Source organism: Pomacea canaliculata, linkage group LG1 (assembly GCF_003073045.1).
Source record: "Pomacea canaliculata isolate SZHN2017 linkage group LG1, ASM307304v1, whole genome shotgun sequence".
NCBI classification, from domain to species: Eukaryota; Metazoa; Mollusca; class Gastropoda; order Architaenioglossa; family Ampullariidae; genus Pomacea; species Pomacea canaliculata.
In genome coordinates, this window is record NC_037590.1 from 43,851,774 (window position 1) to 43,995,952 (window position 144,179).

The 144,179-nt window shown below is 40.5% G+C and overlaps 7 protein-coding genes and 1 long non-coding RNA gene across 8 annotated transcripts; 4 read left to right on the forward strand and 4 right to left on the reverse strand.

Annotated features, from left to right (window-relative positions):
• Positions 1 to 6,825: 6,825 nt before the first annotated feature.
• LOC112574038 (protein transport protein Sec31A-like) lies at positions 6,826 to 30,537 on the reverse strand. The gene is given in 29 exon segments (XM_025254840.1): positions 6,826 to 10,175; positions 10,439 to 10,510; positions 10,974 to 11,090; positions 12,473 to 12,547; positions 13,389 to 13,532; positions 14,009 to 14,237; positions 14,582 to 14,720; positions 14,987 to 15,209; positions 15,595 to 15,738; positions 16,713 to 16,883; positions 17,478 to 17,626; positions 19,125 to 19,251; positions 19,552 to 19,662; positions 19,664 to 19,737; positions 20,184 to 20,298; positions 21,228 to 21,290; positions 22,070 to 22,165; positions 22,489 to 22,563; positions 22,906 to 23,133; positions 23,561 to 23,692; positions 25,631 to 25,783; positions 26,218 to 26,310; positions 26,312 to 26,330; positions 26,941 to 27,083; positions 27,425 to 27,562; positions 27,974 to 28,274; positions 28,520 to 28,609; positions 29,131 to 29,248; positions 30,356 to 30,537. Coding segments are annotated over 28 exon segments (3,723 nt in total). The 5' UTR covers positions 29,244 to 29,248; positions 30,356 to 30,537; the 3' UTR covers positions 6,826 to 9,986.
• A 186-nt stretch (positions 30,538 to 30,723) lies between these two features.
• Positions 30,724 to 33,361, forward strand: LOC112574052. The gene is made up of 4 exons (XR_003101339.1): positions 30,724 to 30,988; positions 31,318 to 31,680; positions 32,025 to 32,088; positions 32,654 to 33,361. It is a non-coding gene; the product is annotated as an uncharacterized LOC112574052 (long non-coding RNA).
• Positions 33,079 to 75,939, reverse strand: LOC112574048 (myosin heavy chain, striated muscle-like). The gene is given in 48 exon segments (XM_025254853.1): positions 33,079 to 33,973; positions 36,098 to 36,161; positions 37,998 to 38,156; positions 38,325 to 38,525; positions 38,774 to 38,893; positions 39,224 to 39,343; positions 39,480 to 39,499; positions 39,502 to 39,610; positions 39,872 to 40,000; positions 40,288 to 40,480; positions 40,798 to 41,038; positions 41,228 to 41,444; positions 41,665 to 41,797; positions 42,141 to 42,303; positions 42,306 to 42,336; positions 42,673 to 42,727; positions 42,729 to 42,916; positions 43,902 to 43,980; positions 44,169 to 44,188; positions 44,190 to 44,336; positions 44,697 to 44,783; positions 46,253 to 46,309; positions 52,183 to 52,273; positions 52,592 to 52,737; positions 52,977 to 53,186; positions 53,469 to 53,672; positions 53,883 to 54,062; positions 54,278 to 54,359; positions 54,743 to 55,000; positions 55,397 to 55,514; positions 55,826 to 55,913; positions 57,504 to 57,568; positions 58,927 to 59,053; positions 59,306 to 59,488; positions 59,754 to 59,924; positions 60,200 to 60,349; positions 60,679 to 60,797; positions 60,913 to 61,051; positions 61,296 to 61,399; positions 61,542 to 61,661; positions 61,911 to 61,974; positions 64,194 to 64,289; positions 66,262 to 66,376; positions 68,011 to 68,038; positions 71,805 to 71,961; positions 72,562 to 72,705; positions 73,238 to 73,543; positions 75,923 to 75,939. Coding segments are annotated over 46 exon segments (5,880 nt in total). The 5' UTR covers positions 73,430 to 73,543; positions 75,923 to 75,939; the 3' UTR covers positions 33,079 to 33,973; positions 36,098 to 36,101.
• A 23,345-nt stretch (positions 75,940 to 99,284) lies between these two features.
• On the reverse strand, positions 99,285 to 102,365 carry LOC112566796. The gene is made up of 3 exons (XM_025243162.1): positions 102,117 to 102,365; positions 100,864 to 100,956; positions 99,285 to 99,708 (listed from the first exon to the last, which is right to left on the reverse strand). The coding sequence occupies exons 1-3, from the start codon at positions 102,202 to 102,204 to the stop codon at positions 99,605 to 99,607; spliced, it is 285 nt and encodes a 94-aa protein (XP_025098947.1). The 5' UTR covers positions 102,205 to 102,365; the 3' UTR covers positions 99,285 to 99,604.
• Positions 102,366 to 102,505: 140 nt separating this feature from the next.
• Positions 102,506 to 113,426, forward strand: LOC112566789 (palmitoyltransferase ZDHHC6-like). The gene is made up of 10 exons (XM_025243153.1): positions 102,506 to 102,632; positions 103,019 to 103,270; positions 104,217 to 104,305; positions 105,784 to 105,940; positions 106,234 to 106,362; positions 106,951 to 107,004; positions 107,221 to 107,382; positions 107,614 to 107,801; positions 108,115 to 108,161; positions 109,746 to 113,426. The coding sequence occupies exons 2-10, from the start codon at positions 103,025 to 103,027 to the stop codon at positions 109,835 to 109,837; spliced, it is 1,164 nt and encodes a 387-aa protein (XP_025098938.1). The 5' UTR covers positions 102,506 to 102,632; positions 103,019 to 103,024; the 3' UTR covers positions 109,838 to 113,426.
• Positions 113,427 to 115,601: 2,175 nt separating this feature from the next.
• On the forward strand, positions 115,602 to 125,193 carry LOC112566683 (factor VIII intron 22 protein-like). The gene is made up of 12 exons (XM_025243001.1): positions 115,602 to 115,727; positions 116,107 to 116,153; positions 116,348 to 116,420; positions 117,036 to 117,195; positions 118,302 to 118,370; positions 119,411 to 119,473; positions 120,877 to 120,934; positions 121,452 to 121,514; positions 121,904 to 121,995; positions 122,737 to 122,818; positions 123,008 to 123,054; positions 124,436 to 125,193. Exons 1-12 carry the CDS (start codon positions 115,669 to 115,671, stop codon positions 124,571 to 124,573), a joined length of 951 nt encoding a protein of 316 aa, XP_025098786.1. The 5' UTR covers positions 115,602 to 115,668; the 3' UTR covers positions 124,574 to 125,193.
• A 5-nt stretch (positions 125,194 to 125,198) lies between these two features.
• LOC112566677 (lysophospholipid acyltransferase 7-like) lies at positions 125,199 to 131,871 on the reverse strand. Its single transcript, XM_025242986.1, has 7 exons — positions 131,587 to 131,871; positions 131,212 to 131,338; positions 130,443 to 130,626; positions 128,854 to 129,005; positions 127,967 to 128,175; positions 127,265 to 127,447; positions 125,199 to 127,104 (listed from the first exon to the last, which is right to left on the reverse strand). The coding sequence occupies exons 1-7, from the start codon at positions 131,799 to 131,801 to the stop codon at positions 126,762 to 126,764; spliced, it is 1,413 nt and encodes a 470-aa protein (XP_025098771.1). The 5' UTR covers positions 131,802 to 131,871; the 3' UTR covers positions 125,199 to 126,761.
• An 8,943-nt stretch (positions 131,872 to 140,814) lies between these two features.
• LOC112561486 (probable chitinase 10) lies at positions 140,815 to 142,497 on the forward strand. The gene is made up of 5 exons (XM_025234015.1): positions 140,815 to 140,967; positions 141,251 to 141,317; positions 141,600 to 141,727; positions 141,953 to 142,114; positions 142,372 to 142,497. The coding sequence occupies exons 2-5, from the start codon at positions 141,251 to 141,253 to the stop codon at positions 142,495 to 142,497; spliced, it is 483 nt and encodes a 160-aa protein (XP_025089800.1). The 5' UTR covers positions 140,815 to 140,967.
• Positions 142,498 to 144,179: the final 1,682 nt, after the last annotated feature.

Here is a 144,179-nt window from a genome sequence, read left to right on the forward strand (position 1 = left end):
TCACTCTTCTTGCACAGTTCCTCTCAAAGTCTCCACTTGAAACAGCACAACGTTTCCGCTTCTAACATACACCATATATCCACATGAAAAGTACACAAAGTTTCCACTTCTTAAAGTTATATCCAACTCAGCGCTGGTCAGGAACCCCAGGCGGATAAGACGAGTAGACGAAGAGAGAAAAAACAAAACCATTCTTTAGATAAATGCAAATTCACTCTCAACTATTTTAAACCATGTTCATGAAGTATACACAAATATCACACTCATCAGAAATTTCCCCAATCTTCAACATTAAACACAGGCTCACCAAAAATCATCAAAAATACACACTCACTGAAAAATCAACACAAATTCACTCACCTCAACAGGTTTAATGCTTAACAAAAGTACAAACAAGTCTGGTAACTTCAAGTCGGTTCAGGACTTGTACAACACAATCCAAATCTGGTCAGGATTTGTACAACAACACACAGTCCGTCAAGACTGGTTACAAACAAAAACCGTCCGCTCCGGACGCACTGACAACACCAAAGAGATTGTCCCTTCTCCCCTCTCCCGTCATGGAAAAAAAAACCCAGTCAAACCACACACATCCAAAACACTGCCACACTCTTTCCTTTGTGGAACTAACAACAAAACAATCTTTCTTTTGTTCTATCAACAAAACAACCTATCAACACAAAACTTAATTCAAACAAAGACCGGCCGGCCATCCCTGTATGGCGCGGAACGCCTCAGGCTGTTGACACTAAACAGCCCCAGTGATAGCTGTCTTTACCACCTCACCCAGACAATTACTTTACTAATTACAATAAAAAACATTTCAAAAAAATACATCTCAGCAGGTTTGTGACACCTTCACAATGTCAAATACTTATCCCATGAATTAAACACCCACTAAAAGCAAAAATCCTACTTAATGACAAAGAGAAAGGCGTGAAAAGTCGACAGTATGTAATCAGCTCACCTAAAGAATAATAATAAAAGGAATTTACAAAGCGCCTTCCCTTAGTTAGCAGAAAGTTCAATACGCTTTACAAGAGCGAGGCTAAAAAATGTGCAAAGTACATATATCGACACAGTCCAATATGTAATGTTTGCATGAACTTCTTGTGAATTATAGTAACCTTTTTAATGCACTAAATCGCTTCACAGTCTACACTATAGTCTCTACTCCTTGACCTACCTGACACAGGGCACCCTTGACAAAGTGCATGCACCACATGGTATAGCTTTAAGGGTCATTGAAATACTTAAGCCCACCAACCACATCGGGTGCCTTGAAGTCAATGACATCAGATGGATTAAATAAATATATAACATTTAACTAGCTCAAAACAAAGTGACAGCACTCACATAGGTCTTTGGGGCATTTTCATTCCCACGTCGTCTCTCAGGGTTCATAAACCTCTGCTTCTCTGATTTATAGCGATCTCTATCCTTGTCAGATATGTTAATATATATTTGTTTTTCCCTTGGAGTCATAGTCTAAACGCATAAAAACACAAGTTTTTGTAAGTAACAAACATTGGTCCACAAAATCCTTATAACTGCATAACAAAAATATAGCACATAAGACTAAAAATGCAAAGAATATTCACCAATAAGTGCAAGGCTGTTTGAAAGACTTTGGATGTGTGTTTTCTATCAAACAAACATGATTGAAACCTAAAAAAGTCTTCATAACCAGCACATAAAATGTACATTTATCAGTATTTGGCTATTTTTAAAAATTCAAACAAAATTGAATACAAAATCAAGGTCTCAAAATGCAGTAGCTTGTTGGAATTTTCAGTTATACTATTCCCATATTAAAGCCTGCAATTAGGTCTTCCATACCCTCCATTTATCTTGAGCTCTTTGGGTGAACTCTAAAAATGTTGTCCGCTCTCCCTTTTTCTTTAGCTGATTACGGAATCTCTTTAAGAAACAGGCATATGCTGACATTGGGCGTTTAGTAGGAAGAACCATGTTTGAATATGTCACCCTGAAAAAGAAACAAATATATTACAACTATGTTAAACTGTATTAAGTGTCCAAAACTGACTGGTCTGCAGAATCACACATTTTTAAATCACAAGCTGACCTTCAAATAAAAAAGCTAAAACTAAAACGAATCTGGACAGTGATTAAGTTAAGATAAAAAAAATTACTGTTAACATTAATCATATAGAAATCTGTAGATTGCTACACATCTCTCTCACATTTTTGTTCCCAGGTTGAACACACAATATACTATCCTTTGTGAAAAGAAAAGAAAGATAAATTTAAAATGCAACATTCACTTTTTTAAAATTTCACTTCCAGAATACCACTACTATTTGAGGAAAATGTTACACATCTGTATCAAAATGATATTCATCTCACCCTTGTTTTATTAAAACTTGTTTATAAAATTATGAATGATTGCTCCAAAATTCAATGTGCTGATAATGTTTAACATTACTATGGATTATACACAGCCACAGAAATTTTACTACAGGAAAACAAAACAACTTAGACATTAAGTTTAGACTTTCAATTGTTTTTATGACATGGCTGCCACAGCTAAAATGTGTAACGATGTGTAGTACTGTTATAGAAATGAACTGCTATAATGCTACACTGCTAGGCCTAAGCTCTGCCGATGCCATCTGCTCTTGTGAACTCTTTGTTACACAAAGATAAAAACAAAAACAAAACCAAAAAAGTCCATGTCCTTGAAGAAAATAATCAATCTGCAACATGAAATCAAAAACAGACCATCACTGCCTCTAATGTCTGTTGCAACAACTAATGCAAGGTTCTGTTGTTAAGAAATTTGAGCATCAGTATGTCACGACAGAGTGTATCTTTCCAAACAATTAATGACATTAAAATTCACCTTCACATAGTCAAATACTTATCCCATGAATTAAACACCCACTAAAAAGAAAAAAAAATCCTACATAATGACAAAGAGAAAGGCGTGAAAAGTCGACAGTATGTAATCAGCTCACCTAAAGAATACTAATAAAAGGAATTTACAAAGCGCCTTCCCTTAGTTAACAGAAAGTTCAATACGCTTTACAAGAGTGAGGCTAAAAAATGTGCAAAGTACATATATCGACACAGTCCAATATGTAAGCAAACAAATGACAAATAACTAAAAAAGAAAGACTCAAATCCAGCTGGGACGCCCGGTAGTGTGGTGGTTAAAACACTCGTTTATCACCGGTACTGCGGTTACATCTTGTCTTGGGACACTGTATATGACACCAGTCTGCAGGGCTGAGTGTCGGGGGTTTTCTTCGGGTACTCTGGTTTTCTCCCCTCCCTTAGCCCCCTCCTCCCATAATGTGAAATCACCTGAAGATGGAAGCACTTTCCTACTAAATAAGCCAATTAACCAACCTACCTGTGCTGTCGTTGACTTCATAGCTCAACAGGGGAGAGAGAGAGAAATAGAGCTATGCACAGTACTAAAAGATGAAGACTCTGCTTCAAGAAAAAGATAAGTTTCTAAAGACCTTTTGAAAGGATAGTGTGTTTTTTCGTGAATACGGAGCGGCAACTAGTGTAGTACAGATGTGTAGACCAAACTTTTTTTTTTTTAAATTAAGGTGACTACAAGGAATGCAAAGGCTTTGAGTTTATCCCGTGACTGATATGGTATGTACTTCATAAGCTCGTTACAGCTTTGACTCAGTCAAAATCCAGGCGTCACGAGTACTTCCCGAATACTTATAACAACCTTCATATACTTAACTACTAGAATACTGCCTAATGTACTGTCAATGAACTATTTCAACATTTGGGCAAGTGAATATGAAATGGTGGGATTTTATGTACTCTGGCAGCAGAAGTGTGGTGTGATGGTTTTTGGTTAAAGATTTTGCTAACAAGTTATGCAGATATTATATCAGCCTATTTGTTATTGAAAAGCCACATGGCTTGATTGAAGGTGATGTGTTATACATTTGAAAAGGTCTATTATCTTTGACATTAAATAACCTTTCATGTGTAAATTAGAAACACCCGTGCTTGTTATATACTTTGTTTACTTAGCACTTGTGTGTATGGAAAAGTTTTACCAAAACCTAGATTTATGATTTTATCAACCTGCAATGAATTCTTAGAGCAGTTTAAGAAGATAAACCATTCTTGTAATGATACATTTGTGACTTATCTACCTGTGGACTTACTAGCAATAACTATCTGAACACTGAAGTATCAGAGTGAGGTTGCCAATTGCCTAAAAAAGCTTAAAGAAAGCAAAGTTCATGGAAATGATAATATCATAAATGAATTTGTAAAATTCTCACAACCAAAGACCCTGACTCTATTCAGTAGCAACAGGTCATGCCCTCACAGAATGCTTAGTTTAGTTCTTGTTACTCTGCGAGGAGCATATAAATATATGGCCACAACAACACCTCGCCAGCGGACCCAGTAAAGGGCAGCCCCCATCAGTTGGGCCCATGAGGTTCCGATGTCCTGTGCCTCATTCTCTACTGTTCTTTTCCAAGTCTGCTTTAGTCTTCCAACTGTCCTCTTCCCTGAGGGTTCCAGTCAGGTGGAAATGGTTGCCGTGATTTGCATGTTCATCCACACACAGTCCCTCTGAGTGACACGCATCATACAGTCGTCACGGGTCCTCTGCCATGCCATCACCTGGAGCGAGTGACACTGGACTGACAACCTTCACACAGCACTCCATCAAAATCTACATGGTGGAGGTATGGGTAGAGGGGGGAACAGACAGGAAGACAGTCGAGGTACACCTGGCTAGGTAAAGCACAGAAAAGTTGTTTTTGCCATTACCACAGGTGTGAAGGTGTGTAACTAACAGAGATATATCCTCGATTTTTTTTCTTCTGTGATTGTGTAGCGAAACAATGGAACTCTCTCCCTTTCCACACCCGCCACCTACCCACAATTATGAATCCTTTACACATGACTGAAAATACACCTCTTCCGTAAACATGACTCTTAACAGCCTATCCCATAATGCTAGTCCTTTGTCACACCCTTCCTTTTGCAATATCATGTTACTCTCAGCTCTTGTTATTTGGTTTTTTGTTATTGTCTTCTGTATTTCATTTTATTCTGCGTTGAGTATGGTTGTTTATTCTTTTATAGTTCATATGTTGTTTGTTTTCCTGTCCCTCGTATTCTGTCCATCTTTCGTTCTTGTTCTTAGAGCATGCTCCGTAGGGGTGTGAGTATGCGCTTTACAAATTTTGTATTATTATTATTATGAAATGTATAAACAAATATAACACGAAACTTGTTCAAATCGAAACCGACTACCCCAATGTGGGGCTTTAAGCTGAAGATTGCGCTAAGATAGAACAAGGTGGGGTAGTACTGCCCTATAGTTTATAGATATAATATTTTACACCCATGGTCAGACAGCAGACATCATTTAATGGCCTTATGACCGCTGTAGACCTGTCTTCTCTTCTACCCTAGGCATCGTACTTACAAACTAGTACTTATATTTTATAGGCACATATAGTCCCTCTTTTGAGGAATCTTATGGCGCTACAACAACAAAACAAATCACTTCACCCAACACACGAGCAGCCTGACACACATCTTCGTCTCACCCAGACATTCACACTCAAACGCGCACAGCGATGCGGAAGAAAAGATATACGGCGGGAAATTTATGAGGCAAAAGTGAAAGGTGAGATAGATAAGAGCCTACAAAAGGTCAGACACTTCTATACTTTATCATTCGTTTGTCCGTTGACGTAGGCATTGTGCTGCTCTAGTCACGTATGCAGTGGCGCCATCTGTCTGTGGGGCAGGATGCTGGTGTAGCCCGTGGACTGACATGCTGTGGTGGCCATCGACTCGTGCTGTGGACTTGAGGCATCGTACAGACATGCTAAGGTTCTGTGGACGATGAATGACGGTTTATCGTCACATCATCAAACGCACATGTTTCATAGCACATTGGACAAACTGTTGACTGCAGGACGTTCTCGACACTGCTCATCATCATCATGTCCCTCACCTGTCCATGGAGACAAGGTGGGAATCCCTCTTTCTTTGGGATCTCATGACAAGCAGTGTACTCTTGGGTGCCTCTACTTTCCGTATCTCTTCTTTTTCTACCTCCCTGCTAAGCGGATGGTCCAGTGGTTAGAGCGCTGACGTCCGAACTGGGAGCGCGTTGGTTCGATTCCCGATTAGTGCAGTAAGCTTCCCCGGTCGACCCAGCTGGCGGGAATGGTTACCTGACTTCATAGAGAGTTGGGGGAAGGTAAAGCAACGAGGGTGAAATGGGCACCGCCCTCATGTAAAGCTGGCCCAGGAGAAAAGTTACTCTTTAACACCTCACCCCACAACAACCTGAAAAGGTTTGGGATGATTTTACCTGACCTCCCTTGCAAGATTTCTTTTGCCATTAAGACGATTGTTAAAATCATCTTCGTTAAATTCAATGAAAGATCCCAAGTTTCTCTGTTTACAAGCAGAACCGTCCTCAGTGACATGCTTCACTGGTGACGCGCCGTGGTACAGACAGAAAACTGATGTCCCACCCGGCCCACTCCACTGACCAGTCTGCCAGCCACAAAAGACTGATGGAACATGTTCAGATAGCTTTCCCTCCCCTCATCCTGCAGACAGTGTGAAAGGTCAACATTTTGACTAAACGGCAACTCGATCAACATCCCGCCATGGAGTCCTTGACCTCTGCCACTGTAGTTCCCCCTCCTATCCCCTCTGCCTTTCCCTACCCTTCCTGCCTCGTCAGACCCAAGGCTGTGTGGATACTCATCAGCCAGCTTGGACTGTCTTTTAATGTCGATGACTTTTGAACACAATTTGCCCATGATTAGACATAAACAGAAACTCTTTTCATACAGTTCAGTTTATTCATGCAAAACAACAGGACACAAATAACAAATAACAGAGCATGATGCAATGCAGTCCCCACGTGATCTACAGTGAAATGTTGGCTAATCACAGACAACAGTACTTACATTCATGCTGAAACTGAAGAAGTTAAAAAATACTCAAAGAGTATTTTAGCTTTGTCAGACCTATAATTACTTACAACTGCCACTTTAAAAAGTTATCAACGTTTAAAAATGCCATTTTAATGGCTAACATTGCCACATCCTAATCAATATCATTATAAGCTTGCTCAGATGGTCTTCAAATGTTGCCATGGCGTTGTGTAATGAATTGACCAACGTCACACACCTGTCAGTGCTGAGGACCTTGAAGCCACAGCCAGTGTACTGCTACTAGTGACCTCTACAGGCAAGCATGCAGAAACCACGAACTTGTATTAGTGGACTGCTGGCAAATGATTTTTTCCAGTTATTAATTACTAAAGCGAGGCAGGTGTGTACAAAGCTTCCGGTTTAGTTACATTCATTGTTTAGGCTTGCCGAGACTAACAGCGGAGAACTTCACAAGAGGCTAAGCGTTGGTTTTGGCAGACAGCAATCCACCTATACACATCTGTTCAGGAGTCTTCGTAAATGTCGAAAGTGAGTAAGAACTTGAATGTGTGCCAGGCAATGACACCAACAGTGTTTAATTATTTGACAATACCACTGAATACTAGCACCATCAACTGAAACACATTTGAGTTCATATAATAAGTTCTACTTTTACTTTCTTTTCTAAAACCAAATTTGAAAACAAAGGGAAGGCTACATAACCAGTCTTAAAACTGTATTTACTGGAAGGTAAGGCATATTCTAAAACTATCAGTGTCAGCAAAATGTTTGTGTCTCTGTTTGCCCTATATATACATACATAACTAGGTATTAACTTCCCCCGCACCCTAGAAAAAATGTAATCAGCAAGTAGCAAGTTTCCAGTCTTTGTGTTGCTGGAATAATTTCCAATAGACACTGAGTGTTACCTCTCAGACAACAATATTTTCAGAAGCATAATATCGTAAGACATTTGACAGTATTTATATAGTTGCTTACCTAAAATAAACTGTACTGCATGTACAAAATGAAAAATAACCAAGTATATAACAATCTAGCACCCTGTGTTCAATCAACCAACAGTAATAGGAACATTCATTTCTACACAATGGTTCATGATAAGAACATTCAGCAGATGATTATCCAGGCTATAAATGTAAATACCATGATGGAAAACATGTGGGGAAAAAATCCCCACTATCACTAGCTCTTTTCTCAACAAGATTTTTCGTGAAATTTCCAGCATATATCAAACTGAAACAGCCGAAATGGTAAGCTTCAGGTTAGCTAGGATATGAGTGAGCTATATCCAAATTAAACAGATAAAATAAATTATATGCATGACTGGCAATAAAGACTAATTAGGTAATATGTTGACAATGAGGAGACTGCACTACCAACTGAAAATGGCAGAATAAGAATATGGGAACAGAATATTCTTTCTCTCCAAATGTTCAGCTAGTCCTTTGTATCTGTGCAGTGAGAATGCCTACACCAGAAAATCTGGGTGCTGTTACAATTTAGGCTACATTGCAACGATCAAACCGTTTATGAATGAGCATCATAGTACAATAAGTTAATGACAGTATAAAATTTATTTGTAGAATCAATTTTAAACCTTAGAGAATGCTGCCAGCTCTTGTTGGCACAAATATTTTCACTTCATTGAGAATGTTGCTGCTACCAAAACTTGGACTTCTAACTTACAAGAACAGACAACTCAAGATGAGTAAAAAAGAATAGGATAAAATAGACACATGACATTGCAGCTAACAAACCTACTGAAAACAGTAAAGCAGTAAAGCAGTTTTGGTATAATAATCATTTACCAATCAAAGGTCATAGATCATACTTTCTGCTCCATGATTTCACGAGAAAATAGCTCTTCTTAGATGAATGTTTCAAAAACAAAATATGCACTAAATACTATAACTTTTTGCGTGAGATCAGTGAGGCATGCTACAATACCATGCAGCTATTTAGTCAAGCATATTTTCAAGATACGAGACTACCTAAAAATGCACCGCAGAACATTTTCGTTGACCATTTTTCTATACTTTATGTCAACACTCATTCCTTCACCTGCCTTCCATCTACTCTGTTTTATTCTGATTCTTTCCTTTGGAGCTTAACAAGCAGAAACTTTCTTTTTAGAGTCACTTTTTTTCAGTGGAAAAAAAACAGAATAATATTACAGGAAAATACAAAAATACACACTAAAGACCCCAAACAAGATTAATTTAAATTACAAAACAGAAAGATAGCAAGAAAACCAACAAACTATCAAAAACATTAAAAGAGGACTAGTCTCTACATGTACCTTTAGCTGTTTAATTGATTCTGTTCTTCACACCATCCACACCAGGTGCTCAACACATAAGAAACCACAGCCATCCAGTCTGCTGCAACTCATTAACCCCTGTGTTACACAAATACTCCCCCACTTCCAACCTACAACTTCTCTAGCTCACACTTCCTGCTACTTTACAAAATTTAATAGATGTTAAGTTGCCAGAAATATTGCATCACAAATGCAATGTGCTCGTGTGTGTGTGTGTGTGGCCAAAAAGAACATGATTACAGCAACAATTCTAATCATTATCTGTGGTTGACTCAAAACATAAAAATCATTGTCACACAAATTCACTTGGCCTTAGTTGCTTCTCATTCGCTGTTCCTGTCAAAATAACTTATTTTAATTCCCATACCTTTAAATAGTCAGATTCTATAAAATTGCTAACAAAAAAAAAAAAAAAAAAAAAACCAGCAGAGAATCACATTAGGTCATGATCTCAATACAACTTTGTCCAAAATGGTAATTTTGCATGTACATATCTGTATGTATGACTTCATGTATATGTCTATATTCATGCACATTGCAAAATCTCTGTTCATGGTTATGTCTATTGCAAAATTACATATTTTCCTTAAAAGTCTCCTGAAGTGTATCTATTCAGCTCTTCAGTAAGTGCAGTCATCATTAAGATGAGCACACAGCAGTGTTGGAGTTACACTGCTACACACTAGCATGGCCTATGTACATATCAGGTACAAGAAGGCATATTACTGTACATATACATTCAGCTGGCTGGCAGTCTGTAACAAAACTTTCAGTGCAGGCATGAAGGTGCTGATCTCGGAGAAGTTGCCATGGGAGACAAGACTTGTGTGTACACCCAGACTGCTACCATAGTCACACCCTTGTACAGACTGGACCAGCTGGTGTAAGCCAAGTAGCACAGACTGGGACAGCTGCACAAAAGCAAGATACAAGTAATGCTACATTATACTACAGTTCAATATTTCAAGGGATCATTATTATGAGAGATTTAAAGCATAGCACATCCATCAGCACAACAGATTTTACCTCTGCTGCCAACCCTCATGCTCCAACTATATAAACTTAAGCAGATACAACATGCATGTCTGCTGGTAATGTTTTTATTGGTGCTTCCCTCCTTACGACAGGGAAGTTCATGATGAGTATGAAGAAAGAAAAAAAAACTACGACTTACAGCTCCCTCTCGCAGCTTGTCATACAGAATCTCCAGCTTACGAGCAACGTCCTCAAGTTTCCTCTTCATTTGCTGCAACAGCAAATATCAAATTACACTTTAATTTGCAATAGTCTACAACCACTAATGATTTTGGATAATAGTGCAGGTATACTATCACTAATGTTGTATGATATATAATGTGTACATGCTATTACTGTTGTCTTGTACCAGCAAACCTAGCCATAATGCACTTACAAAGTTACCATTAACTATTTGAAATGTATGAAAAAGAATGACGACAAAACATCAAGGTATCTTGTCATGTATTTAACTTCAGTAAACAGAAAATATTCCTCAAGTCTAACTATAGGCTCTGTGAAGAAGCATATGGTGAATAGATGATTATAGTAACTGAGAAACTGTAAACTCAGCAAATCAGAAAAAAAATGTTTTAAAGAGACGTGCGTGTAACCAAGCAAATGGTCAATATGTTGACATGTCACAGACAATGCCATGTAGAGTTTAAGATGGCAAATAGCTGCAGCAAACTCACAGCATTAGTGGCCCTCTGACTGCAAGAAGACAAGAGGCTATCCAAAACCTCTTGCAAAACTTTGTGTTCTGCAGGCACTGGCCCCTTCTCCACTGGTGCTGGAGGCTCTGGTGCCGGCTGAACAAAAATGCACAGCACACTTTCAGCAGAATGACTAAAATATATCTCTACAATGAAAGCATTTAAGTGTCTGCATGCATTCATATATGTTACAGAATAAGAAAAACAAGAAGAATGCATTACTGTGTGAGCATGTTTGCAGCAATATAAACAATCATCATCATCATCATCATCATCAAACAATATAGTTTTTTTTCTCTCTGGTGCTTACCATCACATACAAATGCATGTCAATCACATACAAGCTCCAAATCATTAAAAGAAAGAAATACTACAAGGGTCTGAATGTACTTGCCACTAGAGCAGTGGTTCTTAACCTTTTTTGAGGTACCGAACCCACAAGTTTCATATGCACATTCACCGAATCCTTCTTCAGTGTCATCACAAATTGACCAAACCCTTCTTAAGTGTCATCACGAATTGCGGGTGTGTCTTGACTTCCGTGGCAGGGGCTCCGCCGAACCCCTGAGACCGACTCACCGAACCCCTAGGGTTCGACCGAACCCCGTTTAAGAACCACTGCACTAGAGGTATGAGACTGATTGGTGATCTCATCATTTGAGACATTGTCATAAATCAGAGATATATATATATAAGAGCTTATAATTTCTAATTACTGAAATAATTGAAAGTTATCAGTATTATCGTGATGCTATTTTACATGCATAAAATCAGAATACTAGTAGTTAAAGCAGTTTCAAGATTGCAATAGTACTTTCTGTGAAAACTCTAAATCTTCCCACCAATTTTAAACTAAGAGTCTGAAAACCTTTGGCCTTTAATGTGAGGGAAACACTGTTCTTCCCATATGCATAAATGAGACACAGGCATTGTGTTACTCTTGTTGCTTTCATCAGATACATCAACCCTGTTGTTCACAAGCATGAATTCTCTCTCAAACACACACAAATACATGCACATTCTCTCATGAAAGTTTCATTTTACTTGCTTATTTTCCCCCTGACTTGAACACATAGTTTTTCTAAAACACTCTCTATTTAAAAACAACAACAACAACAAAATAATCTCTCATTTGTGGTGTCATGCTTTCCAGGTTAAGTCAATAAACAGCCTTCTCTTCCATAGCATCTCCCCACATTGACAGCATACAACTGTTTGTTCTATGATGCATGTAAACAACCTTTTCTTTAAAATTAATATCTATGCTATTAATTATTATACAATACCATGCCATATAAAGGATAACATTATTTTGTTAATATTTTACCCTAGACTGAATGAAACTGTTACAGAACAAGATGCATTTAAACTAGAGTGAACCTGTGGACACATAATTATGAAGCTTTTTTTTTTTTTTTTTTTCTTTTTGGCAACATAGTAACTTTGTTGATATAAATTCCTAACTTCCTGCAGCTCACCTTGGGTGGCTGTATCTGGACAGGTGGTGGCATGTAGGTGTTGGCTGGAAGGGGGTTGAAAGGGGCAGAAATTTGCTGGAGAAAGGACAGCAGGTAAGGTTAGGCAAGCAGCAAATGCAAACTAACAAGCCAAGGCTTGGCAATAAAATTCAATTTTTTTAGTCGAATATTTAAAAAAAATAACTGAAGTCTTAAGGATGCAACGGAGATTAATTTTAAAGAACAAAGCTTTTACTCAAATGTACCTAACAAGTCAAAAGTGCCTATAAGATTCATTTTCATCACCAAAATTTTGCTCACATGTAATTAAGAAGTGTAATGGACATTGGACAAGATTTATTTTCATAAACATTTTACTCAAAAATGATGCTATCATGTGTTACGGCTATAATCAAGCACACTGCTACAAAAATTGCTTATGAACTTGTATGTCTCATTTTATAAGTATCTTTGCTGCTTTCATTTCAAAAGCAGAAAATTGTGGGTTTTATCTTCAACATCCTAAAATGCAGCATGACAACAAGTAAGACTGCTTTCTAGCAAAGTTCAAAAGGATATATATAATCAACATGGATAGGATCTGATTGGAAATGTCTTTTTGTTTTTGAATACCAACTTTTTAACCAAGTTTTAAAACTGGCATTTTATTGCAAAAAACATTTCTATTTCTATCCATAAAACCACTGCCTCATTAAACACAAAGCTTTGTTGCAGGCCATGCAGTTAGTTTACTTTTAGTACTCTCATGCAGGTGTCGAAAATTCAAATGCAAAAACAAAAACTTAAAAACAGCTATAGTTCAAACATTAAGCCTTTCTTTTTGCTAAAGTTCATGCAATCATCAATGAAACTTGCATTTCATGGACCATGGTCCAGATGGCATGACTAAAAAAATAATACAGAAGAAGAAAATTACCTGAGGCAATGGCTGGTGCTCTTGAGGGTTGTAAAGATTGCCATAATTAGGGTAATTGATGGGTGCACCTGGGGGTGGCTGTTCACTGGCAACTGGCTGTGACGCCCCGAAAAGTGGAGAAGTGATTGGGGCTGGTTGTTCATACTGAAACAGTAAACATGCTCTCCTCAGCTCCTATGACTTTATTCCACTACTATACTGGTATTAAAACAAGAAAAAGAGTTATATTTAAAAACCTACCTTCTCTCAGAAATAAGCAGAAATATGTGCACAGGCCCACACAAACACATGCATGCACACATAATATACATGTGTCAGTTTCAAACACAATTAGAAAATTTTAAATAAAGGTAAGTAATGCATCAACAAAGAAAATTAACACTACTGGAAATTTTATAATTTGAAAAAAAGCAATCACCATGAGTCTTAACTTAGTTTTGATGTATATATTTTCTTTTTGTGTATGTGTATTTATGTAGATGCAAGCATGTATGTATTTTCATATATGCAGATACCTTAAATTGCTATTGCAAGAATGGGAGCTTTATAAATACAGAAATTAGTATTACTAAAAGTGTGTTATTTTTGTTGCTTTTTATCAGATAAATGAATGAACTTACACTTAAAGGTTTTGATTTTTTGGATTCCCCAACAACAGGAGGGTCGTTCCATGCACTTTCTGGCCTCTTGTCTTGGTACGATGATGATGATGATCCAAACTGAGCTTGGGAAGGAAGAGATGGTCCAGCATATGGTCCACCTGGTGTGGATGCAGGGTTGTACATCTGCTCTGATGCTGCTGGGTTGTAAATTCCCGACGTCTGTGCTGGTGAGACGGAGTAATTTGCACTAGTTCAGTGGACAGAGATAATATTTTCATTAGACAAAGACCTGCAGCTCCCGTGCAGACCAGATTAAATCTTATGAATCATGTCAGTTCCTTTTGAACAAACTTCAGAGAAATAGTGAAAAAATGGCACAACATGCAGAGTTCAAGCTGCCATGTTGTCATATGATGAATAAAAATTGGTCAGTCTAATTTTAGAATCTGAAGACTGTAACATCTCCTCTCCCCACCCCTACTCCATGTCTGAAAATATTTGTCTGATTTTCAACAAATGTTGACTTCCATTGTAATTCAGAAACACAGAATATAAAACATTACTAATGTCAATGTAGGAAATCCAAAGCACCTGTAAAAGTTCTGTTGTGAGTAGCCCTGAGTCTGCGAATAGTCTGGCTGAACGAGGCCAGCTTGAGGGAAAGAGTCCATTCCATAGGCTGCAGCTTGACGCTGGTAGCTGGCAGATGGGTATTTATGAGCCAAAGGACCTGTTACCACAAGAGCACAAACTGAAATATTGATTTTGTTATATGGTCACAAATTAAGATGCAAGTGCGGATGTTTCATGTGGATATCAATATCAATCAACAAATGAGCAAGTCAAGTAACCCTCCACCATTGTCTTCCTACACACACATACCCATACTACCAAAATTTCTCTCCCTCATCGATAGAAAATCAGGTCTTATGCTGTTTTGTTTTAACAACATAGCTACCAACCACGCACTTCTCTTACAGCAATTTCTTTCCTAACCTTTGCTAGACACAGAACCTGTGCTGACAGCTGGTTGTTGAGAGAATGTCGTGTGTGTGGCTGTCGGGCCATTTAACACTGAATACTGATGTTGCTGCTGCTGCTGCTGCTGGTCATAGTATGATGAGGAAGTGGTGGTGGTGGTCTGGAAACTGCCAGACTGCACTTGTTGAGATGCTCCAGATGATGAACCACTTCGCTGGAACCCAGCACGAGACACCTGCTGAAACAGAAGAATTAAAAAATTATGTTTCATATAGCACCATCCCATATAATTAAAAAAAAAAAAGCTGAATTGTTTCCCATTAATCTTCCTGACACCCTTAATATATTTTAGCAGGAAATTGGGGCAGCACTTCTGTATGTACTTTTCAACAACCACATCACAAACAGAGAATGACAAGATCCTTGTGTCATTTACGCAGGCATCCACAGCATTCTGAATGTATTCTGAATACATTGTCAGCTGAGCAATGTCAAACATCCATTGGGGCAAAAAAGTGTTTACCATCCTCTAAGCTGACACAACAACACAGCATGTTGCAGTATGCCCTGAGGAAGGATGCAACACCTGTTAGGCGTGTATCATCCTCTAACACAACAATTACCTGTTGCTGTGTTTGTGGTTGAGCTCGTGTGCCCTGAGGAAGGATGTTAACAAGCTGGAATGGAAACCGTGGTGCAGTCACACCCACTGATGCTGCAGGTCCAAGAGCACGGAATAAACGATCTTGTAATGCTGCCAGCCGCATCTGGTACAATATAAACATATTTTATTGGCTATTTTTATAGCATTTACTAAGCCAAAGTTCTAGCAACTCTATGTTAACAAGGACTAAACTAAGCCAAAGTTCCAAGAATAGATATACAGCTCATGCACACATTTTATAATATATATATGTGTGATCCACAACAACAAAATGAGTCTTAACTCGCAACGAGCAGTTTCACATTCGAGGTCCTGAAAGATGATAATGGTCAATTATTTTGCAGTTTGACTTTTCTTAAAAAATGGATTCTATTGTTATTAAACTAATGGGAAAATACACTGCTATGTTAAAATAAATGCTATAAATTGTATTAAAATACATTTTAATCACAGTACTCCACAACGATCTGTCCTGATTTCCACAGGAAAATGACGAAATTCAAATGCTGTTTCGGTACTACTTCCCTGTCAGAACCCCATCGTATCATACTTTGCCATAAAGCCCAGAATCTATATTTTTAATGATTTTAATGACTGATTCCAATATTAATTAATCACAAGATTTGTCTGCAAATGTTTAGGGGTAAACAAATTTGGTCACTGAGCACAACTTATCCAATGGGAAAATCTGATACTGAACTGTCCTTTATAACAACAGGAAAGGCACTGATTGGTTGAAGGTGACAAAACTCATTCCTTCCACCAGGTTTTGTTCATGTGCTGTGTAAAGCAAAAACATGGCAAAAACATATTTGAGTGAAAAGCGTTATTAGCTTTTAATCCACGAAGCCATTGGAACGTTTTGTGCTTTTTATTGAATGAAGGGGAAGGTGTTTATTCAGTGCTGTGTGAATTGACAAAACAGTTAAGACTCACTCTGCACATATATGCATACACAATAATACATACAGAACATATATGTAAATACAATATTATATAGCATACTTGAAAACACAATATATTCAGAATATATGTATACACAATTTTATTAAAATGCACAAAGCTCCTGGAACTTACATCATTAGAACTGTTCCCCAGGTACACAGCAGCAGTTGCCAGGTTGCCTTGAGAGGCTAGCATTCCAGCATACATGCTGAGACGTTCTGATAATGCATCTCCACACTCTGCTGTCTGGCCTCGTGAAGCCTCCACTGCTTTCTTCAAAATCATTACTTTCTCAACCAAGTCCTGTAAGCAGAACAACAGACTTGCTTGACCAACTCCTATCAACAGTACAAAAACTGTAGCAGCCCTCTCCACTATGCTGGCATCTGCATTCTACTCGAGTCTGATTTTGATTTCTGTAAACATTACAGTGTGTACAGTAAACATTATAGTGCAACTTCTAACAGTAGAAAATCAATGCTGGCAAAGGATGAATTAGATGATTTTTTTACATTACTTTTTCCCTATGTGATTTAAAAACACTTTCAGCATCAGCAGTGTCAGTTTATAGTATAACCTCAACCAGCTAATACAAGCTACAAATAACCAGCAAGTGGAAAATCATTAAAAATAATCAGCTGCAACAGTAAAAACATAGCAATACCAACAAATTTTTATAATCCTGTTAATCAGTATGATTCTTTCTAAATTTCCAGCTCTGTATGCATTAAGGAAATGATAACCACCAACATAAGGTCTCAGTACATCATTTCAACAACAGCAAGAGGGTATAGAACAAACAACCAGAGTCCTCTAGGGATCTGAGTAAGAAAAAAAAAAAAAAACAAAAGCAAGAGAAACTAGGACAGAGAGAATACAGCTGCATGCAACACCAACCTGCAAGGCAAGAGGCGAATTACTGTTTTCTGTGTTTTGCACCCAGTTTTCCACCAGTTTTTCCAGGTTTCCAGAGCAAATATAGCAGAGACTGGCATATAAAGCAAGATCTCCATTTCTCTCTGTCTCTAGCCGTGCAGCTAGACCATCTATTAAAAAAAACACACCAACACTTTATTTTCATTGCGGACTCCAGTGAACTCCTATTCATTAGTAAAAACACTGCTGTGGAATGTTTTTACTTTATCATGACAGCAAATGATACGTATGTTTTTTTAAAAATCTAATGTCCTTTAACAATAAAACCAACTTCCATTACGGTTAAACAACGTATTAGTGTGTGTACTACAAAAGGAACACAAACTTGTGAAAATAGATTTTGACAAATGAATTTCATGAAAAACTATCCTCACATATGAAATACCTGACCATAAGCATGCATAATGTGTCTGTAATTTAATATGTGTATGAGAGATCTTGTAGAAGTGAGCATGTGTTATATGTGAATATGGGTGCCTGGATTGTTGATGTTTTAGTCTATGTATGATTTATGTAAAGTGCTATGAGCAAATCTTCGGAAAAGCGCTATATAAATCATTATTTTTATTATGCTTTAATTTTTTGATTTTATGAGGAATAATATTAATCTCATCCATTTTTGCTGTTAAAGACCAAACCGAATGGTTTGCATTTTTTCTCAGAAATCGGTAGATATAGGCGATATAAAACTAGCTTGTAAATTTAAGCCTCCAAAACTCATCTGTTAATTAATTATCTGGTAACAAAGTCAACAAAGCCAGCAGTCAACACCAAATACAAGAGAGAGAATGAGCAACATATCTGATTATTCGGATGATAAGAGTCCCAAACACACTGGAAGCACATGGCGATGTTGATGGCGACCATAAACAACTTCATTTGAATATTTTAATATTTCCAATACTTGAGTCTGTTTTCACTGCACATGATCCAAAACCTCTCTCATTCAAAAAAAGAAGTAAATCAATCGCCACTGTTATCACCATGTGCCTCTGATGTATTTGAGAATGGAGAACCCTTGGGCTCAAACATGTACAGTTTTATTTGTGCAGTTTTCTCTGGTTCTGCTTTAGCTCGATAAATGCAGACTTTCAGCGTCTGAATAATCAGAAATGTCACTCATTGCTCTGTGTTTGGTATTGACTGCTGGTAACCTTGTGAATGGTGCACTAGCATGACGCAGTATACTGTTAGCGGCGCTTGTTGATCTCAGGTACAAATTGCGTACATTTGCTAGCGGATAATTAATGGATGGCTTTTGGAGGCTGAAATTTACAGGTTAGTTTTATATTGCCTATATCTACTAATATCTGAAAAAAAATGCAAACCATTTAAGTTGGTCTTTAAATGGCATCATTTTGTACTTTCCCACCCACCCCCATATAAAATTATAAAACTGATGAGCTTACTCCAACAAGGCACTCAGCTGCTATATTTTCCATTAAAATTCCAGAAAATCTGCTTCTTCCCCACTCCCCTTAAAATTTTTTCTTGTGGCTATAAAAGCATGACCCAAACACATATGTATGAGTACAATAACAATGCTTTGATTCACTGAAGGCAGCACATTTGGACTGTTAATATAAGCATACTAAATCAGAAACTAACCACAAAGTTGTGGAAATTCTTCTGGCAAAGCGTAGGTCAGGATGAGGGCAAGGGCTTCCTTCCAGTTGTCAAGATCACATGTGTTTACAATATGACTCCAGTCATGTGTGACAATTGATGAAATCAGCTGATGACAAATAACAAGCAAGCATATTTAATTTTTTCCATAGGGAATCATATTGAATAGACTACAATATACAATCTCAAAATATATGATAGAACTCTATTAAGAATAAGAAATGCAACTGTTTACTGCATCATTGTGAAGAAAAGTTTTGGTGACACTAACATAATACCATTTAAGGTTCAAGGACCAAGGGAGAATCACTATTAAAACTGCTGTAAAGCAACTGTTTAACTATCCAAATATGCAATAAAACATATGGAGGCATTTACAGCAAGAACACACACTTAAAAGAAAACCTACCCTGCCAAGATTGCTCTTGTTTCGTTTAAAATATTTTTTCTGAGTCCGCAGTAGCAGCTCAGGCCCGCCAGCTATGGCAAGAAGGATAGCCTCGGCCATCTTGTTTTCCTGTGAGACACATCTCAACAGCTGCCTCAAAGTTTCCCATCAGCAGGGCTTGCACCATGAGGCTGCTAGCTTCTCCAGCTACAGCAAAGATAAGATATCACTCATAACAACTTCAAGCTATTTTTGGATAATGTTTCTCATGGAAATATAAATCTCATACTTTTCAGGCTTTACTTTAATTAATGTCACTTGAAGGTATGGAAACTTGTACTTCAAACATGTGTATTAGATGGTTGTGGATTAACTTCTAGACCTCATATAAACTTGCATTTATTTAAGGACAAGCAAGGAAGGCGGCTATTGTGAAACCTTACCAGTTTCATACAAAATACAAAGTTATAGATGATAAACATTAAAATAAATCCAATTGCAACATTCACTAAATCTGTCAACAACATGCAAATGTAATGAGATTTTCTGGATATGCAGCCTACTAGGTTACAAAGATCTGTAAAGGGGTGCATTTACAGGTGTGAGAGGTACAAGTCTATTTTGAAGTTTTTTAAAAAAAAAAACTTCCTTACCATTTTCTGTGGGGATAACCAGCGGTGTTTCCAGACCAGATTCTCTCCCATGGCTACTGGCAATCTCGTCAAATGCTGCTGAACCCTCAGACAACTCATCTCGACTGTTTGGCGTCTGAAACCAAAGCATTTAATGTAGCTTGTTCCATTGGGAAAAGTACACAACTTTGAATCTAGTGCTGTCATTGCATCTGGCAGGGAAAAGTGTTTCCAACTAAAGGTGATTTCGCACTTGTGAAATGGGAAATGAAAGGAAGGGGATTAGAGTAGGTGTGGAGGAGGATCACTGCTCTATGATTCCACAGTTATTGGTTATTGATGATAGGGATCCCTTCTAATTGTTGCTCCTAGCTCTTAGGGGCCAGGAGGAATGCCAAGTCTGCAAAGGTGGTGTATAGGACTAGTTGCCAGATCCCTTATGTTGCACTATTTCACTATAATCTTTTATATGTATTCTATTCAATTTTGAATACAATATTTATCTATACTGCTCATTATTAAATGCTATTTTGTTTTCTTGCTCTACCTAATACTACCAGTTTTAAGAGCTTGTCATCAATGTTTTATTTATAGTTAGACCTTAGTTTGTTGTAACTGAAAACCCACCTCCTCCTTAAGCATTTCTCCTAACAGTCTACCCAACGCTAGTCCTTTTTCACACCCTCCCCAACTTTTATGCTTATTGCTACTTCCATACTTGTCTTCCTTTAGCAAAATCATGATACTCTCAGTCTTTTTTACTTGGATCCTTTTTTACTATTTTTTTATATTTATCTTTTATTCATCATCAGTAATCATCCATTGTTCATATGTTGCTTGCTTGTTCTTCTGTCACTTGTATGTTCCCCATGTCTCGATCTTGTTTTTAAACGCTAAGAGCATGCTCCTTAGTATGCGCTTCATAAATTTTGCATTTATTATTATTTTGTTTTTGCTTGCATAAATCAAGCATTTAGATGCTTTGACACCATCTTTGGTAGAATACTCACCTGCTACAAACCTAAAAACCAATAATTATTTAAAAGGCTAAAAAAGAACTCTTACCTTTGATCCCACACTTGGAGAAGCTTGGCCACTTGCAGACAAGCCAGTTGCACAGGAAGCATCCTATAAAAGAGTTAACTGACCAAATTGCAGTAGCAAAAAAAAAAAACAAGTGACAAATGCTTCATTTCTCCAAGGAAACCAAATTTTGGTGACTAAAAGTTCCTCATAAAGAAAGGAAATTTAAAAAAAAAATAAAACCACAAGAACTAAAAACCTTAAGAGCAACAATTTCTTATTTTAAATTTGCTCTCCAGCATTCCCACCAAATGCACATGAACTCTTCAATTCAAACTTTAAACAAAATAATTCAATGTTCATAGGAAGCCAGGTCACACCTCTATTAAGTCACAAAAACCTACTGACCACCTGCAAGCAAAAGAACAACTCTCTAAATTTTAGAGATAAGGGATGACATATTCTTGGTGATAATGCATTGGGAGTGATGGGCAGAGTTTTGTTTTCTTGTTTATAAATAACGCAGCTAGAAAGGACTATGTCTTCCTGTCAGAAAGTGATAATGTAAACATAAATCAATGATTTCCATTAAAATGCTCAATAAATGTTTAGCCCTATTACAGTGCACTGCATGTGTCTTATGACCAATTCTCTGACAACTAGTGGAGTTTAGAAACAGCTGCTTTAAAAAGCCTCCTCCTACTATGCAGCTCACCATGTCAGTCACTGCATCCATCAAATTCCCCCAGCAGCTAATAAAGGTCAAGAAAATTAACTTAACTAATGATCTACTTCAATTAATTATTAAACTACAGGTTCTACTGTAAATGACTCTTGAACCACTAAAAACTGTCAGTTAACCTGAAATCTCCTTTATAACTCACCCCTGTGCCAAGAAGTGACATCTTCTGAGCCAATTCTTTGGCATCAACACCTGGACTCAATGGTTGGATGCCATCAGCTCCTGTATAGTTTGCAACCTGCATGCACAAAGGGTTTTGTCTGACAATCGATTGTTTTTATACAGCATTAATTTATAACGCAGAACAGCATTTTGATTGAACAGCACCAGAAATTGTATGATAATTATGTCTTAAACTTATGATATTCAGAACCAATGAGCAGAGGAAGATTGTGCCTTTGATTTCAGAGTTCGTGCTACTGCATGTGTTATTGATAGTTAAGAAATGCTAGCAACAAATTACTCAAAGACAAATAATCCCTATTCCCACCATCAGAGGAAAAAAAGATTCACTTTCTTTGTTTGCGATTTATATTTTTATGTTTACCTTTAACATCTCACCTTTTTTGCTAACTCTGTCTGGTCATACCCCAGCAACTGCAAGAACTTTGTTCGTGGTTCATTCTCAAAATTGACCTGCATTAGGGATGAGAACAACATTGTAAACTTATCTCAACACCAAAGACCTCCAGATTTCCTTGCTCTAATTTTTAAAACTTTCAAGGATCATAGCTGATGATAGGGATCAATCCTGTCCCTCACATAGACATTTTATACCTGTAAAGGAAGAGTAAGGATTCCTGGTGTAAACAATCTGATGTGATAATAAGGCTTAGTTTGGATTAGCTCTCGTGATACTACTAGGGTCCAACAAGTACCTACACCTCCCTCCCCAGGTCAAACCACTTTCCTACGGTAGGCCTGGTCATTAAGTCTATTCCTAAAACAGACAGGACTTGGCCACTGAGGGGTGCTTACCCTGAGGAAGTTCCAGATGTTCTCTTCCATAGCACTGGCACTGTTGGAAGCTTTAAGGGCACAGAACTCCAAGTACTGGCCTGCTGATAGAGCCTGCTGGAGCTGGTTGGAGCGTGTCACCAGTTCTGTCTCAGTCACCACCTGGCTAATGTGTACAATACGTTGAGGAGATGTCTGCAGTGGTTTGCCGGCAGCTGGACATTCGAAGGTCACCAGTTTGCCCCCAAACTGTTGTAACAAATATCTGACATGCATTTTGGACTTAAAAGCAGCACAATAACAAAATAAAATGTCTCTTTTCTCCAGTCACCAGTGACTAGCCCAGGCAAAGACAAATACTTCACTTGATGCAAAAATAAACTTTATTCATTTGTTACACCAGGTGGAATAAAAATAAAAAACACTAACAGCTTAACTATATTATAAGAACAGTTTGGTAAACAATAGAGGAACTAACTCTACTTTCTTTACTTTCTACATTGCTTGAGTGTGCTGCCTATCCTTTTTGATTTCAATCTCAGAAGGGTCAACACGAATGAAAAGCAGCACCAACAACTGTTAAGAGTCAAAGAATGAAGAATACTTCCATATATAATTAGCAACTAAGAAGCTCTTAAGAATGTCTACTATGAAAAATAAAGCATCAACAGCTCACAGCAAAAGAAGCTCCCACTGGTTTTCGGACCCATTTTGGAGGCTTCTGTAATGACATGACTTTTTCTTCTACATGGGGAACTTGCACGGGTACCTGGCTATAAGGATCGCCTGTATTAAAGGACTCTGCAACCTGCAGAATAAAATATACAAATAAATAAAAAATCTAGATCATAAACCTGGAAGAGTTAAGTCCTCCCAACAGTATTTTTATCAACAAGGATGCGAATGCTTTTGAATGATAGCTCAAATAATCAGTCAACCATCAAATTACCACAGAATGAAAATCATCACCCCACTGCTGCCAATTTCCATGCTGTGTACCATTTATTTTCATGAAATACATATAATTCCCTCAGTAAAAAGTAATAAATTCATTTTTTCTACAACTGATGAAAAATTGTTCTTTATTGTGATTAAAAAGTGATATTTCAATTCCTGAAGCCTATTAAATATTTAAAATAAGCAATAGTTGGGTAATCTCATACCTCATACTTGCTAGTAACAGGCAGAGTGTGCCAGTTCCTACTTTAAGGAGGAACTTTTGTGGGCAGTTTTTAAAATGATTTCACCCGGGCAAAGGAAGGTAGGCTACCTGTGATGCAGACTTTTATGCGAGATCACTCTTCCCTAATTGTTACTCCGACAATAGGCAGGGTAGACTACCTTAGCAATCAAAATCTTTCTACCCTGATCAGTACTTCTATTGGGGTTGAGAAAACTGAAATGAAACGGTTTGCATCTGAACATACTGTCCGAGTTAGGACTAACGATTGAATGTATTCTCCATAAAATAAATAAAGAGAGAAAAAAAAAAATAAAGGTGAGAAGGATGAACAGCAAAAATGACACAAACACAAAAACAACTTAATTTTAAAATTTTTGTTTTATTGCTTTCATTTCTTTATCTTTCTCTATATCTTTCTTTACTCATAAGAAGGGATAATCAGTTCATTCCCATGATGACTAACATAAAGCTTATCTAGGTTTGGGTGCAATGTTTGTACTTTTACAAGTGGGCAGCAATTAAAGCCTGCAATACAGTGCCGATTCACCATCTACAAAAGCGGCCCAACTGTCCTTTTTTGCTTATCTAACCAGACAATTATGCCGGGTGGAGATCATTAGTAGTTGCATCTTCCTGTGTTGACAAGAAGTTGCGAGTCAATTGAGAACAAAACTGGGCAGGGAGAAGGCTTGTAACATCAAAAAGGGTTAGGACCAGTTTAGCACCCATGGTTTTGTTAATGTATTCACTATTGTTAAAAAAAAGTATATGAAAGAATGACAAAAGTGACGAGGATGAACAGCCCAAATTACACAAACAAAAAGGCAATTGAATACTTGAATTTTAACCTTTATTTTTATTCCTCTTATTTCTTTTTGGTTTATTTGTTCATTCCCACTGGTAACCGACATAAGGTACTGCATCTGGGTTTGTTCTCAACTGATAGTCACCATAAGAATGAAATGAAAATGTTGAATATTGATATCCCCGCTTATGAGTAAAGATAAAGATCTACAGAGAAAGAGAATGAAAAAAGCAGTAAAAATAAAAATTTTTAAATTCAGTTGTCTTTATGTTAGTGTCATCTGCGCTATTCTTTTCTATTTTTTTTTTAAGAATACATTCAGTCCTATGACAGTATGTTCAGATAGAAGCTGTTTTGCCTCACCTTTCTCAGACCCTACAGCAAGGACTGGTTGGGTGAGAAAGATGTTTGATTGATAGGGTAGTCGGCAGTGACAATGATGTTTACCCCGCCCACCTGTCGAGGTAGTAATTGGAGACGACTGACCGTTAGTTGTCAGTACTACATGTACTCTTACCTTCCCTCACACAACCATTCTCTTCCTATGGTTGAAAGAAGCTATACCTTTAAAGAAATTAATACTCCATATATATGTATGTTTTTAGACATTCCTGCACAGCAGGAGAAATTTTTCTAAACTCAATCTAAAACTCACACTTTAGCTAGTAATCTAAAATAGTGCATTGCAATGCCACCCACATTTGAAATAAAAACCAAAACAAACAAAAACAAATGATTATAGAAGGAAAATGCCATACCTTGTTGCTGGGTTGTATAGGATGCCCCCCTCCCATAAGAGAGTATATAGTGACATGGCCATCAAAAGTGCTGCTTGAAATAAGACCAGGATTTCTGGGACACCACTGAACGTCAAAACTCCACTGGTTGTTGGTTGGTAGCTCATAAACAACCTGAAGTTGATACCCAATGCAAAAACTTGTTCACTTCTACAGACTTAAACAAATGCAAATTGCAAAACAAAACAAAAAAGTAGACCAATGGAATACTGAATGGATCTCTTGCCTGTGCCAAATGCTAATGAGCAACATACAAACAGGAGCTGATTCAAAGGGGTGGGGAACAATTTAGTACATCTCTCTAAATGCACATTATTAATATTAAAATTGCATTGTCACTTTATTTATAATCCTAAGTGCATTGTTAGTACAAAAGTGTACTGAGAACAATCTGTGCTGGTCCTTTTTGATATCCCTTCCTTTGGCATCTATCTTTCACAAAACTGCTAATATCCCAGTACAAATATATTGTGGGGAAAGTTCTAAAATGGCATGACAATAAGCTTAAAAAAAAGACACCAAATTTAAAAAAAAAAAAAAACACTTACCTCCCCTGTCTGCACACTACTATTAGGATTCCAGCATAGGATGCGGTTGTCTTTGCCACATGACAGCAAAAGGTCTGGATCTCGTTGACACCAATGCCACAGACAGGATGCCTCTGTCAAACGCATTTGTTAAAAATATTTGTTTCCAGTTCATTCCTAATACCTCTTTTTATAAACATAATTATTTCAAAAATAAAAAGCTAAGTGCATATAACTAAAGTTTTTAGTTTATTCCTTGTTAATTAAAAAAAAAAAACCCTGTTTCAGTGTATCAGTTATTTCTGCAGAAAGATGATGACAATATTTACAATGCTGTTAAATATGGTAATGGATGAAGCTGACATGGTGATACACTATTACAAATGACATGCTTTGTTGTCTTTAATATAAAAGAGACAAAGCACTTAGTAGGTAGTAATTGATAATCATATGCACATTCCAAGTGCTTAGGAATTGGACATTACACTTTTAAGTAGGGCAGAATCAATGCATCAAGAATGAAATGACAACATAACAATCTTCATCAACAGCTGACATGCTTACTTTGGTTCACTATCTTTATCTCCCACTTCAGTCATTGACCATTCCCTAACTCCTTTGTAAGACCAAGGGCAATAATAACATTAATTAATAAAATGATCTTCACAAAGCATTTTTTCCCTGCCCCTTTATATAAATATAAATAAAGCATGAATCCTACCAGGTGTGTACAAAAATCCTCACCTCTTGTGATTTTCTAAAACCTTTAAAGGTGATGTTGCATAACGGAGATCCCACAACTGAATAACTGGGGTGTGGTCATCTTCCGAAGACAAGCACATCTGTGTAGCAACTTCTGGATGCCAGGCAACCATCTTGGCCTTGATCTAGCAAGATCAAATGCAGAATAATTACATTTCTCATGAGGTACTTTTTCTCTTTTTTTAAGTATCTCAAGTTCATTCTTGTGGAAATTCTTTAGCTTTTAAAGAAAAAAAAAATTTACACACAGAAGCACCTAAACTATATCTGTCACTACCCCATGAAAAAACTATATTTTCAAATTTTCTTAGTCACATATCAAAACAGTTTCCATTTTTCTCCATCTTGTATGCATACATCAAATAGCCTTCTAAAATGTGATCACCTTACACTAGTTAATACGCCAGCAACAAGAGAGCACAAGAAACAGGCTATTAAGAGAATCCGCTGACAGAAAAGTTCTGACCCGAGACATGCTGTCGCTGACTTTGATGATGGGCTCATTTTTACGAAGATCCCAAACAACACAGCGACCTGTAAAGTTGGAGGCCAGGATATGCTGGACCTGCCTGTTCCAAGCCACGCAGGCAACCTCCTCAGGTGGCTGCAAAAATAACACAACTTTACAATGCTGCCTTGACTTACTGGTTCTGTCACAAAATCGCACATCTTTACAATGCTAGCCTGACCTAATGGTTCTGTCACAAAAATATTGCTTTATTTGAAACTAAGATATTAAGAAAAACATGGATTTACATTTAACATTCAAAGGTTTATTTTTGTTCATAAAGGTAGCTTTATAATTGACAGACAGACATGGTAGCCTACCATTAACATTGTGATCATTTAGGCCCTTGATTACATCTTTCAGTGGAACAATCCTTCCATTATCTGTACAAGCATATTCTTTACATATGCTGCTACTACATTTACTTAAAATAATTCTTGTGGGATGTGTGTTTGTAAATGTGTTTATACAAAGCTGCTCAAAAAATAGTTTTATGCAAAAGCCCACCTGTGACTTTTGGCCAGGTGTCATAGGGCTGTCTGGCTTGTTCAGATCCCAGATAAAGATTTCTGACTCTGCTCCTCCTGATGCCAAGAGGTTGGTCTGAAAAGGGTTAAAGTCCAGCGCTTTAACAGCCCCTACATGTTTCTTCAGCTGTGCAAGCAAGCACTCTGAGTTTTCAGCTATCATCTTCTGTGCATCATACATGAGCACAGTTCCATCATCTGCTCCAGCCACAACCACTCCAGACTGCAGGCCACTTCTTTCAATGTCACTCCCAAATGACCCCCAGAGAACTTTATGAAATCTGCACATAATGCATGTAATATTAAGCCAAAATAATAAAATCATAATATTTTTAAAACAAGTCCTATTTTCACCTCCTAACCTCAAGAATGCTCTGAGCTAAGACAACAGGCTGCCAGTATATGAAAGTCAAACAGATTTCCATTGAATTGCCTGGTACAGACATTTGTGGTTCAGTACTTAGAAGGCAGCAAAAAATAGTCAAAACTTTACACAATAATTCTGTAAGACCAGGATAACAATCACCTGCACTCTGAAGGTATTGATGCAACCAGTGGCATTTCAAGAGTTGCTTCTGCAAGATTAAGACTGTAAATCTCAAGACATGATGATGTGCTGAAAAGGAAAGAAACTTTTCGCATTAAAAGTGTGCACAGGTAAATCAGTTTTAATAACAGTCACATACCCACACACAAAACAAAAATGCACTCCAAAGCAAAACTTAAATAAACAAAAACATCTAATCAACACCCTCACTAACCACACTTCTAAGTTTTATAGAGTGATCTTATTCTTCAATCATTGGTATATTTGACACAAGGCAATAACCCATTCTCTTGTTTACTTGTTTTTTAAACTTTAGAGGCTGTCCAAAATGCAGCCAGATTAAACTTACAAATTTTTAATATTTAAAATCAAATAATTTAAGATATGGATGGCATTAAAGAAGCTTTCTCACTGTACTGAAAGCTCGGGAAGGTCTCTCTCACTCTCTCTCAGGTAGTCTTAAGAAAGCCAAAGACTAAATTGCAATATTAAAAAAGGTTCATATATGGCACTGTGTTGAGTAATGTGATTTAGCAATGTTCATCACATTAAGATCAACTCAAAGAAGCACATTGAGGAAACCTTAGTACCTGAAAGTTGCATCAAGCTGCTGAGCTGCAGTGCCAGCCACCATGTAGATTGGATATTGAGAAGCTGGAGACCAACCCACATTGGCTGTTCGCTCGATCTCTTTCACCCGCATGGTCACTAAACAAATATGTAAAAGATGTCATTCAGTTACTCAGTTATATAGGCAAAACTGCTGTAAAACATTTTATGATAAAACACTTCAATCTTTACATAATCATTAAAATAATGCACATGAACTAGTTACTTTATTAAAAATTACACAAACAAATAAATTTAAAGTCATCAAAAACTGAGAACAACATGCATTTTCTTCTCTATTCCACCACCTCTAAACATACTCTAAGAATGTATGCATATGTATGTCCAGATAAGTTTCTTGTGCTCACATGCTGCTGTCTGAATAAGGATGTGACATGTGCCACTTGCTTGAAAGCACATCAATCATTATGGCATGTAGCTAATTAGAAGCAAGGTTGTAAAGTAATTCTTAAAAAGACATACAATTATGTTAGGAGCAAGCAACCATGTTTCCTATCTCTTGCATACAAGTCAAAAATTACTTAGCTTTGAACATAATGTTAAAGATCTGCAAGACATTGTTTCCATCAGAGCAATTAATATAACTAATCTTTGACAGCCCATAATTATTGAAATATCTTAATATGATAAAATTATTTTGTTACTGACAGTTATAATAATATTTTATTAAAACTGTCAATACCAAACTGACTTAATCACAAGCTATACTCTTCTGTCATCATATGCTCCGTATGCTGAATGACCCCGAGATATTACAGCTGAGTATTACAATCAACATTACGAGAATACTACAAAGACAGATGAGTATATTCTGATAATGACAACGTCAGTCTGCGCAACAGGTTAGCAATACTAATCTACTTAAAATAACGTTAAAGTTTCAGTTCATTTTAGTGACAGTGTCGCTCATAGATGCTTCTGGTCACGAAAAATCCCTGAACACTGGTAAAACTGCAAAGTGGGCTGGACCAAAAGTCGAAATAAGAAGGTTCTTTATTACGAAAGTATTGCGCAACAAAACAATGTCAAGCAAAGGATTTGCATATTTTAATAAACATCTATCAAGTACCTGATTTTAACATTACTCAAGAAAACTGAAAAACTAGTGGAACTTTTACTTCGCTTGACAACAGCAAACATGCAGAAGCTTCTGTAGAGATCAAGGAAAATATGTCTGTTTCTTACCGGTATCACTGGAGGCAATTAATAGTCTTGAATATGATGTTGTAAAGTGTAGTATGCTTTGTATGCCAGTGTCTTTCCGCTGACACGTCGTCTAATCCATATACTAATGTGCAGCGGAACGTTTTTAAGGGGGAAAGCTTAAAATTGACAGTATAACCCAAATCAACGTGGCAGAAGCCACTTTCCCACAATGCACCATCACTTCCGGCGAACAGTTTCGCGTGGCAATGATCTCGGTAAACACAACCTTAACATGGTTTCGCAGACTTCAAACCACGAAATAAAATACGTCCCTGCTTCCTGACATCGTGAACGAGAAATGAGATGGACGACAATGATGAATAACAAACTACCAACTCGACTACTGCCAAACGATGACTCGACCAAGATAAGACGATGACAAAAGAAGCTAGTGACGTCAACCATTGCCTACCAAGCTTTGAGGGACTGTTTTCAAGACGTCCACAGAACTCGTGATAAAAATTTTTTAATAGGAACTTCTGAAATAAAGCTAGTAAATAATAAATTAAGACAAATTTAATAGAGATATCAAAATGGTTTTCAGCGAGCGTAGAGTTTCTTTTTCATATAGTTTTACCAGGTGGCAAACGGGAGCGTACTAGTTATTGGAAGGTGATTTGAAGTCATTTTGTTATTTTAGCATTTTGTTTTATCTTATTCTCGGCCAAGAGTTATGAAAAGTGTTTTTCATGATATATAACGGTAGTGAGATATAACCAGAACCTGGGCCATAGTAAAAAAAAAAAAAAAAAAAACTTGAAATCAATATGGAATCACGTCAAATATAGACACGACAAAGGGAAAAGAGTAACCAAAATTAGTGATATTTTCCAGGCATTTTGAACTATAGTGAAGCCAGCAAAAATCACTATTTTACATGCTTCTCTGAAGATGTGTTCTTCACATGTTAAAGAAGTTTTGCTATGTGCATTTGGTTCCAGCTAAACTAGAGAGAGCTCCGTATGGAACCCCTTCCCCGATAACCTACCAGTCCCAAGCCTGGATGAAAGAGGAAGGTTGGGCGTGGGGCTAGCAACCCCACCCTGTAAAACAACCATGCTACAGAAACGGCAAATGCAAGAACTAGAGAGAATTGGGATACAACAACTGTCTCTTCTGGAAGAGATGAAGAATGATATAAAAGACCTTAAAAAGGAGGTTTGCACGGATGGAGGAACAAAACCAGGGAGAACAAATGACATGGGAGAACTGCCAGAGGTGTTCCAGTTTCCCTTACAATAAGCAGAAGATGTAGAGCATTTCAAGTAGAAGCTAAAGACGAATCCAGAAAGAAGACACACCTGGTACATTCTTTATTCTGATTTGTTAGTAGGAGGAGTCAAATCTATTTATGTTATTCCCTTTAAAGGTTTCCATACCATTTTATTGTATAGAATCAAATGACATGTCTGCAGTACTAAAAAGTAATAAATGTATTGTTATGGTGGCATTGATTGCAGCTGATAATAAATTTTCTGTAACCACTTTAACTTGGTTACAAAGAAAAATATGAAACATCCTTAATGGTTTCCATTAAATTTTTTTTGTCTTATAATACTAATTCTCATTTGAATATGTCAACATGTATTATACCATCTACAGCAAGTTTTAAAAGAAAAGTTGTAGGTTTATTTTTGTTTGTTTCCAGGAATGCCATTTGGCAATGTATGGGGGTTCACATTAAAGCATATATTGAGGGCCAAACAGTTCAGGTAAGGATTTAAATATTTGACTCTTGCGTATGTGTGTAACAGCATATGAATACATGCCTGTTACAGAATAGGACTGTGTTGGATTGTTTCTTAATCTTTTGGCTTTGAACCTTTACCTTTGACTCTGATACCAGGTGCAGACAAGAATTTTCATGAGGTCATTAAAAAAATATGACAGAAAGATAAGTCTGGAGAACTTTTCCTACCCCATTAAACTGTAATCCATTTACATTGCAAAAGTAAAGATAGGGACACAGGTTTATGCGACGTCTAGTCCTTTAGTCAGCTGGTTAATACTGTGTAGAAAGGAATCAACATGACAGTTTTTAGACATTTAACAGTTCTGATGTATTGGGATTGTTTTTGAAATCAACATTTCAAGAGTTTTCCTCTTGAAGCTCCTTTTGTTTATAAAGCTGTAGATTTTTATGACACGTTACTTATAAATAATTAATAGTATCTTCTTTTTTTTACATTGTGTTCTGGATTTTAGGTTCAGTGACCTACAATTGAATGATTACTTTTTATGCAGACTTTGCATTCTTCTTATTTGTTCTGTTTTTAGATACTGCAAGAAAGCCTTATCCTGAATCTTATAAATGATCGTCCACATGGATATTTCTGGTTTTGCACTCTTTATACTTGTGTTTAGTCATGGCTGGGTATGTTGTATGCGTTTCTCAGCACTAGACGTCGCTGCAGTCTGTTGGGAGTGACAGAGATGCGATGCGTGCGATTTGTTGAGTGGGCGGTAAAGCAGAACGAACATAGAGAAGAAATATTTTAAGTAAAATTTCTTCTTCGTTCATGCCACGAACTAGGTTGTGACAAAGACAATCAGCTCTCACGTACCTAAAAAAATGTTGAGTGAATGTATGTCATCCCCGCCGTAGAAGCCATTACTAACAGCATGTATTGATAAGTAGTGTAGTCAAGAATCACGAGAACGCGAGAAAAGCCAAACAACCCACACCACAACTCAAAGACAGGTTTAAAATTGCTTGGACAGACTCTTTATTCACTGGTATGCGGCTGAAATAATTATTAAAGTGTTTTCAAAATTTTAAACACAGTAGAAACAGACCACCCCGCATTGAAAGCTAGTCTGTTTCTACAACGGCGTCCAATGAGGGAACTTTGAAAGAAATTGTCACTGCAAATAGCTGCTGATGCAATGTTCAGTCTGTATATGAGCACCCACAATTTGGGCAAAAATCACACGAATAACTTAATGCAAGTTTTCATACGTGTAATAAATATCTAGGCAAAAAAATCAAACTTAACATCTAAGAGCATATAATCACATACAAGTCTCCAGTTCATATCGTTTTCCCTCAACGAACAGAGATTAAGAAAGCTTTTGTCCGCCGTTGACGCCATTTCCTGAATTGCACTAAGGATTCTTGTGTTTGGCAGAAAACCACAAGAAAATTATTATCACATCAATCGCATCCGACGAACGGCCACCAGATTTGGTTGTTCCAATGAAAATATTCACAGAAATATGAACGCACAAGGGAAAAATGACAAACATCAACAGCTAGAAACAGTTTCACTTTTACAGAGAAACATTAATGTCACTGTACACTTTAAAACAAACAAAAAACTCATATTGTCTCTCTCTTCGGGATCCATCCACACTAGTCTTCCAAATGATCATGAAAGTTGCATCGTAGATAATGCTCTCTTCTGTTGGTGCGGCTAACACAAGAAAGAAAAGAAAAAAAAGGGACGTGGGCCTTGGCTTGCAGTGGATGCTGGTCGTTGTCAGTGACTGGTGTCCTTATCTAGTAGTCATCGTAGTCCCCCTCATTGGACGGTGTGGCTGAACGGAAGGAACTGTTCAGTCCGGTCGTGGATCCCCGCAGAGTGTAGTAGCGGGCGACTGCAAGTGGTAAACAACAAACAAGGTAAGTACCTCATCAAAACAGTCTTTTATCGATGCTGTAAACAAAGCTACATTCTGTTGATCTTATGGAAAAATAATTTATTTCTCACAGTATTGTCTGAGTCTTAAAAATGTCGATTTACAACATCTACCACATGGATAATCTTGATTCTTTACATTGCTGCAATGGATAATGTGGAATCTTTACATTTTCTGTCATATTTCTCGTGCTGTGAACTTTAGTACACCTTAAGTTTTGTAATACAAAAATGGAATATTTCCTTATTATATGTATTGTGCCACTTATTTCACCATCACCGCTATTAGCACTGCCATATTTCTTCTCTCATCTGTGATAATAAATACATAAAAAATTAAATGTGAAAGTTGAACTTTTTTTGCAAACGGTTGGAAACAGACATGTCAAAATAGTTATCAAGGCTTCAAACAAGATGAAAACAAATTCGTCTTGGCATCAAATGCACTACAACAGAAGGAAATAAGAAACTCACTCCCATGCAGATATTTAACAATCCAAACGTTTATTAAACGGGCTCAAACACAAAAAAGATCATAGTGTAAGTGTAACATAAAGAGGGCTTCATCCAGGTTCTGCAGCGAGTCAAACATCCAGGTGTAGGTTGCATGACCGTTTGGACTTCCTTTGCATACATAACAGTGGCCATAAATTTCAGAGGTGAAATATGTGGTAAAGAAACTTTTGTGTATGGGAGAGAAATGATGAACACTCATGCAGCCCGGTCCATAACAGAATTGTATCTTTTACTCAAAGAGACTAAAAGTGTCAGAGAATAATTACAAATAGATAGCTAAAACTGGATGTAGATACTTTATGTTCTTTTATAGTCTGTGAGGATGTTTTCTGTAAAGTGATGTATTAATGTTACAGTCGACAGGCTATAACAAGACCTAGAGATGTAGTAAGCAAATGAGTTTGACCATTTCCTACCAAACTAAAATGACAGTTTAACAATGGAGTGACAGACTTTGAATGTGTTCCCAGGTTATCACGGCACACCACAGGAATCGTCAGTCGGATGGCAGGAGGATCAAGACTGGCAATGTACAAGTCTAGATTGAGTAAGTGCAAAATTACTGGAAATGCAAGGACCAAAACTGATGATGGTAGTGGGACAAGTGCCCCTGTGGTCTTTTCAATAGGTGATCGTGCGATTTCACACCAGGAAACGGGGAAATTCTGGGTCAAATTGAAAATTAGGAATGTCAGGTTTTAATCATGGGTTCTGGAAGATTCGGGAAGATTTTCGAGGGATTTTTTTAAAAGGAAAGGAAAACCCATATTTCAAGCTGATTAGCGCCCAGGATGTCTTTTGAACCAACAGATATATTTTCACTTACTATTTACACCTGCTCATTCTTGCTTTGGCTGAAAGATAAATAAATTTCCTTTTATGCAAAGATGTTTATCTCATACAATAGTTACTGAGCTCTTAACTCGTCTCAGAACAGCCTTTGATTTTCGGTAGGATTTTTGTGTGTGTGTGTGTCTTACTACATAAGACATCTCTTGATACAGTCTGATGGTATCAGATCAAACAGAAAGAGGTGGAAAAAATGACTAAAATAATCAAGACAGAATGATGATGGTTTGAGCATACTGGTGTTCATGTGCATATCCACTACTCGCAAGCATAAACAACAGCAAACAAAACAGAAATCAGAATGCCACACACGCTAGCAAACAGAAATTTCACTTAAAATTCGAAAGCACGCATGACATAAAATATAAAAATGGTGTCGAGAAACAACATTGTAAGAAAAGCAGCAATGGACTAAACCCTGAAAAGCTTGCTAATAATTAAGGCTAAACTTTGTCTTCAGGCGGCTGATTGGGTAAGAAAGCAACCGTAGATGAAAACCTCGTGAAAATAATGATGAAGATGAATGACAAAGCAATCAGTGGGGGGCAGAACTGTTAATCAAACGAACAACTTCGTGAAGACAATTCCTTTGAAAGCGGCTGCCAGGTGTGACAATGGTGATTAGTCGAGCATTGTCGCTGAAGCAAATGTGTCAGTAAGACATGGACATCAGTGGCTGGCCATTTTCTGGTTGCACCTGTTGCGCAAGCGCACTTACGCATTTAATCAGTGGAAGGGGCGCGTTCCCTGCCTCTGGCAGCGGCAGCTGACAATGCCGGTGGCTACAAGGGCAGGTAATGACAAGGGAGATCAACACATCGGAAAATATATGCGTGAACAAGAAGAGAAAAAAGACGAGAACAAACTAGGGCATGGACACAATACAGACCAAAACAGTCTTGTTTTCAGTGAGTCTCTAAGGTGAAGAAGGTCTTATACTAACGTGCTGGACACAAACGGGAGCTTAGCTTTGGATTGAATGTCTGAATGTCTGAACAAAACAATTTTTCAATTTTTCTAGAAATTTCCATACAATTCGAAGGAAGATGATTAAACTACAAGAAGGCAAACCCAATACACTGCAACTCAATGTCTTCAAAGTTGTCTCTTACGGAATCGTGTTCGAAAGACATTCCCATGCCACCGGAGAATTCTAAGAGGTTCTGATGACAAGGGAGTAAAAATGATCTACAACATGGAAGTATACTTCCAGGACTCAGCCTGGAGACTGAAGACATGAAGACAGGTCAAGGCAAGGCAGACAAGGCCCGTGCATGATACACCAATCAAGACACCATGTCTCAGTAAAACGTCCAGAGACTGTGTAGGTCTTCAGACAACATGTATCTACAGACTAACACAGGCACAACGTCAGGGTTCTATTCTTCTGGAAGGTGGGAGGAAGAATCTAGCTACAGTCCCACCAGGTGGAACGCTCACACCTGTGGACCAGCGGTTACCTGTGCTTACGACTTGATGGGCGGTGTACGGTCGGAGCTCCGGGCCCGGCTACTAGTTACCCCAGACTGAAAACAGGACACTCACAGCTCTTACATCCACATTTTGGACAGTGTGCTCACGCATGTTACATACATATAAGTTATATACTTACAGATTTGACATCCACATTGTGGACAGTGTACTCAGCTATTACATCCACATGTACAGGTACAGTGTACACAGTTCTTACACATTCCTTATGGACAGTGTTCTCACATCTCTTACACTCACATCACGGCATGTGCACCATGATACATACAATACATCGACAAGCCTCTTACGCCTATTATCAACAAACACAGCAATAACCCGCCACCACAAGCTCAGCAACCATGTCTTCTGTTTGTATAACCCACCCCTACTTCTTCCCTTGTTGACTTAGCCACACTCCCTCCTTCCTAAACAAACACATACAATTAACATATGGACACCCGTCTAGCTGGCTAGTCTACATGTCTATTCTATAATTACTGTCACAGGGCACACAGCATTCAAACTTCCAAAAAGCCTTAGAATGCAGGCTAAGCCCTAATGGCCTCCACAATTACAATCACATCAGGCTTGGTATTCACTTCCGTCGAAATATTTGCTCTCATCTCACTAATGTTTTCAAGATAGGAGAAAATCTAAGGGATTGTCTTGTCGAACAGAAATGAACACACATCTTTGACAGTAAAGCAGAATAAGTTAATGTTACAATAAATAATTCAATCAGTGTCTACCGTCAGATGTCAAAACAAGATCGGACTTTACAGGATCGAAGAAGTAACGAGTATTGCTAGAGTTCAAATGGAAATACGATCCAACTCCATCCATTCTCCTAAAACCCGCTCTTATACACACACACAGAACTCCTCCTTCGATTATATTATTCACTACCTTTGTTCTATCAAACTAATTGGCAGTACAGTGATACCTGCACTACTTATTTAAGCATGTTTGTGTACGATGCCTGTGACTTTACCATAGATGGGCAACAAATTTCTTCTTTCCATATACTTTATGATATATTTGCTATTTTTTAAATCTTTTTATTTAGGTTGTATTTTAAGTTTGATTTTAATCATTATGGAAAGACAGTCAAGGTATCAAAGAGTTCAGTAAGGGAGATTACTCACCGCAGGGCTGGCGGAAGTGCGAGACACCGAGACAGAAGACCTGTTCTTGGCGCGGAGCTTAGACAGAGTTCCCTCGGCGGTGTCGGCACGCTCTTCAGCGTCCTCCAGTTCGTTCTGCACCTTGCGGAACTTGGCCAGGTTCACAGCAGCGATTTCCTCCTGTGAAGGTGACATGGCAGGTGAATATGATCAGGTAAAATAGCGGGTCCTGAGCACTTTAAAATGTCTCTGCTAGTTTATGTGTACGAGAGGGAGAGAACAAAACCAGAGAGAAAAAGAGAGGAGATAAGAAAGACATCGAATAAAACAGCAAGGGAGACAACGTACAGCCTCCTCCACTTGTCTCTTGTATGTCTTGATCTTGGCCTGGAGCTTGTCGATGACTTCCTGAAGGCGCTCCTGGTTCTTGCGATCCTCGTCGCTCTGGAAGGCCAGCTCCTTCAGCCTCCTGTCTGCCTTCCTCATGTTCTTCTGAGTCTCAGCATGACGGCGCTGCTCGTTGTCAAGCTCGACCTCCAACTCGCGTACCTGTCACGAAGACCACTACCGTGAGTGTCAAGAAACTAAGAACCACCTAAACCTATGCCTGGAAAAAGTCCGACAGGAGCAACTCAATCTCTCATATCCTCTTTTGACTTTTTAAGCAAAAAAGTCATAATATCTGAGGTACAACTGCTTTTGTATCCAATCTTTAAAGCTAAGGTAGTAAAATCTGCTTTTAGACATTTGTCAAGACGGTTAATCAGCTCTTTCAAGGAGAATTGAAATGTACTCACTCTCTGTTCCAGTTTCTGGATGATCTTCTTGCCTCCCTTGAGAGCCTGGGCCTCAGCCTCGTCCAGCCGAACTTGCATGTCCTTCAGCTGGCTCTCCAGTGCCTTGCGGAGTTTCTCCACCTAAGGAACAACACAAAGATTCACCATGCACCTAAATCAGATTGTATACAGTAAGTGCAACATGACTGGACTATACCATAGCATATGACATGACTGGACTATACCATGTGATACATATTAAGGAAATGATCGAGAAGTCGACAGAAGCATGATAATAAAGTAATTATGTCGTTTTCAGTCACCAAGAGGTCCTCTTCTTTGTTTCTATTTCTTGTTATATGGTTTGTTCGTTTCCACATTCATGCTTATATGAATGATACCAAAGAGAGGCGATGTGGTGTCAAGGTGATGTGATAGCAAAATGCAGGAGACAGGTGTGTAAAGACTCACCTGCAGAGAATGCTCCTGTTCCTGTTTCAGTTCGTCAGCCAGACGTGCGGCGTCAGCCATGGCCTTCTTGGAGCGCTCCTCGGAGTTGCGCAGTTCATTGTTCACCTCATCAAGGTCGGTCTAAACACAATACCGAAGGTTAGGAGACCCGAAAACTACAACAACCCTGATATCTTGGCATCGCATTTTCACACTATCTACAAACAATTGTTACGGTCACTGGAAAAAAAAAATGTCGAGTACGACTTCAACGCACCTGCATGGCCTGGATGTCGGCTCCAGCTTTCTCTTCTGAGCTTGGAAGGAAGTGGCCTGGGCAGAAAGCTCGTTGACGCGGTCGTTGGCGTCGGCCAGTTCGTTTTCAGCGGCCTTGCGAGCACGGTCGGCCTGAAAGAAAAGAACAAACACACTTGTCACTTATTTGCTGGCATAATCTGTGTCCCGAGTGTCAGTCAAGTATTAAATGAATGTTTGGCACCCAGAAACATTCGGGTACACGATACACTAGTTTAGATCATAGATCGACAGAAAGATCACTGCCCCACTTGCTCACTGACTTGCTGATTCATAAAAGATATCACGAATAAGCGTAAACATTTTATACATTTCTGTTCAACAAAGCGAAGAAGAAAAACAATTTTTTGGTACCTGTTCCAGGGCAACTCGCATTTCCTCAAGTTCGGCAGTCAGGGCATTGCAGCGGCGCTCGGCCAGGTTATAGGACTCACGTGCCTCGTCCCTAGCCCTTTGTTCTTCTTCCACTTGGGTCTGGGTTTCCTGCACATAAAACACACCATCACATTGACGATCATCGCCACACATCTCCGCTATGTCTCTGCCATTGATGTTGCAAAATTAATTCTCCCCATTAAACAGTCCTCAAACTTCAGTTTTCAAAAGCGTTAAGTTGAAGCTATCCCCAGAAGTATTGTTAAAGGATATCTGCAAGTAAATTTCCACCGGTAATAAGTGGTACTTTCCACATCATACAATAACAGACCATGCCTGAAGTATTATATTCAAAAACCTAAAAGCAACAACACGAGAAGCGGCCAGCCACTCACCTTGAGAGATTGCTGGAGTTTCTTGGCTGTCTTCTCCAGCTCGGCCTTGCCGCGGTTGGCCTGGTCCAGGGCCACCTCCAACTCGTTGATGTCCTGCTCCAGCTTCTTCTTGACACGCATGGCCTCGGCTTTGCCCTTGGACTCAGCCTCCAAGCTGGCCTGCATGGAGTCCAGTGCGCGCTGGTGGTTGCGACTGGAGGGCGAAAAAAAAACAGAAGGTGTGTCAACAACCTTTCAGTAAACAAGTCTGTCTCCCATTGCTCATGCTAGCGCAGTGGGAAAGCACTCGCCTTCCACGACAATATTGAAGACATGGTTCAGATCTCACTTTAAAGCTTTGATGGATGTGACGATGCTCCAGTTTCCTCCTCCACCCCTTTATAACCTTTCCTTCTCAATAAGTCATTTTCATTATCCTAACCTCTTTCAACTATCATTACCCTTCCGCTGTCTCAAACAATTCTGACAGGCCTAGGACAGAAGTGAATATCAACAAATAATGTGTCTCACCGAGTGTTTTCGAATTCCTCCTCTTTCTCCTGGATGCGGCGGTCGATCTCCTGGCGAACCTGGGAGATCTCGAGTTGCGAGCGCAGCACCTTGGCCTCCTCCTGTTCGAGTGCAGCCTCGGCCTCCTCCAGGGCAGCCTGCAGCTCCTCCTTCTCCAGCTCCAGGCGCTTGCGAGCCTTCTCAACCTCATGCACGCTGCGTCCACCCTCGCTGAGCTGGTCTGTGAGGTCGTGGATCTCGTCTGCAAAGTAATGGCAGGACATTAGCAGTCGCAACTATTTCTTTGTGAGACTGGGCACGCAGATCAGTGGATGTTTTTAATATCTAAACCTCGCAACAAGAAGGGAAAAATATCCTGCAAGACAATGCTAAAGCACAAAGAGGAGACGAGGCTTTGGAGTAACCTATGGACGCCAAGAGGGAAACGTACCAGCCAGGTTCTTGTTCTCACGGCGCAAGGCTTCGATGGTGTCGTTGGCCTCTTCAACCTGAGCCTTAACGCGGAAGAGTTCAGCGGAATAGCCGCGAGCCTCTTTCTGGGCATTTTCCAGCTCGGCCTGGAGGTCATTGACCTTGGCCTGCCACTCAGCGATTGTCTTGTCGAAACCACGCTGCTTCTTCTCAAGGTTGTTGGCATTGGCGTTGGCCTGAACAAAAATAATAAAGTTTCAACCGTACATTCTTTGATCTTCAAAAATATATATTTTATATAGAAATGATAAAAGTCAGAACTGGAAAAGAAGATATTTGAAAGGTGTTTGGGAGATGGAAGTTTATAAACTGACAAATAGCAGTTTGGTCGCTTGACACACTTGCAATCTTCATCAACCAACTTTTGTCGGTATTTGTTTGGCCGTGATTACTTACACGCTCAACATCAACCATAAGGTCTTCCAGCTCGCCTTGCAGCCTGGCCTTGGCCTTCTCCAGACCAACGACCTTGGCATTGGCGGCTTCAGCAGCCTGCTCAGCCTCCTGCAGTTTGGCCTGCAGCTTGCGTCTGCAACAGGAACAAAAAGAAAACTTTCAAGTAAACTATAAGGGCAATGATGCTGTCAGTCTAACCTGCTTTCCACTTTTATAAGTTTTGGAAAGGTACGTGGGTTTTATAAACTATGAATAAGGTGGAAATAAAGAAAGAAATGCATTATTTTTAGCTTAAAGAACCTGTTCACTCTCAGCCATCATCATCTGCACATGAGTCTTTTTTCATGTTTGTGATTTCTCTCTTCTTCCTTTCTATGACTTATTTCCACCTAACAAGTTAAACAGTGTGAGGTCGAAGTGTGACTTTCTACACATAAACTAGCGCGAGCTCCGATCAAGAGTGCCGTGACACTGACCTCGACTCCTCCAGCTCTTCTGCACGTGCGGCACCCTCGCCCTCGAACTTGGCTCTCCATTGCTGGGCCTCGGTGTTGGCCTTGGACAGCTGGCGCTGCAGATCGGCCTTGACATCCTGCTCCTCTTCCAGCTGTTCGCGCAGGGCGTCCAGGTCAGAGGTCAGTTGCGGACCTCGCTGGAGAGTTTCTGTCGGGCCTGTACCACATAAACAAGCATTTCAATGGATGGGTTGCACATTGATGCAGGAAGGAAGCACATTCCCCATCCAAGTCCCATTCGATTAACTTTAAAATTCTCTTCTTCCTTCCACATCTTCATTACAAATGGCATTTAAGCTAAGAAAACAATGAAAGGAAGATAGAAATGATCCAGCCAGAAACGAGAATCCAGAGAGCAGCCGGCGGACGAGGAACTTGGCTAAAAGACCCTGTAGCACCTAGTACTGAGTGACAGATGTTCCCATGTTCCCCACCAACAGAACGCACCACATGATGGGCAATGGACAAAGCAAGGAGGGGATGAACTACTCACGCGGGTCTCGTCCTCAAGGCTGCGCTTAGCCTCCTCGAGCTGGACTGCCATGCGTTCTTCTCCTTGGTGAGCTGCCCACGCGGTGCTCGGATTCCTCCAGCTGGCGGGTGAGGTCGGCCGTCTCCTGCTGCAGACGAGCCTTCTGGCCTTGCAGCTCGTTGATGGCGCGGGCGCCCTCTTCCACTTTGGCGTTGAGCTCGCTCAGCTGAGCCTCCACTTGCTTCGTCATCTTCTCGGACATGCCCTGGAGGTCACAAAGTCACAACCCGATCGAGAGTTGATTATCCCGTCATCTCGGCTGGCATTATTTTTGCTATTTTTTTAAAATTTACTGGATATTATTTTTATTATGTCAACAGTTAAGACAGAACTTCTTTGATGCAAATCTCCATTACCTACTCTTTAGAAAATTGTTGTACCTATTGTCTATACAGAAGAAGTTAGGATTTACTTTGACAACATCCAGAAATATAAACAGTAATACCACAATCTTGTAAAAGTTTCTTTTTCAGAAGTTGCTTGACATGCAAGGTTATTAAACGCAAATTAGTAACTTGAACTGTAACAAATATTCATAAATGTATTAAAAATTAGTAGAGACCTTTGGACGACTGGTTTAGCAACATGCAAAAATAGACAAAAATGCTTTCGGCTAAAGTTTTGTTCTTCAAGACTATTTTCACAGAAAATATTTGTTGCTGGGATTTATGTCGCGGTGTTTGTCTCTTGGCATTTCTATATTCATGCTCTTATAACTTGTGGTTAGTATCACTCATCTTTGAACTTACAAATCTAGTGGCAAAAAGGACCAATTATAGTTCTCACAAGACAGACAAAGGTAATCGAACAACATTAGTCGTTTCTCGAGAAAAACTTCTACACTGAATGATTAAACACATCATGCTGTTAAAACTTTGATGTTCTTTAAGGCTCTTGACCCTCTGGGTTTTTTTCCTTCTTCATCATCTTGGTTTTCTTTATCTTCGTATTTTTTCTTTTTCTTCTGCATCTTTCCCTCCCTAAGCTCGCAGCTACAGACACGTGGCCTGGGAGCAATTGGATTAAAGTTGAACAAACAACACAACACGACAATGAAGTCAGTGTCCTGCAGCCATTCGGATGTCCACCAAGCTGCAAGAGAGTGCAAGGGAAGGGACAAACAGTTCAGTTCAAGCAGCAAGCACAGCAACCCTCGGCATGCTGACAGGTCACGTGTCGCATGCCAGTACCTTGTTCTTGCCGACGTGTTGGATCTGGGCCTGCAGATCGTCGACCTCGGCCTTCAGCTGTGCCTTCTCCTTCTCAACCCTGCACGGCCACAATGGGTTTAGTGCATCACGTGACCACACATCACATATTCTAAGAGACGATACTGATATTATGGTCCTCGCTAATAATGATGTCCATTGGCTATTCCTTTGGACCTGTATCGGTCTACTTCAACCCATCTACCCACATTAAACGCTCATGTAAGTCAAGGAAGCCCATGAGCTCACCTGCTCTTGACCTTCTGCAAGCTGGTCGATCTGTTCCGCCATCTCGGAGGCAGCATCCTGCTGCTTCTTGCGGAGGGCGGCGATCTGAGCCTCGTGCTGCAGGGCGCTCTCCTCCATGTCACGACGCAGCTTCAGCAGCTCCTGCTCGCGCTTCTTGTTCAGCTCAACCTGCACCACACCATGGGATGTTGTAGTATCTTGTCGGGTACAACATCTATGTATGTGCGATATATGTGTGTGTAAGAGAGAGAGAAGTCCATGTGTATATTTTCATTAATGTCTGTGTGGATGCGTGTCCTTATGTGTGTCCACACTACTCAGAAACTGCTTTGATGTTTTTATTTCAATAAAAAAGACAGAAACGAACCATCTGTCTAAATAAACAAACAAAGCCAATTAACAAACAAGTCAACAAACGGACAAACCAACCAACAAGATATCCAACAAATAAATAAACCAATAAACAAACAAACATTTGCAGTGGACTAATATTCCACCAACAGACAGTCACATCATCAACTACTGTACCTGAGCTGAGGTGGCGCCACCAGCTTCATCCAGACGCTCGCTAAGTTCATCAAGCTCGCGTGCAAGTTCCTGCCTCTGTTTCTCAACCTGCACGATGGAGTATGTCATTAGTAAGATGATGATAAGACAGTTTGGATCTTCATTACTAATGGATTTTAACAATATCTCGTGTGCAGCCTGCACGATGAAGTAACCCCTAAGTAAGAATATTACTTTGTATGCAACTTTAAGTGTTTAGTTATTGAATCCCTACAGGAATAAATTCCTTTCTGAAGTGTCTATGTGTGTTAGCAGAATACAACAATTTATTTGTTATGTGTCAACGCGTTTTCAAAGTCTATACCGTTAAAACATAATTATAAGCAATTTGCTTTAAAGTGTCAGTGTATGCTTTGTTTACAACATAACAAAATGATTTTTCTAAAGTGTTAATGTGCTATGTTCAGGCACGAAGGAATGACAAGAAGACATAAACATGACAACATCAATGAGGCAAAAAGTCCCTTGTTTACTCTGTACAATTGTTAAAACCTCAGTCATTTTCTGAGGATTTTAACTCTTAAGATCAGTAGAGACAGTGTTCATCCCTCTAAAACAATGTAAAGAGTGTATGTTAGTTTAATTCTGTCTGGAATTTCACCCGAAGGTATTTTCTTTATTTATTGTTCTATTGAAGACTTTTTAATCATCCGTTGTTATTTCGACATACAGCATCTCGTAGGAATTTCGAAAGGAGGAGCATGCCAAGGCACTGAAAGCTCAGGCCCTGCCAAAGTGATTTGACAGCATTCCAGCCCCTGAAGACTTCGCAGGTTTTTGCTCTGTGTTCACACTGCTGCTATTTTTAGCCCCTCGCCAAACCGTCAGGCTCTGCAGCAGCTGCCGCCAGGTGATTAATGTTCCTTGAACATCGCCGGCGAGGCACCGACCTCTCGCAGACTCTCGCTACCTGCCGTGAACGCACGCGCGAGCACGAGCTGTGTGCATACGGCTTGATGGAGAACCCAGGGCAAGAAATCCCATTCTCAGCAATTTTAGATGCTGTACCCCATAGTCAGTCTTGTCACAGGTGTAACACTTACAAGAGGGGTAATTCAAGGTACTTAACTCGTCTCTGCTAGTCTTACAATTGTCTAACCTTAATCTGAGGAATGTAATCAAAGTTCTCGATAATTGTTTATCGTGTTTCAAAGATTCCTAGCAGATAACAAAAGTTTAGTATACATCCACCCACGTACGCGTACGAGAAAGACAGAGGTATTCAGGTTTGTGTGTGTGTGGGGGGGGGGGTAGTTGGTACAGACGGCTGACCCGTTGACCCGTACTGTTCTGCTAGTTTGACCCTTTCTATGTTCATATTAGTTTTAAATATAAAGTTTGGTATATTAAACTCTTCCCACACTCTATGAATAAGTCACTGCCTGACTTACTAACTAATCAGCTTTGCTCACCGAATTACTGGCGGACAGACAGACGAAAAGCGAGTACATGACTTACAAACGGTGTAGACACAATCAAACAGAAGATGTTCAAAACTTTAATTAACAGTAACCTACCTTCGCCCTGGCCTGGCGCTCAGCCTCCAGCTCCTCCTCGAGCTCCTCAATGCGAGCCTGCAAAGCACGGTTAGTCATGGCGTCACTCGAGTAAACCTCAACAATTCTTCAACAAAACTGCAGAAATCTTACAACAAGTCCACTGTCCGGTCTTGTTTTAGGTATCGAAAGTCTTCAGTCTCGGGAAAGGTTCACAAAAGATGGGCGAAACGTTTAGGCACAATATCACAGAACCTTGGATCCAGGAGGATAAACTGGGATAAGAAGGTAAGGTAGGGTAAGGTAAGGAGGAAAACGCCACGAAGGGAGAGGTAGTGGACGTGGGAGGTTCGAAGGCCGAGCCGGGAAGGAATGGGACAGAGAGGCAGGTCTGGCTGCAGGATACTTCCTCTTCAACCCTGTAAGTGCCAAGTAGACGCAGACCGGCCGACTGAAGAAGGGGGCTCGTGCATATTTAAGCCATGACTCATTCCATCCAGAGGGGAGTCGGGTCCCACCACAGGCGAGGGATGAGCAAAACCTGAGAAATCTGAGACCTTAAATTTTTTTATTATAAACAGCCAAACGCGTCGAGCCGGTAGGTTACAAAAAGAATGTGCAGAAGCCAAAAAGAATGGAGCAGACTAGAAGAGGTAATTATATTGCCTTTAGCTTCCATTTCTTCCCCACAAAGTTTGGCACAAAGCAGTTTTTCGCCCGGCAGCCAGAAAAAGCAGATGCAGCTTTGTGGACGTGCTTGGGTGCCGCACGTGGGCTTTGGCAAGCGCACAGCAGCGTGCGGGGGCTGCTTCAAGTCGCCTTCTCTCAGGGCTTATCGCTCCTCCTGGCAAATAAACCCTCGGCGAAAATGCTACAGATAAGTCACAGGAAAACAGACTCAGAGAGTCAGAAAGGAAAAAAAGCAGGAGACAAAAGAAAGATATAAAACCATCCCACGACATTTCTGTTCTCTCAGACAGAAATATATACATCCTTCTTCTCTGGATATACCTCTAAATATTTGCTCCACAGATCACGAACTAGAGCTGTTTTACTTGCTGGTCGTCTGTCAACTTTTGTCACAAAGCAGTCTAGTTTTGTAACATGCACATTAAAACAAAACAAATTTTTCTTCTCGTAAAAATATTTTTAAAAGTGGATTATGACGATGAAATGATCTGTATTCGTGCGTTTGTACAGAAAATAAATCGCACACGAGGAAAAAGCGAAAAAACATTACAAAAAAAACATAAAAATACAGAGAATAACAGATTACAATATTTACAACAACGATGACATTCAACGGGAAAGAGGAAATGATTGCGGGACTGGTCGCAACAACCAGGAGAGAAGCAAAAAAGGAGAAGAGAAAAATTACTGTACTTCGAGAAGACTTTTGAGTCCAGGTGCGAACAAGGCGAGGTCTGCCGTGTCCCGAATCACTTTTTTGCTCTTGGCACTCAGGTGTGGTCGCCGCAGAGGTTCGAACGATCGTTCGAAGAGCAGAGGGTGCGTGGCGATGTTCTCCAGGACACTGGGACTAGTCCCGCGAAACTCCCGCGACAGCGACTCCAGGGTGAGCCGGTCGCCATAATCTCGAGGCGCTTTCGTCTTCTTTGTCGTCGCCACTTTCGTCGTCTGCACGTTGGACTTGTACTCCGAACCCTTGTCCGAGGATATTGTCGGGGTTTGTGATTTAGGCTTTCGAGGTCGTGTTTCTGCCGGCTCTGCGGGTGGCGGGGTGGCCGGCTGGGTCTTCTTGATCACTACTTGCTCTTTGATCGTTGTCACCAGGATGTCCTGGGCTATGGATGGAGGTGGTGCTTGAGGCTCGGGTACAGGAGCAGGGGCCTCCGGGGCTGCGATTACGGGTGACTCTTCGGTCGACATGGTCTACAACGAAATGCTTGTGTTTGTCTGCGTTATCAGCACCAGACGCGATGAGCACTGGCTGGATGTCTGGCAGATGGCCACATATACCTCCAACACCCCCTTGATAGAAGCAGGCTTCAACACAGACCACAATCTGTGGAAGGAGACGGTCCTCGCTTAAGAAATGAAGGCGCTGCGAAAGAAGCTGGCTAGTCAATCCCAGGAGTCAGCTTGCTAGTTCTCACCTAGCCCGAGTGAGACTGCGCCAAAGTGTTTACGAAGATGCGAGCAGGGAGGTCAGGTTATTGTTGAGGCCGACACCCCTCCACAGCTTTTAAGTCTCAAGCTAGCCGCGTCAGCATTGTGAATCACCGAGTGCGCTCCACAACACGGGCAGGCTGCCGGCTCCTCTCTCTACACCTGCAGGAGGGGGGGTGCAGCAGTTCCTAGGTACACCTCATGGGGTGATGGGGAGTGATGGGGGGTGCTGGGGGGCTGCGGAAGCGCGCACCTCTGCTTTGCACTCACCTGCCATTAAAGGCCCCCACAGCTTGGCATATGCAAATCGTAAAAGGTCGTACTCCCGAGCATACCTGGGAGATGCCATTTTCCGGAAGATGGGGAAGTCCTATAGAGGTACATTTGTACTTTTTTTCCCCAAAACATGCACTCAGAAGCACAAGGTTGAAACAATGCCAAACGTTTGGTTCCTTGAAGACAGACAACAAAAAAACTAAGGGGGATGGTTACAATGGAGATTAAGTAGAGATGCACGCGCTTGACTGACATGCCAAAATGCTGAGTACGCAGGAGTATAAATTACACCCTCGCAACATATTCAAAGACAGGAAGGCCTTGCAGCAAAGCATTTATCGCAAGAGGATGAGCAAGAGAGGATGGAGACTCGTCCAGAGCTCCAAGCGTCAGCAAGAATAGCAGACGAAGTAGGAAGCATACCGTACTCAAAGACTTGCAGGAAAGAGGGAAGGGAGGAGAGATGTGGGGGAAAGGGGCAACAGGGGTCGGGAAAAGCAGTAGAGGAAAGGGGGGACGATTGAGGGTCGCTGATAACTGCGCCACGCGCTTTCACTTCCCCGCACGCGCACAGGTACCACGTGGTACGTCGGCCCCAACCCTCTTTTCCTTATTTAGCCTCATCCGAGGAGATCGGGTTTCACAACAGGAACAAGGTCTCCGCATGTGAATACTTCGGGTCAGAGAGCAGCAAACAACCAAGGTGAGAGAAGAGAGGGGGCGGGGGAGAGTATTTCGGGCGGGGGGAATCAGGGGAAACACCGATATGACTGTACTGCTAAATCGTCTATAATAGAAGAATTACGAAATGCTCCCAGAAAAGAGAATGTTGTCGGTTCAACGATACCATCAGCGACTGCCTTGGCTCTGTGCATGCGCGGACAGAACTGAGAGGAACAAAGCCTGTAGACTATTCCAGAAACGATAAATAGGCGCGTGACAAAGCCGACTTGCAAAATGACAAAGGCAGCCAAGAATTCCTTGTGTTTTGCTTTCTCACCCCGTTGCCCACCTCAGCAAATTCCGCCACGTGTCTAGGTACCCGAATGAGGTAAAAACACTATTTTCCGCTACACGTTTGGAAAAAGTTCGCTTTCCTCGCATCAATTTATACGCAGCTAAGGTAGCTCCATGTTATTATATATAGAAACTGCGGCCGTGGCTGAAAACTGTGGCTGAAGACGTTTCTAGGCAACCGCTAACGGTTCTAACGACGTCAGATCACGGAAAAAAATGTTTGGCTCGGGCCTTGACCTGAACCTTGCTCGGTCGTCCTTGTAGACAAGGAGAGGGGCCGTGCCAGACATGTTGCCAAAATGGTTGACGGAGTTGAATCTGCGCCTCACTCGCACGCCAGGCATCGTCTACTCCCTAGACAACAGAATTCTGTAGACAGCTCCAGCTCTCAGACTCTGGAGGAGAAGGGAATGGGTCTGACAGGGTGAGGCAGTGCCCCGCACAAACAAAGGCTTTCAACAACAGTCTGAGCAACACGCGACCTGCCCTTCCGACAAAAAGTTTGTGGAATCAACTGTATCATACATTACAGAAGATTTTACGGATTAAAAATGCTTTCTAGTTAATTTGATGTTTACAAGAGCTGACTTTCTCCTGCCGAGGTGTCTGTCCTTGAGACCTGTTCTGTCTGTGTAGACATCATCTATACGAGGAGATAACTCTGGCAACATTCCAGACTATTAAGGAATTAGCACTCGAATGCCGACAGAAGGATAGTCTACCCTTTTTCACGAACGAGGGGGTGGTACAAGAATTCCAAGAAAGGAACCTATGCTTTACAAAATAGGCATCAGCGAGATCGTGTGGAGGATGTAGGCAGGTGTGAGAAAGTTTTTTTTCATCCTGCATCTCCATCGAAGAGAGAAAAAAAACATGCTGATAGCATTTTTGTTTTGAAAGTGCAAAGCCGCATACTGGCTTTTGGAATGAACATGGTAGTTGTTTTTATGAATCATCACCAAAACTGTTTCACTGCGAGTCTACCTTCCACCTACTCGCTAATTACACTTCTGTTTACCTGGTTTGCTCAGACCATTCTGAGATGGAAAACGTTTCCTTGCGAAACCCGACTCCATCGCCTTTTAAACATTTTTTCCTTTGCCTGGCTCATCGTCTACACTACCTCCTACCACAGCTTGAAGGGGATTCACTTTAAAAAATAAGAAATTCTGTTAGGAGTTTGACTACGACTTTCTAACTGGTCTACTGAGAAACACATCTGAATCAGTTGTAGGACTGACCAAGGAGCTTCTGCTATCCCCTTCATAATCTCTCCAAATCTCAACTCAACAATTTTTCACGTAATTTAAACGTGATGTCGGTTTTCAAGCACCGAGAAACACGTGACCATGGCTGAGAAACTAACTGCACTAATGAGGAAGAAGCTAACCAATGACCTCACGAGGTCAGCTCAAAGACAAATAAAACATTTATACAGGACTCCCACCCAAAGGTCAGAAAACAATGACTATACTGCTATTGTGGTCGACACTGGTCGACTCGGACACAGAATAGACAATAGATTGGATTATGTAAGACACTAAACATATCAATTAAATGTGTGAATTACCTACCGACAAAGCTCAAGTGTTTCAAGAAGAGGCAAAATGTGTAACATCATTTCATACCTTCGCTTTTCACTTACCATCTACTCTCAGTAACTGTAATCGTGTTAATCACTAAAAATCACACAAAATTATTTGTGGCAGGATTAGAGAGTACATGCTACTTTATGTGAGGGAAACCAAAGGAACATTCTCAACTAAAACTGTAATATTGTCGTTTGTGAGAGAAGACAACAGAAAAGGTTCTATGTATCACGTGACCCGCAAACTAAAAACCAAGGAGCACAAGGTAGAAAAATGAGTCGGGTACTTTACATATGAGGATTGCATGTAAATACACAATAAAAAAAGGTGCTAATAAACATAAAGTAAAGGGTAGATACTTGACTGAATACAATCTAAGGAAAAGAACAAAAAAAGGAACACACGGGTTTCACAGCAAACTTTATTTGTTCTCCACTTTCGTCTACTTGCCTCTGACTTCTGTTACCTGGTGTTGGAAATTGCAGATAGATTTTTCCAATTTCCACTTGTTTGCCTTTGTTCGTAGCCATGGACGCAAAAATAGTTTCTCGAAGCACAGACGGTGAGGACTCCAAAGAGCATGAGTAGTGGCACTTACAGGTGGTAAGTAATTGTTGGTCTGATTGTTACACATCGGGTCAAATGGTAAATCATGGAAAGTTCAAGAAAACATGCAACGGTTTTAAGAGGGGAATAAAGGAGCCAACCTTAGGAATACAAACAGGATGAGGAATGAGACGTTTGGAAACGGATCTTGGTAGGTTAGAGATCCATGATGAGACAAACAAAAAACAGACAACACAAACAGTTTTGTCTCTGCGAGAAAATGATTAAAGTGTGTGACAGTCGGCGGTAGAGGTACCAGCGATGAGATAACAACAACTTGGACAAAAACGAGTGATAAAGGCGAAGGACAATAAACAGACAGACGGCCGATACCTGCAGCTCTTTGATCTTTCTCTGCAGCTGGGCCACGAGGTTCTGCTCGTCCTCCAGTTTGGAGGAGAGGCCGTTGATCTCCATGTCTTTCCTGCAAGACCACAGGGAAAAGCCGTCAGCCATCAGGATGGCACCAGTCCAACATTCTTATCTATCCCATATTCATTACACATTTCCTGTCGACTTTGCAAACACAGCTACACTTGGTCGAAAATAATCGGGAATAAATATTCCAACAATGACACAATGAATATTTTCTTACTATCTCGGTTTTGAAGACATGAGCGAACATTGACGAAGGACATTAAAAGCATGTCCTGTCCAGCAAAAAAGCAAGGGATATGGATTACGGGCAGACCTTGCACAAATTGAAAGTCAGAGCCGGAAGTGACATCATACGGGTACCTACCTCCTGACATTCTCCTCCAGCTCGCGCTTCACGCGCTCGAGTTCCTCCACGTTCTGCTGTGTGGCCTTCAGGTCCTGCTCCAGCTTACGTTTGGCTTTCTCCACATCACCACGCACCTTCTTCTCTCGTTCCAAGTTGTCCTCCAGCTGGTGAGTACACACAGCAGGCGATGAGTTTTGTAAACATCAAAACTTTTGTGTTTTTCTTACGATACTCACACGCATTTAAAACATGTAACTCTCTCTTTATCTCTTTCTCTCTCTCTCTCTCTCTGCACTCGGACAGGCCGAGAGCATCTTGCTTCAGATGGAAAGGGATGGTTCAGGTTTATTAAAATCACAATCAAGGGGAGTTAATTTGAAGTGAAATGTATATGCTTGCTCACCTCGTCAAGGGTCTGTTCCAGTTTGGTCTTTAGCTTGGTCAGGTGGTTGACCTTGTCCTCCTCGGCCTGCAGATCTTCCAGGGTCTTCTTCTGCAGCTCCTCCATGGCCTTCTTCTCTTTGTTCAACTTGGCGATCTGTTCATCCTGTTGAGCCATCTCGTCCTGCAGAGTCTTGATTTGGTTGTCCTTAGTCTGCTTCTCCTGCTCTGCCTGCAGAAAGGAACAACAAAATGTTGTGGCTTATTTTACTTGAAGCTTTACTTGTACTTAGGCCTTAATATCAAAACATAAATCTGAAGGACTGATAAGTCACTGATCCATCGACGATAGCTACTTCACTCAAATATTTATCTAAAATCGACTCGCTGAGCCACAATAAACTAAAATATTGATCACTTATACTTATTCTAAATAAAACGATTATTAGACAAAAAGATTAACGTACTTTTCTTTAAAGGACATTATGGCACAACAAAGAAGAGAATATCTTACCTTGGCCAGGTTGTTCTCAAGCTCTTCGACGTCTGCTTTGAGTTCCTTAACCTCTTCCTGAAGCTTCTTGTTCTTCTCGCCCATCTCGCCAGCCTCATCCTCCTGGTCCAACAGACGCTCCTCCAGTTCCTTCAGCTGCTGCTCGTAGTCGGCCTTCTGTGTCACCAGCTTCTCGATGCGCTCCTCGGCATCGGCGAGGTTGTCCTGGGGACAGAAATCTCTTTTAAAAACAAGCATCAAGTTTTATGAAGATCAATCAACTTTTTGTAAATAATCAAGTTAATTTGTCCAAATATTTTAAAATAAATAATTTGTTATTCCTGGAGAAGAATGACTTGAGGCATTATCTCCATCATGTTAATAAATCAAATCCTTATGAATGAAAATGAAGACAGGAGAGGAGGCAGCTCCTACCTGTTCAGCCTGCAGCTGCAGGTACAGGTCGTTCTTGGCCTGCAGCAGGGTGACATTCTGCTCCTCCAGCTCCTTGCGCAGCTTCTCCGTCTTCTCCAGCTCGGTCTTAGTCTTCTCCAGCTCCTCTTCCTTCTTCTTCATCTCGTCCTCAGCACGAGCGATGTTCAGCAGTGGCTTTACCTGTACATGTAGATATCATGCATACAAGTCTAAGGACTAAATAAAATCCCCGGCTACATTTTGTTAAACTTTACTTTCAGAAAAAGCGTAAAGGTCGAGGATATTATTAATAAACAAAAAAGAAGGTAACTAACATATAAGATTTAAAAAAAAGAAGAAGAATAAAAACTTATAGACTTAAGGTATTAAAGTATAAATGTTGATTAATTGCTCACCTTGCAGTACAGCTTCCACCACAGCCAGTTCCTGAGTGCCAACCATTTGCGGATGTTGCGTTGGATCACGGACAGTCCCACTCTGTGGACAAAGTAAGATTCAAGTTGGATTGTGAAATTTAACGATACAATGGAAGAAAACATGCAATTCTTGTGGTCGGAAAGCTAAAGTAGTGCACAATAGGAGTGTTACGGGACATTTGTAAAACGTGTCTTCACATCGCTTCCTCTAGTTGCATCTATTACTAGTGTTACTAAAACACTGTCTGATTCCTCCTTTAAAAAAAAAAATTGCTTTGCCACCCTTCCTCGCTGGAAGTGTATTATAAAACAAAGCGAAATCACTTATGCCTTTGTCCGAACAATTCAAACTGCATCAAGAATCCGTCACACCTCAGACCTCACACACCGGTAGTCTTACTGTTCAGAAGGTCGGAGGACTGAGTCCCTAACCCTGCCACTTACCTCTGGTCCTGCAGTTTCTTGTAGGCCTTGCGCATGAGGTAGCCACGGATGTGGGCCTGGAACATGGAGATGATCTTGGACAGACGCTCGTCACGCATGTCCTCCAGCATACCCAGCACACCGGCCTTGAAGAAGACCTTGGTGGTACCCAGGCGGTACTCGGCGGTGTCCAGCTGCAGGGCCGTCAGGATCTTGTCCGTCACCTGTCGGCCATCCACGAAGCCCTGAGGGATGGCGTTGGGAGCCAGGATGGAGTATCTGTACAAAGAACATCTCTACATTGTACTGATGTTAAGACAAGTAGTCACCATTATAAATGATTGACATTTTAGTCTTTTAATTGTAATTTTCCTCTGTCCATTAAGTTGCGGGAGATTCCCTCGTTTGACTCGTTTCGTTATGGAATCTTATCACATAAACTAAAACAATAAAAAAATGAAACATTTTGTGTAGAGAAAGATTACCACAAAAGTTGAGGATTTTTTTGACACATTAAACTGTATAATGTATTTACACATCTATGAATGCGTGTCACTATTTGTGATGGAAATGTCTTATTTCCAGAAAGTATTTTTCTCTTTGTTAACAATAATTGTTAAATATTGAACAATATTAACTACTGAACAGACTTGGAGGGATAACTGGTGCACTGACCTCTGTTTGAACTCAGAGTAGATGATTCTGTTGGGGAAGCCCTTGCGGCAGATACGGATGCCCTCAAGCACACCGTTACATTGCAGCTGGTGCAGCACCAGGTGAGAATCGATTTCACCTGAAGGTAGGAAAACACAATGTCAGCGGAGATGAACATCGCAAACCACAATACACCACATAAAGAAAATATGGCTCAAGAATTCTAGAACAGTATACGATTTCGGATCTTTTCGTAATTTCTGTAATTTTCTGCAGAACCTGTTCTCGAAGCATGAGCACGTTTGCTAAGAATACACAAATATTATTGAATTCAAATATTTTAATACTGTATCAAACTCTCCAGTCCGTGAATACTAAGGTAACTATGACTACCTGTCAAACTCTTTATTAAGGAAGATCAGTTTCTATGTTATATGGAAAAGTACTTACCAGGCTGTTTGTTCTCGTTGGGGATGATGCAACGCACGAAGTGGGGATGGGTGCTGTACAAGTTCTTCATCAGCTTGTTCAGAGACTCCTGTTGTATGGAAAGGATCCAAGTGAACACATCATACATTACTCACCATCTGTGGCTGTCCACGTCTTCCACAAAATATTTACACCTTTACAATAGCTTATTCGCAGCAACAAGCCAAAGTCGGTGGCTACATGCTAGTTGGACTTTATGTAGACAAATATATTAAAGTTTTAACTGATCATGTAATTGTTTAATTAAACTAAAACACATAAAATTCCTCAAACATGTTCTAACCTTCCGCTTTTCTGTTACATTTATATCACCGTAAAAACCTTTAGTTTCTGATATCGGATAAAAGATCAATTGTCCCCACTCCCACATCCTTTTACATTTTCATTACAAACAATGAATCTTTGTTTTCGCTTCGACAAAATTATAAATTTTGTGTTATCTTCTTTTCCCCACCATTCAGCCTGCAGGACAGACTTTGGCCTTAAGATGGAGAGAACCACTCGCAATGCATTGTGGACAACATGTTGTGTTTGACTACTAGGTAAAGAGGGTTTGTCAACTTATTAATTCAGTGGTTAAACTATTGAATATGTTGTCAGAGGGGATCGTGCAAGGGTTGTGTCACATAACAGGGGCTATCTACGTTACTGTTTTAGACTGGGAGGGAGGGTCGTGGAACACTCAGCAGGGAAAGTGCGGTTTCCATTGGCGACCGTGCTTGGTCAGGACCATCTGGGGACTGCAAGAAGCGGTGAAAGGAAAGAAAAAGGGGAAATATGGAAGAGCAAGTCCTTTTAGCCTAATGTGGTGTTCTGTCAACGCAGCTACACGTTAAAACATCACTTCTAGAATTTTTTCTTGTATTTTACCAAATTCAAGAGCTAAAAAATACAGACATCACAAATTTTATTTCTTCGTTAAATGATTTATATAAATGTCATTAAAGAATTCTTACTTTAGTCAAAAGACACATCTTTCTTCGCAAAATGTTAGTTTTATTCCTTCAGCACTTGAATTTTATACAAATTTTTTAAACAGTTATGCTCTTGAATTTGATGAGAAACTAAAACGAATATCGCATTCACAGTACGCAAAATTTGTCTGAGTAAAATGTTACGGGTTTCCGTAGGAAAAGGGTGAAGAGAGTGGAAAAAATATCTAAGAACACAAGAAGGTATGGGTGAACAAACTTCGGATTGCTGTCGAGGTCAGCATGATTCCAAACAGACTAGGAACAATAGTTCATGAACCTACGGAAGTTAAGAACCTGTTGTGACTTTGCACTCCAAGAACAAGAAAGAAAAACTAGTACAAGGGTGGAAGGTTGTCAACCGTGGTGCAGGGACGACAGGGTTGTCGCGGAGGAACACAGTGTGAATTGGATCAAGAAAAAAAACTGTCACCAAAGAAGGCTGTGACATGAAAACACAGCGCTTTACTTACGATTAACAAGTTCAAAGTTCATGCTGGGAGGATAAGGGTGGGGAGGTGGAGGAAATTCAAACTCTGCAGTCGGTAGAATAAAGGGTGATGGATTGTGAGGTCTTTGGAGGGTGACCAGGGTTAAAACCGGGGAGGGTCCACGCCACACATCAACTCCGGTGGTCTTGAGGTTTCCGGGGGAACATGCAAGTATACCTTGTGTGTGGAGGAAATTGTCTGGAAAGCGGTGGACTTCTTCTTTTTGGCAGGTGCGCCACCCTCTAAATGGGGTGGAATAAAGATAACAAGATTAGATTGCTGTCATCGAGGAGCACCCCGGCGTTACCGGGTAAAAGTGTCAGGGGAGCTGACTCCAGAGAAACGATTTGCTCGTGCAACTCGTTTCCCCTTCTTTACTCCCCGAACACCACCATGTGACGTCATAAGAGCGCCATGTTCCCACGTGATGGCCGGGTTTCTGGAGGGATCCATGCAAATATTGCATGTCCTTTATGCAAAGACTTTTTCTTGCTATGTTGCCATGTCGCTGTTATAAATAAATTATCATGGGGTGGAGTCACGTGGGAACATGAAACCCATTTCAACAACGACTACAGCAGCCTTCAAGGTGCATCATCAGATGTTGGCTGGAATGTCGAGTCCGTGCACCTTGTAGCCTGCCAGACTGTAGACGAGAAACATAGCCTACCCTATGTACATATGAAACTGTCATAAAACTGCCAGCTTTCTGCCTCTTCTTGGTTGTCGGGTCTGCATGAGAGAACAGACAAGTTAGTTTCCCTTTCCCTAGCTATCTGTGCTGTCTTCTGCGGAATTTTAAATCATCTTGAAAAATAACAATTTTTTGGTCCTAAATCCTTAAATCATTAGCGCAGTGATCGAGCCAAATGAGGACCTTTACCAACTGCCTCTTTCTCTCTCTCTCCTCCTTCTTCGTATGCTTTTAACCACGAAAGCTTGAATGGTATACAGAAAGCTTTTTCAAATGTAAAATAAAATCAAGTTCAGTACCAAACTTTCCGCGCATTATAACATGCCTCTAAGACGAGGAATGTTAAATCGTAAACATTTTTATATAATTAGTATTTCTATAACGCTTATACTTGATGTTTGAAAGATTGAAGTCTTGCATTTCATTTAATATACAAATATATTTTATGAGGCAGATAGTTGATAGGATGGCAGCACCCTAACAAGCAGTCCTGGCATGTCGACACACCGTGAAGTATATAACAAGTAGAGGATCACATTTAATGGCTTTAAGAGCTAATGTGTTTCTAATAAAAGATTTCTGCAACAAGTAAAAGAAAAAATAAAAAAAGGCATAACAAGAGGATAGCATTCTTAGTTCTTCAGAACAATATGGACAATCTAAATAAAAGAGAACAACAAAGAAAACATGAAAACGCACACAGTAACAGATGTTAAATTATATAAATAGAACAGCTGATTCACTCTTACAAAATTATATAATTTTTAGCTTAGGTTACATGTAAAAAAAAACATTGAAACTGTCTGTCTGTATGTCAGTCATTTTCAAAAGATAGTCGCAGCTCTGTTATATGCCATTGTATAAAAGTCTGTACTTTTCTCAAGCTCCAGCATGCATTGTCCATACCTTGGGCATCAGGAGAGACGAACAGTGTCTGCACCAGGGCCTCCTTGGAGTGAGTCAGCAGCTCGACCACAGTCTCGTTGAGGGGATCCTTGTTCTTCTCCAGCCACCCAGTGATGTTGTATGGCACCTGATGAACACCATCATGGACATGCTCGGCTACAGAAGCTTTGTCTCACATTTTCCCTTGTAAGCTGTCAACTGTCGTGTCTACTGTTACACGATGGTAAGCTGTCCATCTGTATCACAATGTTCTAAAACAGTGTTCTTTGCTATCGCTATCGTCATGTCCCACGCTGTCGGACATCCGTGTCCATGGTTACCATGTCACGTGTTGTTTGGTATCATCTGGGAAGTGTCGTTTGTAGGAATCATTACTTACACTGCCAGCATAGTGATGGAGCTCAAAGTGAGCTTGTACTTGACCGGCCTTCTTGGGCTTTCCGGCTTTGCCGAAGTTGGGAGACTTGCCCATGTGGTTGTCCATCAGCTTGTCCAGGAAAGACTTGTCTGTAGCTTTGGGGAACATGCACTCTTCTTCAAGGATGGAGAGGATACCCATAGGCTGTAAACACGAAAATAGTTATTGGCATGTGCAGAACTCTTTTTGCTCTTGATGACCAACTTGGATACCGATGTAGTGTGAAAATAGTCTGTGAATCAACAATGTAACACTCATCGATCTGTACACCAAGTACTAATGTCTTTGAATCACCAAGCTAAGAGAAAGTCCGTAGACACAATTCTTAATACTATTATATGTTATTCTAAAGAATATCACATGGTCGCCCCACGAGCAGGAAGTGACGTGGCAAGGAGACAATATTCACCTTCTCAATAAGATCGATGCAGGCCTGCAAGTCCATACCGAAGTCGATGAACTCCCAGTCGATGTTTTCCTTCTTGTATTCCTCCTGTTCCAGGATGAACATGTGGTGATTGAAGAACTGCTGCAGTCGCTCGTTGGTGTAGTTGATGCACAGCTGCTCAAAGCTGTTGTACTGTACAAAAAACGAAAGACCAGGATGAGTAACAGTGACAGATCCTGAACAAAGCAGAACATTTTAGGAAACCAAAGACAGGAAAATGATACGGTGGTTTGCAACAGCATCTTTAAGGGCCTACCTTATTTCTTTTGACAAGTATATAGATATTTTTAAAAATAATGGAAAAGTATGGGTTTCGGTATGATTTGACTAAATTATGAGTTGACTGTAGGACTCATCGTGAGTAACTAAGGAGTGCAATGTGCTACTCAAGGGAGGGTACCACTCACATCGAAGATCTCGAAACCGGCGATGTCCAGCACACCGATGAAGAACTGACGCTTGTTCTTGGTGTCCAGGGTCTTGTTGACACGCTTGACCAGCCACTCAAACATGCGGTTGTACAGTGACTTCGCCAGAGCGGCCACAGAGTACACCACCTGCACACAACCGCCACCCTCATGTCAGTGATGCAGGAACGACAGCAACGATGACAACAACAAGCAGCCCACCGACAGTTCAGTAGTAAAATAATCTGACAGGGCAGCTCGAAACTATATATTTCACAGAAAATCGTCGGATAGTATTTTTCTCAATATTATTTTAGAAGTGAATAGGTTTATATCATATGCATGCGTGTCTGTGTAAGCGTAAGTGCAGGTTTGAGCATATCTGTGTTTGTGTCTTCATGTCAGATCCTTTGATTTAAATCATAGGTTGTAACGGCTGACACCATACAGGTCAGGTCAAGGCTGTGACCTCAGCTCACCTGATCTTTGTTGCGTCCTTGAGTCACGTATTCATTGCCGACCTTGATCTTGGGCTTGAGCAGACCCTTCAGCAGGTCGCCAGCGTTGATGCCAAGTAGGAAAGCCACCTTCTCGGCCTCTGAAAATGGAGGGCGCAGACATATTGAGGTCAGCACCTAACCAAGACTATGGAAACTGGATTCAGACGAGACACAAGAACTTTCCGTTACAAAGACCGAGAAGGAGGAACTCACCAGCGGTGCCGTCGGCTTCAGCCTGCTCCTCCCTGGGTCGCTGCTTGAACTTCATCTCTCCGAAATGCATGATGGCGGCGGTGCACTTGTACATGCTCAGCTTCTCGTCGCTTGTGAAGCCCAAGATGTCGAAGGCACTCTGGTGACGTCACGTTTGGTTACATCAGTGTACATGGTAGTCGTGGTCACGTGGTACTTTACTAACATCGTGACATTTGAACTACATTTGGCGTAGCTGTGTCTTTCATTCTCTCACTCACACACACACATGAACACTTATTCTTCCTCTTTCAGTGAGTAGGATACAACCTTCTCTCACACAGATGTCACACTGTCATCATGTTTATTTTTGGCACTCTGATGTCATGCACTGAACTACTTACATCGGTGACGTTCATTTCCTCCACATCGTCGATACCATCTACGACCAGACAGCCTTGGTTGATGAAGGAGTACAGGCCAGCATCCGGGCTGATCAACAATTTATCTGCAACAGCAACAACCCCAATATAGGCAACAAACTCAAACTCAAGAGAAAATGTGCTTTATAAACGCAAAACTACTTTATAAAGATTGTCCTTGAGTAAGAAGAGAAGTCGGGACTGTGTAAAGTGAGTCTTATTTTCAACTGTTAGCCGTTGAAACACGTACCGTGTGTTGTGGAAGAGCGTTGGAGGTCAGTTGGTAGAAGATGTGGTAGTTACGCTCCGCTGGCTGCTGGAAGGTCACACGGGACTTCTCCAGTAGGTCTGCACACAGGATAGAGAGGGTCAGTCCTGTAGGGCCACCCTGTCTACACAGAGCTACTCAGTCCTGTAGGCCACCCTGTCTACACAGAGCTAGTCAGTCCTGTAGGGCCACCCTGTCTACACAGAGCTCAGAGCTCGTCAGTCTTATGAATGGTGAAGACTACATATATCCCAACACTTGTCATTAAAACCGTTTAGTCAAGATGAGACTATATTGTTTCAAACACCTCACTCAAAAGCATTACTTACAAAACTCGATGTCAGCTCCGGCGATCTTGCCCTGTGTTCCGAAGTGGATTCGGATGAACTTACCCTGCAGACCACAATATCTCATTAGCACTAGTCTAGTCAGCATCTTACCAGAATAAACTTCTGTGATGATACATCTCACACATGTTCTCCTAAAACAATTTCACTATATTGAACACACCTGTCAACTAGATCTCATTATTTTTTCGCCTTTTTTTATTTAAGTTAAACAAAAATCCGTCTGACTTGGTAAGTTCAATCACATTTATCTTCATCTAGACATTCTGTAGAAGAATAGTACAGGTGATTAATTTACCTCAATAAACAATCTTTGATCAATATTCTGTTCACAAATACTTGCCTGAGACCTTGGATTCATTCAGGAGACAGCTCTGCTGAGGTTTTTATTTTTATTTTTTGAGCATCATGGACACAACTGTCAGACTACAATATGTGCTACTAGCTTTCTTTGTTTTGTAAATTTAACAGTCTTATAAAAAAAATCATTTTAAAACACAGCGTATGTATCTTCATCTTCTTACAATTCACGCAACATTTTGAAGGTTGGGATACTGGATATTAGTATTTTAATACAAGTGCAAAAAGGTAGGATAAACTATTGGGGTGGGAACACTGTATCAATGTTTGTTCTCTCTGCTGTCAGGTAGGTAAAGGTTCTTCAAAGGGGAGACGGGAAAAGAGATATAAAGGGAATACTGGAGGTATGATGATTATGGGTAGGTTACTGGATAGGTAGAAGGTTGAATAACCAAATGGGGCAAGGGTTCACACTTGGGGGGAAACACTTTACCGTTGATCCTCGTAACTCAGCTTTTTTTGTCGTCAGGTTCCGACCTTTGCACTCATAACCGTCCATTACTTTTAAACTTTTCTTTCTGTTGATGACTGATCAATGCTATATCTCCTTCATCGATAATCTTTGGCAGAAAGTAGTCTCAGTGAATTTCACACTTGTAGAGTGAATGAAAATAATATTATAAACAAAGTTTTATGTTAATTTTATTATAAAAACATTGTGCGCTGGTATTTTCAATGTAGACTCATTTTTGCTATTCCTTCCTGAGCTGATATACTTACGAATCTAGAGGAGTTGTTATTTCGGATGGTCTTGGCATTACCAAAGGCCTCCAGCACAGGGTTGGCCTGAATAATTTGATCTTCAAGGTTTCCCTGCAGGGTTCAAGGTCGGGTGACATCACACGCAGGGAGGTAAGTCCAACGATGACGTTGGAGATGGCGGTTGGTGCACACAAGGAAAGAAAGGTTGGGAAACACGTGAGTAAATAAAGGGGTATGTCGCTACCCAGGGTCCCACTTGGCTGCCGTAACTGGACGGGCATATCCTCTGAACGCTTCTAGATGTTCGGATACAATTCTACTTTCATTATTGACAGAGGTTTGTCTCATAGACAGGAAATATCAACAAGCCCTGGACTGTCGCCATGTTACCGGAATTTATATCTGAAGTTTCCTAGAAGCGTTCGAGAGACAGTGATAGTTAGTCCCCAAAAAACGACTGAACTAAGAAATTGGAAGGTGTGAAAGGTGTGTGGAAAAAGAAAGAAAGGTTACAATTTTTGGGAGGGAAGGAAGTCAGGAACAGGGTCAATAGGAACCGGAATGTCTCTGGTGGAGGAATAAAACAACCTAGGAAGAGGAGCTAGGGTCAGAAAATACATCATGAGTAACGGCAGGAAGAAAATGGGGTTTGCTAGGTAAGAGGAAATGGAAAACGATGATCGGAGGTCTAAGGTAGAATTCCTGGGTGTTAGGTAGTCAATACTGAAAACAAGGGAAGAGAGTTGAATGTTAAAATCTGATGGTACAGAAAATTTGTTAAAGAGGGAACGCAGGGAAATCTCGGAATCTTTCAGGAGCACACAGGATGGTTGTGGAAGTCGTTGAACTTCCAGTCCGGAGGAATGGTTTTCGGTTGTAGGGGAGGAGGAAATCACTCAGGAAGACACGACGAGGTTGGAACTCTCCAGGGTAGACTTTGTCAACGGGTAGAAGGGGTAGGCGTTAGAGAAGTGAAGGTTTGGGAAGTTGTTACTGCGGAAGTAATGAAGAACCATTTCTTGATACGTAGAGTCGGTGGTTGTGAATATGTGGGAACTCCGGGGTAGGTCTACTGAGTCACTGGGAGGTCAGGCAATGGTGGGCAAGACTATATTATTGTGAATTGGCAGGAAACCCGGGGTAGGTCTACTGAGTCATGGGAGGTTAGGCAGTGGTGAAGACTCCATCCGGCTCTATACTCACGAATCTGGAAGAGTTGTTATTACGGGTGGTCTTAGCGTTACCATAGGCTTCCAGTACAGGATTAGCTTGAATGATTTGGTCTTCCAGGGAGCCGGTCTGATGGGTGCAAGAAGGAATAAAAACACACAAGGATAAACATCAGGAGGGACACACAGAGAAGGATGAATAAGTCCAGAAGACAGTGAAGAACTGTGGAGGAAACTTGCTTGTATTAGTCTTGTCGGACGACCTTTGTATGTGGGAGAACAGAAGGAACCAATGGATTTCAGGTTATGAGCAGGGAGAAGGGGAAGCACGAGGCTTCGTGGGAGGGAACGACATGTTGGTAGGAGGATTGGATTTGAGGTTGTAAATTATTGTCTGGTTGTGAGTTTCTGGTGGACAACATTGTTGGTTCTCTTGGGAAGTTGATTAGTTGATTATGGTGGTTCTGAAACGAGTCAACAGGAACTCCACATAAGGACAAGAGATTATCGGTGACTTGGGGCTGGCTATTACGGGTGAGTATAGGTGTTTGTTCTTCAAGGATATGGCTAACATTGATGACAGTGGAAGTGGAGGAGTTTGGGGGAAACTGAAGTGGAGGACAACTGTAGGCTGCGAACACTGTTGTCAGAGGATGTTAGGTGGTTTGGCTGGTTCGACGGGTCGGATTCAAATCATTCGAGGTACCAGCCTTCGGGTGTTCCGCTGGGCTGTATACTCACAAATCTGGACGAGTTGTTATTACGGGTAGTCTTGGCATTACCATAGGCTTCCAGTACTGGGTTGGCCTGCACGATCTGGTCCTCCAGGGTGCCCCCCTGTGGGTTTGTACGAGTCGGGGTTTCGTGGGTTCGGGTGGGGATTGGTTTGGTTTCGGGTGGATAGTTTGGATGAATGGAAGGATGACGGTATCATTTAGAAAGAAAGAAAAGGAAAGGCAAAGAAAGATAGGGTAAAGTGAGGAAAAAAGAGAATAACAATTATTGAATAACAAATAACATGATAACATATCACATAAATAAAATCGTCAAAGTCACAACTGTTTAAATTACCAAACTAAATAAACAAGCTCGAAGCCATATTTTCGTTCTTAATCCCAACCAATATATAAAAATCTTATTATAAATAATAGCAAGCAAAGTATGTTGTTTACATACTAAGTAAAGGTGGTGTATTTTCTCGAAATATATATATATATTATCCATCACAACTACAGCAATAAGCAGAAATATATGACAAAAATAATGTTACCTTACATTATCACCAACTGTCTGCTGAGAGAAACATTGATTAAGAAAGAAAAAATGCCAAACATGATAAAACCAAATGTATCAATAACTCATGCCTCTCAAACCAAAGTGGAAACATGCAGGTGGACTATTCACACGAAGATCGTGCAACGACTGCATTGATGACATCGTCAGTGGTACTTGCCAATGCACTTTCTGAATTCTTTCTGTCGGTAGACAAAGGGAGGAAAACACTCCATCTACTGGCTTATGGTTTGGGATTAGCCACTCAGAGTAAGGGTTATGTTAGAAACTCTTTGCTTCTTTTTTCATGGAAACTGAAAACAAATGTTGAGGAACAAAGGGAAGAAAGTTTGGTGAGTTAAGACCTGTTGGAAGGTTTATTCATTCTCAGGTGTGTCTGGAGGAAAATACAAAGGGGGGAAAACGGTAGGTGTCACTCAAGTGAGCAAGAACACTGGAGGTGGTTAGATTAATTATCGAGGTGACAGGTAGAGGTGTCATCTAGAAGGTAACAAGATGTGTTTCAAAATGTAGCCGAACATAAAGTTCGACCGAGATGCTAGGTTCCATGTTAAAAATTGTGATTTCTCTTCATGATTATGTCATCTACAGGGAAGGTACACACAGGAAGGAACTAGACTTGAAGAAGTTGCTGGTAGAAAATCATCTGAAATAAAAGTTGTTCAACTAAGATGGTGGCGGCTCCTGTGCCGTCCAACTAAAACTTCGATTAGCAGGATCACGCTCAAAAGGGGAGAAAACTCGATCATGCCAGGATCCAGAAGGAAGGGGTGGTTCCACGCAAGGGTCTAAGGGATCACACTGTCTACCTTCTTCTTGGTGGGATCAGGTTCCTCCTCTTTTTTCGCTTGCGAGGCAGCGACGGCTGCAAAGTACTGGATAACCTTTTTCGTGTTCTCAGTCTTACCGGCTCCAGACTCCCCACTGTTGGAAGAATCATAAGTTCCGGTTATGGCTAAAAATAGACTGTCTTCCCTGATATTTGTCCCCCATGTTGATGCTGATGGCCCTCGTGTCTCATTGAATCAGAAATGTTTAGAAGCCGTTTAAATTTTCATGTTTCAGTTTGCTCGGAAAGTGAACGCAGACCTTTTTCATTTGACAAAAATATTAATCTCGCTTCTCAACTTGACTGTTTCATCGGACACGAGCGGCCATCGCACCAAAAGGCTGGTCACGTGACGGCATGCGGACGACAGTGGCAGCGACCTGCGAGACAGAGCATGACAGCATGTAACCACAGTGACGTTGCACTGCGCACTAGTCACGTGACACGTGACCAATGGCAGGGCCCAGGACTTACTCGCACTACTGAATGGTCTCGTTGGTACTGGCTGGCGGCCACGTGGGCGAAGTACATGATCACTTTCTTCGTGCTCTCGGTTTTGCCGGCTCCAGACTCGCCTCTGTGTAGGCAGATCCATGCCTTCAGCCCAATGACCATCAACTTTAGCATGTCTCTCCACTCACACACACTCACACACACTCACATTCACTCATTACCATCAGCTTTAGCATATCTCTCCACACACACACTCACACACACTGTCACACACACTCACACACACAGACACACACACTCACACACACTCACACACACAGACACACACACTCACACACACTCACATTCCCTCATCACCATCAGCTCACTGCTTCATGCTTCACCAGCAAATATAAACAGCTGTAGAGAAGGAACAGGGAGGCCGAAAGGTTTCATGCTACGATGGCCGAGTAAAATTAGTATTTTCAGGGAATTAGGATCAAAACTATTGTTGAAACCACATCAACAACAGTGTGGATGTTCTTTCAAAGCTCACTTAGTTTTGTTGTTGCTTTATTGATGTACAGTCAGTCACAAGAATTTATGATGGGTTTGTCTTTTTTCTTCAACTAAAATTAAACAGCATTCAAATCTTTAATATTCATCCATTTTGAACATCAGCCAGTTTTGCTCATGGAGATGCATGTAAAATCTTTACATTGTTGTTTGCAGCTGCAAGATTGCAAACTGTTAGAAAATTTCATTTTTATTGAATAACTGTTTCAGTAGCAGAGATTTTTACTTGTCAGACACTATGCTACTGTTTGTATATTCATTGTTTTATTACAGACATAGAATTTGATGGTGTCTATGAAATTGCAGAAGTGATTAGTCAACTGAAACCTACTGACTGGTGCACACGGCCGATGAAATACAAAGAAGCCTGCTTGGGACAGGTTGCATAATAAATTGAAATAATAAATAAATGTAGATGGTATTTCATATCTCTGCAGAAGTGAATGACTAATTAAGAACCAACTTTAAAAAAGGAAACAAAGAACAAAACAGATTGACAAGAGAGAACAGAAACAATGATGAAAGAACAAATAGCAATGAAACACAGAAGAAACAGTAATGAATTAGTTAAATAAATAATAAAGAAATAGTAATAAAGCAATAAAAAGAAAGAATAAATGAGCAATAAAATAAGCAAAAATGAGTAAGAAATAATGATGTAAAAAAAAATAAACAATTATAAAAATATAATGGACAATGCAAAAACAAGAAAAAGACTTACGTGATCAACATGGACTGGTTCTCACGATCTGAAAGCAAGGAAAAAAGTCATTGTAGCAGATTATAAGAGGACAGGAATTTATTTTCTTATTGACAACATAGTTTGATTCGAATACTGTTTATTAATCCATAAGTGCAAACCTTCTTCCCCCAACATACACACACACACCAATACCGTTACAAGCGAAAATTTCAAAACTTAAAAAAAATGCAACATTGATATGTAATACACCTTCAAATATCTATTCATATATGCAGGGATTTCTGTATTGTATACACATACTTTTTTCTTTTATAATTTATGTTCGCACATGGGGATGGCATTGCTAGGATGCTAGTTTTGTTGTCATACATCTTGTGAGACACAAACATACATCATTATGAACATAAGTACTTTTATGCACCAACTTACACGCTGGGTACCCGCGGACATACTTTCACCCTTTGAGGGTACAGTCACCAAAAGGTTGAGAATCTCTGATTTAATCCATCTGTATTTATATCCATTTTATTCCTATAATTTATTGTCAGGTCGCATACACGTTTTTGTTTTAAAATATCGGGAGTAACATTTTTCTTGAGGGAGAGGGACATTCTTGGGTATGCGAGGTTGTATCTGCATGTGTAGTATTTGTTTTTGTGTTCATAAGGTGTGGGAGACTGTCTTCAGTTGTTACTGAGACGAGGATCGCATCCTTTTCTGCAAACATGAGGCAATACTGGAGTGTATCCTCATGTCGGCCTGAGGTGAGCAGAGACTCAGCTTTTGATGTGCCGCCCAACTCGCCCCGCTCGCCCCACACTCGCTGTTCTGCATGCAGCGCGCGGAGGCCCAGGAATGTCTGGCACTCGTTTTTCTGGAACAGTACCAAGCCTCCAGGGGGCGCTCCCAGTCTGCCTGCTGCCGTCAGCGCAAACACCCGCCTCCTCACCGCCTCCTCACCGCCACCACCTTCCCTACCAGCCCCCTCCCCGTCCGCAATCCGGTAAACCGTTCATCTTCTCTGACACTCCCCTCTCCTCCCCTCTCCTCCCCTTCACACCTCCCCTCCAGCATCCTGTGTGCATGTTTTTGAGGGAAAGTTAGAGAGAGACAGTTTTTCCGAGGTCGTCGATTTCTAAAACATTAGAATACAAGAATACAACAGTTTTATTTTTTTTATGTTTTTAAATTGTAAAAATCTTCGATATTTTGAATCATTTAGATAAAATTCTAAGTTTCAGATAATGAGCTAGAGTGAAGTACAAAAGCCATTTTATTTGTTTCAACCTGGCGTAAGCTGACTCTTTTGCAAACCCTGATAGGAGATTGACTCTAAACCCCAAATTTTTTCTGTATTTGTTCAAACAGAATCAGAATAGAATTGGAATCATGTAGGACAATGTGGATTTTCTCATGTTTTATGCAAAACTTTTCATTTGGAACTTTCTTGAATAAAACAAATTTACTAACAGACATAAATAATGGGAAAGCATGATTCTGTTGTAAAAAGAATTCCTAATTCGCTAATTTGCAAAACTGAGAGGCGATCCCCGTTCAGCTTTTGCCCTCGTCAGCATGTTTGCAAGTAGCAGTGTCAGCTTTGTATGTACCTCTCGGTGCTCCACACTACATAACTGCCAACACCACTTGAGAGGTGAGCCACCTATCTACCTGATAGTTGCAGGTAACTAGAAATGCTTTGTGTCGGGTACTAAGACACCTAGCGCCCGTTCCCTGTGCGCGTGGCACTATAGACAGGCCGGGTGCCAGCATGCAAGACACGCGCATGCGCCATATAAGGCGGCGCCGGGTGTCACAGGATACCCGCCAAACTCGCAGTTTTCCCACCCCGCGCATGGGCTGCACGCATTTTGCTGTATCTACAGATGTACACATCTGCCGGGCGATAAGCGACGAACGCGCGATGAAAGCAGTTTCGGGGAAAGGAGGAGTTTTGTACACTAGAAGTTGGGCTTCACTGCTTACCTACTCTCTACTCTTGGAGTGTTGTAACCTGTGACCTCAGGTGCACAACCTGTATGTTTGTATATACATATGTTTGACAGTTGTACGTATATTTATGTATGCATCAATGTGTTTTTGTTTGTTTCTTTGTTTCTTTATTTATAAATTAGGGTTTGTTTTGTTTTTGTTTTTTGGGGGTTTAATGTGATCTGTTAGAACCGTTATACATAATATTGAGTCCAGCGGGAGGAGTTTCTACTCGGAGATTCTGTCTGTGGCTGTTCCAACAGTCGGACAGCGTGGTGCCGGCAGTCAAAGTCTTTATACTCCGGACAAACTACACACAGAACGAGCTTCTCTAGCAGACCTATGAACCCTCCCCTGCCGCCTGCTTGCTCAACAGCAACCCTCCTCCTATCGCTCACGGAAGTAGCCTTCTCCTGACTGCAGGATGTTGGGAAGGGGAGAAGGGGCTTGCATGAAAGGGAGCTCACACGAGATGCTTCTCTCCCCTTCCCCACACCTTCGTCATGAGGTGGTCTGAGACAGGTCTGTCTAGTCATACTGAAGACAAGCGGATACAGAAATGTCTGCTTCCGTCCGTCCCAAACCCGACTCCGTGAGAAAATGGTAAAACAACATGGCCAGCAACACGGGCACTGTGTTCTTTCAAGGACTGAGGCTAATTTTAGACTGGAGCTGGGGTGAGCTGAGCTAATGGGGCTGGGGTGGCTGCTGTGGTTTGACTGACGTAAGAGAAAAAAGTGAATTTAGAAATATATTTACTTTTCTGACTACTGTAGGCATGTAAACACATAATGTGGGCTGGACGATAATGGACGCTGGATAAAAATAGAAGTTGAAGATAATCGCCGGTTAAATGTTCTCTCTCCATGCGTGTGGGCCTGTTAATTAGACCCAGATAAGCTAGCAATACACAAAGATGTACACGTGTATTGTAAATAGCTTTGAAAAGAACTGAGATGATCTGGACTAGAACAACCCAGATATCTGTCTGGAGATGATCTGAATATGTCACCCGACACGACGGTTCCAAAACGATTCAAATATTTGTACAGAGATCGACTTGAGTAGTGAGCAGTGCTCAGCTAAAATACTGCAAACAAGCGAGCTAATTAACTATAGAAACCACTAGGTTTGAGTAGAGATGATTACATTACTAAATCATCTAGCAGCGGAGTTTCTGTAAACAAAATTACTGTAAAGATATGTTCAAAATTAATATGCAAAAAAATTAGGAACAGTTAGGTACTGTTAAAACAATGACCTGAACATCTGTAAAGAAACTATTTAGTCTTCAATTCAGAGCTGTTCAATATCATTTGCACGTGAAGAGCTAAATTAATGTTTACAAAGCACCTGAGTAATCACTTTGACTTCCAAGACTGTTTAAGAAGGTAAGTATTACAACTAATTACGAGGTAAGTATTACAAGTAAGATTGTGATGAGAGCTGCAGGTGCTGTGCATCCTACCACAGACACGGTGCTGGCCAGGTGAGATGACTAGAGAGGGGAGATTCTTTGGCATACAATTGCACCAAGTATGTGGATTTTTATTGCATTGGTTACTCAAGACTCAATATACCTTACTCCACATCCATCAGCTCATAAATGAAAAATAAAAAAGAAACCGAACAAAAAAAAAAATGGCAGCAGAACCAAAAAGGTCCGCAGAGACAGGCGTGTAGTGTTTCGTTTTCCTTTGTTAGTGATCGTAATTTTTTTTCCTTGGATAATTCACACGACTTCTTTGTTAATCTACAACCAAGGCTAGACAGAACACAGGCGGCGCCATCTTTGACACGGTGGACCACTCGAGCCTTACCTTGCAACATGTACTGGTATGCAGCGTCAGATATGGAGAAGAGATGGGGCGGCATCTCAGTTTTCCTCTTGCCACGGTACTTGTCGATGATGCTTTGTGTGTAGATGGGCAGACGTCTGTAGGGGTTGATGGCGACGCAGAACAACCCGGAGTAGGTCTGAGGACCAAAGTGCAAACTGCTTCGTTAAAACAGTTTTGAGATAATGACAGCGATGACATGATTAACCTATTCCCCACCCACACCCACAGGCGGTCCGGTGCCACAACGGTTAGGGGCTCAATGAGGATTAGCAGCTGTGGGTTCAGATCTCGTCTCCGGGACGCTGTTTTTTTTTTTTTTTTTTTTTTTTTTTGCATGTGGGTTTGTTTACATGACTGGCTGATTTACAGTAATATAACCTTAGTGGCTGACTTGGTGTAAAACAAATTTTTTTATCCCTCTGACTTCCTCTCTTTTTATTTCTTCCTTTGTTACCTTTCATTTCCTGTAAAATTTCATTTTAGCACTTCAAGTTTTCAAGAACAGGAGGTGACTTGACGGTGTCATTCTTTTGAACAATGTATTTAATGACATTTTTTAGGTTTTACCCTTTTTAGTTTGCTTAAAAATTGTAATGTTACATTAAGTGCTTGTATGGAAAACATATGCAAACATTTATTAATCCTTATCATCTTCACAAAAAGGAGCATGGCAGGCCGTAAAAGAAGTCAAAGGTCAACATTCAGCTGTAGCTGCCATGTAGGTGTAGATACGTACATAGATCAGACCAGCACTGTAACGGGTCTTCAAGTTGTGCAAGACAGACGCCTCGTTCAGGTAAGTCATGTTGGCCATGTCCTCGATCTTCTCGAACTTGGGTGGGTTCATTTGTTGGATGTCATCCTTCTTGAACGTCTTCGTCTGAACAAGAGAATGTAACATGGAGTGTGATCAAAGCAGTCTGGGAAGCCACCTTGTCTATAGATATTTTACAACTGTGGCAGGTGTTTACTGTTTTCAACCCAGCTAGAATTTCACAATGATTGGGTGGTTTGAAACCTTCCGCACTTTCCTCCGCATTTAATACAGTAAGCTGCTTTCCATTTATGAGAGAATGTTGAAGTCAAACTAACTAAAGTTTGTAAGATGTGCACTGAATTAAAGAAATCATGAAATTCACCACAGCTGGGTACCTGGAGTACCTAACTATTTCCATGTTACCTTTATTTTGTAATTTATTCTACAGGTATTTTGAGAAGCCTGAAGATTGCACCGGCTTTTTTTTTGTTTTTTTTTGGTTTTTTGTCATCTGAGGCAAGGAAAAAATAGAAGGCAATAAAACTATCATGATTTAAAAGTGTCCAAAGAATACAACCATCTGCTAATGGTTTTCTTCGTTTATTATTGGTTGAACTATGTATCAGGCTTACACAGACTCCAGATGTCTCATTACCTCATTGTTCTTGACCAGCTTGACTGTGATCTCATCACCCTTGGTGCTCTGGATTTCAGCGGCCAAGAAACCCTCTTTGTCATCTGGAACCCAGCAGTTCTTCTTGCCATCGAAGGTCTGGGTTTGCTCCCTCAAGAGCTTCTTGCGGTCAACCGCAAGATACTCAAAATCGGGATCGGTTGGATCAAACATGGCGATGTATCTGACCAGAGGTCTCCCCTCTTATTATAAACGAAATCTCAAAACGTCGTGAGACAGCCGCAACGGGAAGACTGCGCGCGCCCCCTAGGCCAACAACAGAACAGCCTGCAACACAAGAACACGTGATCATGGGGCATGTGCACAGGCGGGGCACTGGGAGCGAGGGCACAGTGATAACCCAGGTATCGAGCATCCACCCAGGACAAACCCATGGACACGATAAAGCATCAAGACAGTTATTCTCTAGTGGCTGCCGTATCTCCTCAAGATTGAACATTTGTCTATTCAACCGAAAATAGCTTTTTTTTCATAATTATATATATTTTTCTTTGTTTTGCAAATTTTGGTTGTTCTTTTCTTAAATAGGGAAATAGAGAATGAAATTAAGTATTGTGTAAAACATGTAATCAAAGAAAGATCTGTTAGATGTTGTGAACTAAACCATTATCATCTACAAATAAAGCATTCACAGCAAATGGCACAGCACGACCACTCCAACAAACAACTTTGGAAATTCCCTTCCATGTGATGGTCACTAATGTATGTGTAGCGCGCGTGCGGGGGATGAGGGACAGCGCATGCGTGGAGGTGTGTTTTCCGGTAGTTATTCCTCTTTTCGTCTTGTGTTTAAAAATAGATTGCAGGCTGTTTCACTCATGTCTTCGTGACCTATGTCTATTTTTAGAGCAGGCCTGGTAATGTCTCTGTGAGATTATTTTGCCTCTAGGATTCTGCTCGACCAGAACAAGCAAAACTGCGGATGGTATCCGTTAAACTACATCGCTACAACAACGGGCATTAAAAAATAAACTTAGAAATCTTCATTTTTCAGAATGGAGTCCAGGTCTCCACTTAGTGTGATTTACAGACGAATTTTCCTTAATTCAAATGTTGATTTTGTACACTTTAAAAAAGCTACAGATTCTATCTCTCTTACTTTCTCACTCCATCTATATCCACTTTTGCCATATATCTCTTCAACTCTTCCCCTCTCTCTCTCATACACACATGAAAAATACATTCTCTCACATTAGGAAAACTTAATCGTAGAATAAAAGTATTTTAAAACTGTTTATTACATATTCTTCCTCCTAGTTTAGTCTATTTTGACTACATTATTGATATATCCTGTACTGGACTGTCTACATATTTGCATTCTGTAAGTACAGTACATGGACAGGAGGAAATTTGCACAAAAACAAAGGGAGATAATCTCGCGCAAGAGTTGTGGCCCTTTATGATGAAGACGCTAGAGGCGTAGAGAGGATGCAGACAACACATCGGCTACTTACCTTGAATGTGAGGCAAACAAAAGAAGAATTTTCAACTAAGAACTCAAAACATCCAGCGGAGAAGAAAACTCAAAGATATACGCACACCATGCAGCTATGCGAGAGGGGCCGGGCACATGCAGGTCAAAGGTCGTGTGTGTACGATATCCATATTAGGTAACTCCAGGAGCACAAAGCCACTGCAGACAGCTGCGGACTGCCAGTGTTGTGGAAGTAAATCCAAGGCAGCCGCGGATACGAATCCCAAGTCTGGCACACTTCACGGCAGGCAGAGCGGGTGAAACAAGTCTTGAGGAGTCTTTACAACCGGGTATGTAGAATCCCACACGGTAGGAGCAATCACTTCACACCAGGGGCAAGTCCAGGGCATACACAAGCATGATGTTCGTCGTGAAACTGAGGTTGGTGAAGACAAGTCCGTTGCAGACCACTGTCAAGTCCGGTGGTGGTGGTGGTGGTGGTGCTGGGTGAGAGGGTGGGTGATGGGGAAGACTAATCACTGGAAGTACTAAACTGTTCAGGTGACCGGTCGGGACTACACCCTCAGGTGCCAGTGCCTGAAGGTCAAATTAAAGACATCTCCGGCCTGGAAGGGTTTGGAGTTACTAGGTGCAAACAAGCTTTACAAGTCAGTCTGTTAAACCTATAAACCGAACAAGTGGTGACCTCAAAATGGTACACTAGCTCTAGTGCTCAAACAATTAATCACACCTTCGAGCTAATCACTGAAAGATTTACAGCTACCGAAACTGCATGCAATACTACTTCATCACCTGCAATTGGTTATTTTTACAGAAATCTACCTACGGTTACAAGGCCGGTGAATTTGGGTGAGTACTTCTTCTCACAGAAACTTGAGAAATCGGAGAAGACTGAGCGCCTTTGTCAAAGTCCTTGAACCAGTGGAGGCTAAGGTCAAAGAAAAGAAAGTCTCAAACTAGGTTTCGTTACTGTGGGCTTAGTCAACCACACCACACCGTCAGTTATGGAAGAATTTAAAAGTACACGTGAATGCAAAATAAACAGGAATGCACACCGAAAGTGGAAGAAAATACAGGTATAGAGTTTTGAAACCGAGGTAAGAGGTGAAGGATGTACAAAAGGGAAGGTGAGAATATGTGCACCGGTAACTGACTCACAGGTAGGTACTGAAAAAAGGGCACTGCACTCTGCACACACCGACAATACTTACGATCGCAAGCTGTTCTGAGGACTGTCAAGCCTGCAAGGGACTATATACTCGCCAACCTACCCTCGGCACACAGCTAATGCATGAAGGTCCGCCATTGGTCGGAGGAAGGAGGCGGGATCAGGAATCTGGACTGAAACCCTAGCTGGGGGATATTCTCTATAAGGAAGGGCCGAGCGAGCGAGCGGGCGAGATGCTGCCGTGGATGCTGGTCTTGCCCTCTTCGGTATGTGCCTACCTTTCCCTTCTATCTTCATGGCACCCGGGTACGGCACCCGCGCACAGGTAGCAAAAGGGGAACACCAGAACCTAGCCAGCAGTTGTTTGGAACCCTCCCAGAACATCGCTGAGACCGGCTGGGTGCCGGCCGGCATCCCCCCGCCTCCCCACCCCATAAACATTGATGCCTGTCACGTGATCACGATCCCCTCATCTACGTGTGGCACAGAGCAACAGCAGCAATGGCTGCTGGAACACAGGACTGATGTAGCTCTGTGGGTGTTAATCTTTCTGTAGGAAATGTTTACTGTCGCTGGCTTGTCAAAGCTACAAGCTACAAGTAATATGTATTAATTCCACATTAAGCTAATGTCAAACACTAAACTCAGTCATCAAACTCTGCAACTGTTAGACAATGACAACATAACTGCAAAGACCAGCAACATATTACATAAACAGATTTTTCAGATTTTTCAGTCACATTTCCATGATTCTGGCTGAAAAGTTGATCAGATTGAATGACTAACAACCAACAAAACAAATAAAAGTAATACAAAACAAAAAAAATCCCCCACAAAAAAATATTTTTGCTGGTAAGCAGGCCCTGGGTTCCTTCTTCTGTAAAGTGTCTGCCACAGTGCACCTGAAAAAATCCTCAGCTCAACCCCATTGTAAAGTGCATATAAATAAGTATATATACAATGCTGTACAAACCAAATCTCCTTTATTGAGATTACGAAACATTATGGCAGGCTAGTCAGATGATAATACAGAACACTCACCTTCATGTACATCTTTAAATAAGGGTCGTGCCGGACGACGGACCCAGCTGCAATAAGCTAATGATCGGTCACATTTTCCTTTTATGGTGAGCATCTCTACCAAAGAGAAAAACCGATATTTGGAAAGAAGGACAGAAGGACTAGAAAGAAAAGGTGAACGATGACACCCTCGTGGTGCAGACTCGACCACGTCACAGACATCATCGACATCGACGCAGCTACTGCTTCTGACAGTCTTCATCACTCTTAGAGTTGGTCACATCTTTTCTTCATCTCAGAGCTAGTTTGGAGGGGAGATGAAGTAAAATCTTAAATAATCAAACTTCTAAGCTTTTAGGCAAAGTTAGGAAAGCACCAGAGCCTGGTGCTGCGGTTCAATACCCGTGTGGCTCACGAACTTTCCCCAGTCCACCCTGCTGTCGGCAAGGAGTACCTGACTCCATAGGTAAGGCAGTACTCTCACAAAAAGCTGTTTCCGAGACAAAGTGTGGTCTCTGACATCTTCGTTTAAAATGTTGCAATTAATTGCCATGAATTAGTCTCTCCTCATCATGGAATATCAGATGATTTTGTGGTTGCCAGTCCTTCTATACGACACGGGAAACTTTACACTGAAAATACAAAGAAATGGCAGCTGTGCCTCATTATTTCACTCACTTGTGCAGTTGTGCATAGCTAGATGCACCGTGCCGAGTCTCCTCCCACCCTAACATTTTTTTGGTGAACAGGTGTGGCGTGGGCTTCTCTCCAGCAGTTGAAGCACATCCTGCTCTTGCTGGCGACCGATAAAAATGGAGAGACGGATGGACTTGGCACAAGGTCCGAGTGGTTTCAGCATGGCATTCTCCATATCACGAGGACCGCGGGTTCTTCTCTGTGGATTCTCCACTTGCCTGGCGTCCCCGAGTTAGGACCACCTTATCTACCCAGTACACTTCTTTCTTCCTGCATTCTCTCTGCTCTTTAATCTGGTCATGGACCGAGTGAATTCCGGGCAGGCCGTACCAGAGTGTATTGCCTTTTCAAGTTAGTTTTTGTTTTTAATGTTTTTGTTACTACAAAAGTCATTGTCTGGTGTGCAAGCAGCAGCTTTCCTGTTACTGGGGTAGTACAGTCGGGTAGTGTCTGGCTACTGTTCACATAACAGATGTCCTGTAGTCCAGAGACCTGCCCCCTACTTCGTCTGTAGCATCTGCCGGTCGGTTAACAATACTCGTTTCTATTACTGAAGGTCTACTTTTTGCGTATCAGTAGCCCTGTAGTCTATAAATGGATTGTATGGATTGTTTTGACCATGTTTATCCGACACCTTGATTCTTGAAAACAACTGTTAGTTCCATGACCTCACCGGACTTAGGGTCTGAGATGACCACAGAGGGCTGTGCTCATGTTTTGTCTCTTGTCATTTGATTTCCTCGGTCTACACGCTGTTGTGTCTACCCTCAAACAAAACCTGATTGTGATTGTCAGGAAGCTCTTTGTAGGTGTGGATAAATTTTTGCCGAGTACTCCACCTTTGTCCCTGAAACTTTTGACAAACTGTCAGCGCCAAATTTATGGATGCATTAATTAATCACCCAGTCTCCCTTTTCCATGAATTAATTTTCTGAGGAAAAATCGAAGGCAGTCGACTTGACTGTTTCTGTTGAACTGAAGGCTGATTGCAAACTTTTCCCGCAATCAAAGGATGCACTTCTTGTACCCGGCTTTTCCAGGCCTCGGCATTAACAAGATCCCTTCCCACCAAAAAAAAAAAATGCCACTCAGGCAAGGATTTGCATGTCTAAGTGCCCCTCTTTTTTCCCAATACCAGAAAATTAAGAAAAAAAATTATTGTGAATGATTAAAGTAGATTGCTAGACCGGTAGATAAACGAACAAGTTAATCAAACTTATTTCGTCTTAATCGTGTCCACTGCTTCCATGAAGTCAGAAGAAAGTTGAACTCGCTCGGTCTACCTTTGATCTTTGCACCTGCTCGTGCTACAGTTTATTTTGGGATGCCTAATGTTCAGTTCTATTTTTACTTTGACGTTAAGAACTCGGATTTTTAAAATGTTTTCAATGAAGTTTTCAAACCCCTAGCCTTTAGTTAACCTCAGAAAATATGTTATGTATCAACATACATTCTGGAGGTGCGGAAGGAGAAATAAAAAAAAGATGAATACAGTCGGTTGTCACCTTTGAGTTGACCTCTATACTGACCTTGACATTGTTTAATTTCTTGTTTCTGGAACACTCGTTTCCATATTTAACATCTTTGTGAATTCCTCGCCTTTAAACTTCGTCCTTTGCCAGATTGGAGGGAGGCACCAGCAACGATCGCAAAAACCTGATGCTTCTTCTTTCACACCCGCGGAAAGGTCTTGGCAGGTCAGACTAACTTCCTTCAGGTAATTTTTAGACCGCCTTTTGTACAAGGTATGTTGTTTGGACCTCACCTGTGTTTTTATCTGCGTGTGTGCGTGTGTGTGTGAAAAGAACCTCTATTTTTAGTTCCAACAATTTGTGAAAGGAAAAGAACATGCTGTTGTTGTTGTTGCTGTTGCCATTACCAAAATTGGAAAGATTCAATTCAAGAAAGAAATAAAATCCGTTACAAGCTGCACACATTTTCTCTTCCATAAAATTAGGTCAAACAGATGAGCAGGATGAAAAAAAAAATCAACATCCATGGGACTTGCGACCTGTTTACCGAAGCTGCCGTCCGTCCAAACGATGTAAATGTAGCCGGCGACATGCCCGAGGCCGTCAGTCGAGGTTCGAACCTCCCTCTATGTAAGTTTACTTCCCGTTAGTTTCCTTAGACAATCAGAATCAAGCCTGTGACCAGTTGTCGTTGCATGGCAATGAGATTTAATTAATTCAACTAAATGGCTATGCCAATAATGTCAAGGCTGAAGGAAAGAGAGCATTGGGGTCGTATGCTAAGTAGCTAGGGTCATTTCTTTGTCTCATCCTGCAGTCAGAAGTGTGAAGGGGTCATGGGGGTCAGACAGGACACTTGATGTCGTGAATGCACAGCTTCAGGTGTGAGAGGAGCCTTCAAGGACTTGTCTACTACCATCACTCAAAGTCCTGAAGGCATATGGTAGTTATTTAGTGATTTATTTGTCCTTGTGCTTTAAGGGCCTTCAGATTTTAAAGTCTGTCATGGATGTTGGCAATGTTGTGTCTCAAGACCACAAGAGGTCTCTTACCTCTGAGATAGGAATTAGTGTCAGGTAGCAAAGTAAACCCAGAAAGAGGGGATGGCTGTCATAACACCGACACCTGCACACACTAAGGCAGCTTGACTAACATTGATACCTCCGGGAGGCTGACTACATCCTGAGGTTTGGTCCACAACAAAACCATGTCCTGCTCTGGTAAAATAGGTACTGGATGGGAAAGGGGTTAGCATAAAGGGGATGAGACGACAAACGCACTGAAGACAGACCGACCAAAAACAGACAGATAAGCAGTTTAAAAAAATAGAAACAGACGGACAAATATACTTGTATAGAGGCAGATCATACAGACGACCAGGCTCAGGATGTATAAAATAATTTGTTTCTCGTAGTTGATAATTCGCGAAAAAACAGACATGTTCCTAATTGCAGAAAATGGAAAATTCTGGCATGAGCAAACATTTCAAGGTAGGTGGGGGCTGGGAGGGAAACGACATGCTAAAGACCCTTCCTCTCCTCCAACCGACAGTCTCAGTAGGTAACCTGGCGGAAAGAGAGGAAGGTTAATTAGGGGTGGGGGGAAGAAGATGCAGGCCACTCAAGCTGAGGCCCTTCTTATGAAAACAATAACTGAGAGCCTTCCTTCATACGAAAATATACTACTTAATCACACACACACACAAACACACACACGTATGCACATAAATGATGAGAACAGCGCGTGTTGTGAAGAGTGAGTGGGTGTATTTAACACAGGAAGTTTGCTTCATCTCCAGCGAATCTTCAAATAATTTACATTTACTTTTAAAAAAGGTTCTCCGTTTCCTGCTGACTGCACTGGGTTAGAGAAACTGTTCACAGGACCAACTGAGCAAGTAATGACTTGCTAAGGTTTGAGGTTTGCCGAAGGCGGGTATGGATGTCAGTGTAACCCCAATCAGATGGTCAGTCTAAACTGTGAGAATCTGAGGCTTTCAGAAAGCCAGTCCTGAGTTTATGTGTTTGTGTGTGTGTGTGTGCATGTGCGCGTGTGTGTGTGTGCGAGAGAGAGTCAGGAGCCATGATCCAACCGTAAGTAAAGAGAGAGAGGTGGCATGTAGAGAGGCAGAACAGCTTGAAGGGAATGGGAGGAGAGAAGGAGCAAGGGAGACGAGGGCGAGAGAGAGAGGAGCAGACGGGGTGGAAGAACTGAGCGAGTGCTGCACAGAATCGCGCCGTCTGCTGCTGTAGCGGCGCCTGATGTTCGTCAAATTGCAGCATGACTATATAAGGAGAGGGCACGTGCCGGCTACATCATCGCGCTAAATCGCACGCGCGTCCCGCTCGCTAAAAAGCATACACGCATCGAAAACATACTCGCCCTCCATCTCTCTCTCCTTCTCTCTCGCCTCTGTGTGTGTGTTGATGAAGATGTTGCTGGGCAACTAGCAGCAGTCGGTGCCTTGAGCCTGATGTTGGCGGCTGCACAGCTGTAACCATCTTTCTACGGCAGCCGTTCGTCGGTACCAACGTGCGCTGACGTCAGAGGTCTCGTCAGCACCAGCACCAGCACCCTGACGATCGCTATGCTGGCCTCACGTGACCAGTCGCTCGTGGTGAGTTCTGGCGACGTGAAGGATTGTCAGCGAATGGAGGTCATGAGGTCACACTTCCTATGTTCCCGCATTCCAGCTGATGCTCTGACGTCACGTACTACCTACTGAGTGTCATTCGCAACCTTACTATACCTAGTGTATTCACCACCTTACTACACTTTGCCTGACTATACCTAGCGGTGTTTGGCCACCTGACTATACGGTGCTACTACCTGACTATACCCTGCTACCTACTGACTATACCTAGCGGTGTTTGGCCACCTGACTACACCTAGTGGTGCTTTCTACCTGACTATACCTAGTGGTGCCAGCTACCTGACTATACCTAGCAGTGTTCGCCACCTTACTAGACCTTGACCTGACTAGACCTAACGGTGTTCGCCATGACGGCCACTAACCGCCACTGCACGTTCACTCCTGCAGTTGTCGCAGTTGTAGACCTGCTGTAGCAGCGAGTTAATGGGGTTATGTCGAGATGGTGGAGGCGCCATGTTGGCAGCAAACAGCGTGCACCTTAAATAACGGTGAAGGAGGAGTTGAGGTGATAGTGAATAAACTGTGGGTTGTCAGCAGTTTGCATGTTTATTATAAAAGTAGGAGCCTTAAGATCGCAAGCAAAAAAAAAAAAAAACGTGTATTGACATAACTTTGGCTGACTACAGTTTTTATGTCTAGCATAAGTGTTGGATGTAGGTGTAGAGGTAAGTATAAGTAGGCAGAGACAAGTGAGCTGATGACCGGCAACTTGAACTTACTGGTGAGAAAACAGGGCTCTAATCAACCGACACACTGAGTGAGAGAAGGATGGGTTAGTAGTGAGTGTTTGTAGGGGAGGGGGGACACACAAGTTGTGAAGTTGTGAAGGTGAAGCTGAGAGGTGAATAGTCTATGTGCCAGGTGTGCTGTGCCACTGACAGCGGAGTTGTGCCGACAGTTCGACCTCTTGTGACCCAAGTACCCCAGGTCCGCACCAGAAAACAAACTGTATCTCACAACACTCGGACTACTGTCAATCTCATCTGTTTACCTGGGCAACAGTACAACGTAAACATTTTATTTTGTTTATGTGCACGTGGCCTTACAATAAAGAGGCACACGAACATTTATCTTCATTTTCTCTTGGACTGGAGGGCAAAGTGTAGATGAGGAATCATCGCCATGATTCTAGCAAAAAGTCATCGTTTATAAAGACCTTTTGATGCAATGACTTTTTGAAAGGACGGTGAATAATGGCCATCCTGATGCCAGAAACCTAAAGACGAGAATCTTCTGTAAGAAAATGCTGAAAATGCAACTTTCGAAGCTGTTTAAACAGGTGGGGGGGGGGCGTTATCATGCCAGACTGACACATTCATTTTGTAGAAATCTTTCTGGGTCAAAAAAAAAAACCAACAACAGCAATTTCTCTTCGGGATTCCAGTAAAGACAGCACTAACTGCTAATCTTTTGTGCCTTTGCCGAGCTACCTGTAAAGGCTGGTCAGACAACACCCTCGGCTACCCCATCCCCTTTGTTAGGATACCTGTGAAAATAGTGTGACGACTGAGAACTAGCTCCAGGACAGACAGGTAGACAGAAAGACAAGCAAGCAAGCGGACAGACACTTAAGCAGACGAACAGACCACCTCCACACTTGTATTCGCACACAAACATCATACAAACACAAACACAAACACAAACACACTGACGCATGCCCTGACATGCATTTCCCACCTTCGTTCTTTCCTTGCTCACATACCCTCTCCAACCATCCACCCTCCTGCTTGCGCCCCTCCCTGCCCTTCCGCCTCCAACCCTGTATCAGCATTTTTACCTGTAGAGGCTGCAAGTGGCCGGGTGCTACCCGACAATGAGTGTAGGGGTAGACAGGCGACTAGTGGGACGCAAGTGTTCTTTGCCAAGACCGAGGCTAGCATGTAATCTCTTTATTTTGCCCTCGTAAATATTTAGCTGCTCAAGTGGACCATGACAGACTGCATTATGGGAGCTGGTGATACCCAGACTCCACTTGGCTCCTGCAGGAGAAAGATAGCAAAGGAATGAGTGATCGTCACACTCTGATACAAACTTATGACGAGCAGCAGAACTTCCTTCAAAAGTGTTTGGTAACAAAGGTTTGGTTGTTGGATTTTTTCAACTTTAACTTTCACATCTGTTACTGCTCGTTACAGGTGAAGGCAGGGGACGGGAGGTAAAGGTGTGTAGCGGGTTCCATTGTTGTGCAGAAAATCTCCAATAGAAACTTATTTAAAAACGAGAAAAATAACCTCCCCCACCCATGCCAGTAGCTCGGTTGTCGGCGATGACAGATCGGCGCACAGTGCCAACAGACGAAGGAATTTTGGACAAAAATCTGATTTTAACCTCTAAATACCTGCGCCGTTATCTTTTACCTGTCTGCTAATCACCTGGCGCAAAGGTTCGACAGAACTGTTAGTGAGCTGCGATCACAAAAATAATTTTTAAACACACACACATCTTTTTCTGTCAGAATGTAACCCTGCTTAAAAAAGCTTTCAACATCGATGTGTAAACACATTTCTGCATTTCATCATTATTTATTTATTTACTCTCGGCCTTTCATAAAAACTACAGTTTAGCTCCCGTGGCAAAGAAACCTTTCAACAGAGGAAATTACATCTCTAATGGAAGGGCAAGAGGAAAAAGTGGGAAGTAATAAAAGTGCTATGCGGGCAAAGCATAGGTTAAGCATCCTCGTCACGTGCCGACGAGAACATCAGCACCGTGCACAACGCCTCAACTCCTGACCTTCGCTGCGAGGTCACAGTCAACCGAGGGACACTAAGTCGGAGAGTGCCAGCGGGTCGCCATATCAAACACAAACTACACCACAACAACCACACACCGGCTTGCCAAGCTCCCAGCGTGCAGGAAGGTCATCCAGGTGTAGTTTTATTACCTCCATCGCAGACACCTGCTAACAAGAACACGGGTTTGTGTGCATTATTTACTAACATCACAGGCTCATCTGTGCAATCACACATCAAAGAAAGCCGCAAAAGAGGTTACTTAGGGTAATGGGAGACAAAATGTACTATCAATTAAAAAACAACAGTTAGTCCTCTTTAGGATTAAACCTTTTTACTTCCAAACGTGAAAACAAGGACCAGCTTCCAAAACTGTATTGTAATAGAGAATGTCAGAAGGTGTAAAGTTCTGTATCCTTTCCTGATTCTGTATTGTGCCCTTTGGAATCGCCTTCCAAGAAAGCACCCTGGACTGTGTTTAGTATTTAGACGCATGTGGTTGCCTTTGAGGCTGCGTTACCTCCCATCACAAGGTGGCGCTACAAGCGGCGCCGTGAAGTGACAGTTGTTTACTAAATGCAAAATGTTAAAGGTCATCTGCTGACCTCCGAGGACTGTGGATTGCTTGTATATAAAGGACACCCATTGCTTCCGGTGTATGGCTGTCCCCGGGGTAGCATTACCACAGGTCTGTGAACACCGTGCTGTCACCATGCGGTGAATTACTCAGCACGACACAGAAGCAAGATGTTTATTGTGAATTAGTCACCAAAACCCTCAAAGTATATTATTAGCTGTCTGATACTACTGAGTTCAGATCTTGTCTCGGGTCATGTTTTTCTCTCTGGAGGGAAGAACTGTTCGCAAGGCTGCTATCGAGGATATTCGCACGTGCATTCTCCCACCTTAAAAAAATTGCACTAGCACAATCATATATCTATTTCTAGTTAAGATTTCCATCCTTTCCGAAACCACTCCGGTACAAATCGTGAACAACTCACAGCCAGGCTCCTTTACAATCCATTGACTAGTTTGACAAAAAGCAAAGCTGATGAACCATCGAGGTAAGCATTGTGCCAGGTGGACTGGTGTTCCACGAGCACATACTTATGCAAAACTGAAAGGTTTAATGCGAGTATTTTATATTTTTTTACACGTTTGCTGTTTTTGTTATCTCCCAAACCTGAAGAAATGGCTGACATCAAACTTGCTGGTGCCAAAGCCGCTACCATGTTCCATCCCCTCACCTTTACATGCGCACCTGAGAAACAAGAAATAGCCTGCAGGCTCCAATAGAGATTGTCTCAACTGGCAGACAGAAGGACTGAGCACTCTATTCAGGACAGTAAAGGTTTTACAAAGTATAAAAGTATTTTCAGCAGTTGGCAGCCACCATTGCGACTATTTGTCGCCCGCTTGTTGGCCGTGCTCACAGACGGTTCAAAGCCAGTTGGGTATCCAATGTTTGCTTGCCAGTGCGGGCATCGCCGCGGATGGCTTTTAACGGTTCAAGTTTGTGTGTCTGTGTGCGCACTGTTTATGCGCAACAGGAAACAAATCTGCAGCAACGGATGTACAGAACCTCTAGATAAACTTTTCTTGCATTTATTATCTCTCTCGCTTTTTCTTTCTTTTCCACTCTATACTTTTTCTACACCCCTTTGGTGCCAGCTAGCAGTTCCAAACTAAAAGAAATCAAACAAGAGATTGGAAGACCGTTTGTTGCTGACATCAGCACAAGGCTTTGATTTCCGGAAGTTGCGCAAAAATATCAAGTGTGCGCATGCGTATATCTAGAGGCCATCTTAGCCTACAGACCCTTAGAGCATAAGAGACTTCAAATAATAAATATTCTCTCTGTGTGTACGAGTACGTGTATATATGCGTTTGTATGTATGGGTATGTAGATGTGTGTAATTAGAAGAATGTATATGTATAAGTGTGTATTTAGATGTAGGTATATATGTGTAATTATATGTATCTGCATGTTCTTGTGTGGATGTATATATGTGAGTGTATATATAAAAATGCGTGTAATTTGGTGTATATATTTATCTGTGTATGTAGATGTGTGCATGTGTGTAATAGGATGTGTGTATATGTGTGAAACTAGATGTAGGGGTATCTGTGAATGTAGATATATTTATGTGAATGTGTTTTTGTAGATATGTGTAGATATGTGTTTTGTAGATATAGGTATGTGTGTATGCGCGAGGTTGGATGAGGATTAAATATATTTTGTCTTGCTCATTGAGTAGCAGAGTAAAATCAAGGTAGGTATTTTCCTTCAAAGAGGTCATTGACACTGCACACAATTTACATCAACAGGAAATAAAAACCTCATGATCATAATCTCCCGATTTCTCTCTTTCATGCTCACTTGCTCTCCGTCACGCGCTTCTCTGTCTTAAGAACCTCCACCATTAATTCCATCCGTAATGCCAGCATCATTACAGCCATCATCATAATCATGTCTAAAGAGAAAAGTGCAGACAATGAGCGCCGTCTGGTGGCGAGAAAGTAAGGACATAAAAGCAGGAGCCATAACCGAGTGCGATGCTGATGAAAAGGACCTTGTGTTAACGAAGGGTGAAGAATAAAAGAGCCGACAGTTGATCAGAACAACCCCCTCTACCTTTCTGCTGGCTGATACAGGTGGGAAACATCTCGCCCACATCACGAGGCGGAGGTGAGATCTGGTTCCGCAGACTGCAGCAGCTGCACACAAAACCAGCCGATGCAACCGAGATGCCAAACAACCTTCCTCCCCCTCTCCATCCACCGGCCTACCCCATCCCCCAGCACCCGGCACCCAGACAGACATGCGCACCCAGTTTGGGGCATTTTTCTGTCGCCTTTATTATGTTTATTTATTATTCTACCTTCTGTGTTTCGCCATCTGAGTGCATTTCAAGGATGTAGCAAGAATTGCTTCTGGAGTTCGCAGTCTCATTAAAAGATAAATGCGAGCGAGATGGTTGCTGTTGGGAACCGGTTGGCTGAAAGTTAATGGGATTCCAAGACAATTTTCGGTATTATTTTGTGAGTTTGAACCCGCACGGGATGGCGCATTGCCAGGCAACCAGGAATTACAGTTTTCCGCAAGACTGTTTGTGCCACGTTTGTGATCACCTGCTTCATGTTATGTCTGTCTGTACTATTCACTACCTATGAGAAAATAACTTGTAGAAAATTTATCTTCTTTTTTATTGCACTTCCTTTAAACTTAATAGTTGGCGTGAATTTTTCATAACTGAGCTATGTTTAGTACAAGACAGTTTCCCCTCCAAAATCTGGTTAAATAAATTGAATTAACAGACATGCACACAGAACATTTTAGAACTCTTGGAGTATTGCACTATTCTTTCAGAATTCCAACTCTTGAAGTATTGTAGTATTCCATCCCACGTCTAGCACGCTGACCTTAGAGTTCATCTAGTATTCCTCCATCCAAAGTCCTCTCTGCGCCAATCATCTAAATCTTTGCCTGCAAGGTTTATTGTAGAACATCCACAGGTTAGAAAGAAAGTAGAAATATCAAAACAATGTTTGCCAGAGGCTACTTTGAGTCAGGCTTTTAAGTTTTGCCTTTTTTTTCTAGCCTGATTTGTTTTCCACACCATTCTAAGGAACATTTGTTCCTGGACTTTCCTTGGTCGCTCTTTCCATCCCTCCTGTGCATGGACAGGTGGCGGTGGGGTGGATGGTAAGTAGTGGCCTCCTAAATTGTGAGAAAAACACCTGTGGACCACTGGACGAAAACACAGACATTGTTTTCTTCTGTCAACATAATCACGAGGTTCATTTAATCAAAACGATCTTACTTCGCATTCTCGGTCAGTCCTCTCTGGGAGGAGGGAGGCCTTACTGAGCTGCAATGCATGCTGGGTGGTGCCAAAGGTCGCCTTGTTTGTCTGGCGATAACCTTCCTCACTTGTCTGTTGGCCGAACACCCAGCCGGAAAAAGGAGATAATGTGTTGTCTCAGATGATATGACTAAATAAATTATACAACTGCGTACTTCGTGTTGAGGGGGTAGCTGTGTGGAGGTGGGGGAGCAATTAATCAGATAACTCCTGTTGTCTTTACAGACTTTGAAGTACACAATGGACCTACAAGCTTGACATCTGTTCTCTGGAATACTACCACGGCAATCAAAGCAAAATGTCAGAAGGGTCACAAAAAGTCAAAACATGCAAACAAACAACATGATGGTGGGAGACTAAAAGATGAAGATGGTGGGGGAGAGACTGCGCACTAGGGATGCCAGGTGCGTAGCTAAGTCGTGGCAGTTAGCTAAACCGTATTATGTTAGCATTGCAGGGTATTCCTACGCCTTAGCCATGCAGCTAGCGCCTAGTGCCGGTCTGTGCATCTGGGCCCAGAGACAGGTTTGTAACCAGTCAAGGGCGCTCGCCCGTGGTACATCTAACAACAGTCGAAAGATAAGCCGCGAGACAGGTCTGTATGTCTGTGAGTTGTGTGTTCAGGAAACTCCACCAGGCGGAGAACATCCTCGCGTCTCGTCTATAGGACTGATGTCCGGACACGCTGGGCTGGAGAGGGGTGGAGCTGAACGGAGGCAAGAGGAAGGGTGGAAGGAAAAAGGGCAAAGCTAGAGGACTGAGGTGAGGTGGAGCTATGTTGCAGCGGGTGAGGTGGCTGATGTCAGGTAAAGAGGTTGTGGGGTGTAACGGTTGCTGTACAACAGCCTGGGGGAGGGAGGAGAGGGTATTAGCGCAGAAATGACAAGGTGTGCACGTGCTGTACATGCGATGCGTGGGAGCAGACGACCTGCAGTTAATGCACAGCATGGCAATGAAAGGTCTCTACAGGTCTAGTCCAGGTGAGGCACATTCTGAAGCAGTTCACGTTTCAATGGGTTCTTTGAACGGGTGTCGATCTCATTGCCCGCAGTTTGTCTTGTCATTCCACACCTCTGCCGACTGGACCGTCAGCTCACTCCAAACACGTGTCCACAGGTGGTCTTCGAGGTCCATCTGCCAGCACATGGACAATCGCTTTAGTAAGCTGTTTATTAATGAGTCATTAAACATGGCCATGGCACTAAGTGGAGAGAACAGAACGAAGAAGAAAATGAGTACACATGTGAACATCGGAGACTGGAAAAGCCACAAAGTTGGAAACAGCCACTTCTGTCACAACAAAATAACAACAACTCATCTCTAGAACAGTCCAGTTAGAGGTCAACATAACAATACATACCCTGTGTATCTTCAGGCCTGGATGGTTCTGAGAACAGAAAATATTTTTCTGTTGATATTCATGCCTCCCTCCACTACTGGTGGCTGAGCTCGGCGTCTTAGTTCATCCCTCCGTCTCTCACACTGTCTGACCTTTCACACAGAAAAGGGGCAAAATGAAGCGCCCAGTAATGAAAGTCTAGCATCTCACCTACGAATTCGCAGACCCGCACTCTAGTTCTTACCCCGAAATCTTAATATCAGCCCTCACTCCTCCTCTTGTCTCGAACTTTTAGTCTGCTTCTTATCCTCGGTCTTCATATTAATACCAACTGTAGCTTTTACCTCGAACTCTTATGAATCTTCTCACGTTTTCTAGCTCTTATCCTGAAGGATGGACTGGAGAAAATTCAGCTGTATAAATAAAACAGAATTATCAGCACAATCTGACTAGAAAGATAACTCAACCATGAAGCTGCTGGCAAATGAAGTGACTGCTGTGAGCAGAATGAGCTTTTCAGAGTTATTCTGACTCAGGAACATCCTGGATGAGAATAAAATGCGATCAAATAAACCTCCAGAAGTGGAGAGAGAGTGTGTGTGTGTGTAAGAGAGAGAAAAAAACAGGAACATAAAAACAGACGTGTAAAAACAGACGTTCTTGCTTCTTCCGCAGAGTGGTCAGACTAATAAATTTCTCAGAAGTCGGCTTAGGCCCTGCAAGCAGCCCTGAACTCTGCTCATCCCTCTTTCTTGCCGAGCAATATATTTACAGGACTGGCAGAACTCAGCAACGCCAGTCTTCCTCCCACTCCCACCCAAAACCTTTCAATGATCAAAGGCTGTTTTGCAGCTTTCAGGGTTCATCCACCCGAAGACAAGGCACTCTAATACTTCTAAAGATGTAATGTGAAGTGGCACAAATCAGTCTTCAGCTGTAAGAACAGGAAACAGCGAGTGCACCCGCCACCCGACATGATGGAAGTGTCGGCAAATCGCTGCTAAAGCGCGTGCATGGGTAGGCAGATGTAAGGGGTGGGGAGAATACAAAGCAGAAGACAAGAGGTTAACTGTAAGTATTCTAGCATTACACTGCGCATGCGCAGTCACAGGAAATGATGACAGGAGATGAAGAAGATGAATGTCAGTGCGAGGAGCCTCTGTAAACAGAGCATTCCATTCAAAAAGTTACTTGCAGGTTATGTTGGCAGGGAAGGGGAGGATGTACCAGCATCTGAGTCATCGCAGCGCTGCATCTTGGTGGTGGAGGAGGACCCAGCGGCCCAGCTACCCGAGGCAGATGGTTGACTGAATAATGGAGCCCCATGGGTTAGGGGTGGAGGGCCGTGAGCTTGCTCTGAAGGCGAGTTACAGAGATTTCATTTCACCAGTGCCACATCTCGGGGTGAAACAGCTGCTGATGCTGATGGTGACATGTTGATTGTGGTGTAGCTTTTTTGGTGTGTTTATTTGTTTGTTGAGGAGGGGGGATGTTGTTACCTGTGTAGTGTAAGAGTACGTGCGTACCGGTCCTGCACCTGTAGATGCTGATGTTTCATGTTTGCTGCAAATCTGGTTAAAGACAGCAGAGCTTGAGAAATGTGTGTGACTGCCGTGTAGTGGGTAGTGATGGCTGTGTGTTGTGTGTGTGCACAAAATGCATGTGTGTGTGAGAAGTCATCAGTGTGTGTTATCAGTGTGTCTGTCAGTCTAGGAAGTAGATGTGTGCACCAGAGTACGTGTGTACCAGCCGTGCGCATGTGTGTAGCGAATGCAGAACTCAGTCTGGCCCGAGCGCGCGCTCTCTCCTTCACAAAGTCAGTGGCAGGTGCACCAGGTACTGCAACACCTGTCTGTTTCTGTTGCTGCGGCTGTCAGGATGACGCCATCTTCGTCCCCAGGTAAGAAGTCAGACCGGCATCAGACTCTGGAATCAGCGCCCCTACACCTGGCTAGCTGACGTCATCGCCGACGCAGTCTGACGTCCGGCCACTCGTTCAGCCGCAAACAAAAGTTCTTGTCCATAACGGAGCAGCCACAGAGAGAGAGCCGCCATTATACCCTCCCCCTACCCCACACACACCCGCTCCTCCCCAGCTCCGCCACAATGACCAGCATTGATACAAACACAAAACGAGCTGCAGAGCCGCTGTCGAGCTCAACACTCACCTTATCGCAACATCAAAGGGAGGAAAAAGCCCAACAGCCGCCGGCTTCCCCCAGCAGACATGATGCGAAGATGTGTTGCAGTATTTAGCAGCGACACCACCCGCCCACAGGCGTACCCGTCAGTCTTCACTTACCCGAGGTTTTAAAGAGAAAACAACGGACTTCTTTTTTGTCTCCGGTGCATGAGCTAACATTTATTGTTGTACCTGCTGCACCTGTGATTGACCCCAGGATGCAGTGAAGGCTTGAGGGCGTTAATGGCAGACGCAGTGAAACACACTGAGACAGAGCATATGGTGTGTGTTTGTGTGTTTGCGTGTTTGTGAGTTTGTGTGTTTGTGTGTGCGTGCATGTGATAGAGATAAAGAGCTTTATACACACACATATATATTTGTGGGTGTGTGCGGTCATGCATGTGTAACAGAAAGAAAGCCAACACGTGTGTGCTTGTGTGAAAGAGAGAATGAATGAGGAACCTAAGCGCGTGCACACGTTCGTTTATCTGTAAACACATCAGTGCGCTTGTCACTGTGAAGATTTCAGTAAACACGAGGTCTGTGCAGTGTGCACTGTTGTGGACAAAGTTTTCCAGTTTGAAGCATGTCGATGCACAATGAACATCCACTGGAGTATCAGCCTTTCTGTCATTGCTGTAACCTATGTAATGATAATACTCACAAGTATTTACATACTGAAACATTTCCGTTGGTGAGACAGAGATGGCGCTGCTAATTAAAGCAATGCACAACAATGCTCTTTAAGAACTACCTTTGCGCTTTAAGATAGAAAGTATGTTTTTGTCCAGGCTATAAAAAAACTTTTTTATTTCATAGTGACCACCCTTAATTCTCCCCTCCCCTCGAGGGATCCCCCCCCACCAAAAAAAAGAAACCCCTCTGTCCGCACAGTTAGTAACAGTCTGCTGTTGTCGAGTTGTGATTCGCTCTTCATTTGGTGAAATGCTGATGTCTTGATACAGCAATGCCCTGCAGGTAAATGCGGTCACAGTTCTCTGGTAGCTCGGCATCTTGTGCGCATGCGCGTGGACCGGTGCCAGAGGACAGCAGTCGCTCGGCTCACGTGCCGTGGCTCAAGGGCAGGTGAGGCTGGAGGTCTCCAGTTGTCTTACAGGTGCAACACGAATGTTAATAATGCCAGCGGATGGCCTTTGTTATAGTATTTTTTAAATCAGGTCAAGCGAAGAATCCAACGCAGGTGTACCGCAAAGTCGATCCCTCTAGTGCCCGGATGAACAGGTAAAGGTCGTCCCATGACCTTTAGTCAGGGAGTGAGGTGTTTGACACTTCACTTTTCTCGGGGCAAGCTTGATATGAAGGCCGTGTCCATCTCTTCTTCCTCGCTGCCTGATCTTCCACAACCCTCCTTGAAGTTAGGTACCCATTGCCGCCAGCTGTCCACTTAGGGGGAAGTAATCCGCGCTACACGGGTATCGAACCGGCGCACCTCTCAGTTCGGACACTAGCGTTATAACCACTTGGCTATCCGCTTGCCTTCCTAGATGACAGACTGTGCCTACAGTCACCTCTTAGAAGGCATCCTCCACGTGCCATACTTCATTTCATATTCAACAAAAGCAGCGTGGAACAACGGTCTCTGGTCGTTGCTATGGCTGCGCTACATCTTATATTCTCCAGTCTCAGCCATTTCCCGTGGAGAGCTCGCACAGGTCTGTAGGTAGATAAGTTCGCTCGCTATCTCGTCTTGTCACTAAGCTACCCCTTCTTACCATACCTCTACCACTAGTACCACTACTGCTACTGCTGGCATCGCCACCACCACCACCACCACCACCACCACCATCCACCAGTGATCCCTATCACGTCTGGAGGTTGCTGCTCGTTGTAGGCGTATAACTTGCCAGCCTGGCATCGGGATAATATGGAGCTTACCAGCTCGGCAATAGAAGCATAACTGAGAACATCTGTAGCCATAGAGCTACATCAAGCAAGCACACCGTGGCGGAACTCCTGCTGTTGCTCTACGAAAAGGCAGAAATGAAGGCACCAGAAACATTTTTGATCTTTCTGCTCAGGCACTAAAAATGTCGTTAAAAACGACTTTTTGTAACATTGATATAGACTGTACCCTGATGTACATTAAAAAACACTTTTTGGGGTGATCAGACTCACCAGTCCGCAAATATTCTGAAATCTCAGACAAAACACGCTTAAAAAAACTTAAATAAGAGATGAATATGCAGAAAAATATTAAAGGAGTAGGATGGGGAAAATGTTCAGGTGCATCTTCCATCTGTCTGTATCTCTTTCCTGGTATAATTCAATCAAAAGTAGGTGATATGTCTCCTGTGGTGTGCCGTAGAAAGCCCTCAGTGGGCGTCATAGCAACGAGTGTTCCAAGAACTGCCGGGCAGAGCTGCTGCTTTTGGACTGGCAGCGGTGCAGCTCGTCTCAACCTGCCTGGCACCGGGGGCCCGGGGGCTTTTTGAGCAGCGGCCAGCTCCTCACCAGCTCTCACCTGCAGCCAAGCGAGTCGGTAACTGTACTATGTAGGTAGGCTGAGGTGGGGCAGGTGGGGAGGGAGAGGGGAGAGACACCTTGTCGTGCTTGTGCCAGGTACAGTCAGGATGCAGACGGCTCAGGTGATAATCCTTATCCAACACACCATCCTGTCCTCCACACCTTTCGTACTTCATGTTGCGTGCTCTCGTTATTTCAACTTGGGTGAGCTGTTCATAATTTCTGACATGAGAGGTCAAGAGATTTTTTTTCTCGTTGCTTTGACACGAGAGAACATCTACTCACCTGCAGTGATCAATGAGCAGGGGACAGGTTCTTTTTCACAAAGTTGACAATTATAATCCAACAGGGCTTTGGGGGCACTCTGTTGATCGCAGTTCAGAAACGGTGAACACCTGTCCTAGTTCGAGACCATGGTGGCTAGGGTTTGAAGCTAACCTGAAGACCAGTTTCGTCTTCGTCACTGGTATGGGTTCAACACACAGTGACATGAACTCTTGTCAAAGATTGAAGGCAACATGCCCTCCTCTAGAACTTTTGACAAGCTCTTTCATCCGTGAATGATTCCATCTTGACCTTGAGCGTGGGGACCAGGAGGTGGAGATGCTGGGGAGACTACGACTCTGCCTGGCCATAGTCCAATTTTTAAACTGATTCATCCATCACAAGTTTGGGAAGAAAGTTTGTGATGGGAGCACTTAGCTTGTTGTGCAATAGAGAAACCAACCGTGAACCTTCCTATCAGGCTCCACCACTTGTAGCATGGAATACATTGTCTCACCTTAGTATCTTGGTTACAGCACCTGTACACATTCTGCCCACACTTCCAGGCTCGACCACACTTCCTGTATCAGTCAGTACACATGATTTACATCTACATACAGAAGGTGTGCATGTGTTCACTGCAGCTGTACACATTTCTTGCCACCGTCTACAGTCTGTCTACATTTCTGCAGCAGCGCACATCCTGCTCATTCCTTGTGACTGAACACATTCTGCCCATATTTTATACAATACGATATACAAATTTATTAATATTCAGTGTATGTATACTAATTCTGCCCAAAATTTCTTGCAACTGTTTACAGTCCATCGAAATTATTTGTAATTGTTTCTCAGCTGCCCACATGTCTAACGACTGTTCACATTCTGTGGACACAGTGTCTTCCCTGGGTATGTCGTCTGTTAGTTCCCATTGAAAAACAGAGGATTAAGGAACTTTGAAATCAAAGAAAGTCATCAGGCTTGACTACGACGGAGAAACAGGTAGTTAAATCACTTTCAGTGATTAAAAAGTCAAGCCAGTTAACGGTGGCTTTAAAGTTAAATGCAAGCGTTATAAAAAAAATAAGAACTATTAGGAAGCAAATTATTTGTCATTCAATCACAAATCATAAAGCTGTGTTAGGTTGTTTTACAATCAGACTCAGCACAACTAAAGGACTATAATATTTAGCATTGCTGGGGCTGTTGTGAAGTAGCCGCGGTCATCTGTTGAGCGAAAGAAAGATTCAGTCTCCTCCTTCCATTTTCCCACAAATTATGGCACACTCGGTAGTCTGTATCACAGCTAGTCTCCAAACAGGTGTTCATACACCTATACCTGGCATCTTCTGACATTTTCACGAAACTCGCGCAGACCTTCGGGTTCAGACACACAGTCATGTCGGCTTGCATCAAATATAACATCTACCGGCAGAATCCGGTAGGAGCGTTAGACACAACAGCGAAGAATATAATTAAATTTATATCAACAAATAAATGAACGAACTTAATCCCTATCAATCAGAAAAACGAATGCATGAAGCAATGGAAGGACAAATGAACGAACAAATAAGCGAAATAAAGACATAAAAATAAAAACCAATCAACCAGGGAAACAACAGAAAGGCCTGAATGAAAAAAAATGCATGAAGCTAATCTCAGAACCCTCAGCTTTCATGACACGTGGTGCCAGCAGCCAGCGGAGCAGCCAGGGAAGAGCCGGGTCTGGCACCAAGTTCCGTGCTGTTATCTGTTGGTTAAAATAACTGGTTGCCATGGAAACACCCGTCTAGTAGGTTGTGTAAGGAAAGATAAGTGTCTCTGGCGCAGTCAGGACCAAGGATATTATACACCTCAAAGAAACACCGGGGGTCGACCAGGGCCCTTCTTTTGGAGCGAAACTGAGCCTAACAAACGAGTAGGTGGCTAGGCACCTGGCTGAAATGTGGTTTACCTTCATCTCAACACCTGTCACGAATGATGCACTAGGTCCGCATTCTTTGTGTATATTTATATTCCTTGCAACTCACGTCCTAAATATTATTTACCTATGTTATTCTTTTGGTTTAACTTTTGGGTAGTTCTCATGCTCCGATTTTATTTGTTCTCTTAACATCCATCTTAGAATAACTTTTATCTCTTTATCCAGGTTGGGTAGCTTGGTAGCGAGTGTGTTCGCCACGAGTTTTACAAAAGTATTATAAATTCTCGGCGAGCATATTGCAGACAATAGTAATGTTAATATGTAATTATGTCTTGGTCTCAACGGCTGGGTGTAGTGTACAGTAATTACACCCGAACACTGAATCAAATGTACACGTAGTGATCTCAAGATCCTCCTCCGCCATCCCTACACCGAAATGCTAGTCTTCAAGTTGAGAATAATTAAAACCACTGCAAGCTGCCATCCAACGAATGTTTGCGAGCGTGGATGCGTACTAGCACATCTGTGTTTGTGTGCGCGCGCGCCAGTGTGTGATAAAGGTTGTGCGGTGAAATGGGTAGATGAGTGAGAAAAGAGTTTAGGCCCCATTTAGCACCTATGGTACTTACACAGCAGCTACATGGGACCTGAAGTGAAACAACAGCTTTAGGGACTCGTGGGAACCGGGTGAGAAGGGATGTTGTTCAAGCCGACACCGGTTATCAAGGGTACATTACGAACAGGTTTTCTCTTTAATGAGAGCCGGGTTGACAAGACCTGGTGCTCTGCTGGTACCCGCCTGAAATGACTTGCAAGCCAGTAACATGCAGGTCGACTATCGATGCTCAGGAATTAAGTGTTTATGGAACGCGGATGTCCGAGAAATTTGACTACGGTGTCCAGCGCTACAGGCCGGTTCGATACCCGTATCGCGAGGCATAGTTTCCTAGTTGATCCAGCCGTTGAATGGCCACCAGACCCTGAAGAGGGTTTGAGAAGAAAAGGTGGAGAGAGAGAGAGGAGACTGGCACCGCCCTCACACATACAGACAAAATGCTCTAAGAAAGACGAGTGTGGTCTCTTAACACCTAACTCGCCAATGAGAAAAAAAATAATGGATTATCTTTTAAGGGTAGGAGGGATGGATAGAAGATAGAATGAATAGTGGAAAAATCAGAGTAAGAGAAAGGCCGAAAAAAATTAAGGCAAAAAGATATCAAACGCCTGGTAGAAAATCATACTCCGAATTTAAGATTTGTTTATTTTTTTTTATGGCAGACTTAGTCTTGCGAGACTCACTTTAAACCTAACTGCCACAGTTGGGGAAACACTGAAAGTACAGTAGAGGAAAAGTGAAATCATAGGAAACTACATCCGTGGTTTTCTTTGTTGATCCACGGGTCTTCCTGATGTCCGAGATTGTTTCTCGTTTCTAAGGTCACATTTGTTCTGTGAGTACGAGGTCGCATGATGATCGCAGTTTCACGACAAACTCTTTGAAACACAGAGGACAGAAGCTAACCGCCCAGGTAACCAGTGAAGCTCCCATCTACAGCTCTCGAGATTGTCCCACGATCTGCACCTGCGTGCGCTTAATGTCCTGCTAATAGTACTTTTTAAAGGTTTTGTAATCATTAAAAAATAGCTTAAAACCACCATTGTTACCTTTTCTGACCATGTGTTATTGATCATTTCTTAATTGTTTACTATTACCAATTATTGATATCAAAATCAGAAATCAGTAACCTCTTCCCAGCAAAACTCTTGCTTTATCTGATTATCTGAGACTTCAATCTCAAGAGCTCGGTAGTCTCAAGAGCTCGGTAGTCTCAAGAGCTCGGTAGGTTGACACATCCATCTGGCTGATAGCCTTCATGTCATCATTATTTTAACAACGATCAAAGTTTTCCTTATTTTTAATCAGTAAAATGTTGAGGCTATCTCACTATGGTACATCTGGAAAAATTCAGACTGTCAAATAAAAATCTTGTTCTTACATTTACAGACCTAACTCCATTTTAATAGGTTCAGCTATTTAAATTATTGGATCTTTTTGATTACAGTTTTGTAGTGAAAATTACTGTGATGTATATGCATGTTTAGCCTACTGTTTAGCTTCTGAAGATGACACAGATTTAAACACCACACTGTGAATGTGCTAAATATACAGTGTACTTCAAAATTGTAACTCGTGTGTATGCTTTCTTGCCATCAATCTAATCCAGACCTTGAGCTGCATGGTATGTAAAATCATAAGCTGACCATTAAATATTCATTCATCATTCATCCATTATAATTATTTCTCACAGATGTTAAATTTCTTTTATAATAATACAGGAAAACTAAATTATAAAGTGTCACTTTTGCTTTCATTGACTAAAATAAGAGGATCTAAAGGTACTGCTCTGGATCTCATACAGAAAACACAAAAACCAATTACTTTATGCAACCACTGTTGCCAAACTCATAGGACACCATAAATCCCTATTTGCAACAGCCAAGCAAAACAAGCTAATCTGATTTCGCTATGTGACCTGGCAAGGCACTTCGCTGAAGACCATGGTGAGAGGTCGATGCTGCAGTAGCCAGAGGAAGAACTGGGTTTATGAACATAAAGGAGTGGAGTAGTCATATATCACCCAAAAGTGCCATAAGTGGCAGGCTTCATCAGCTACAGGGTTTTTCCATATGCCCCACTAAAACCCCAACAACAGGAACCAGTTAAGAAGGAATGTAAGCATGAATGAATGAAAATAAAAAGAAAAAGCAAGAATGAAAATAATACATTTATTACAAAATCTCTTTCTTTTGCTATTATGGCACCATCAGTGTGATTAAAAAGAAAATCAGAGTAATTTATGCTTTAAGTGAACATTAGTACCTCCAGACAATATGCTCATAAAGTGTTTTCATCAAAAGTGATGTCCACTCTCAAAGCCTAAAGTAACATTAAACCAACAGTTGCAATATGGTACTACTTTTGTCTAATCTTTCCTGAAATGGCTCAAAAATCCCTGGTTGTTTCTCTTGTACCAGCCCTAGGTGCTTTCCTTGTACAGCTCAGAGAAGAAGAAAGCAGCATGGAAGGGGAGATCACTTGAGGCCAATAAGCTGTTCCACAGGCTCATACTGCCAGTCATCCTCCTGGATGTCTTTCAACAGTTTCCTCAGCTGCTTCAATCTTTGCTCGTGCAGATCTGGAATTTAGAATATTTTTATTAAAAAAAAAACTGAACCACACAGCAGAATGAGCATTTCATTAAGATGCATTCAAAGAATAAGCTAGCTAAATCCCTAATATTGCCAAAGCAAAGTCACTTTAAGATAAAGGTGTATCTTTTAAGGAATCTGGACTGACAAATATGAGAACTGTATGTTTTCAAAAAAATCCTGCTTTAAGAAACTTATTTTCTGGCAGTCAAATGTTTCCCATCACACTGAAATGTGCATAAATCATAAGTTCCAAATCATGTGAAGAAAACTTTGGTTAGTCTGAAAATGTAAACATCAGGGACTCGAAGATATAAAAAAATTTAGGTTGAAAGGGCTAAAATAAGATATTTTTGGAACATGCCAGATGCGATACTTTTACATGCATTAAAAATGCATGACCTCAGGAATAAATGTCATGATTAACAAATTTACATTATGGTGTACTTATTTTTAGTACTGGTCAATACGACTGTTATTTTGATTAGTGTGGAGGGTAAGGACCTCCCCACACCACTCAGTTTAATGGTCCCTATATACCTATGACAGAAGTTACTATTCATGTCAAGTATTGCCAACAAAGTCATGCGCTGACTGAGGACCATACTCAAGCAAGACAGGGTCACAGTGATAGTAACACTTGTTTGATGTCAACCTGACAGTCACTACTGATATAACTAAATAAAGACAATTACAAAGTTTTAAAAAGTTATTTAAAATATTAAAAAGTTTCTGGTCCATGTGATTCTGTGTCAATCTGTCAAGCCCCCATTTTAACTTGGGTCTGAAGACTCCTTGTATCTTATAAACAGGAAACCCTGCTGTATCCTGTTATTCACTTGCTGTAGTATCTCTGAGCATAGCCATTCTCTACAGCTTGTCAAAAAATGAAAATCAAGCTTGATTTTCCACTGATGTTGGCAGCTTAACCCACCATAAAGCATACCTCCTGTTCCCAGTTATTTATCCTGTTTAAAGGCTGCATGTTAACAGAATTGTGAATAGAATGTCAAAAGAATGGCAAGCACTAGCATCTGAAGTAATTGCAGAGAATGAAAAATGTTTTCAAGACATTTGGTTCATACTGTGATGTGCCAATAGATTTACTGAAGTCAACAATAAACAGCAAATCACAACCTCACCTTTTTGAAGCACCTGAGTGTTGTTGTCAATGGCGTGCTCCAGCTGTACCTTGTTCATTATGGTGCAGGAAGGCATATTCAAGACATATTTGTCTGCAACAGCCAAAAATTGCAAAATTTTTATTGCAACCTTTGCAGTCTAAATCCAATGGATTCTTCTCTCTGGTACATGATCTTAATTTAGTTGCTCAAATGCACACAAGTATTATGATGAATGCTCAAATTTAGTGTTAGGCTTGGGGTTCAGATTTAGGTTAGGGCTGGGTTAGAGGATAGGTAAGTGGGGTCTGTGATAACCATAGAAGAACACTTTTTTGTTTTTGGAAGGCTTATCATCACAACTGTTATATCTACACTTGAGGAGGACCCTGTCAACCCAGCAGGAGCATCCATGCATATTGTAATATTGAGGTCTGCCTGTCACTGTAAACACTGCTAGGAAAACACTCAATAGCAAGCAAGGCATACTTCAGTGCATTTCATTGGTGCCTTATAACCCTACTTCACACTCCACTGACATCTTGGGAATCAGATTTTCAAGCCTGTATCCTAAGTGCCTGTGCCCTACTATAAGAAAATAAACTTTTGTATAATCTATAAGTGAATGATGCTCAGGCCCAGCCTAGACCTTTTGCTGCAGACACTTTTATATTTGGGAGATTATAATTTTTCACTCCTGTGAGGATCTTAATGTTTGTTGTTCTTGTTTGTTTTTTTGGTTTTTTTTTAGTATATTTATGTCATTTGTGTTTCACCCCGGCCCTTGACTGTCTTTCCGCCTAGAGCTTGACACTGTGTTTGGTGGATGTTTAAAATTTATTTATGACGGGAGTAGAATACTGTTGGTGTGTTTTATGTCCAGTCCAAAGCTCTTACATGAAACTAATAAATCACGACATAGATATTTAAAAACCCACACAATCGTCTTGTTGTTGAAAGAATGTGCACAGTGAGTGTAGTTTAGTGACATTCGTGATGGAGGATCATGCAAATTAGTGTGAATTTTCATGGTATCATCGAGAAACACACACACTACAGCCACACTTTGGTCTATTTAAAAAGATGCTTTGCAAACTAATGGTAGTGGTGGACATGAGCTTCTAGCTGAAAACTTTTCAGTCAGAGAGTATTCAAATAAAATGTTCAACATTTCGAAAATACTAACATCAGAAATGTAAAAAATTAGCTACTAAAGCGAACTAAGAGGCAAAATCGCTGATCACACGATGATATAACTGCGAAAATTGACCTACTGCTGGTACTTGGTCCATTCTTCGCTACTTCTGAGGGTTGAAGATGCGGTTGAGTAAGCAGCTGGACAAGGAGTGCATTTGTTGGCATCTTGAGTTTGGTTCAAGAACTAAGCAGTTACTTGATCAGCAGCTTCCCTTCGCACGGGAACGACAACAATCCTGCTAATGAAACCACGAACTTGTACAGAGGTCCGTGGTGAAGCTTGAACGATGTTTCCTCTGGAACGATAAGCTGGATTAGACCTGACACGAAATAACCACTAAAATATCTGGATAATGCAGTCGTAAAGAAAACTGTTAAACTTTGTACGATACTAATTTAATATTGGTGAGTCGCTTGAGAAAACATAAGGTACGATATGATGAGAGTAATTAATTATTTTTAATCAGTGTTTTGACGAGCGAAGGGCATTAACATTCCATGGGAGACTACTCTAGTCACCAAAGCTGTCTACAAGCGAATCCGGCAGACGAGCGATGACTTGAACGTTCGCTGTCATAATCTGTCCCAAACATGTAAGCTTCTTAGTTTATCAAACGAGTGTGCCATTATTTTACATGTCTTTATCAAAGAGTGGGTTCTGACACTAATCGTTTTGAAAACTTGGATATTACGTGACTGACACGTTTTCGCTTGTAGTGATTGTACAAGGCACTTGTCTGAAAGTGAATCAAAACACACACACACTAACGATGTTAAAGAGGAATGAGGTTGGGAAAGATTCAATAAGAAGTAATATTCATCGCAGTGATGTTGACGTTGAAAGATACCATTTATGCTATTGGCTGGTTTGGGAGACAAAGATTTAAGAAAACGTCAAACAGAATGCCCTAATTATTGAGTCCTGAAGTTCTGTTTTTGTCTTTTTTATTATTTATTACAATATATTTTATATTTTTAGCTTTAAATGGGGTACCAAGTGGTGGGAACATGGCGCCAGGTCCTACACTGGGGACCACTTATTGCTCTGTCAGTCATCTTCACTATCAGCATAATGACAGTGAAGTGTGGCCTAATGTGGTGGCCCCCAACACAGAGCTGGGGTGGTGCACTAAATATGACAGTCTTCCTGACCTGGGTGTTACTGACGTTGTTCAACTACTTTAATGCTATGTTCAGAGGTCCAGGCTTCGTTCCTCTTGAATGGAAACCCGTAAGTTTGCTCCTGATTCTCTATGATTTATGGGGGGTAACTGATTTGAGTTGAATTGACCACCATGACCATAACAAATAAGACCATATCATCTCCACATCAAAAGTCATATCAGCCCGGGCTAAATGAATACTCAAGCTACAACACCTGTTAGATGTGAACCAAGCATCTGGATATACATCCAAAGAGCATCCAAACTAAAGAACATATATTGAAAGATTTTTAAGAAATATTACTTTTAAGTTTTTTTGTGAACATTTATTAAAATAAAAGTGCATTGCCAAGCAGCCACTTTTCTTTAGTAAGATGGTGGCTGAACTGATTAACATGGCTTTGTAGGAAACAGTTAGCTGAGTTTACATATGAATAGTGTTTGAAAAATGCATGGCTCTGTTGGTAATATTTGACATTAATAGCTACTTATGTCATCAGTGATCATCGTTTGGGCCTGGGTTGGTTTAAAATTCATTATTGGGATGATGTGGTCATGGCAAGGTTCATTCGATGGCTTGGTCAATATAGCTAAGACAATATGGTTTAGGGTCAAAATAATGAGTGACAAATTTTCTGTGTATATTCACCTTTTTCTTTAGTTATGTTAAAGAAAACCATAGTTTAGTGCAGTATTTCAGTATGCAGTATGATCTGTCATGGATATTTGTGTTCCTTATAATAATTTCATTTGATAAAGTTAAATACATCTATTATAGTTGGTATCAACATTATTTACTTTTACCTTTTGTATAAGTATAAGAATAATAGTAATGAGTACATTTGTATAGCATGTTTCTCCAGCATATGCCAAACCAAGCTGCTTTACAATCCATTTAAGAAAAGGCTATAAAACGACAGATGAAGATAATAGTTATTTAAGGATGCAAGTAAGCAACTGAGCTTGTTAATTGTATTTGAAAGAAGAAACCATTCTATTCCTTGTCCATTTCAGAGTAATGATGCTGCAAAATATCTACAGTTCTGTGACTTCTGCAATGGATGCAAGGCTCCACGATCTCACCACTGTCGAAAATGTGATAGGTGACCATGCTGAACATTATTTTTTATAAATAGTGCAAGCTAAAATGTCTCAGACCCAGCCATTTTCCTTATTTCATGAGAATTATGGGAATTAGCCCTCCTATGTTTGAGAAGAAGAAATTCATCTTCACTCGTTCGTCCACCAAGTCACATCAAGGTGGGCGAAACCAACATCACCTTTACATCCTCCATCAGGAATCTGCGAATCATTGTCACTGCAGACATGACTCTTGCTAAACAGGTTACAGCTGTCTGTCAAACTGTCTATTATGATAGACAAGTCACAGTTGTCTGTCAGTCTGTCTATTACGAGCTATGCAAGATCAGCACCATCCGTCACATTCCGTCTATGTGACTACCAACACTTTTGTCTGCGCGTTTGTTTTATCCAGACTTGATTACTGCAACTCCTTGCTTGCTGGCTGCCCTGTATACCTTCTTCACAAACTCCAAAAAGTACAGAACTCTGCTGCACGTCTGGTGCATAGAGCTAGGAAACGGAACCACGCCACCCTCTCCTTTGTTTTCTACACTGGCTTCCCATCCGTTCTGGCATCCAGTACAAACTGTCCGTGCTGTGTTTTAATTTCTTTGCTGGCACCTGCCCTGATTATTTCTCTAAACTGCTCTTCCCTTAAATCCAAGCTAGACAACTCTTTCTGATGATCGTCTCCTTACTCTTCCTGTCACCAAAACAACAACATACGGCCACAGGATTTTTAGTTATGGAACTAACTCAATGGAACTCTCTCCCTTTCCATATCTGCCACCTACCCACTATTGAATCATTTAAACGTGACTGACTACACACCTCTTCCATAAACATTACTCCTAACAACCTTTCCCATAATGCTAGTCCTTTTTCACACCCTTTTGCAATATCATGTTACTCTCAGCTCTTGTTCTTATTATTTGTTTCCTCTTGGTGTTTCTGTATTTGATTTTATTATTTGTTTAGTATGGTTGTTGATTTTTTTTTTCTTATACCTCATATGCTATTTGTCTTCCTGTCCCTCGTGTGCTGTCCATGTTTCGTTCTTGTTCTTAAGCGCTAAGAGCATGCTCCTTAGGAGTGTATGTGCTTTACAAATTTTGCATTTATTATTATTAATTACAGTCGTAAAACATAAATGCTGTCTATTTTTATAAATAATACATTGTTTTATATATATATATCAACCTTCCTCATTCCTTTTATTTTTAATATGAACTGGACATTTGAATTCATTGCAAATAGTATATAAGTCAAATCTTAATTCATTCTTTGATGCAATAGTAATGCTTCTACTATTAAGTTTGTAAGCTATACAACCATTGCGAAAAAGTAATCCAAGTATAATAATAATCCAATAACCTTCAACAACCTGCTCATATGTAGACAATCATGACAGTAATACTACATATGTATATATTTTCAGCTTGTTTCAAAGCATAAGAAGTGTAACTATTGCACTTAATTATAACTGTCACTTGTTTAGATGTGTCATGAAGATGGATCACCACTGCCCTTGGATCAACACTTGCTGTGGTCACTTCAACCATGGCTTCTTTGTGTGGTTCCTGCTGTTTGCTCCATGTGGCTGTATTCATGCATTATGCATACTCATTCCATCTATCTATAGAGCAGTTAATTTTGTAAGTCTTCATAAGCATGTATCAACTGCTACTTCAAATTACGTATATATGCACATGCCACCACTAACCCAACTATTCCCCTTTTCACACACAAGCAATACAATATACCTTTATTGATGCCCAGGGGAAATTCAAAGGTATAAGACAGATGGACACACATTTATGATACTCATGCTCCTGTATTTATTAGTGTTTAAAAAGACTGAAAAAAATAAAGAAATAGAAGGCCCAGCATAGCTATCAGTGTGAGGAAATATGTATCTGCTTAAAGTTACTGTTGGAATTTGTTTCAGCATTACTACTACCGTCTCCCCAATGAACCACTTGTATACCTCAGTGTGCCAGCATTTGTCCTGACTATGTTCAGCGTAGGCTTGGCTATTGGTGTTGTCATAGCAGTAGGCATGCTGTTCTACATGCAGGTGGGCCTTGCTTACTTGAGTTGATTATCTGATACTCTTCTAGCTTTTCTTTCTGCTCATGTTTAGGGCATCACCTTCTTTATAAGTAACATTCTCACTGCAACACTTGTGGGGTATAGTACAAGCCAGCAACCCTCACATATAGTGTCATCCAATGCTGATTTATTGCGGGTCTGACCAACCCACCTTTATGAACTTGCTGGCAGTTTACTGCAGGTAAACACTTCATTTACTTACTACCTATGGTCGCTGTAAGACCTGTCACTGTACCAGGTATCATGATCATGTCACTTGCTCCAAAACTTTGTCACATACTTGCAAGTGCTCATCACTACTTGTTTAGCATACGTGATTGTCCTAAGGAATAGCAACATATTCCGCAGCTTTGTTTGTACATTTAGTGCAGCAGCAATGCCTTGTTTGCACATTTAGTGTAACTGTCCTTAACTCTCCCTCCTTGTGCACATGTATTGCAATTGCACGTTGATGGTGATCACTTATCATTGTTGAGCATCACTTTCATCACCAGTGAGTAAACCAAGAAAGAATAAAACTGGAAGTTACATCTCTGCAATTTTTTGTGTGCAGATAAAGAGTGTCTTAAAAAATGAGACTGCAATAGAGTCGTGGATTATTGACAAGGTAACTGTTTAGAGATATTACCAGTATTGTATTTGCATGATTTATTAATGTATGTGAAAATATATCTTCATATATTTTTCTTTGGTGCAAAAACTTTCTTCTAACTTGTACATTTCATTTCCTGGTAATACTTACAGTTGGCTCAAAATCATACAGAAAACTTAATGTCAGTTTGAAATGTGATCTGAAGAGGTATGTAAATACTTGTCCTGAAAGGCATTAGATCGAGAGCGTTCAGATGATGAGGGACCTTTTATCTATCCTTATCATTTGGGGTGGCGTCGCAACTTGAAAGAGGTCTTCACCAGAACAGGAAAGCCACGGTCAGATGGTTTTGTCTGGCCTGTTGTGGAAGGATGTAACCAGTATACATTGACTGTGAGTTCTTTGTTTCTTTGGTAGATTTTTTTTTCCATCATTCTGTTAACAATATATTATATGACAGTGTGTGAGGAGTGTGGGGGGGGATTCCATATACAAATGTATATGCATGCATGCAATGTGTTAACTTGACACTATAATTATTTCATAATTCAATCTTTGTATCCCTGTTTCTGCTGAAAGAATGCTGTCATAGCCTTGTTAACAAGAATTCCTGTTCCTGAGCAGTTGGAGCAGCTGTACCAGAAGATGGAGAAACGGGAACGAACCATCCAGTGTGTGGTAGTAGAAAGCTACTCTGGTCAGCTTTTCCCTTGTACTAAGGGCTGCAAAGTTGCCTGCTGTGTGCCTTGCACGGATGAGCCTCGAATCACTTTGACTCCTGGGGATAGGGTTCTTGTTACCCGATGGAAAAAGTAAGTCAGTAAACAGAGGTGTTTGTGGTTTTCTATTTTTTTAAAGGACAGCAACAGATACATCTTTTCCTCACTGGCAGAGTCCAGAGATCCTAAACATCACGTAAGACATTATGTGATTGACCTGATATTTAAAGTTATCAAGTGTCCAGTTTTTAATTTGGAATATAAATGTGGATTGAGTAAATTCACTAACGTTTTTTAAAATTGCTTTGTGTCCATTTTATGAGCTTCAGTTATCTAGAAATAAATATTGCTACATTTCTGATGTCATTTAAAGGTATTTAAACCTTTAATTTTTTTTTCCTTGCAGGCATTGGCTGTATGGTACCAAGATGCTCTCACCAAAGGAAAGACAAGGTATTGGTCATATTCTTTAAAATATATGTGTGAATAAAAGAAACACTATTTTATTTATCCAACAATATATGACATGTATTTTGATAATTCTTTGTTTCACAGCCATAAAATTTAAGGGGTTTTAGACTTTCAGATACAATTGGGGTTGGGGAGCTTATCAGCCACAGAAAAAAGCAAACATCAATATCTTACATGATGAGACCTACAATCCAAACTTGTTTTTCCCATGTCAAATCATTTTTTTCATACCTTTTAAACATTTCTTTGCATTATTTAAAGTTTTCTTAAGTGACTAACATAATTTTTGGCATGCAATAGGAAATAAGAATAATAAACACAAGATTTGTATAGCGCCTACTCACACTCATAAGATACTCATAGCGCTTAAGAACAAAGAGACATGGACAGAAGAACAAACAACATATGAACAATGGAAGGATTAACAACAGTACTGATGACAAATAAAAGACAGAAAACACCAAGAGGAACCAAGTACTGAGAGTATCATGATTTTGAAAAGGAAAAAAGTATGGAAATAACGATAAGCCGAAAGGGGGTAAAAGGTGTGAAAAAAGACTAGCATTATGTAGACTGTTATGAGGAATAATGTTCAAGAAAGAGGTGCATTTTCTGTGCATATTTAAAGGATTCAGCTGTGGGTAGGTGCGGATATAGAAAGAGTTTCATCTTTTCTGCATGGTAACTAAAAATCCTGTGACCATATTTTGTTGTTCAAGGAAACACTGAAGTTTAAACTTACATTTTACAGATCCATATGCTAAGACAGTGATGCCCAACCTTTTTCGGCCTGCGGGCCATATCCATTTCGGACAGCCGTGTCGCGGGCCACTTCACAGTAAAATTACAAAAAAATAGAGCAGATACCATTTTTTATTAGAAACAAGTTGTACTTACCATTAATTATGTGGTAATTAGTGGGATATTTGAAGTTGTTTTCCCGAAACCAACTTCTGAATGTCCGGCTGCATCGTAGAGACACCAAGTCGGAGCACTGAATCGAAATGTTCGTCCATCGAAAAAAAGATTGAGAGACGCCCCTACGTGGGGATAAATACTTCTTCTTCCTTTTATTTCGTTTTTTTAAGGTCTTCTTTTATTACTAACATGCCGATTTCCTGCACTGTGGGCAGAAGTTTCGCGGGCCGGATGGCACCGCGTCGCGGGCTGGATATGGCCCGCGGGCCGTAGGTTGTGCATCCCTGTGCTAAGACATAGCATCTAACTGTAACATATTTAGCGGGTAATGTAGGCAGACTGGACTTTAAGAAGTTTGTTTCATAGCTTCCACATGCATAATGTATGACTGAATAACAAGGTAAAGGGAGTGAAATCTTCATTAATGTCTGCACAATAGTATAAGAGGCTACTGTTATCTTTGATGTTATGAAAATATAGGTCTATAAAAATAAGAGTTACAGTGCATCTAATGAAGAAATGCTTAAACTTGCTTGGTGGGGTATTTTTTTTGTTTTTTTTGGTAACGTTTAAGATTTTATTGATAATATACAGTCTATAGTCTTTTAACTATCCTAAATGATTCCTCCATCAATTTACTTGTTTCAGAAAAGTGTCGTATACGAGGATGGTTCCCAAGAAAATGTGTAAAGGAAATAGTTGATGACAATGATAATGTGAATGAAAAGAAGGATGCATAATATCTCATGATCAACAGTTAAGCTGATGTTGCCAATTATAAAACATTGTGGGACAAAATTTTGTTTTTCATATTTAATAATTCTTCAGATTTACTTGTTTTGTGATAGAATGTGCCTTCAGAGATAAACTTTTAAAATTTATTTTTAGCCTACACTCTGTGTTTGTTTGCATGTGTAACTGTGAGCATGTGTCTGTTAAAGAGAGCATTAATTGTGCGTTGATCATCGCTTTTTATTTTCAATATATAAATCCCACACTTCAGACTGCCTTAAGCTAGCTGTTATTCTTTAATACATCCGGTCCTACATTTTTTCCACATCATTGTTTCAGATGTTGACTTCAGGACTTTGCATAGTCCTTTCTTTTTTTAAATTATACAATTTGTGCTGTTGTTTGTTCCATTTTATTTAGTGGATTGTACTGCTGCAGTATATTTGTTCTTCAGTCATGGTTAGAGCGTAAAATAATTACAGTAAAAAGTGAACATGCAAAGCAAGTGTGATCACTTCTTTTCTTATAACCTTAAACAATTTGAGTGACTGGCATATTTTGAAGTGCTAAAAGCTTTTGGATCTTTCAACTTAAACAGGCATGTGTTAGCAACTCTGAAAAAACAAATTGGATGCAATTTGCTTAAAATTAAACTCTTTATTTTTGTAATTTATTTCTTCCTTCACATTTATTTGATGGATGGTCACTTGATGTGATCAGTGACTGTATCATACATTATAATTTACAAGTTTTATGGTAATTACAGCATTTTCAAACCTGTTTTACACAACTGAAAGCTGTGTGCAGACTGTACCAATCAATCCATTGTTTCTTTTGAATCCAATTCATTGTTTATGTAGGAAGTAAAAGCAGTTGAAAAAGGATGAAAAATATTTGTATTTTGGTATCTGAGCAATTTGGCAGAATCAATAAAGTTTTTGAATTATGCATAAAATAATACAGGGAAAAAGAACTGCTGGTTTAAAAGTGTATTGATCAAACAATGTTAAAGCAAAAATAGAGAAAATGTAATTTAAAACACAAACTTCAACAATTTTAAACAGATTTCTAGGTTATTTCTGAGTGGCAGCTAAATTTAGCACTGGATACATCTGCTTCTGGCTCAGATGATTTTTTCTGCAGAACTGTAATTTTGTCATCTGATCACAATGTTTCATATATGAAAGAACTGTATGTTACAGTCTGTGTGTGTGTGCATGTACATGCAAGCATATTTGTATGTTGTGGATGCCTGTTCATGTATTGACATTTATAACAGAATATTTTTTCTTGTAAACCTTTTCATCCAAATTTACAATGATTTAAATTTTTTTTCTTTTTGACTTCTGGGGTTGGATATGAGTGTAATGAGAATTAGATACAACCCAAAATCTGAAATGGTTCTTACATATCAAATACACATGGTGTAAAAGTATTTGGTATCTATTGCCAGTTAAGCAAAAATTCCATATATGATTCATTTTTCTTGTGTGTGCAAGATAAAGTTATTCTTAACTCTTCCCTTTCAGTTCGCACCCATGAGTGTGAATGTCTTCGTAGCTATAGCATTCAACTGTGTCAATACACCAGTATTGAACAATTTAAATATTTAACATATCAGACAAAGAACATTTATGTTTGCTCATTAAAGTTGTGTTAGTTTTGAAGACCATGTTATAGGTTCCTGTCCTTTTTATCAGCCATTTTTAGACTGGTCACTTGTTAATATTATTCTATTTACATCCAAGCTGCAGCAGTGTGGGGGCTGTTTCTCAAAGGACATTATTTTTGAAAGCATATTTTATAGCAATTGTTTTGTTGACTTCATAACAAATGTGTTAAAGATTCATCTACAATTTTTCCAGTGATAACATCTGTGAAGATGTGTACTTCAAATAGTCTTCTATCTCCTTCAGAGCTGAAACAAACATCAGCTTATAAATTCTGTACATTGTCTGGGTTTGCAGCCATCATGACACTATTTAGAGATGAATGTAGTCATATTTTAGAGGTTCTAAGATGAACGTTTTCAATTTCAGTGATGATCAACAATATTAGTTTTATATGTACTATGCATAGTCCATGATTTGCGAAGTAAATATGGTGTTTTATGAGCACACTCAAAATGCAAGTTATTAGACTAGTAGGAATAGAGCATCTTCGAACCTTGGTCTTCTGTCTCACCAAACCATTTTCCTCTAACACTTCTTCTTTCACCTGCACTGAGCAAGTTTGCTATCAAGTTTGGAAATTTTGGTAGGGAATGGGCTATACAGTAACATACTTCAGGAGCAGGGTGAGCACTACACTGCTAGTGGGATTAGTAGTCTAGTAGTCAGTTAAAAATGCTTATAAAATGTTACCAGATAGTTATCTGGCCAGAAGCACACTGTAACCTGACCACAGATCTGTAATCTTTGAGCTTTACTTCTGGTTTTAACACATTAATCTTGAACATATGGTTTCTTAAATCAGATTTTAATTTTCAAAATAACAGCTCGTCATTCATGATAGAGCCGTGCTTATCCGTTACACTGAATAATGGTGCAGTACAATCATGTGCTCTTTCTTGTAAGTCGTCCATCTTAAAGGAAAAGTGAATTAATGCTACGTTAGGTTTGTCTTCAGTCTTTTTTTATGTTTTAAATTGTGTGTCTGGGGTGGGGAGGAGGTGTTTACTACCGAATTGTCATTCCCAGACCATTTCTCGAATGACTACTTTTGCATATACATTGTCATGTGCGAAGTTATAGTTAAAAACAAAATTGAACTCTATTCTAAATTGTTCGAGATGCATTTGTGTGTAGTCAATAAACTACATTTTTATGTAATAAAACATTTTTTCTGTTGTGACTTCCTTTAAGGATGAGATCTTGTATTACAATTTTTTAATTTTCAGCTGGTCAAGGCAAAGCAGTATAAATATGAGCTACATTTTTTTCTAGACAGTGTTTGGATTTAATTGACCAATAGCAAATTACAGTGTCCGCTTAGAGGGTTCAGATCAATGGAAATTATAACTGTTGGTTAAGGACTACATGTGAACATAGCATTGTGTTTATGTCAGGTGTCATGGAAGATATTCTTTTAACATATCTGAGTATAAGAAAATATAAGAAATGTAGATCCTCTTAAATCTTTGTTGGCTTAGTGCTTATCCATCTGCCTTTCTGTAGTTGTCTTGGTGTACTGGATTGTGTCATCAAGTTTTTCTTCTCTGTGTGCTTTCAGAAGAAAGAGCAGAAAGTGTGCCTACTGATGTATTATTGTAGTCTTAGTTTTTTTATTTGTAAAGCATAATTGATCCTGCTGCATAAAGGGGAGATATGCTCTATAAAAGAGCTTTACTATAATGAATTATGTCAAACTATTTTGTAATTTAGTCCGCTTGTCTTTGATTTCAGTAATTCTATGATGAAATATGACTCTATAACTTCTGAGAGCAATAGTTGTGTTTTTCAATTGTATCACTGCACATTCTATTTATGCGATCAAAATTGGTTTCATCTTTTAGAACAAATTTTGTTTTTAATTTTGCTGTTGTATGCACAAAGAGACACTGAGGGAGAAACCATTTAAAGCATACCAATGCTTGAAGCACTTATCTCCCTTCTTTTTATGTATGCATGTTCTGAAAAGGCCTGCAAGTGTGAGCATCCACATGAAAGCGAAACAGTTTTCTTAAGATTTGAGAAAGATGCTTTAATGTCATAAAGCAAACAACGGGCTGAGATTCTTTAAATTAAAAAAATTATGAGTATTAAAGTACAAAAATCAGAAACACAAATGCATCTATTTCAGTAGCTATTTGATCCTTTGCATTCAGCAGAGTAACTATCATAAAACATGAGCGAACCTAATACTAGGAAGCACTGGACTGAGGGCCAATGCCAGATTGTAGAGGAGGGAATGGCATGTGTTCACAGCAAGAAGGCCTACCAAATATTAAAGACCCTCACCAAGTTAGGTCAACACAAGACTTCAGCCATTAAAGACACCAATGGTCACCTCACAGAAAGCACTTGTGTACTTAACCGATTGACTGAATATTGCAAGGACCTGTACAACTTTCAGCTGAAGACAAATGCTAACATCCTTCAAAACAACCAGACCAGATCCAGCAAACTTGCAGCCCTTCCAGTACTATGAGAAGGTCAAAAGAGCAGTACATAGTCTGAAGAGAGGAAAGTCATGTGGCATCAACAATGTGACAGCTGAGCTGAATAATCAAGGTGAAGAAACAACAAAAACCTCTGTGCCAAAGAGTCTGGGAATGAAAAGAATGGACACAATCACTAATCATACCCTTCCCAAAAACGGAAACAGCAAACAGTGTCAGAGCTACAAAACAAGGCTTATCAGCCACCCAAGTAAAGTCATGCTGTAATACAGAACCATACTGGTGCTACTGCTGAGGAATTTGTTGGCTTAGGCAAAGGAGGAGCACAGTTCAGCATATTTTTAACTGTCACACTGATGAAGTGTTTTCAACACCTTCATAGACTTTAAAAAGGCTTTTGACAGACTGGAACAAGTAGTTAAGATATATAATATGAAAATTCAACATCGAAGACAGACAACCTTGTCCAACAAAGGGCAGCATACAAGCTCAACGAGCACAGAACTGCTGAATAACCAAATAGGTTTTTTTACATGACAATAAACATGCCCCCAATAGGTTTTTTTACATGACAATAAACATGCCCAATTGCCTATGCTGCTCAACATTTTTCCAAAAATCATTCTTGAAACCCTCCACAACCATCACATTTTCATCAGTGGAAGGCCAATTTACAGCCTACACTTTGTAGACCACATTCTGATAGAAGGCATAAATAGAAAACTGTAAAACCTCACCAGAAGATGAAGCATGAAGAACTTTTGTGGTTTCATCCTAGTGTCGCAATACATTTAACACACCCCAATTATAACCCTTAAACCCTCTGCATTGTAAAAAGTGTCACGGCAAGAATGTGCTACTATAATGTACCAACCTCAGTTTGGACCTGTCTTTTTTTTGTTTTTTTTTTTACATTTAGATACAATTTTTACTACCTACTATACAAGTCCATAATTTTACTTTAGAAGGGCCCACAACACCATGATACCTGTTCGCAATAAATGCTATGGGATTGTGTTCTTTCCTCGTTTTATGGTGTATGTAAAAGAGTCTATGACAACCGTAAATGCATTTTGGGAACACCGATTCAACATTTCTAACCATATAAGCAACTCCGATTCGACATCGATACGATTTGATCGTCCACAAAATAAATTAATTTTGACAGTCTCTAGTCTCAGCATTAGCTGATCAGCACACGATCTAAGACGTTTACATGGCTTCTAAGCGAAACAGCAATCAAGCCTTTAAAAATACCCTGGGTATTGCGCGTGTGGAGACACTGCTTTGAAGTAATTTAAATCTATATATTAGTGTAGCTTCCATCTGCATGTAACACAATATTAATAGGATTTGTTTTTAAAGGCTTTCATGACACACTCGTCAGAAAAAAACGGAAGCGTAGTTTCACATATCACAGTGAAATAGCTTCTAGTCTCTATTCACTCCACACGAGGCTAACAAATGTCCTGTGTAGTTTTACAAACCATTAAAACGTGTATTAAACAGGCCCGCTTTGTGACCATGAGTCGAACGGCTGTGCCAAGCTGGCGACTCTCCTACTGTGTAAATAAAGTAAGCGAGGAATGTATTTTTGTCTGATTCACACATAGTCCTCCGCGCCATAGTCACAAGGGACGTAATGCAGACAATCATACCCAAACTATTGAGTAGACTCCCTTGCCTTAGGTTTACTGTCGCCTACTCGTCAAAACAACGATGGAAAAGGACAGTGACATCCTCAGTAGATACAGAGCTGTAACCAACAAACTGAAGAAGTAAGCCTTGTTCTGCATAGAGTAATCTCCATATTTCTCTCTAAATGTCGTTTTGAATACATAGAATTTAAAATGGTTAGATTCTGATGGTGGCTAATATCCACACAGTAAACTGTATTACCCTTTTGTAGCCGATTTTAGTGATCCACATAAGTCGATTGTAGGTATGTGTATTAAACCAGTGGATGTATCAAAAACAAAGTTTAATCAGCCGTCGACCTCAGGATTTCATTTAACATTTAGAAAAATATGTTATGTCGACCTAACGATATCATTTTAATTAAAATTTTAGTTCTGTAATAGTTGAAGTCAATGTTTCATCACTGTGCCTAACAACTAGTATTTAACTTTCTAATGTGCATTATATATTCATTTACAGACGATTTTTGAAGAAACCTAATGTTTCAGAAGGGAGTGAACAGTTTTGTAAGTATTCACATTGGGAATTTACTCAGATACCACGAATCACTTTCTTTTTTTGTTTGATGTTTATTACCACTAGTAATACTTTGTTCACTCTCTCACTCTTTGTTTCTTACATACTCACTCATAAGCAGCTGTTGCTATGAATAAATATTGTACATATTTATTTTCTTATATCTTAAGAACTTTTTTTGTAGCAAGCCTTGCCAAAACCTTGAAGGTACAGGAGTGTCCACAGTATGCTGGCTTTTGCTACTTAGCCCAAGCCAGGTAAATGATAGTCATTGTTTTACAAATTTTTTTAATGGTTTTGCTATTACAGAATAAGACAATTCCTCAAAGCTCAGGTAAAACATGTGGCAAATAGTTTTACTGTTCCCCTTCTCCCCCTTCCCACCGCCATTGATGTACTGCATGGTTTGTAAACAAGTCTTGAGAAGGACACCTATATATGCATGCATAGAAAAGGTTTGATCAGAATAAACTCCCCAGAAATTATTGTATATCTTTTTTTAAAAGAATTTATCAGGTAATTCAACTACTCCAATTCAAATTTAGAAGTATGCACTGGTAGATGAAAAGTTCAGGTGCCATGACTTCGTAAGTCTTTATCTTATATGCTTTAAATGCTTAGGTAAACATGTCAAGTATCTTGCACAGGTTAACAGCATAGGTGCTGTGACTACCTAGCTGAATTAGTTAACTATCATGACAACTGGTCATCAGCTTGATGTGCATCCTGATTGTTATTAATGGTCATTTAGTACTGACATTGCTGAATTGATTGTCATTGGTGAACATATCTTGTCCTGTGCTAGAATTCTGTATCATTGCCTATTGCCCATTGGGATTAATAAAGCTGGTCATTTGTTATTTGATTATCAGATGTGAGCACACCCTGTCCAATGCAGCTGGAGAAGCCCAGGCTCTTACAGAGGCTGCTCGCTCATTCCTGGCTGCAGAGCGGGCTGATGTTGACCTCAGGTGTCCAACATTTCAAGAACACTTGACAGCTTCTATCAACTGCTACAGTCATGCTATCAGGGTGTGTTTGCAACTTAATTTTTTTTTTTTTACATAAAAGTAAAGAGAAGGGTTTCAAAGAAAGGAAACAGTAAACAGTGCCAGAACTACAGAACCTTAAGCATAATCCTCATCAGCCGTCACGCTGAAAGTAATCAAGAATTTCACAAGCAGAAAAATATAAATGCAAAATACCTGTAATAATCCTTTTCAGGAAATTGTTTTGCCTGCCAGCATAAAACATTAACACAGGCTATAAAAGGAACATACACTGACTACATCCAATTCCATTGAAGATTCTAGCAGAAGAATAGGCTGACTTTAAACAAGGCAGGAGCACAGTTGAACAGATCTTCATCTGTTACATTCTATTAGAAGAAAGGATCCACCAAGATATCTTCCACAACTTTATCAACTTAAAAAAAGCAAGTGACAGAAGTTTGGCGTGAGGGGTTATGATGCAATGGGAAAATTCAATGTCAAATAGGGGCTCATTCAAGTGCCTGTGGAAGCTGCTCCATATCTTGTACTGAGAGCATAAAAGCAATGACTTTGTGTGAAGCATTTTCACCACACTTGTAGGATACCAGGAACTCTTACTTACAGTGGTGTAAGCTGGTCTGGTGACCTGGCATGACCAGCTGTCATAGATTGTCCTTCAAGGTACCTTGGAGTACAGTCAAAGACAAGGTGGCCAGAGGAAGCACTGGCCAACTGACCAGCACTGCCTACACTCAATGCTCTGGCACCCCTGCAAAATGATGACTCCCACAGACATTGTATCAAGGGTGGGGCAGAGACCCTCTGATCACATGGCCTTATTGTTACCGAGACATCACACTGACCCATAGCCGCTTTCTCCATCTCCCCACAACACCCAAGAGTACTAGGGGACAATTAAGAAAAAGAGAGAGGAGAGATAAGGACAACAAAAACTGACATCTTTACTAAATGAGAAAATGTAGACAAGTCTTGGTATTCCATAGAAAAATTGGATAATATATTCCTATGGTAGCTAGCATTATATTTGATAAACCATTTTGTAGTATTAAATGTTAATTGCTCTGTGTCTTTTCTTCCAAGTCTACATTAAATTTAAGTTTGTTTATGTCTCAGTTTTTTTTTCAGGTTCACATTGAAAACAAGCAGACGGCACTTGCTGCAGCACTTTGTCTAGAAGTCGGTAACGTACTGAGAGTAAGATCAGTCTTTAATGAATGTTTTGGGCATGCTGTATGATGACTATGCAAAAGTTCATATTACTGACATCATTGAGCTTCTGACTACATTATAAAATGTTTTGCTAGTGCTCTTACATAGTGTTTGGAATTCTTTTTTCCTTTCTTTCCAAACTGTGTCTCTTGCTGTATGGACTCGGCAGATGACTGGAGCCATCCAGTGGTGCAACGGTTAGTATCTGTGTCCAATACAGTGAAGGTTGGCTTTCCTGGGTTCAGGTCTTGTCTTGGGCACGCTGTTCTTTCTCTACATATGGCATCTGTTTACAGGGCTGGCTGCCCGGCCGTGGTATAGTCTTAGTTGCTGGCTTGGCATAAAACACCAATTCTCCCCCACTCCTCTGCCGATGACTACCAGTTTCATCTCGAGAGCTGGCCTCCAAGCGTAATCAAGGCAAATAACAACAGCAGACTGTATCTACATTTAAAGTTTTCAAGCCTAGTCACAAAACTCTTGTTAAGAAATAACTTTCCTAATCCAGTAAACCCTTCCATTCACTCCACTATTCCTAATCAGTGTGTAATGTACTTTGTTCATATTTACCACGGTATCATCCAATAACCTGTTGCTTATAATTTTTTTCTTGTATACTTAACTGTCAGTTCATTTGTAGTCTGACTTTGTCATGTACAGCCCACTGAGGTCACTTCCACATGGGGAAATGTGCTTTACACACTCAGTAATTGTTATACACAACCTGTACTTGTATCAGTTTACACACTTTTGTTTACATGATAGATTTTCTCCTTTTTGCCTGCTTGCAGAAAGATGCATGCAGGAATGTCTTTGCTTGTTGATGCATATGCATCAGTAAACATTTACAAGAAAGCTAATAACTATACAGTCTGAAGTGCTTGGGCTATTGTAGATGTTCTTGTCCTGAGACATGAGTTTGTGATGGCTTTATTTATGTTTGTGTGTGTATATATATATGTGTGTTTGTTGTAATATTTTTAATGTAAGTTATGTATAACTGTTTTCAATATTATATGTGGCAGAGTTTCAACAGGCAAGGTGAAGCGACATCACATTATCAGAGAGCAGCAGAGCTTCAGTCACAGGTAAGTGTTCTTGTTTGGCTGCCTCTTGTGCCCTTCTTAAGTGATGACAAGTAAGATGTGTTTCCTCATATCCACATGGCATAGTGAACATCCCTTAGTCAGCCCAGCTAATGAACAGGCACCTTGCCCTGAAAAAGTTTGAAGCAGGTTAGGGAGAGTTGGGCACCACCCTCACAAAGCTGGCCCTGTGAAAAATGTAGTACCTTATCACCTTTCCCCCAATTATTGAAAGGTTACAGGATTACCTTTTGACCTTAAAATTTTATTTAGAAGCTTGTTAATGCTTTCTTTTCTTTTTTGATGGTTATCAGTAGCAGAAAGAGCTTAAGAATGTCTTGTTGCTGTTTCTTTACACATACAGGAAAGCTCTTTCATGCTTATTGTTTGACAAGCAGCTACTATACATTTATTCTTTTCTTATATTCTTTTATTCTTTTCCTATTTTTGTACAACAGAAATTACTACACAATTAAACCTTCACACCTAACAATAATCGTCAGAGGTTGGCACGCACACATCCTCTCACAGACTTATGGTACATTTGTTAGGTCTGGTCAAGAGTGATATTGCAGCTGGTATAAAGGATTTGGCCAAAGTATTCTTCTTGGCTACCATTTGTTGCCATCTACAACTGGAGGGTAGCATTTGGAACTAGTGATGCAGTTGGTGAGAGGGGTCTGTGATAATACTGACAGCTTTTAACCTCACAACCCTGGTCTTAATGGAAGGCCAATGATCTTGCTGGCAATCTTGACCACTCTCATCAAGCAAGCTGTATCTTTGATTGAGAGTGCTTTCAATCAGACTGCGATACACTGCTTCAATACAGGGCCACTGATACCAAAGTTCTTTAACAGCCTAAGAAAGTACAGGCTCAGATTTGCTTTCCTGGAAATGATGTTAGTGTTTTGCTGGAAGGAAAGTTTGTTGTCAAGGTCTGTGCTGAGGTATTTAAAACTTTGCACATTTTCTACCATCTCATTGCCAATAATTAAGGATGTATGGAGAGGTTTGTGTTTTCTTCTATCAATGATCAGTTCTTTAGAGACATTGAGCACCTGAAAACTTCAACCATGAATGTACCTTCATAATTTGAAGAAAATAGCTTACTAGTGAGTCCTCATCCTTGAGCCAAGCAGCCAACGCCATGTCATCTGCAAACTTATATATGATCAATATATATGATCAATTTGGAAAGGCAGCTTTATATAGCATATTTGTGAACGCACATGGCATTTTAAAACAAATTCTCAGGATCATATAGTCTTGGATCTATTGCTGCCACATTTCTTTGACTGTGCTAGTGCCATTGACCTGCTGCATACTCTGGATTGTTTCACCTGTAAGTGGTTTTAGCTGTAAAGAGAATTTTTGTCTCAAATAACTAATTTCTTTGTTTGAAGAGTCCCCTTGACTGTTTGGCTGCCTTAAAGAATGTGGCACAATGCAAGCTGGACACAAGTGAGTTCACTTTTAACACAATCCTTTAAATTCATGCTTAGAAATTGTCTCCTGTAGATTAACATTTCATTTAATATAAAATACATCATGCTTTGTAAGAATGAGTGCTCACTTGAGAATACTCAACTCTTGGTCTCTTCTGTGGTCATTTTGCTACAAATACTGTATCTTCCCTTTAACAACTAGACTAAACATTCAATTTAGTTCTTTGTATTTGAGCATGCTTGAAAATCAGTCAAACACAGTTTGTGGACAACCATTATCATCAATGTTCTCTGCTTCACATTTATTGTTTCCATTGATAATTGAAGCTTTACTTAGACGTTTTTCTCTTGTATAGTAAATAGTTAAAAGGTTTCAAATGTGTGTATGTAGACTTATGATTTATTTCTGGATTGTAACTTACCTCTCATAGCAGATATTGATGACATGATCACACTTTGAAACTGTTTTGATGTTTTAAGAAATAAAATGCATACATTGTAAATTTCAAAGCAGTACTGAAACTTGTTTTTAGAAGACTATGAAGGTGCACTGGCTGTTCTCACAGAGATGGCTTATCTTGCTCAAGAGAGAGGAGGTTTGTTTACATGAGTTGCTTTGACTGACAATGATGTCTGTTGCTACTAATTTTTGCACTTATGATGCTTTCTGGATGCCACTTTGTGTTTAGGATATAACAATGTCTACTACATTAATAGTTTGTGATGTACCTGGAGGCTTAGTTATTAGCTATTTACAGAATTCAAAGTAGAAATGTTTGAGATGTTTTAGTTAGTATCTAGAAAATCTTATCAATTGAGTTTACCATGGACCACTTTCTAGTAAATCTTTTTGGTGAAGTTTGAACAAGAAGTGTTGCATTATATTGTGTTGCGGGATAGCAGCTGTAACTTTCAGTTATATTCCAGCTGATTGCTGTCATGAGTACTTTTTTTCATCCAGCTGTGGGATTGATGGTATTTTCAGGGTCTTCGACCACAGGTAAACCAATAGGAGCATACTGTGATGTCCTGTCCCAGTGTGAGGTGACACGAGTCCTGCTACTGATGCTTCTGCAGGTATAGCTTTCTGTTTCTGCTTTCTAGATATACTAGTCTCATGACAGTTACTGGTTCTTCTTGTAAGTCATGTTACATCAGAGAAAGTTTGTTTAATTTGAAAACTACTGCAAAGATTTACCTATCCTACAGATCGTTTAAGGTTTGTTTCTCATCTGCATCCTGGCCTAAGATATTACATTCTTTAAATGAAGTGATTGGCAGCCTTGTAATTTTAAAGGCACATAGATGCTTAAAAAGTTTCTAATTGTCAAACCATAGTGGTAGATTGATGGAAATTGGTAAGCGCTTTAAAAGGTTTGTTTCATGATTGTTCTGAGCAACAACGATTTTAGGAATAATCAGACCTGCAGAGTTTTTCACCAGTAGCGTTCCCACTCAGAAATGCCAGTTTTCTTGGTCCTCTGCAATGTGATTAGTGGTATTTTTTCAACTTTTGTCATTGTCAGTCTTTACAGTCAATTACCCCAAATGATAGGACACACATCTGTAAATTACTTTTTGTAAATATTACATTTAAATAACTCTTCAGCAACAAGACAGTGAAATATTCACATTATGAAATCAGCTGACACAACATGTGTTTTAAGTATGACCTCACCTTTTAAAAAATAAAATATTAAAGGAAAAAAGCATTACTTCAATAATATTGTTTTAGTAGCCAAACATCTGCAGTTTTTTAAACATGTGACCATAGTTCCAATGCTGTGAGTCTAAAGCCATGTTAACGTTCCTTTTCAGCCCACACCACAAAGAATACGGCCAGAACATGCACAGACATTGGAAAAGTATGCCTGGGAGTCTCCTGATGACAATTTTACAGGTAACAGTAGTGAGATTAAACTGCACTGGAAAAACAATACTTCAGTGTATGTGCATACATGCACTTATAATTTTCAGATTGCTATGACCAGCAAATTATCTGCCTTATTTTTCAAGTGATTCCTATTTTGAAAGAGTATTTTTTTTGAGATCTTAGAAAGTAAACTGTATAAATGTTTGTATCTGTCAGAACTTTATCTGGGAGAGGATCTTTTTCTGCTTCTGCAGTCCGTTGTGGTAAGACTTTTTATTGCTGTTCTGTTTTTGTAATGAAGAAAGTATATAGTGATTATATGATAAACCCACACTAACCTGCCTGCCTATGCTTTGCATGCTTTGTGTAAATGTTTATTTGAATAAAGTACTTATTACTGTCGAACAGAAAGTAATCCCATGAAACACCATAAAATTCATTAAGATATTGCAAATCTTAAACCTCTCTCACAGCATCTTAATATTGATCAATGTACAGTAACCATACACAAATTAGAAATATGTGCAAAACAACCTTTTCTTACAGTTCAGTCATTGCACAGTCCAAAACAAAAATTCCCATACAAACATGAGTTTACTGACTGTAACTCATAATCTGCTAGCTTAATTGCTCAACATCATGAAACTAGATTACGTCATCGCCTCAGGGCAAAAATGCAGAACTTAAGGAAAATCGTTCTGTTACAAAAATTATAAATTGGTTATAGATCCCTCAAACATTACTTCATGTTTCTTTATCCCAAGACATCTTTCCCACCACTTTATAAATACGGTTTCATGGCTAAAACATTTTTGTGGTCTAGACACCACTTTATAATTTTGGAAATAAGATGCTTGTCCCTGAGTTCCCCATGTTGTTCCAGGGCAACAACTAACCCTTGGTTTTGTAACTACTGCCCCTGGGGTTGTAGTTCCATGCACAGTTGTACAGCAATGACATTTTCTCTGGAGGTTGATATCTTTGTGGAAAGTGCAGCAAACAGCAATATTTTTTCTGTGGTATCAATCTAAGGATGTTGGTCATCTTGGCTGACCCAACCTATAGCAGTAGAACATATTAAAAACATTATCTTAAAAGCAGACCTTTGTAAAAAAAATTTAAAACTCTAGTTAAAGGAAGTTTCAAACACAACAATTTTAAATTAAAAAAGTCCTTCACAATTGATACTATAAACATTATCTATTCATAACAAAAGTCAAAACTTCATTTCCTATGTGCAGCTTGATTTGGCCATAAACAAAACTTGTCGACTCAGTCTCTGCACATACAACTCTTGCTCAATTTAAAAAAGAAGAAAACATTTCCTATGACAGAACCTGATAGTGGAATCAGACAAATAATCAAAGGTCTCCTACACACACATGCATTATAGCTGCCATTCTCTGGATGAGTGAAACACCAAAATTAGTTTTTAGATAAATATTAAGTATGAAAAGCAAGTCAGTTATTTTTCTTTTGAGTGTTTAATTTCTTTCTAAACAGATTTCTACGTAATCTGTGTTTTATCAGCTTCACTCTTTTTAAAAGTGTTTATCTTGAAAAGTTTTGGTCATAAAACAATTTCATACATTTTTTATTGAAATAATAAATCATAATATATGCCTGTTACAATATTTGATTCAGATGGCATGTCAGTCCAAAGATTTGGAGTCACTTAGGGCTTTGCAGTTGGACTTATGGCCACTTTTGCGCCCAGAACAGAATCAGCTGCTACATCTTGTGATACAGGAATTAGCCCATCCATCTGGTGAAGGTGTCTGAAACTGCCCATGTCCCCTCGCAGAGTTTTATATATGTACAAACATTTGCATGCCATTGATTTCAAAATCTGTTTGAAGTTTGGATAGATTTTAAGGCTGTCTCAACTTCAAATTATGGACCTGTCTGTTGCATAACTGTTAATGCTGTTGAATGAACAGTTATTGGTAAATACCTGTCCGCCTTCTGATTCAACTAAGAAACAACTTGTACACAGTAGATACAGGAAGGTATGCTTCTAGTCTTTGTACTGTAATGCGAATTACGTTTTATTGGCAGGCATGTTATCAAACTTGTTCAAATCTGTCATTCACAGCAGGCAAAATCACCAAAATTACAGTCCAACAAATCTATGTGCTCATGTTTACTGTGGCAAAATACTTTTATTAATGTACAAGTCTTTGAAGGGCTTTTGAATATGCACATATTTTATTTGTTATGCAGTGTGATGATGTAAATACATGTGAAATACAATTTTATGTTTACATGAATTTGGATACTTGTGCACAGCACCTGGATGTATGAATGCTTGCAAGCAAACATGGTCACTTTTCTGCATCTGTTCATGTGTTCCTGTTTGAGTTCTCACATCATGGCTAAAATAAAAGAAAGTAAAACAAAAAGTAGATTGATTTTACTCAGTTTATTAACCCTAATTTTCATTATTATTCTTTAGTTAATGCTGCTGTCAGCTAAGCTAAACTTCATAAACCATAAACTACTTTTTTGCCAAACGCTTTTCTTTTCTTTGATCATATTCTTTTCTGTTGGTCCCCTTTGTTTCTCAAGTTTTGACTTTCTCTTTATGTATTTTCAAATGAAAACTAAAATCAATGTAAATGGACACAAACTGAAAGAACATTTTTTTTTTTATTGGCGGAAAATGTACAATGAAAGGGTCATGAAATTTTATACAGAAAATAGTAACTAAGCATGCAGAAAGAACATAACAGAGAGTACAAAAAATAGAAGTCCAAGTTAAAAATTACACCATGTAGCACCTTGGATTACAAAGAACTGCCTGGGAGGCATCAAGCAGTATTGAGATGAAGCTTGCTCTAGCACAGCTTACCCTGAACAAACTATCCTTTCATTAATAAACACCTCTGGACAGTCTAATACAAAGTTCACAAAAATCAGGCACAGATGCAATGAAAATGTAAAGACTAGTGCTAGATTGTAAAGGTATGAATTTATAGATTTGTTATGTTAAAGAGAAAATTATTGAGGTACGCTCCTGATAAATAGGAGACAGAAGAGAAGAAACTGTAATGAAAAAGTAAAAAAATATGAAAGAGTCATAAACCTGAGCTCAATCAGCCCCTCATGGGGTTCTGTGATTCAATGACATCCTTCACAGTCTATTAATGTGGGTGTTCATTCCGATATGTTTTAATCTTTCTCGCACATGACAATATCTTTCAAAGTGTTTTTAATTTCCCTTTGGAAATCAACATTACTAAACCACGACTATGTAGTGGTAGTGTAGAGCTTCTGCTAAAATAATTTTTGGAACAATTGCTTTTGTGCCTGTTAAGCACCTAATGAGAAGACTGCAGGATCTGTACTGTACATAAAAGTATTAGATTTCACATAAACAATCCTTTTCTAGGCCCCTTTAGTATTGATTGTCATAATGTTAATAACAATATTATTCAGGTACCAGCCAGTCCTAGCTAACAATTCTTTCATTTCTGGAATAGAGTAGGGGAATAATCTGCTAAAAGCTTTTCTCATTGAAATGAGGAATAATTTGCATACTCATCTTCTGTCAATATATCTTGTGCATGAATCTTCAAGTAAATATTTAGCACCAGCTTTATACCAAGTGAGTATACTTGTTGAAATAACATTAAAAGAAATTTAAAATTTATAATAAATTAACCTTCATGACAGAGAAAGAAAAGTACACGAATATTTAAAGTATTTTAACAGTTATTAGCATCTAAAACTTGAAATTTGACTATGACATGTGGTTTGATCATGGGAAAAAACCCATCCTGTAAGTAGCCACTTAGAAATAGCATTTCCAGTAATTGACAACTTTTACCATCATCCATAGAATGAAAACCTGTATTTAAATCTCTGAACCAAATAAAATTTCTCTAAACAGCAAGAAAAATGTAGAACATTTCTGTGGAAAACATTTAGAATACTATTAGTTTTAACTTAAATAAATAAAGAAGGAATGTCACTCCTTTCTTTCTTTTGGTTTCATCTGTTTTGTTACTGTTCCGATAATGAAAAATGCAAGTGTAACCAAGTGGCCAATAAAATAAACTGATTGCCAGTAGCGTAGAGTTGAGCCCAGCTTCAGTAACAGGAATCCCATGCACATGTAGTCAAATCCTCTCATTTTAAAGAACCAACAGGTCCAGTCAAACATCTGCTGTTGCCAAGGGCTGGCACCATCTCTAAATGCAGCTATCATAGCTTCCTCTGCCATCAGGATGGGAGGCACAGTGAGAAAGCTCAAGTAGTACCCTGGATGGATGCCATGCCAAAAAGCGCTCACAGCCATTGTGATGGATACCCTAGATGGAGCACAGGAATCAGAAATTTAAAAACAGAACTCAAAAGCCTTGTGTATGACTTGTAAGGAGCTGTTCTGACTCATCAATAGAGTAACAAGAGATATTTTAATGCTTAATATTTAGTAACTTTAGGACTACTTTTTATAAATAAATGACGGACCTGTAGGCTTTGAGTGCTGGTGGTACACGACGGTGTATGTATGTAGCAAGCCAATACTGGACAGTCATATTCCAACTACGCAGGCCTTGTTTTGTTGTGGGAGCCAGCTCACAGCCCCATAGGTCTATGCTGTGTACAGTCTCGAAATCATATTCAGCTCTCTCTTTACTTTTGTTTTTCAAACTGAAAAATACACAACTGATTAAACACTATATTTTAACAACAGCAGCTTCATAGGAAATCAAAAATGCAGTTAGTGGATTTAGTCAGCAAAGAACTTTCATAATCCTTGGAAGATTTTCCAGCTGTTAACAAGCCAATAGGTACACACAAAAAGAATCTGTTCAAAAGTTCCACATCATATTACTTTAAACAAATCTGAAATGAACTTCATCATGCAGAGAACAGACTTACAGATGGTGTTCTATATTGAGAATTAGAATGAGAGGGAATAAATCTAAATTGCAGCCATAGTTTGAATTCTGCCTCTAGCTGTAACCAAATAAGACTGCTTCTGTACCTATAAGGATGATGATTATAAAAAAATAATATGAAAGGAACAGGAGAAAAAGGAATTCAGATAATTAGGTATAACATAAAGAAGACACTTAAATACTTCAGACAAAAGGTAATGAATATCATTATCAACAGTTTTGCTTACTGTAATAGCATCATTCTAATGTGTGTAAATACATATATTACCTCTGATCCAATGCCTTCAGATTTGTTGGCCCAGTGCCACACTTTGCCTCTGCTTCTCTGGGGTATGCTCCAAAGCCAGCAGTTATGCACATGCATTCAGAAAGCAGCCAAGCTGTATACAGTCGGGTACGGAAGATGGTAAACATTGGAACCATGTAGAACAGCCGAAACCAGAAAGGATTGTCATAGAATGCATCTGTTTCCACATACTGCAATCGACAAAATACTGACAAATATCACATTAGGATGAAAGAGTTTGTATTTCCACAAAATATAAGTGGATCTATAAACTGTGCTGAGATTAATTCATACTGCTTCCAATACTTCAATATTGACTGCAATCCCCTACTTAATTCCTGCAGTGCAATTGTGCACTATGGTCAAAAACACATTCCCAACAATTAAGTCACTGATCACACTAATTCTGAAAGACAATTTCTAAAACTATATGAGATTTTAATAGCCCTTTTTTGCCCTTCATTTACCTTAGCGAAAAACATTAGAAAACTGCAGAACTATTTTAAGCAAAAAAATTTACAAGGATATGTTAATTGCTTGCCATTCAAAAACAGGTAAAGCAAGCCTACAATACAGCAAAGAATGCATGTAGAACAGCCCAAGAAAAATCTCTAGGAGTCTCTTCCCTTTATCTACCATTCTTCAGTGTTGCCAGTTTGAACAATAGGACTATAACTGCATGTTCTGGTACAGAATACAAATGAATGGTATCTCTTGAAGGATCAAGATATGCTCCAAATTGCATCATATAATTGAGGCATAGCATTTACACAGCTGCCAATATCTTTGTGTTAATACCAAAACACTGACAGCAACAAGTGATCTGGTACGCTTCCTTCTTCAAGAATCTGAAATACACTGCAATATACCTTGATGTTGAAGAAGAAAGAGAAGACCAGGTATGCAACAGCAATGAAAGGCAGGTTCTTAGCCTTGGCAAGAAATGGTTTAAGCAGTGAGATTTCATCTGGGTTCTCTTGTCGTAACCAGTCCTGGTAGATATGGTATTTGTAAAACGGACCTGCAAAAATGCAAAACATTGTCTTTTCTACCTCACAATCTGAAAAATCCTGTCACCTATCCCACCTTAATTCTTTTAAAACAATATGTGTTAGTGTGAGTGCAAGTGTCTTTGCAAGCAAGTATACATGCAGAGTTTAAGGTTAGCAGTTAGGGTCAGGGAAGTTGAGAGGCCAGGTAGGGGTCATATTACAGGAAAAAGGTAATAGTAGAGTGGAACGTTAGACTCCTCACAAACTTAGTGTCAGGTTGTACCCATCTCCTCTCCCTCACCGCCTTACCATCCCAACCTTCTACAGAGTCAGCCACTCACGTCAACTTGGGAAGTACCTATGCCATATGAGTATCAAACTGGCTAGCATTTATCATGACAACTGGTTAGCTAAAAATGTTTTTGCTGAGATTTTGTGAGGGAAAATTTTGTTGAAAATTAATGATTACAATAGTCCATCTAAGCCAAAAAGGTCCTGCAGTCAGATAGATAGAAGTGGGACACATCTCTAAATTGACATCTGTGTATGGCTCCAGTGTCCAAGCCCAGCAAAAATGAAAGGGTTCCCTGCAACAGAAGCTCACTGTTTGCACCTTGCTTCTGACTATAAAGAATGAAAAATTTAAAGAGGTTCCCTTGGGAAAGATGCTAACCTGCATAAACATTTTCCAGGGAAGGGATAGGGTATATTTGAATTCATTTTATATTTTGCACAGTAATGCATTTTTTCCTCTTTTTGTGGGGGAGGGGGGAGTGGCATCATTTGATGTGGAGAGCAGATGATACAGACCTTAAGCATGGGGAAGCAGGTTTATCACATACATTTCTATTCCATAGATTTTGTTTTTATTTCTAAGTTATGACTTTTTGTCACAAAGAATCATTTTCTAGGCCCCTTAATTTTTCTAATTTTTTATTAGTTTGAGAAGCAACATGGTTGTCTTGTTGACACTGACGCTGTCCTTCAGGGTACGCTGGAAGGTAGTCGAAGCCATAGTGGCCAGGGGAAGAACTGGCTTACGAATGTGGCAGTCAACTGGTTGTCCTATGCAGAAGCATTATCATAAGAATATTTATACAGCTGCCATATCTGTCTCTAATGACTACTACCAGTCAAGGGACAAATACCTAACTGACTGACAGCAGGGGATAAAGTATTTAAGAAAAATCCTGGTTGTGAACTGAATATCAGGTGAACTGGGGAAACCTTCTCGGTTGTCATGTAGTTACCCAAGGAGTATACTACTCCTCGATTCTCAATAACAAAAAAAGGACTTGTGCATGCATGTATTTATGTCTTTTAATGTATGTATGTGAGAGAAGCATGTGTGGGTGGAGGGGGGAGAAAAAAAATGAGAGGAACTGGGTATCCAGACAGGGTAAGAAAAAAGGCAGAAAAAAAAAAAGCATTAAATGCGAGACACTCTCATGCAAATATTTACTAACCTGTCAAAGACCCAATGTAACAGAAAGCAAAGCAGCCCACATCCTTCAAGCTTGGATTAATGGAGGTATATTTTACTGAGAGCTGCTCATCTTCAGCCTTCTCTTGCCTTTCATTATCCCCAGCAGATTCTGATATTTTGTGTAAGCTACGACTATCATGGATGTCAAAGCCTAATCCTGTCATCTTAAACACAGAAAAACATGAAACATTTCTTTTTACTCATCATGCTAATTTACTCTATGGCTACTTTACTAATTTACTCTAGGTGATAATATTAAGAATGAATCATATCATGATAGAATAACATTTAAAAACTTGTTCCTCTCAACAACCAAAAAGTCTAGATTACATAAGCACAAGAAAAATATATTTTAAAAATGTAGGCTTTCTTGATTTTGTTGTCTACTTACAAGTCTAATAAAAGTTGTATTATGGTGCAAAAGTTTATATCCATTCATTTTGAATTTTTTGGTACTACGTTAAATAAATTACATGAGATATTCAACATTGTATTGGTGAATAAGATTTGTGTTAGATACTTTTGCCCAACCTTATTTAATTGCTCTAATGACATTTAAGGTAGGTTATGTTACGCCACAATGTTCAATATGTATATTATGTGTTTTCAACCTACTGTATTTATATCTTATGACGGATTTATCGAGGCATAGCCCCATCATAAGTCTTGAAGCCTCTGTATATGTAGATACAGAATGACATTATTACCCTTTAACTGCTTAAATTATATGCATATATTGACATCCTTACACGCAAAGTAAGAAACAGCTGGGCTGCATTTGTGATAGCTGATGGAGCAGGGATACCAAAATAGTGGACAGTGCGGAATACTACCAAGTATCCAAAGTTCCAGACAAAACCGAAAACATGACACTGACTGGAAAAGATGAGAACATTAATTATGAGTTAAAACAGAATTTGTCAAATTTATCATTAGTATCTGTTCTTTGCCTCTCGTTATGTTTCATTTTTATATATTATCATTAACTTTAAGTATTTCAATATAACAACCTTTGTCATCTTACGATTAACTCTCTCAATGCTCAGTGCTCATTTCACCCCAGATTTCCATATTGCCTTCATTTCCCGGTTTAACAAATATGACTTCAAAGGACTATGCCTCACTTGTTTAGCCGGGGAACACACAAAATCAGGAAGTTCCCTAGGACTGCGATAAGAAGATGGACGATGTCGTAACCACAGAGGAAAACGAGAAGTATAAACCCAATAGCAGTGGAAAGAAGTCTTCTGTTTTCTTCTCCTTGAATCCTGCGAAAAATTAACCCTGCTCCAACAGACGACGATATAGCTAACCCATACAGCACGTCGTCAGACGCCATGTCCACAAGATGTGAGAGTTACTCCCCCTTCAGTCGTCTGCTCCTTGGTGGTTGTGACGTCGCCATCTTGCTTGTTTACCGCGGGAGGTAACTCTAGCAGACTTTGAACCCTTACAGGCCTCAAAGGGAATGTCTTCAACCTTGGGGTGATTTCGCACTAAGTAAGGTGACCAGACATCCCGATTTAGGCGGGACAGTCACGCTTTTGACCTCGTGTCCCTCCTGCTCATAAAATGTCCGGGCGGGATGCCCAATGTCCCGCTTTCTGGCAAGTCCATCAATGCCCTAGCTCAATTGTAGCTAAAACTCTGATTTTTATACACCACGAACTAGAAACATGAATAATTTAATAAAGCAGCAAAGATAACATCTTTTGCCACACACATGTCCATGAACATGATCACTCCATCCTCCATTATTTATCATATTAACGGCAACTTTATTGATAAGTAGAAAAAAACAGCTAGAGGCATCCCCTGGTGGACCCCAGAAGAAAGAAATACGTTAGTGGAACCTCGGTTAGCGAACGCCTCAGATAGCGAATATTTCGGTTAACGAACAAAAATTTCGTTAAAAGTTTGTCTCGGATAGCGAACAAAATTTCGGATAACGAACAGCCACGTGAACCACACGTGACCGACCAGCTGTCATCATTCGCGCTCGATACACAGTTGCGATCAGTCGTTCCTTATCTATGCGCATCCTTCTTATTTAGTGATTGTTGTGCTTTATTTTAATAAGATAATCCACAATCATGGCTCCAAAGAAGATTAAGAGCAATTAATAGTAGTGAGGTAATGACAAGGAAGAGGCCAACAAATGAATTGAAAAAGGAAATGATTTCAAAGTGTGAAGGTGGCATGCGTCTGTCGGATATGTGATGTCGTATTACCGAAGAGTTTTACAAAAAAGGCAGAAGGAACAGACACTGGACGAGTTTTGTCCTTTAACCTCAAAGCTACAGAAAATTGAAGTCTCCCCCGATTTTATAATGTCACGTGTGCTCATGGAGGGGGAATCAAAACAGTAATTCCACCTCTTCCTCCCCACACCTGTTTCCACCCACGCCGTCAAAACGGCAAGTTTTCTGATGTTTAAATGCTTTCGTTAATGTTTTTTATGTTTATTTAACTCCATTTATATTTCATTATAACTGTTCTCATTAAAACAAATACCTATATAGCCTGCAACTTTCAAATATTAGCGAGTCAACGGGCTGGGAACCAATTAAATCTATTTCTTTTATTTCTTATGGAAAACGTTGTTTCGGATAACGAACATTTCGGATAACGAACAGCTTTCCAGAACGGATTAAGTTCGTTAACCGAGGTTCCACTGTATGTCATCCAAGAATAGGTCCATTTCTGAAGCAAGCTTTCACACCTGGATACTGTTGAATACATTGGACGAGTTTTATATTTACATTCTTGAAAGATGGAATTTATATGTATAAAATCCTATCATTTCTCACTGTGAATGATTCATAAAGTTTGCAATTTAAGTTGAAGAGTTATGGAATTTTAAAACCAGCACAGACGTACTATGTTTATATTGTGATTTCAACCCACTATTTATCCAATAACATATTTTTAAAAATTCATGTAAAGGCATCAACTTTCCTCACCATTACTAAAATTACTCATCACTTTGCATGGTGGCACTTTCCTAGGTTTTCAATGTTTTTTTACACACTGGCAAATATACTGTGTGTTGCTTTGCATTGGTTTTTTTTTTTTATTTTCCCTTGGCAGAAGGTTCCATCTTTCTGATAATTTCTTTATTTTATCAGAAAATTGGTTTTATTGCTTTTCTGCCGCTTTTCTGCTTGCCCCAACATATGTTGTTCGACGGGCAATTGCTGATCGCTGAACAGGAATAATATATAATACCTCGTCGAACAACTGAAGAGACTGGAATTAACGTGTTATTTTTCAAAATTGAAAAGTGCTGTTGACAGTGCACTTGAAGTTCTCAACTTTTCCCAAAGCAAAGCACCAAAACAAAAAACAACAACATACACCCACCCAGGGTACGAACCCACTACATGTCAAAGTAAAACTTGTTTGTAACCACTACACTACAAATTAACAAGTTGCTCGCCATGTTTACTAATGTAACCTACTTTTACTTTGACAATGTCTCGGTGGTTTTGGGCCCTCATTTATTTTACCTTTACCTGTCATTAGTTTTAGGCCTTGAGTTATTTTGACTGTCGCAATTACGTTTATGCAGCCTTTCATCGTGTTTAAAAATTGTTGAACTTAGCGCCATAACGAGTTTCACACCTGGCAAACAGTGACTGTCAAGGTCGCTGACGTCACGCTTTACCTTCACTGAGACGTCACAACACGTGCAAAGCGCGCCAGGTGAGACAAACCTGACGTTCCGGGTTTAACGGACTGCACGCTTTTTTCTTACAAAATCACAGTGCGGGAAACCATTTCTCCAAACCTGAGTAGTTCTGTTTTCACGATAATATAATCTAGAATTGTTTAACAAGTGTTACAATCAGTTGAAGATTAATAACTGGATCGCCAGCTACTTTCGTTGCCGTCTTGTGCACGCTCAGACCTCCACACAAATTATTTGTTTTACAAATCTGATTATTAGTAGTTAAAGAAGAGAAAGACAGAGATGTAAGTGACAACAGCAAGAAATAAACTTTAAAGCTTTACAATAATGAGACAATTGGAGCCTAGACCCAACAAGACCATAAACTAGAGACAGACTGTATTTAGGAATGACAACCTGCTTTTTATCTTACAGAAATACTAACAAGCAGTAGACAAGTGACGATACCTACTGGCAGCATGTAACAACAGCTGGAAAGACATCGATGACAGGAACTCGAAATCTTTATGCAACTGATGCGTGAATGTATTTGGAATGAAGTCGGGCGGCATTATTATTATTAGTTGAAGATACACGATTAAGTCCGCATGCCTAAACATGGCTGTCGCTCGGGAGTTACGACGAAATCATTTTTATTCGACACAATATCACTTTTTCGCTTTTGTTTTCCATTGAAAGAAAATGATTATGCTGTGTGATCCTCATAAAGATTTCAGCGAAACGACAATTTTTTAATGTCTATTTAACTCGGGCGTCTGTCTCCCGTTTCTCTCTATTTATTCTTGTTGTTTGTGTGCGTGCGTGCGTGCGTGCGTGCGTGCGTGCGTGTGTGCGTGCGTGTGTGCGTGCGTGCGTTCGTGCGTGTGTGTGCGTATATTAAAACTAAGAACCTGTGTTGTCGGTACGGTTGTTCCACACACTATCACTGCTAATAACCGACTCGATATCAAAAATATAAATTATTATAATTAAAGACATCGTTGTATCTGGTGTAAACCTTACTTCATCTTTCAACAGAAAAGCGTCAGAATGGAAACGGAAAGACTAGGAGGAATAAATGAACAGAAAATGTCAACTTGTGCATGCTTCCTTTTCAAGTGTGTTTTACCTGTAAACAAAAGTTTCCTCAGGATGCATCTTGATAAGGATAACAAAAATTCAGACAAATTAAATTAACAATTTAAAACAGTGAGAGATTAAAAAAATTTTCTTCTGTTTTAATATATGTAATTTTTACATCTGTATTTTGGAATGACAACAAACTTTAAACGCTTTTCATCTTGCGGGGATACTAACAAGTGTGCTCACATACAAAGATAAACAAAAGAGTAAAAAATAAACCAAGCAATACAAGGGCAAGTTACAAGATGATGACAAGATGAGATAATGTTGTGTGTCAGGGAAATGTCTTATTTCCCTTGTGAGCGTAGTTCGAGAGTGTGTGCGAGTGTGTCCGAGTGTGTCTACCGCGTGAGAAGAAAAGAAAAAAAACGGTTGTAGTTGGTAAACCCCGTGCAGGAGCATAACTGAACTGATGACACGTGACATTGGCAACGACAGCTCACCTGCAGGTGTTTCGCTCAGTGAACAGTGAGTGACATTCCCAACGCAGCCGCCGAGACGCTTGGTCCTACCTGTACAGGTGTGAATACAGACAGGGGAATCTATGCATTCAGTTTCTTGCCCAGTCCAGGTAAACAACTATGTGTTTATGTTGTCTTGAATTCTAAATTCTGATTTCACGGCAAAAGTATTGTTAAACTGTTTCATGAGAAAAATCTTAACGTTCAATAAGAAATCACGTGATGACTTTAACTCAGGGAGACTAATAGTAGCAGTGAATGGCAGAGTCTCATTAGTCATTAAGTTACAGGAACTCATGTGGAGGAACAGTTATGGAAGACCCGCTGAAACGGATCCCTAACTACAGGAGGGCCTGAGAGCCTTCTTCCTACACCGGCCCCACCAAGGGGTGACTGTCAACCGAGTGAGGGCTGGGTAGCTCGAACCGATCCGGGTAGCCCTGGAGTTTCTTCCCTTGTCGGTCGCCGAGGAATGGAACATCCTGTCGACGTTTCCACGAATGTCCAGGCCACAGAGTCTGGCAGTGTCTACCAGCATTGGTGTTTCCATGGCAACATGTGCAGTGGCGTGTTAGTGTGATTGCTAGTGTGACAGCGCACCTGCCTACAGTGAGTGGGAGGAGAAGAACATTGCTGGCGCTGAGATTTGTGAGAGCATTGGACATCGGGAGACCACGGACTGACGGCAATGGTAAGTGTTATCTTCAACTTTGTCTAATTTGTCAGTGTGGCCACTAGTCATCGGACATAGTTCCATGATGTCATCCATATCTTGTGATTAGCAAGTAGACAGACGAGAGAACAAGTTTAAGAAACTTGACATTTTTAGCGGGAAACTGAGAAGTGGAGAGGGTGTAGTTAGCATTGAGTTGTCTCTGTGTGAGTTGTCTGAGTAGAATATTTAGTGTTTATACTGTGTGTTGCTGCAGAGTGTTTGTGTTATTGTGACCAGACCACAACCACTGTAAGAAAGATAACAGATAAGAAAAGAACAGAAAAGTAGACAGCGGGCGCTTCAGTAATTGAATTGGCTATCTCCATGTAGGTGAATGAATGGTGTAAACTTATTCAATGTGTGTATAAGTTCTAATAATGGAAAGAGTTGCTGTGGTTGTTATTGTAATAGTGATAAAGCTCAATACGAATATTCATTAGCCAAGTAAGAATTTCAGGAATTACCATGGAGAGGAATTATCTTTGAGGAGGAATTACCCGGCAGAGGAATTTCCTAGGACAAGGAATTAACGAGGAAAGGAACGACGATTGGAAGAATATCGCCAGCAGCGAGGTGTCACTGACCGGCCAGCACCCGCTGCTCCTGGTTATTGAAGTGTATCGTCGCCAGCCGGGTGTATCTACCTCGTCATCACCTGCGGCTCGGGGCCACTGAAGTCTATCGTCAGTAGTCAGGTAAGTCTGTCTCGTCAGCCCTCACTGTTGTAGAGTTTGCTAGAGTGTATGTCGTGAACAGGTGTGTCCGCCTAGTCGACACTCGCTAGTGTGTGTGTGAGTGTGTGGTGTGTGTGTGTGAGTGTGTGTGAGTGTGTGTGTGTGTGTGAGTGTGTGTGAGTGTGTGAGTGTGTGTGTGTGAGTGAGAGTGTGAGTGTGTGCGAGTGTGAGTTTTACAGAAGGAATATTCAAGAATATTCATGTAAGTGTAGATGTGTGTGTGTGTGGGAACCTTCCTGGACACAATGTAAACTCTGTAAGAATTGTGGGGAGTATTAAACTAACGGTTGTGTAACTTAACTGAATGACGAAGAGGTTTAAAGTCATCGATGACATTGAGATACTATGGTTTACAGTAATGTATATGCAATGATGTCAGCCATCTGCCACCATAATGTTTGTTGATAATAATGATGATGTTTGATGATGATTATTGCTACTGATGATGATTGTTGATAATGATAACGTTTGTCGAAGAAATGACAGTTGATGATTGTTTGATGATTGGTTGATTGATGATGATAATGATGATAATACTGATGATGATGATTATTAATGATAATGTTTGTTGAAGAAGATGATGATGCTCGATGATAACGATAACGATTATTGCTAATGATGGTTATTGATGATGATACCGTTTCATGAAGAAGATAATGAACTTTAATGATGATAATTGATGACCATGATTATCTATTGCTGATGATGATGTTTATTGTTGGTCATGTTTGTTGATGATGTTTATTGTTGGTCATGTTTGTTGATGATGATGATGTTGATGATGATTGTTGTTGGGTGATGGTGATGGTGATGGGTGGTGGTGACGATGTATGGTGACGGATGATGGGTGGTGATGGTAATGATGGGTAGTGGTATTGATGAGCGTGTTGATGATGTTGATGATGATTGGTGTTGATTGATGATGATGATGTATGGTGATGGATCATGGTGATGATGTTTGGTGGTGGTGATGATGGGTGGTGATGGTAATGATGGGTAGTGGTATTGATAAGCGTGTTGATGATGATTGGTGTTGATTGATGATGATGATGTATGGTGATGGATCATGGATCATGATGGTCGTTGATGATAGTTGTTGATTGTGATGTATAATTGGTGATGAATGTATAGAGCGAAGAGCCAAGAGCCAAGAGCAAGAGCCAAGAGCCAAGAGCCAAGAGCCAAGAGCCAAGAGCCAAGAGCCAAGAGCCAAGAGCCAAGAGCCAAGAGCCAAGAGCCAAGAGCCAAAGCCAAGAGCCAAGAGCAAGAGCCAAGAGCCAAGAGAGCCAAGAGCCAAGAGCCAAGAGCCAAAGCCAAGAGCCAAGAGCCAAGAGCCAAGAGCCAAGAGCAAGCCAAGAGCCAAGAGCCAAGAGCCAAGAGCCAAGAGCCAAGAGCCAAGACCAAGAGCCAAGAGCCAAGAGCCCAAGAGCCAAGAGCCAAGAGCAAGAGCCAAGAGCCAAGAGCAAGAGCCAAGAGCCAAGAGCCAAGAGCCAAGAGCCAAAGAGCCAAGAGCCAAGAGCCAAGAGCCAAGAGCCAAAGCAAAGCCAAGAGCCAAGAGCCAAGAGCCAAGAGCCAAGAGCCAAGAGCCAAGAGCCAAGAGCCAAGAGCCAAGAGCCAAGAGCCAAGAGCCAAGAGCCAAGAGCCAAGAGCCAAGAGCCAAGAGCCAAGAGCCAAGAGCCAAAAGAGCCAAGAGCCAAGAGCCAAGAGCCAAGAGCCAAGAGCCAAGAGCCAAGAGCCAAGAGCCAAGAGCCAAGAGCCAAGAGCCAAGAGCCAAGAGCCAAGAGCCAAGAGCCAAGAGCAAGAGCCAGAGCCAAGAGCCAAGAGCCAAGAGCAAGAGCCCAAAGCCAAGAGCCAAGAGCCAAGACCCAAGAGCCAAGAGCCAAGAGCCAAGAGCCAAGAGCAAGAGCCAAGAGCCAAGAGCAAGAGCCAAGAGCCATAAGAGCCAAGAGCCAAGAAAGAGCCAGAGCCAAGAGCCAAGAGCCAAGAGCACCAGAGCCAAGAGCCCAAGAGCCAAGAGCCCCGCACAAGAGCCAAGTACCAAGAGCCAAGAGCCAAGAGCCAAGAGCAAGAGCCAAGAGCCAAGAGCCGGGGTGGTGCTCCTGCCCAGTAAAGAAGGCTGGTGCCGACCCACCCACCCCGCCTTGCAGCCGGGGTGGTGCTCTGGACCTGGCGATGGGGGAGGTGCCATGCCTTTCGACCCTCCGGCCCCCGCCACGTGGACAGGGCTGGGCCAGTGGTGCAGAATAGGATCAAGGATACTCCTGTTCAAGATTTAAGTGTAACAATTGAAATTTTTTAATGTCTTTTTATCTCCTTCGTTTGCCTGACGTTTTTATCTTTTTATTCTCTCTTCCTCTCTCTGTGTCCTTTATTGTATCTCTTTCTCTGTGTTTGTGTGTCTTCGTGTGTATATGTGTATTACATCTGAAAACCAGTGTATTCATTGATGGTCTTCCCTTTTACAATCATTGCTAATGACCGATTCGATATCGAAAATGGAATAAAAATATAATTAAAGACATCATTGTATCTGGTGTAAACGTTACTTCTTCTTTGAATAGAAAAGTTTCAGAATGGAAACGGAAAGACTAGAAGACTAAATGAACAGAAAAAGCCACCTCGTGCATTCTTTAGCTTTGCTGTGTGATATATTTGTGCAGTAAAAGTTACATCAGGCAAAAGTTCATTCTTACTATTTTCAATTTCTTTTAAAAGTGTGTCTATGTTGTTTTTAAATTGTTGTATTACATCCTCATTCTGTCTGTTAGTGGTAGGGATGTCAAACTCGTCTTCAGTATTTCAGTAGAGAGTAGATGTCTGTCGATAAGACTATACACAGCTAGATCACATGATTTCTCTTGGAAGGCAATAGGTTTTAGTGAAAGGCTTGACAGAAACATGATCATATTAGAGAACGAAAACATCCCAAAGCAAAGAACCAAAAAAACAAAAAGAAAGAAAGAAAAGAAAAGGAAATACCCTAGTTTTGAACACACCCCATGTCAATCTCAAGACTTTGTTCGTAACCACTACACTACAGACACGTTAGCGCCTGTCGCCAATGGACCTTATTCACGCGCGGCTCATGGTTTTCAAAACGAGGCCTCGTGATCGTCATGGTTTTCAAAATGTAGTAATCTACGCCCTCACGACCACCAGAGAGAAAAAAATCGAGATATGGAGGTCACAAATGATCCTCATCCCGAGACTAAAATAAGGTACACGTGCCTGTGTCAAAGGTCCACATGCAGTGACTGTCAACAGGTCCACAGTGACTGTGTCAACAGCTACACACTGACTGTGTCAACAGCTACACACTGACTGTGTCAACAGCTACACACTGACTGTGTCAACAGCTACACACTGACTGTGTCAACAGCTACACACTGACTGTGTCAACAGCTACACACTGACTGTGTCAACAGGTCCACCGTGACTGTGTCAACAGGTCCACCGTGACTGTGTCAACAGGTCCACAGTGACTGTGTCAACAGGTCCACATGCAATGACTGTGTCAACAGCTACACACTGACTGTGTCAACAGGCATGGCACTCAAGATACGATTTTTTTGAAAGAAAAGTGTTACATCATGTTTGAAACTACTGGGCGCTGAACTAAAGACTTCTCTAGACATGTTGTGTTATCAGAACAAGACAGAACATGGAGAGCCATCTGCGAGGATCCCACACCAGGGAAATGCTTTGTAGGCGACATTACATTTCTGCCAGGCTTCCTGCAAAGTAAGCTTGATCATCTAGCTGTGTAGTATACACACTGCAATGTAAGTAATAATTAGTAGTGCAAGGAGCGATTACTAGTCGTTGTATTCCCTACATTTTCATTAAGGATGCCCTGCAGATCCCTGTTTTTTATTTTATTTTTATTTTTATTTTTGTTTTTAGAGAATCTCAGAAGTATACAATGGTTATAACTTCTGAAACCCAAACGAAGCTGTGATACCATTATTATTGGTATTGGTATTAGTGTTTGTATTGGTTGTAAGAAGGCTGGTGACAGGGAAACAGAGTGTATGTTGTACATTAACACCCTTTACTTCGTTGCAGATGCTGCGGTCGTTGCCTGCTTGTGTGGCTGCACTTGTGGCTGTGATTGTGGCAGGACAAGTATCAGGTGTGAGCTGTCAAGTAAACAAACAGACGTTTTGTCCAAATTTCAGACACAACAACCCCTGGCGAGCTTGGTGAACAAGGATTCTGAAAATTATAAGAGCGCAGTTGGGGTGTGCGGGCGGATTTTCATTTTAATTCTGACATAAATGATTTTTTTCAACAACAAAAAAACAATAAAAAATATTCGGATGATTTTAGTTCAGATTCATATGCCAAAGTTTGAGCAAAGATGTCTTCTCTTAGCAAGCATCGCCAGTACCCGCCAGCTCCCTGTCCTTTTCAGGGGTGGACAGTCAGGGCCTTTTTGTCGCCGGCCTCACCTCGCAGTTCCAAATCAACTGTTTGAGTCTACCTGACAACTACTACCCTGACCCACACTCATGTCACCACTACTACATCTGCAACAACCAGGTCTGCTGCTGAAACATTGTTAACAGGATTGTCGTGTAACTCTGTTAATGTTAGTCTCAGAAATGTCAGTTTTCTACCGCCTGTATGCGCGTGAGACAGAGTAATGAACAGGTAGAAATGTCAACAGTTATGCAAAGCCAAAATATTCAACCTCTAATGTTAAAGTCTTAAAATGTTTTTTTCCTATTTTTGTTTATCTTTTTCACTGTCTCGTGTGTGTATCAGATTGCGTACAGAGTGCAGTGTGAAACAGGATTTTTGTACAACCCAGAGACAAAGCACTGCGACTGGCCATCCAGAGTCCACTGTGAGATTGCTCCTTTGGGAGGCATCCAGTCTACTACCCTTCCACCTGTGACCCAAACTACCCCACCCATACAACTACTAGTGAGTAAATCACTTCTACCTTTAAAAAAAAACGCGCGCTCACTCACTCGACGGTTTTCTTTCCTTTAAATTTTTTTCCTCGACGATTTTGTGTTAATGGCTCGTCTTAAATTTATTTTCCTCCATGATGATCACTGTTCTTATAATTTTGTCTGTGTTGTAGATGTCGGTTGCGATCAAAGCTTCACTATTATCAAAAAAAATGTGTCCTGTAGGTTATGTGGTGAATATTAAGCAGACTGTTGTCTCCCCTACAGGCCAAGCTCAACTGCTCCAAATGTTTTGTTCCACAAAACAAGATGGCACTTACCGTGACCCCAGTGACTGTCACAAGTACATTGAGTGCACCAGGGGCCATGGACACCAAAGTAGCTGTCCCCTGAATTTTGTTTTTGACGAAATGACACTGGCATGCCAGCAACCCTACCACACATCGGACTGTTCGCCCTAAGTTGGCCATTTTGGCGAGCTGGGTCCAAATTATGTTATGTTAATTAGGCATATCTGTGTACAAACGTGACGTCACGACTTTGACCTCTTTCTGTATATGGAATAAAAGATGTTATTCACCCAGATTTTAGGAAATAGCATCTTGCACTGAGCTTTATCTATACAGTTAAAAAATATAACAGACCTTTACGCTGCGAGCTTCCCAATTTCTGCGATCATTTAAATATTTATAAATAGCTATTGACTTTTGAAAACGTGTGATACGTCTGTAATAATCACGAATAATTATATTTTCGTGTGTTAAAACTTGCAGATAGTCTTGTGGTCATCTTGACTCTGGTGTTTCGTGTATCCTTCTGAACTAAATTATGAGATTTTCGACTCTGACTAGGATGTCACCCATCATTTGTGTTATTAACACGGCAATAAAACACTTTTCCTTGATGTTCTTTCGTTCCTTCTTTGAAAAAAATGAGCACAAGCTGCAGTCAAGTGCAATCCCTCTGTGTGTGTGTGTGTGTGTGTGTGTGTGTGTGTGTGTGTACGTGCGTGCGTGTCTGTGTGTGTGTGTTGTCTTTCTACCAAGAAAGCAGTCATGCGTACTTCAACAGTCAAAGATAACCGCTAGACAAGACCGCGAGGTGCTAGACATTATTAAGAGCATCGAATCTTTATGAAATTAAAAATGGTTGCGAAGCAACAAGCCACGTGAAATTAAAATATGGTGGGGAAGGGGCGGTAAAATAAAAGACAGTGAAAAGAGAGTTGACTCCCCTTCACTGCTGTAGACACGTGAACCACTTACTCTTCACGACCTTTTGTCTATTGACTATGAAACTTTGCACAGAGACTAGCTGTCACATTCCGCCTTAGAGAGGAAAACACTGGTTCTCGGTGTGTATTGACATCTTCATTTGCATAATAATGAAAGTGTATCGATGAAGACAAATCGACCTAGAACCTTTTCGACCAGGGCCGGCACCTTGTTGCCCTCTAGGGAAAGACAAGAACCCTCTCCTTGCCCACTCACCCAAAATGTCAAGCAGTTATTCCACATTCAACGAGTAATTTATGGTCCTGTTCATCAAATTAAAGCTTTCATTGACATTTTGAGACGATCTTGTGTACAAAATGTCTATTTTTGCAAAAATGTCTATTCATGCTGTTCAGGGCGCCATTCTTTCTTTACAATCTCCTTCTAAACACGTGGAAAACATAAAGAAAGAGGAATGGAAGAAAATAAATGGAAAGGACGAAAGAGGGGAAAAATGAAAAGTGAAGATAGAAGTTTCCCTCTGTGACAGTACCAGCTGTCTTTATAGCAGTAATTCAGGAGAAATTGAGATTGGGGTTCCAATCTCTGGAGGCATCGGCTTCTTTACAGGGGGAAGCAATTGAGACTGGAGTTGCCATCTCTGGAGGTACCTACTGTCTTTACAGCAGTCGTTCCCAGTATGACTACAGTAACAAATCAGGTACATCGATCTCATGACATCTACCTGACAGCTTTCCAGGTGATATGTGAAGTCTTTTCAGTAAGTGCTGTAGACCAATGTCCACAGGTGCCGTGAATCCATCTTCAAACCCGACTGTTATCGTGACTTGATGACGTAGA

What these genes read in the sequence shown, in the direction of transcription:
- LOC112566796 (XM_025243162.1), bottom strand. Translation starts at nt 102,204, where the DNA reads ATGCCAACAAATGCACTCCTTGTCCAGCTGCTTACTCAACCGCATCTT. An exon ending in GAATGGACCAAGTACCAGCA is followed by an intron (nt 100,957 to 102,116) that starts GTAGGTCAATTT and finishes TGGCTGTTGCAG; the next exon opens with ACAAATATGTCTTGAATATG. An exon ending in CACTCAGGTGCTTCAAAAAG is followed by an intron (nt 99,709 to 100,863) that starts GTGAGGTTGTGA and finishes TCTAAATTCCAG; the next exon opens with ATCTGCACGAGCAAAGATTG.
- LOC112566789 (XM_025243153.1), top strand. Translation starts at nt 103,025, where the DNA reads ATGGGGTACCAAGTGGTGGGAACATGGCGCCAGGTCCTACACTGGGGA. An exon ending in GCATGCTGTTCTACATGCAG is followed by an intron (nt 106,363 to 106,950) that starts GTGGGCCTTGCT and finishes TTTTGTGTGCAG; the next exon opens with ATAAAGAGTGTCTTAAAAAA. An exon ending in CTTGTTACCCGATGGAAAAA is followed by an intron (nt 107,802 to 108,114) that starts GTAAGTCAGTAA and finishes TTTTCCTTGCAG; the next exon opens with GCATTGGCTGTATGGTACCA.
- LOC112566683 (XM_025243001.1), top strand. Translation starts at nt 115,669, where the DNA reads ATGGAAAAGGACAGTGACATCCTCAGTAGATACAGAGCTGTAACCAAC. An exon ending in CAGCAGAGCTTCAGTCACAG is followed by an intron (nt 119,474 to 120,876) that starts GTAAGTGTTCTT and finishes CTTTGTTTGAAG; the next exon opens with AGTCCCCTTGACTGTTTGGC. An exon ending in ACAATGCAAGCTGGACACAA is followed by an intron (nt 120,935 to 121,451) that starts GTGAGTTCACTT and finishes ACTTGTTTTTAG; the next exon opens with AAGACTATGAAGGTGCACTG.
- LOC112566677 (XM_025242986.1), bottom strand. Translation starts at nt 131,801, where the DNA reads ATGGCGTCTGACGACGTGCTGTATGGGTTAGCTATATCGTCGTCTGTT. An exon ending in CTGAAGGCATTGGATCAGAG is followed by an intron (nt 127,448 to 127,966) that starts GTAATATATGTA and finishes TGTATTTTTCAG; the next exon opens with TTTGAAAAACAAAAGTAAAG. An exon ending in CCAGCACTCAAAGCCTACAG is followed by an intron (nt 127,105 to 127,264) that starts GTCCGTCATTTA and finishes TGCTCCATCTAG; the next exon opens with GGTATCCATCACAATGGCTG.
- LOC112561486 (XM_025234015.1), top strand. Translation starts at nt 141,251, where the DNA reads ATGCTGCGGTCGTTGCCTGCTTGTGTGGCTGCACTTGTGGCTGTGATT. An exon ending in ACTACATCTGCAACAACCAG is followed by an intron (nt 141,728 to 141,952) that starts GTCTGCTGCTGA and finishes TGTGTGTATCAG; the next exon opens with ATTGCGTACAGAGTGCAGTG. An exon ending in CCCCACCCATACAACTACTA is followed by an intron (nt 142,115 to 142,371) that starts GTGAGTAAATCA and finishes TCTCCCCTACAG; the next exon opens with GCCAAGCTCAACTGCTCCAA.